The following is a 103,538-nucleotide window of genomic DNA, read 5'->3' as shown; positions in this document are numbered from 1 at the left end:
AGGAATTAACTAATATGGCACTGACAAAGATAAAATAGACTTTTGTTCAATTCAAAATTTAAAATCACATTTTACAAATTTGGATTATTTCAAAAAGACTTAGGAAGAAAAACAGCCCTTACGTTGTTAGCACTGTCCTGTTTCCCAATTTTAGTCCTTGGCAATGCTGCCCTGCATGTTTTGTGTGTTCCTGCTCCAACTCACCATTTCAAAGGAAATAATTACCTAAACTTGTAATCAGGTTTAGCAGAGGCCTGTTAAAGAGCTGTTATTTCAAATCAAGTATGAAGGAGGACACAATCTGAAACATGAGAATTTGCCCTGAGGGGCTGATAAACAGTGCCTTAGGCTCGAAATTGAACAAAGAAAGGGTGAATGTTGCATAATAAAAAAAATAATTCTTAAGTAATGCTCTGTGGTATTATATATTTAGATTTTTCTTTCAAAAGGTTTTTAAGCTAAATTAATCACATACAGCATTATGTACACGCCGTGGTTGGCATGTTATTAGTTACAGCAAATCAGTTACAACGACCTTATTACTTGGCCTGTTTAAAAGTGTTGTTTTAGCACTTAACCAACATAGAATTAAAAATGCATGTTCTGCCAACATTGTGTATACAGGCAGACCTCATTAAAAAAATATTATTGTAAAGGTTATTTCGCTTTAGTAATTCAATTCTCCAACTGAAAAACATCATTTAGATTAATTACACACATACTATACTGATGTTTTTAAGCCTTTATTTCTGTTAATTATGATGATTTTCTGTTTATATGTAACAGCAACACAAGATTTAATTTCTTAGAAGATTAGAAAATTACTCCAGACCAATAAATATAATTTGCATTACAGAAATGTGGGATTAATGAAAAGTATGTTTAATACCTCTTTAAGGTTGCTATTTTTAAAAAGTATGTTTAATCTGACAAACGATCCTCATCAGAATGTCTATTCTAAATCACTAAGATCTACCTGTATGTCCTTTTTCAAAACTAGCTCTTAACTCATATTCATGAGTCCTCTGTTGTCATGATCCACAGGTGTTTGGGTTTTGGTTTTCTTTTGAATCTGTTTCATAATTTCCTTGTTTCTTTGTTCCTTAGTTGCTCAGTTAATTTCCCTGTGTTCATTAATGTTAGAAAGGAATTGCAGTGGAAGTGAAGTATTTCATTCTATGAGTATGTATAATATAGGAGCTCACTTTCTGAAAAGAGTGACAAAAAATATTGAACCTTTTCATGATATTCAAATTTTTTGAGCCATACTTGTTTGAGGATTATGTTGATTTTTTCAGTGCATATAATACACTTACTATGTTAGAACCTCCAGAAGCCACTGGTGGAGGCCTCCACAATCTGACAAACCATAATTTGAGGCTAAAAGGTTGCGTCTCTGACCAGGTGGACAGCAGTACAGGAACACCACAGGGGACTGTGTTGTCACCACTGCTTTTCATTATGTACACCTCAGACTTCCAGTACAAGTCAGAGTTTTGTAATGTGCAAAAATACTCAGATGACTGGAGTTGTATGAGATACATAAGACACTATGTACAGAGAAACGGTGGACCACTTAGTGGCATGCTGTGGGAACAATCAGCTCATATTGAATGTGAAAAAATGAGAGATGACCGTCGGAAGACCTATAAAGGGACACAACAGACTATTTCTTGAGGAAGCTTAGGTCCTTCAATATCTCCTACAGGATGTTGCATATCTACAAGTAATTGTGAAGAGTGTGATGTCATCTCCAGTCATCTATTTGGGTCGCAGAATCAGAGCCAGTCACTTAAAAAAAGCTGAACAAGCTGATAAAAAAAGGCTGGCTCTGTTCTGGAACCTCTACAGATGATTGTACAAAGAAGGATGCTTAATACGATGAAGAATACAATGGACAACCCTCAGCACCTTCTTCACAAGGCAGTAATTACACTGTGTCTTCAGTCAATGGCCACTTGAGATTCACTCTAATACAGACCGCCACAGCAGATTCTTCCTTCCCACAGTCATTCTCATCTGTAACGACGCTTTAAAAAAATTAATTACTGAGAGCTCTGTGTTAAAACAATTTTTTAGTTGACTAAAATTAAAACTTTAGAAAATTAGAGAAAGGTTTTATTACCATCTCTTGATCAATGAGTTGAAAGAGAAGGTGTGAAACCTTTAAGGATATTTCAAGAAACCGACTCAGTGGAAGGTTACAGTGTGAGAAGTAACTGTGTCAAACTAAGAAATAGAGTACATGCCCCAATACCAAATCATGATTCTAACTTTAGTTATATATTTTCTAAAATACAAAATTGAAATAACTTGACCTTGGAAGGTCTGGATAAATTATTAAACCTTCAGCAGCAGGTATGTCAGATGAATTAGCATTAGAAATAATGAAAGCTCAGAGCTGGTGCTCAACTTAAAAAAAAACAAAAACGGAGAATTAGACCCATAAAGGTGAGGCCATATGCAAGCAGAGAATATGTTGTGTAAGACCTGAAATTATTCAGTCACAATATCATCTTTTTCAAAGTTTACCTTAGTGTTAAAAAGTTTCAGAAATACAACAATGACACAGAGCTACCTGAAACTTAATTCTTTATTTTGTAAAATTTTCCTTGAGTTTGTCAAGGCAGTGTGACACGTCCCTGAGAGAAGAGACAGTAGAAGAAGAAAATTACCATAAGGCAGAGATGCATTTCCAGCATACAGAAAAATTAACTACATCTAAACCATGAATTTTTAAAACAGTTAGCCATGATTAGCAACGAGAAGGAAAATGTCAACCTTTAAGGTTGAGATAACTTCAAAAACAAAAGCTGACAGTACCTTCTGTATAATAAAATAAAATCTCTGGCCTCAGCCAATAAAAGTCACCTTTACTGGCCAAAAGACGAGCTTAACAGTTTCATGCCCATCAGATTCCAGTGACTGATGTGAATGGAACAAAAATACAAAGTTTCCCACATATATTTCTATACCAAAAATTACATGCTTTTCCTGAATCAAACTAAAGAATCTTTAATATTTTATTGGACAATATTCAAAGCACAAATACAAAAGTTCACAAAAAGTGAGACAGCTCAGACAGCTAATTCTACACTGATCAGGCTTTAAGTGTGGAACCGGATGGATGGGACGGCAAGTTTTAATTGCACAACAGAATGATTAATGAAAAATAACTTCATCTGTCACCAACATTATAACCTTAAATCTGCTGTTTTTTTCGTGTGCTTTTTAATAGACTGTCCTAACTGTCATGATGAAAATCAAATGCTACTTTTTATTTAATGTTTAGAACTAAATATTGTAATCTCTCAGAAGTTATCTTTGGTGAGAAGCAGTGTCCATAAAGTAATCTGAAATGCTTTTACAGCCAATGATCCCATCAATAGCCTCTACTTATAGATGACAGTTATCTTTGCATTGCATAAAACAAAACAATGTGACTTCCACATTTCAAGAATGAAATAATAAAACAAAAATATTGGGGTTTAAATACGAAGTGACTTGCAAACAATTATAAGTTCAATTTTCAATTCAAACTGAGGTATACGGCTGAGTCTGGAACAAAAACTTAATGCAAAAACAGGTGCCAATGAAAATTAAACTAGAAACTGATTTAATAAATATGGCATCTGTCATTTACAAAATAAAGGTTGATTGAAGATATACACAAACTAAACATGAATTTTCCCATCTTATTCCCCAGTTCAGACTTATGTGCCATGCTGATCATTCCAAAAAAGAACACTTGTGTGTTTTTGCATACATTCTTGGAGTGTGTATATAGGTTCAGTTTCATCTTTGGACTGAGTTACTTCTTTCTTCCCTCCTGTGATGCTGATGGCTTCTCCAGCATGGTGAACGGCAGGAACTGACAGTCGGTGCCATTCATCATCCACTACAGTCGTCGTAGTCAGCAGCAAATCCAGTGAATAAACTCTGTGCAGTAACATCTCAGTAACAATAAGCTCCACTGCCACCACATTCATCACACAGCCTGAGGGAATGAAGTTAGCAACTGATCTAATGTCCCTTTCTCCGGTGGTCAGCAGGTTTAACACAGACACAGCAGGAGGCGTGGTCCAGTCCTAAAGTGCTTTGGTTGCCACGGCTGTATGCGTGGCAATGTCAAGGCAGGGTTGCAGTTTGGTGGGTTATGTTTGGCTTGTTGACATCTTCCGGTTCCACATGCCTCGTTTGGAGTGATAGTAGTGGTAAAAGTTCCTCAAATAGATCCTTTCCACTTCTATCCCACCTTGGAGGATTCTGGAGTAGAGAACAGCAGAGTGGGAACTTTAAAACTATTATGTAAATAAAAATAATGCCAGTTGAGATAACTGCTGTCTACAGTTCAGCCAGCACAGAGTAATTTAGTCACTTGTAAGCAAAAAACAACAAATAATATTTTTTTTATTTTTTGTTTTTTTTACACAACACCTTTTAAAAGCACTCACACAACTCAAAACCTCACATCTCTACATATTTTATTGGGATTTTATGCGATAGACAAAAACAAAGTAGTGCATGCTTGTGCATGTGTGTCAAGTGGAGGGCAAAAAACCACCTTGCACTGAGATTACAGTTGTTCTTTTGGTGTATGTCTCTTCCAGTGTTGCAAGTCTGGATACTGACGTTTTAGCTCACTCTTCTTTGCAAACTAGTTTAAGATCAGTCAAACCAGACAGAGAGCATTTGAACAGCAATCTTCAAATTAATTGAATTTTGTTGTGGGCTTTGAAGATGCTTTGATCTAAATCGTTCTATTGTCTAAGGTCCTTGTCCTGCTGGAAGTTTAACCCCTGCCCCAGTTTCAAGTCTTTTGCAGTATCTAACCAATTTTATTCCCACATTGCACTGTATACAGGGCACCTTGTATACAATTAGAGCTACAGAGCACCAGTTGAAAAGAACAGCTTGCCACAAAGACAGCTTTTGTATTTACACAATTTTAACTTGTCTTAAAAAAAATTTAAATTGAGCACACGTGCACATATTTGCACATTTTGTTTTTCCATTATATCTCCTCTAAAGTTGATATGTTTATACTTAATATCAGAACGCTGTAAGAGTCTGAAGGAGAAGTCAAATTCCTTGTTTGTGCTTGGCCAATAAAGTTGATTCAATCCTTTCATCAACTTTGATCAGCTTCCCTTTTCCTCCTGAAGAAAAATTATCCCCACAGCATAACATAGCATAACATCTGCCACCACCATATTTCACTGTGGGGATGGTGTGTTCAAGGTACTCGTACTTGTCGTCTTCCGCTTTATCCGGGACCGGGTCGCGGGGGCAGCAGCCTCAGCAGAGACGCCCAGACGTCCCTCTCTCCAGACACCTCCTCCAGCTCCTCCGGGTGGAGCCCAAGGCGTTCCCAGGCCAGCCGAGAGACATAGTCCCTCCAGTGTGTCCTGGGCCGTCCCCTGGGCCTCCTCCCGGTGGGACGTGCCTGGAACACCTCCCGAGGAAGGTGTCCAGGAGGCATCCGGAATAGATGCCCGAGCCACCTCAACTGGCTCCTCTCGATGTGGAGGAGCAGCGACTCTACTCCGAGCCCCTCCCGGATGGCCGAGCTCCTAACCCTATCTCTAAGGGAGTGCCCGGCCACCCTACGAAGGAAGCTCATTTCAGCCGCTTGTATCCGGGATCTTGTTCTATCGGTCATGACCCAAAGTTCATGGCCATAGGTGAAAGTAGGAACGTAGACCGACCGGTAAATTGAGAGCTTCGCTTCTCGGCTCAGCTCTCTCTTCACCACAACGGACCGGCACAGCGCCCCCATTACTGTGGCAGCCGCACCGATCCGTCTGTCGATCTCCCGCTCCATTCTTCCTTCACTCGTGAACAAGACCCCGAGATACTTAAACTCCTCCACTTGAGGCAGGAACTCTGCTCCAACCTGATGAGGACAAGCCACCCTTTTCCGGTCGAGAACCATGGCCTCGGACTTGGGGGAGCTGATTTTCATCCCTGCCGCTTCAAGGTCTCATCTCGTAATGTTCAAAGAATGGGGCACTTTAACCCTTCCTTACTCATTCTCCACAACATTATCCCTGACCCGTCTGCTGTGTTCCCTGGTCTTCATGATGCTGTTTGTTCAATAATGTTCTCTAACAAACCTCTGAGGCTTTCACAGATCAGCTGTGGTTTAGGAGTAAATTACACACAGGTAGACTCCATTTACTAATTAGCTCATTCAGGGAAACCAGTTGCCTTCAGGAGTCCCATGGAATCTCATTAAGATATTCTTACATTTGTGGTTGTATTGTGGAAAAGTGTGAAATGAGCATCAATACTTTTGCAAGGCACTGTAATGATTTTTGGGTAAGCAAAATGTCCATATTGGGGTCAATATGAAGAGAGAAAAACTAAAAGTTGGTTAGTTACCTCATTTAAATTTTTTACAGAAACGTAATAGCAGAACGTCTACATATCTACTTTATATCTCAGTGGGAAACACAAGCAAATAGGCAATTAGTGTTTAGAGTTACAGTAATAGAGAGTTTTCTTCTCCACATATCTTTAAATAAATATCTTTGATCTCTCACTACAAGAGTGTTCACCACATTATGTAGTTTTATTCTCACAATATTTTTATGTAACATAATTGTCTCAAATTTGCCTCAAACCACCACACAGCCATCCCATAAAAACCTGTGGATTCATTCCAAGGTTCACATTGGAAATACTTAGTCTCCGTTCTAGCAGTCAAAGTTATACCAAACTCTGCCTAATTTCTGTAATCTACATACTGATTATCTTTTGTGAATGCCATATTCAAATTACCATTCTCTACCTAATTTACAATCAGTTAGACAGCAAAACACCCATATGAAAAAGAAATAAAAAGTGAGGACAATACATTACAAAGCATTAAAAAACTCTTGATGTTTTATTCAATTTTTATCTTAAACAATCCTACAGAATAATTGTAATAATGGTAATTAAAGTCTAACAAAATAGAATAATCATAGAGTGAAGATCAGACCTGTCAAGGAGCTCCCAGTCTTCTCCTCCCCATCGTTCTTTGAACTCCCTGGTGTTCATTCCTCCAATAGCATCCAGGTCAGATTTATAGATTCCCAACAAACCAAAGCCGTTCACTTCCCAGTAACCTGCATGTACAAAGATTGCATTCATTAGTGGATAGGTCTTCCGTTTTCCAGTTAAGACCTGTATGATCCATATATCATTAGCTACGACGACTCATTTAATAGTTTTACCCTGTGCACTTCATACTGATCTCACCGTGAGAGAAAACATGCAGCAACTTTCTAAAGGACGTAATGCAAAGAGGCAATATACAGGTCCTTCTCAAAATATTAGCATATTGTGATAAAGTTCATTATTTTCCATAATGTCATGATGAAAATTTAACATTCATATATTTTAGATTAATTGCACACTAACTGAAATATTTCAGGTATTTTATTGTCTTAATACGGATGATTTTGGCATACAGCTCATGAAAACCCAAAATTCCTATCTCACAAAATTAGCATATCATTAAAAGGGTCTCTAAACGAGCTATGAACCTAATCATCTGAATCAACGAGTTAACTCTAAACACCTGCAAAAGATTCCTGAGGCCTTTAAAACTCCCAGCCTGGTTCATCACTCAAAACCCCAATCATGGGTAAGACTGCCGACCTGACTGCTGTCCAGAAGGCCACTATTGACACCCTCAAGCAAGAGGGTAAGACACAGAAAGAAATTTCTGAATGAATAGGCTGTTCCCAGAGTGCTGTATCAAGGCACCTCAGTGGGAAGTCTGTGGGAAGGAAAAAGTGTGGCAGAAAACGCTGCACAACGAGAAGAGGTGACCGGACCCTGAGGAAGATTGTGGAGAAGGGCCGATTCCAGACCTTGGGGGACCTGTGGAAGCAGTGGACTGAGTCTGGAGTAGAAACATCCAGAGCCACCGTGCACAGGTGTGTGCAGGAAATGGGCTACAGGTGCCGCATTCCCCAGGTCAAGCCACTTTGAACCAGAAACAGCAGCAGAAGCGCCTGACCTTGGCTACAGAGAAGCAGCACTGGACTGTTGCTCAGTGGTCCAAAGTACTTTTTTCGGATGAAAGCAAATTCTGCATGTCATTCGGAAATCAAGGTGCCAGAGTCTGGAGGAAGACTGGGGAGAAGGAAATGCCAAAATGCCTGAAGTCCAGTGTCAAGTAACCACAGTCAGTGATGGTCTGGGGTGCCGTGTCAGCTGCTGGTGTTGGTCCACTGTGTTTTATCAAGGGCAGGGTCAATGCAGCTAGCTATCAGGAGATTTTGGAGCATTTCATGCTTCCATCTGCTGAAAAGCTTTATGGAGATGAAGATTTCATTTTTCAGCACGACCTAGCACCTGCTCACAGTGCCAAAACAGTAAATGGTTTACTGACCATGGTATCACTGTGCTCAATTGGCCTGCCAACTCTCCTGACCTGAACCCCATAGAGAATCTGTGAGATATTGTGAAGAGAACGTTGAGAGACTCAAGACCCAACACTCTGGATGAGCTAAAGGCCGCTATCGAAGCATCCTGGGCCTCCATAAGACCTCAGCAGTGCCACAGGCTGATTGCCTCCATGCCATGCCGCATTGAAGCAGTCATTTCTGCAAAAGGATTCCCGACCAAGTATTGAGTGCATAACTGTACATGATTATTTGAAGGTTGACGTTTTTTGTATTAAAACCACTTTTCTTTTATTGGTCGGATGAAATATGCTAATTTTGTGAGATAGGAATTTTGGGTTTTCATGAGCTGTATGCCAAAATCATCCGTATTAAGACAATAAAAGACCTGAAATATTTCAGTTAGTGTGCAATGAATCTAAAATATATGAATGTTAAATTTTCATCATGACATTATGGAAAATAATGAACTTTATCACAATATGCTAATATTTTGAGAAGGACCTGTATATGCCACAATGTGAAGCAAAGAGATTTACATTTCTTCGCTCTAAATTTAAATCAGGTTTTTTATTCACTTGGGTGACACGAAAATATATAAATTCTAACTTCGATTGTCTGTTTCTAAAACTCTAAAACTAAAAGCATTGCATTTAAAGATCTAATTTAATACTAGTACTATACTGCTCTGATCTTCACACTTTTATTGAAAGTCTGATGACCTAAAAAGATAAACCACTTTGACAATTTGCTGATCAACTTTGAACTTTGTGATATAAAGAAATAATGAGACCAAGTGTGTCAGGAGTGGAAGTTCTAATTTAATCAACATGAAAGAAATATTGGACCTATAAAGAGAATTTAGTTTTAGTTTGTTTGACACCAGAAACAATATTGGGAACAATAACAGGTCATATTTTTATTGGCTGACAAGAATGCCACGAACATCATATTCAGCCCTAAAGCTAAATGGAAACAAAAACTATGATTTAAAGAGAATGTACTTTTCTAAGTATTGGAGCCTAAAAAGTAGCAATTGTTGCTAGTTAGTTTCTTAAAATTAGGTAAAATCAGCATTCATAAGTGAAAACACAAAATTTTACACGGTTTAATAAGTCTAACTTAAAAACTAAGGAAAAATGTGAAAAAGTGTTTAAAGAAACAAATCCATCCTTACTGCTTCAATAGTTAGGATTAGTAATGTTTGATCGTTAAGTGATAATCTCCTCATCATATGTAAAGGTTTCCATTAAAGCAGAAGTTTCAACAGCTTTTCTGGGGTATTAAGATGTTTCAAGACAGATCCAATGATCCCAGTGACACATCTTACGCTGTGCATTAATCCAGTAGGAATTACAAAGTTGTTTTCAAACTTTATACACAGAGAGATAGAAATCATTAAATACTGATCAAGTAAATAACCCACAATGCATATAGACAGCAGTCATCCAGGGTTGATGACTATTCAAAGCACCTTTCAGAATCAGAATCAGAATAGCTTTATTGCCAAGTACGTTTTTGGACATACAAGGAATTTGTTTTGGCGTAGTCGGTGCAATACAGTACAAATTAAACAGTATAAACATATCTACAATATAATATAAATATATGTGCACAGTTTTAAGTGAGTGAGAGTAAATATAGAGCAGTATAGGATGCAAGAGCAATACAACAGTGCAGGTGATCAGTGTGCAAGTAAAGCAGGAGTCCAAGTTGAGCGTTAATGTAACACATAGAGTTACAGGTTACAGGTGTCCTGTCAGCAAAAAAGGGGGGGTGTGGGGGAAAGGGAGAGTGTCAGGGTGGTTTCCGGGCTTTGTTAACCAGGCTGGTGGCAGATGGTACCCTTTACACTACATGCGACATTCAGTCTGTTAATGCAGACTTGTACAAGTCACAAAATGCTTTTTCTAACATATTACACCAATTTGCTGATTACAGTGTGGGTGTTTACCCATAAAGGAGTCATGTAGAGTCAAAGATTAATCTTCCCATACCCCAAGTGCTGAAGTAGCATCTGGTAAAATCCTAAATGAATTTAAAATTGTTCTCACTTACAAAGCTCTCACTAACCTGGTCCCAATAATATCTAGTCCCATGTAATCAGAATAAAATATGTTGCTTTTAAAATTTAGGTGTACCTCTGGTTCCTTGAGTTTTTAGGAAGACATCTGTAGACTTTAGGTAAATAATTGGTTCAAGAGGCCAACATGTTATTCTTTAAGATTTGGCTTTTTGTTTAAGCTTGTGGCTAGGGGTAATTCAAATTTGCATTTACATTTACATACCGAGACACTGTGCTGTAGGAGCTGTGAGTTTTCTTCCCATGTTTTTGTGAATTAGCATATTTTGATTTTTAACTCAGCAAACTGTTTATTATTCCAATTATCCATTCCCCAGGCACATCTAAATTTAAAGTAGGGGTTTAATTTTACCAACATCACTTCTCACTGGAAGTCATATTAAGGCTTTGGAGTGGCCCAATATAAAAAAATTCAAGTCAAGTAAGCGAAAGATTCGGTTGATGGCCTGGACACCTTCTAATCTCAACGACTATTAAAACACAAGTGGAAATGTGCAAAAAGCTGGTCAGCAATTATATAAAAAACTTGTTTGCTGTAATACAAATTTTTTTTCTTCTATTGACTATTGTGATCATAAAAATTATGTGAATTAAATAAAAACAGAACATATTTTTAGTGATTTTGTATTAAAAAGGAACTAAACATCATATATTATATTACCTTAAGAGTAGGTGGGTAACAGGTAGAAAATGTTATGTTTAAATATGATTTTGTTTTCTGTAAAAGAGATGTGTTATTTATATGTCGGAAATAAACTGAAATAAAATAAAACTAAAAACTATAACCATGGGCTGCCCGGTGGCACAGTTGGTAGCACTGTTGCCTTGCAGCAAGAAGGTCCTGGGTTCGGTTCCCAGCCTGGGGTCTTTCTGCATGGAGTTTGCATGTTCTCCCCGTGCACGTGTGGGTTCTCACCGGGTACTCCGGCTTCCTCCCACAGTCCAAAGACATGCCTGTTAGGTTAATTGGTCACTCTAAATTGCCCTTAGGTGTATGAATGAGTGTGTGCATGGTTGTTTGTGTGTTGCCCTGCGATGGACTGGCGACCTGTCCAGGGTGTACCCTGCCTCCCGCCCATAGACTGCTGGAGATAGGCACCAGCTCCCCCGCGACCCACTATGGAATAAGCGGTAGAAAATGACTGACTGACTATAACCATTTGATTTAAATGTATTACCTATTTAATTGTATTGTGCAAGAACTGCATGTGTGCACTCACTTTTGAACTATGCATCTAGCATTAATTAATTAGCATTAATCCCAGATCTAACATCTGCAGTAGTGTAGAGTTTAAACAGCTGTACACCAAGTCACTGTACCAAAGCTGCAGGGGTAGTTGAAAACTCACTGTAAAAACCAAATTATTCACTGTAAGGTATTGTGATCACCTCTGGCTTCTGATGGTGTACTGCCACAGTCCAGTCTGAGGACTATGGGAGCAAACGCCATGTATCCCTCCACACAATGTTTCCTGATTGTATCAGTGATTGAAGAAGGGAAGTGGATATGGAGATCACAAAGAAACACAATGCTGTGGTCATCCTGAGAAAGAACCATAACAGGAAAATTACAATCATAATAATTCTATTTAGACATTTGAAGTTGTGTTTCATTTGTTGTATTGCTGCAATTCTCACATCTATTAGATCAACTCCTGCTTGCAGACCAGCTGAGCGTTCAAAGTTCCCATTCAGCTTCACATATTGGTACCTGTTAAACCAGCAATAGCATGCTACACCTGCTGCAAAACAGATTTTGTGCAGAAAAAAGACCCACAAAACAACACAGACAAGCACAGACCTGGGGAGCGAGGATTTCTGCAGTGCCTGCTCCACATCCATGTCTGTGCTGCCGTAGTCCGTGATGATCAGGTTGAAGTTTGAATCCCCGGTTTCTCTGAACACTTCCTCCATATCTGTAATCAGCTGCTGCACCCACCGAGCCTGGTTTTTAACTGGAAGATCACATAAAAAAAACAAAATAATCATTTCTTAAATAAACACAGAGCATGTGCTCTAAAACTGACCAAAATTACAATTGTGTAACAAAATTTTGGTAAACAGAATATTAGAAAAGAACTCCTAATGACAAACATGAAAACTTGGAGAGAATCAGTCTCAAATAAATCAACTTATACTTCCTCAAGTTGTGTTAAAAGAAAACTACTGACAGTAAAAAATCATGCCTGGCTCTTATAATAGCTGACAATATGCTACCACTAGAGCAACAGTCTTTATCATGTACCGTATTTTCCGCACTATAAGGTGCACTTAAAAACCATTAATTTTCTCAACAAATGACAGTGCGCCTTGTAATCCGGAGCGCCTTATATATGGATCAATTGGTTAATTGGTTGATCCATACTGGTTGTACACGGCGCTCTGTCAAAATGTTTCAGTACGACTGGTAAACTACAAAGCCGCACCGCTTGCAGCATTACGGCTACCGTAGTCAGGGGTGTCGCCGAAGTAATAGCGGTAAACACCTGTACTGTGCTTACTCCTAGTCCAACACCACTTGTGTGTGTATAACGACCCCAAAATTGCACCTTTCAAGAGACACGCTTACGATGCTGAATTCAAACTCAAGGCTGTCAGCTACGCAGTCGAACATGGGAATAGAGCAGCAGCGAGAGAATTAAACAGTTAACGCTACTATAATGTATAAATGTACTAACGTTTGATTTAGTGCATCAAACTGTTTCTTTTACGTGTTTACTGAATCAGGGAAAAGTTCCCTTTCACGTTTTAACTAACGTTTGATTTCAACTTCAACTTCATAGACTCCAATGCATTCCTAACGTGCGGTTGGCTCTATTCAATAGAATTCTATGTAGAGGAGACCTTACCATGAGAGTGAATGGAGTTATCAGAACGCTGGTTTGTATTGTATTAATAAAGTTTGACTGACTGACTTATCTGACTGTTTTGTTGACATTCTCTTTAGCACAGCTCCATCTAGTGGATGCATAACGCAATCCCAGTCAAACGTTTGACTGCAGTAGCTTCTATTCTATGCGCCTTATAATCCGGTGCGCCCTATATATGAAAAAAGTTCTAAAATAGGCCATTCATTGAAGGTGCGCCTTATAATCCGGTGCGCCTTATAGTGCGGAAAATACGGTACACTATATTACATTAAGCTATATATTTATTTGGATTTCGAGGCAATTTACGTTGTTGCAAAGCAGTAAATGTTTAGCATTAGCTTGAAGTTACCTTTTAGAGCCAAACAACATGTAAGAAAACAGTTTGGACAAATAGAGTTTAGTGGCATGGTAGCTAGATTGCTGTAATGCAATAAACCCTCAGAAGTTAAACAAGGACAGAGTAAATGTAGAAATGTGACACTTTCTGATACTTCCTTTCACGGCTGCTATGTTTTAAGCGATCGCTGGTCAGCTGGCAAACATGACTAATTTTGGTGACACAGTTGCTGGTAGAAATGGAAGTGCAGACGCAAACCATGAGCCTTAGAGTAACAATGCTGGTCCAAACTGCAACAGAAATGATCTATTTTAATTTTGAACTTATACTTTAGCTGAAGATTGTGCTGCCACTGTTGGTATCTTTGGTCACCGTTGTGGTTTGCAGCAATGCCCAAGTTCAGTGTTCCTCACGTGACATCATCACATAAGTCTATTTTCATATTTTCAGCTGACTTGTACTAAATTTTCTTTTCTTTTTGTTAATTTTGGACATGGAAAAAAAAATATAACTACAATAAGCTACAAGCCCCTCCCCAACTACAAGCTAAGTTGTAAAATCTATAATATATGCCCTTTAAGGAAGGAGGTTTTAAGACTTACTGGCAGTTAATATCCATTAATATATTAGTATTTTTTACAAGTGAAAACAAAATAAGTCCACATTTTTAAAGGGCAGCTCTTATGAGTCTTGGAATAAGATGAGCTTGGAAGATAGGGTTTACCAGGCACTATGAAATGAACCGTGGCGTCGGGATTCCAGCGGAATCCCACTGGGTTGCACAGAACCAGCTCAGGTTGCGAGCGCTGGAAGATAAAATCTCGGTTGCGCTGCGCTTTGTGGCGCATCAGAACATAGATGTAGTGCGTCAGACGCAGTAGCTTTCCATTGGCATCCTTCAGCTCCAGCTCCAGGAGGTAACGGCTGCCCCTGTACCCGTCGACACGTTTCACAATGTTGATCACACGAACCAGCGTGAATCGTCTGCATGCACAATCAAAGACAAAGTAAAAATAAATACGTAAATGAAAATACATGAACAAAGTAAAGCATGAGTAATTCAAGTCAAAATATCAAATAAGGATTAAATTATAGTGAATTACAGGCTACATGGTCATTTCTCATTATTAATTTATTATTAATTCAACTAGAGAAGTGAAACTCATTCATTAAACTAACAATTTCAAACAGGACCCCAAGCACCTTGGTTTCTAATTCAATTCAATTCAGTTTTATTTACAGGTCCTTCTCAAAATATTAGCATATTGTGATAAAGTTCATTATTTTCCATAATGTCATGATGAAAATTTAACATTCATATATTTTAGATTCATTGCACACTAACTGAAATATTTCAGGTCTTTTATTGTCTTAATACGGATGATTGTGGCATACAGCTCATGAAAACCCAAAATTCCTATCTCACAAAATTAGCATATTTCATCCGACCAATAAAAGAAAAGTGTTTTTAATACAAAAAACGTCAACCTTCAAATAATCATGTACAGTTATGCACTCAATACTTGGTCGGGAATCCTTTTGCAGAAATGACTGCTTCAATGCGGCGTGGCATGGAGGCAATCAGCCTGTGGCACTGCTGAGGTCTTATGGAGGCCCAGGATGCTTCGATAGCGGCCTTTAGCTTATCCAGAGTGTTGGGTCTTGAGTCTCTCAACGTTCTCTTCACAATATCCCACAGATTCTCTATGGGGTTCAGGTCAGGAGAGTTGGCAGGCCAATTGAGCACAGTGATACCATGGTCAGTAAACCATTTACCAGTGGTTTTGGCACTGTGAGCAGGTGCCAGGTCGTGCTGAAAAATGAAATCTTCATCTCCATAAAGCTTTTCAGCAGATGGAAGCATGAAGTGCTCCAAAATCTCCTGATAGCTAGCTGCATTGACCCTGCCCTTGATAAAACACAGTGGACCAACACCAGCAGCTGACACGGCACCCCAGACCATCACTGACTGTGGGTACTTGACACTGGACTTCTGGCATTTCCTTCTCCCCAGTCTTCCTCCAGACTCTGGCACCTTGATTTCCGAATGACATGCAGAATTTGCTTTCATCTGAAAAAAGTACTTTGGACCACTGAGCAACAGTCCAGTGCTGCTTCTCTGTAGCACAGGTCAGGCGCTTCTGCCGCTGTTTCTGGTTCAAAAGTGGCTTGACCTGGGGAATGCGGCACCTGTAGCCCATTTCCTGCACACGCCTGTGCACGGTGGCTCTGGATGTTTCTACTCCAGACTCAGTCCACTGCTTCCACAGGTCCCCCAAGGTCTGGAATCGGCCCTTCTCCACAATCTTCCTCAGGGTCCGGTCACCTCTTCTCATTGTGCAGCGTTTTCTGCCACACTTTTTCCTTCCCACAGACTTCCCACTGAGGTGCCTTGATACAGCACTCTGGGAACAGCCTATTCGTTCAGAAATTTCTTTGTGTCTTACCCTCTTGCTTGAGGGTGTCAATAGTGGCCTTCTGGACAGCAGTCAGGTCGGCAGTCTTACCCATGATTGGGGTTTTGAGTGATGAACCAGGCTGGGAGTTTTAAAGGCCTCAGGAATCTTTTGCAGGTGTTTAGAGTTAACTCGTTGATTCAGATGATTAGGTTCATAGCTCGTTTAGAGACCCTTTTAATGATATGCTAATTTTGTGAGATAGGAATTTTGGGTTTTCATGAGCTGTATGCCAAAATCATCTGTATTAAGACAATAAAAGACCTGAAATATTTCAGTTAGTGTGCAATGAATCTAAAATATATGAATGTTAAATTTTCATCATTACATTATGGAAAATAATGAACTTTTTCACAATATGCTAATATTTTGAGAAGGACCTGTATATAGCGCGAATTCACAACACATGTTGTCTCAAGGCACTTCACAACAGTCAGGTACATACATTCCAATTTATCCTAACCATTCTGTCCCTTTCCACTCTGTCTCCAGACTTTGGGATCTTGATTTCCAAAGAAAAAGCAAACTTTACTTTCATCTGAAAAGGGGACTTTGGACCAGAGGAACAGCCCTGTCCTTTTTCACCTTAAACCAGGTAAGACACTTTGGATGTGTCTGATTCAGGAGTGGCTTAACACAAATTAATGCAACAGCTGGAGCCCATGTTCTGGGTACATCTGTGTGTGGTGGCTCTGGAAGCACAGACTCCAGCTGTGCTCCACACCTTTTTATTCTCCCACAATTTCTTTAAAGGGATTTGCTTTACAATCTTCTCATGGCTGAGCTTATCCCTTTATGCTTGTGCATTTTATAAACCACAAATTTTCCTCCAGTCAATTTTCCATGAATATGCACACATATAGCACTCTGAAGACCCAGCTTTAGCTGAATTACCCTGAATCCTTATTACTCTAACCTGACTGACCATTTTAATAACCTTTAAGTTAAAATTATCCAAGTACTCTGCCTCTGAAATAAATTTTCATTGTAGTAGATCTTTCTCAGACTATGCTGCAACATTTTTTTAGGGATCTGCTCCATCTTTAATTTCCTCAGTATCACAGAAAAACAGCAGAGGGCAGTAGTTTAATTTCTACCCTTTCACAAACTTATGTGCTTGTTCGTAGTGTTACTTCCTCATGGCTTGGTGCATTAGACAATGCAGCCCCCTTGAAAAAGAAGGTAATCACTAATAGGAGGCTAGCTCCCTGGTCTAATTTAGAGCTGTGTACTTTAAAGCACAATGTTAGAAAATTGGAGAGAAAATGGCACTCTACACACCAGGAGGATTCCTACTTAATCTGGAAAAATAGCCTACTGTTGTATAAAAAGACACTTCGCCAAGCCAGAACAGCTTATTTCTCATCATTAATAGAAGAGAACAAGAATAATCCTAGGTTTCTCTTTAGTACAGTTGCTAAACTCACACAGAGTCATAGCTCTGTTGAGCCATCCATTCCCTTAGCTCTCAGCAGTCATGACTTTATGGGATTCTTCTTCAATAAAATTGATTCTATTAAAAATAAAATCTTTGACATTCTCCCGAAGATGATTACTTCATCCTCACAAGAGAGACAACATTGGAAATAACTGTAGAACCTGATTTGTGTTTGGACTGTTTTGATCCTGTGGAGGTTCCTGAGTTATCAGAAATATTAGCTTCATCTAAACCTTCAACTTGTATGTTAGACCCAATCCCAACAAAATTATTTAAGGAAGTGTTCCCTCTGATTACCAGCCCCATTTTAGATATTATTAATCTATCCTTAGTAAATGGATATGTACCACAGGCTTTTAAAGTAGGTGTAATTAAAATACCTTTACTTAAAAAACATTTGCTTGATCAAGATGATTTAATAAATTACAGACCTATATCCAATCTTCCGTTCTTATCTAAAATTCGTGAGAAAATAGTTGCTAATCAAATGTGTGTGCGTTTACACAGCAATGACCAGTTTGAAGAGTTTCAGTCAGGCTTCAGAGCTCATCATAGCACTGAAACAGCTCTGCTGAAAGTCACTAATGATATTCTTATGGCCTCAGATAAAGGACTTGTGTCTGTACTGGTTCTGTTAGATCTCAGTGCTGCATTTGATACAGTCGACCATAATGTTCTCTTAAAAAGGCTGGAATATGCTGTAGAGATCAGGGGAACAGCGCTAGGCTGGTTTAAATCTTATTTGTCTGACAGATTACAATTTATTCATGTAAGTGATAAATTGTCTTCAAAATCCAGGGTTAATTGTGGGGTACCACAGGGTTCAGTACTTGGGCCAATTCTCTTCACTATATGCTTCCCATTGCTAAAATTATCAGACAGCATGGGATCAATTTTCACTGTTACGCTGATGATACTCAGCTTTACGTATCCTGATGAACCCAACCAGTTAAATAGACTACAAACATGTCTTGAAGACATGAAAACTTGGATGAATTAAAATTTTCTGCTTCTAAATTCAGACAAGACAGAAGTTGTTGTCTTTGGACCAGAGTCTTTGAAAAATAAATTGCTTAGTCAATCACTTAACCTGGATGACAATAAATTGACCTCCGGTAATAAAGTAAAAAACCTTGGTGTTATTATTGACCAGGACATGTCATTTGAATCCCGTATTAAACAGGTTTCTAGGATTTCTTTCTTTCACCTCGAGAACATTGCCAAAATTAGAAATATGCTACCCAGGAGTGACGCTGCAAAACTAGTCCATGCATTTGTTACTTCAAGGCTGGACTATTATAATTCTTTATCAGGATGTCCACAAAAATGCAGTTAAAAGTCTTCAGCTATTCAAAATGCTGCAGCAAGAGTTTTGATGAAAATTAAAAAGAGAGATCATATTTCTCCTATTTTAGCTTCTCTTCATTGGCTCCCTGTTAAATCCAGAAAATAATTTAAAATTCTCCTCCTCACATATAAAGCCCTTAATGATCTAGCTCCATCATACATCAGAGATCTGATTGTTCCATATGTTCCTAACAGAGCACTTCGTTCTCAGACTGCAGGTTTACTGGTGGTTCCTAGAGTCTCCAGAAGTAGAATGGGAGGCAGATCCTTTATTTATCAGGTTCCTCTCCTGTGGAACCAGCTCCCAGTTTTAGTCCCTGAGGCAGACAGTCCGTCTACTTTTAAGGCTAGGCTTAAAACCTTCCTTTTTGATAAAGCTTATAGTTAGAGTTGCTTAGGTTATCCTGAGCTATCTCTGTAGTTATGCTGCTATAGGCTTAGGCTGCTGGAGGACATAATGACCCCTTTCACTCTCTACATTCTCGTACTACTCTCCCATTTTGTATTATTTGCTGTTATTTCAGCTTTTAACTTTATGTTCTCTCTTTTCTCTTCCTAGAAGCTACACCTGGCCGGACTCTGTATCTACCTGTGACACCTTCCTGGAGGTGGGCATCGTCCAGGTTTCTGCTGCCAACAACTTAATGCTCACCTTCTACTGATGATGCACTTGGTCCTGTCTCTCAGTGATTAACCCTATTTTTATCCTAGACATAGCTACTGAATGAGCTTTTACTATGACTAACTGTACGTGCTCTCTCTCATACTCTAAACTTGAAAACTGGCTCAGAGTTTATCTGTTTTTTCTTCCTAGATGAAACGACTAAAGGAGCTACATCCAATAACATTTACTTTTCCTTCCCATAGAAAGTACTCGTGGATCAGTGCTTCTGTGTCTTTTTCCTTCTCTGTTCTGTTCTCTCAAATCCGCAGTCAGTCGTGGCAGATGGCTGCTAACACTGAGCCTGGTTCTGCTGGAGGTTTCTTCCTGTTAAAAGGGAGTTCTATTGCATTCCTACTGACCGCCAGAGGGTGATGCTTAAAGCACTGAATGTTCCCTTCGCGCATGCGCAGTTCAAGTAATTATACCAACAGAGTCACACATGTGACATGCCTGGACGCCCTGTCGCTTGCTGGCTGGAGTTGCAGTATTTTTGCCCTCCTAGGGCTGCAACGGGTTGATCTTAGTGAAGGATTTCTGCAGGTAAGTCTGCTGTTTGTTGGTGACGGCAGCGTTCACGCCCCCTCTCCCAGCTCACGGCTTCTTGTTACTGTGTCTGTGGTGTTATTACAGCTTGGCTGCTGTTAATTTGCCTCTATACCTGGTGACGGCAGCGGTGTTTGCCCTCTCTCCCAGTGTGCTCGACTGTGTGGTCCCTTTCGGCTCACGGCGTTAAGCCTTCCTTAGAATTGTTTGATTTTTACACCTGGTGATGGCAGCGGTGTTCGCCCCCTCTCCCAGTGTAACCGACTGTGTGGCCTGTTAGGGTTACCACCGTAAGCTGCTTTTAGTTTTGCTTTTTATACCTGGTGACGGCAGCTGTGTTCGCACCCTCTCCCAGTGTAACCTGTAACCTTAGTTGTGCCCGACCTCTTTTCGTTGCCTGCTCTGCTATAATTGGTGATGGCAGCGTTAGTGCCCCCTCTCCCGATTTTAGCTTATTTATTTTCCCATCTGAATTGGGGTGAGCCTTGTTTTCAATCTTGGACATGGATGGCTCCCACTGCTACATGGATTGTGGGGCTGTGCTTCAGGCAGACGATGGACATGACCTGTGTCCTACCTGCCTTGGACTTGATCACCTGGTGGTGGCGCTGTCTGAGAACCCCTGCATTAATTGTAGTTTCATGCCCCGTGCATTGAGAGTGGCTCGGTTGGTCCAGTTGTGCCCTCAGGATGATGCTGAACTCCCACCCTCTGGGCAGGTGGCCCCCTCAGGCGTTCAAAGCGCTGTGGTGAGACCACAGTGTCTGTGCCCCCCTCTAGGAGGAAGTGAGCCAAGTCTGACCAGGGCCTGGCCACAAGGGTTGAGCAGTTGTCGACGGAGTTAGCAGAGAAGTCGTTGTTGCAAACATTTTGATGCCTCACTTCCAACCGCTGGGCTCTCTTCCCCACGCATGCCTGATTTGTCTGTGGAGGAGGATGTTTTGTCTCTGGCCGCGTCGGCCTCTCAGTTTAGAGATGAGGAGGAGACGCAGTCCCCCCCAAGCCTCTGAGACTGGCTCATTTTCTTCGCAAAGTGCAGTTAGTGAGCCCAGTGACGGCTCTATGCGGGAGGTCGTGTGTATGGCCTTGAGGCAGCTGCAGCTGGAACTCCCACTAGGAGAGCTGTCTGCTTCAAGGCAGGCCCGGACCGTATGCCAGCAGTTGAACCCGTTTTTGCTTCACTGATCATGTCACCAGATGAAGCTCTGCATCCTGATGTCCAATGCCCACGCACTCAATGTCGAGTTACGGATGACCTCCTGTGTAAAGCAGACAATGCAGGAGCGCGTGCTGGCTGCCTTGACAATTCCATGGCACATCTCGTTTGCCCTCTCTGCATCCCTTCAGGACGCTGGTGGTGCAACTGCAGCAGTTGGGTTTAGCGACGGAGCATTGCAGGCCTTTGCACTGATGACCAGAGAGCTGGGCCGTGTCATGTCTTTTCTCGTCCAAGCTCGTCAACAGGTCTGGCTGGCGTCGACAGGTTTCCTCTGACCGAAGCATGCCGTCGGACCCTCAAGGGTGTCCCAGTCGTGCCGGGGGAGTTGTTCGGATCAGCAGCTGTGGAGGCGCTGGATCGAACTGTTCAGGTGCGCCAGACTAGCCAGCAGCTTTCTGGCCTCTGCAGGAGTATGGCCCCTCTTCAGCGCTCGAGGCGCCCTTCCGTTAGCCCCAGTGCTCGGCGCCCCCCTCCCTGAGGGCTCCCAGGGGCAGTGGGGATCGAAGATGGTGCCACCGGGCCAGCCGTCAGACATTTTTCCCATCAGCAGCTAAGTTTCTGGGCTGCTCATACTGTAGATCCGTGGGTGGTTGCCACTTTGACCCACGGTTACAGGCTACAGTTCCGACGGCGGCCCCCCTTTTCACGCGAGGTCAACATGACCCGGTGAAAGCACTGGACCAGGAGCTTTCCGCCCTCCTGGCCAAGGTTGCAATCAAGGTTGTAGACCTTCTGCGGCAACCCAAGGGCTACTATTTGATGTACTTTGTCGTGCTGAGGAAAACAGGCGGTTTTTGCCCCATTTTAGATCTGAGGGGATCTGAGGGGACTCAATCAGTTCTTGAGGGTGCTTCCCTTCCACATGCTTACGACGTCGGAAGCGTTTCAGGTTGTTGCAAAGGGAGACTGGTTTACGTCAATAATTCTGACGGATGCCTACTTTCATGTGCCTATTGTGGCAGAACATCGTCGTTTTCTCAGGTTTGCTTATCGGGGTCGCCATTGGCAATTCCGGGTGCTCCCTTTCGGCCTCTCCCTTTCCCCAATGGGTGTTTACTTTGTGCGTGAAAGCGGCCCTCTCTCTTCTGCAGGCCTCAGGCGTCAGGATTCTTCCATACCTGGACGACTGGCTCCTTTGCACCCCATCTCAGGCAGGTGCCTCTGAAGATACGTCCCGCCTTCTTGCTCATATGTTGCAGTTGGGCCTCAAAGTCAACTTGGCGAAGAGTTGCCTGGTTCCGTTCCAGAGGACGACTTTTCTTGGGATGCTTTTGGACCCGACTACTATGAGGGCTCGTCCATCAGTTCTCAGGGTGGCCGACATACTCCAGTTGGTCTGTCAATTCAGGCTGGGCAGGCGGTTTTCCTCCATCACCTTCCTGCAGCTGCTAGGCAAACTGACTTCAGTCACTCTTGTTGTGCCCTTGGGTTTGCTCCTTCTGCGTCCTTTGCAGAGGTGGCTCAACAGCTTTCGCCTAGACACCAAGCTGCACAGGCATCGCAGGCTCACAGTGAACTGGACTTGCCTTTGTGGCCTAGCTCCATGGCGAGACAAGACTTATTTGTTCAAGGGCGTCCCTATGGGGTTAGTGGTGTGTCGCAGGGTGGTGGTCACAACAGATGCCAGCCCCACGGGCTGGTGCGCTGTGTGGCAACACAGAGTGGTCCAGGGCCTTTGGTGTCAGCGGGAGCGCTCCGAACAGATAAACGTGCTGGAGCTGCGGGCTGTAAACATGGCCCTCAGGCGCTTTCTGCTCCACCTAGAGGGACGGCATGCTAGTTCGAACAGACAACACCTCTGTCATTTACCACATCAACCATCGGGGATCAGGGAGGCACCAGATGGGCACGCCTTCTAGAGGTGTCCAGGGATCTTCTGGAGTGGGCCTCTCTTCATCTGTCCACCCTACAAGCAATGTATTTACCGGGGGAGCGTAATCAGGTCACAGACTCTCTCTCTTGCCAGGCCCCTGCTCCGGGAGAGTGGTGTGCATGATCTGGGGCCGCTTTGGTCAGGCGGAGGTGGATCTGTTTGTCATGGAGGAGTCAACTCATTGCCACCTGTGGTATTCCCTAACAGGCGCACTGGCCCAGGACGCGCGAGCTCATCCATGGCTTCGGGTTCTCTTGTACGCTTTTCCGCCCCTCTCGCAGATTTGGCTTACTCTATGGAGGGTTCTCGGAGAGGGCCGCAGGTTGTTGCTGGTGGCTCCGTTATGACCAACGCAGCTGTGGTTCCCGCTGCTTCGGAGTCTGTGTCACGGCACCCCATGGTGTCTTCCAACCAGGAGGGATCTGCTGTCTCAGCTGAGGGGATGGATATGGCACCTCGACCCTCAACATCTCCAGCTGAGGGCATGGCCGCTGGGAGGCTGACTGGGTTTTCAGACCCTGTCACGCGCACCATATTGAGTGTTAGGGCCCCCTCCACTCGTCAGCAATATGACAACAGATGGCGTCTTTTTTCTCAGTGGTGTTCTGCCCGCAATGAAAATCCGGTTTCTTGTCCAGTGCCCACTATTCTGGAGTTTCTCCAGTCTCAGCTTGATAAGGGCCGCTCTCCTTCGACCCTCAAGGTATATGTCGCAGCAATTTCATGTCATCATGCATCTGTTGACGACCACACGGTAGGGAGCCATGATATGGTCTCTCTTTTTCTGCGCGGTGCGCGTAGGTTGCACCCGCCGCTGGTTCGGAGAGTGCCCGATTGGGATCTGCCCTTGGTTCTCGAAGCTTTGTGCTGCTCCCCTTTCGAGCCTTTGGTGCAGGCGGACCTTAAGTGGCTTTTTGTTGGGTATTGTTTCGGCTAAGAGGATTGGAGAGCTGCATGCTCTTTCTGTCATCCCCTCATCTCTCCGATGGGGTCCAGATGATTCTGGTGTTGCCTTGTGGCCTAACACTGCGTTTGTGCCTAAGGTGTTGTCCAGTTCGCACCATAACCAGCCACTGAGGTTGGCTCGGTTTCGGCCTCAGTCAGGTGCAACGGCGGATGGGTCTGAGTTATTGTGCCCAGTACGGGCGCTGGAGGCATATGTTGCGGCCACTGAAGCCGTTAGACGCTCAGACCAGCTTTTCTTGTGCTATGGCGGTCCCAGGCTGGGTTTTCCTCTTTCTAGGCAACATCTCTCCCACTGGATTGTGAATGTCATCTGCGTGTCCGTGTCAAGGCCCACTCTACCAGGAGCATCTCTGCTTCCTGGGCTGCTATGAGGGGGGTTCCACTGGAGGCCATATGTACTGCTGCTTAATAGGCTTCCCCAAGCACGTTTGCCAGGTTCTACAATGTTAATGTGGCCGCCCCTCATCCCCTGGGCTAGGTTCTTTTGCAAGGGTCCGCTGGGCCCTCTCAGTGAGGTATGTGCTCAGGATTCCTCGTGACATGGTTGGTATTAGTCATTCAGTGCTTTCAGCACCGCCTTCTGGCGGTCAGTAGGGATGAAATAGAATTAAAGTTGCAAATGTAACTACGGTTCTATGAATCCCAGATGACTGCCAGAGATTCTCTGTCACTCAGAATCCTTGCTTCCGCGAGAAGATTCTGTAGGAACAGAGCCTCGGATGACATATAGCCTCTGTGGTCATCCGGTGTGTCACAGGTGTGACTCTGTTGGTATAATTACTCGAAATGCGCATGTGCGAAGGGAACATTCAGTGCTTTCAGCACCGCCCTCTGGCAGTCATCCGGGATTCATAAAACCGTAGTTACATACGTAACTTTTGTTTTTCCTCTCCACTGTCGCTACATGCATGCTCAGTATGAGGGAATGCTTCAAAGTCAAAGCCAGTGACTGTCCACTGTCACTACATGCTCATCCAGGAGGAATAACTGCTACAAGTCAGTGTCTCGATGCAATCTGCTGGGTTTCCTTAGATAGAAAAACTTTTTAACCAATTTGAATAAATAACTGAATCTGACTGCACTGTTCAATGGTTAGGATTAATTGGAATGTATGTACCTGACATGAAATCTATATGATTCGATTGAATTGACTTTGCCCATTTTAAAGTTACCCACCTTTCACACAATGCAACAGGAAACAACACTCTCCAATTATTTGTACCTCTGCCTTCCTCCCTCCTTGTTGGATGGAGTAAGAGGGAGTCAGGTTTAGCCTAAACCGGCTCAGTTATGGTTGAGGTGCAAATACACTCTCCATTTCTGCTACCTGTGCGACCCCTTCTCTTTTCCAATGGTTATAATCAGTCTAACAGAGACAGGTACCCCAAACCCCTTGTGCCTTTTAGTATAACAATGGCCACCAGTGGGCTCTACATGGACCCCTACACATAGCCCATTCTAAAATGGCCAAACTCTAAAACTCAGTAGTTTATTCTAACTTCCCCAACAATCCTACACCATTCCAAACCTTTTGTGAAGTGCCTTGAGATGACGTGTTGTGAATTGGCGCTATATAAATAAAATTGAATTGAATCCTGGAGGATTGAAGAACTGAATGATGCTAGTCACTGACTCGATGCAATCTGCTGAGTTTAATTAGATAGAAAACTTTTCAACCAATTTGAATAAATAACTGAATTTGACTGCATTGTTTAATACTTAGGATCAATTGGAATTTAGTTACTTGACTTGGAGTCTGTATGATTCGATTAAATTTACTTATTTTTTTGGTCAAGAGACTATAGATAATATGTGTTGTGAATTGGTGCTATTTAAATAAACTTAATAAACCATCCTTGTGGAATCAGCAGGACAACTGTCAAGTCAGCGGTCCTCTCCATGATTGTCCGGGCCGCTGAATTTTATGTGATAATGCCATAATCATCAAAATGACTGAAACATATATCACTCAGTGCGTAATAAATCTTAATAATTTAAAGGTTCAATTTGCATCTCATTTAGAGCTGGGGTACACAAGTATTTTAGTTTGTTGAAAGTGCTGGCAAACAATGTATAAACACAGTCAAACGCTCACCTATTGTGTTTCTCATTAAGATGATCCATGAAGGCGTAAACCACATTCAGAGCATCGCTGGGGTTCAGTAGCATGTTTCCGGAGACATTGCACTGTAGGTCAATCCAGTCGGAACGCTGCGACTGGAGGTCTAGCTCGTTCACCTGGAAGGTTTGGTTCCAGTTGACCTGAGTATCGAAAACCGGTGCTGAAGTGATATTCTCCTCCTCAGGATTAATAGGCAAATCTCGTTGTTGGCCCCACATGGAGTCTGAATCTCTCGGTTTTGCATTTGTTCTGCTCTCAGTCCTGTTCTGACTACTGTCTTCTTCCCTTGCAGGATCCCCCTTTTCCCTCAAATATGACTTTTTCTTTTTTTCTTGAGCATTCATTTTATCTCTATTGATGTGATTATCCAGGTCTTGTTGTAGAGGCTTATTCAGCCCTATCTCCTTTTCCCTGAGAGCTTTTCTGGGATCAGTTTCCACTTCATTTGATTTTACGATAAAGCGGCTGCCACCTCTGCTAGGAGTGGTAAAACGGCTGTTGACGCCTGGATTAAGGACCTTTTCTCTCTCTGGAGGTTTTCGCTTATTGGCTACTGTGTTTTTTTGAGGCACAGTGGCATGCCTGTCCTGGTTTTGAAGCAGAGAACCTTTAAGTGTCTGGACCAGAGTATGGTTTGTTTTCTGAGATCTCAGGATTGGATGCTGTTTGGAGGTGTGTTTCTGTGGCAGAACGGCTGGTTGTGGCTTTGCTATAATGTCCCCTTCACCAACAAGCATTGATGAATTAGTATGCTTTGGTTTGACAGTGGCTATGACTTCATTTGCTGGTCTAATCTTTGGTTCTACTTTTTCAATTGAGCCGTCTTGTTTTACCCCCGTCCTGTTTTGATGTGAATCTTGTTTTAAGACCTCCTTAGCTTCTTTTCCTGGCTCTTTTAGAGGTTGTGGAATGCCATCCTTTTCTTTTCCATTCTGAAAATTCTTTACATGTTGTCTTTTATTAGGGGGTTTGTCCAGTGTATCGTTAGCATCTGGTGCAACAAAGGAGAAGAGTTTGCGCTTACGGTTCTGCACATAATCATCATAATCATCTCCATAGTCTGCGTCAGCGTTGTTATTCATCGGGTCTGCCCACGTTTCTTTCTTTTTCTTGTTGGCGTCATTGCCAAAGCCATCCTCCTCCTCCTCCTCCTCCTCCTGGACCGACTTCATATTCTGCAAACCAAAATCTGGAATTCACCAAAAGCTGGGTCAGAAACTGAGAATAAAATATTCTGAGTATGCAAGCAATTTGCTGGCAAAAAATGAAAGTACCTCTGTATGCGTTTCCTTTTTTATGCGTACCTAGGCGGTCAAACCTCATGTATCTAGAGAAACCATACCTGGTGGGAACAAAAAAAGAGTTTAGAGTTGAACGACTGAAACATCACCATATATTGTAGATCGACTTTCTGCTGAGGTTTACATTTTTCCTTTCACCTCGGGAATATTGCCAAACTTTGAAATATCGTGTCCAGGAATGAAACTGAAAAACTAGTGCATGCAATTGTTACTTCAAGGCTGGACTATTGTAATTCTTTACTATCAGGATGTCCAAAAAATGCAGTTAAAAGTCTTCAGCTGATCCAAAACCCCGCTGGAGGACATAATGACCACTTTCCCTCACTGCTACATTCTCATACTACTCTCCCATTTTGGAATATTTGCTGATATTTTAGCTTTTAACTTTATGTTCTCTCTCTGCTTTTTCTCTTCCTAGAAGCTACGTCTGGCCTGGCTCTGTGTTTAGCTCTGACACCTTCCTGGAGGGGGTCGTCGGCTGGGCTACTGCTGCCAACTTAAAGTTCTCCTTCTATAGATGATACAGTCGGCCCTGTTGTTTGACTTTCACATCCAAGATGGCTGTAACTCGCATCAACAGTTGTAAAACGTTTTTACCTTGACTGTTCTTTATTATTTATATAAACTTTTGTATACATACCACTTTTCATGCTTTATAAAACAAGATGTTTTAACACTGTTTATTTGCACAAAACAATGTACAGAGCAGTGTAAATTTTTCCTTAGAAACATATTTTAGGTGTAGAAACTACATGCAGCCCCACATGAACAGGTGAGTCTCAATACATCAGAAAATCGCTGAAAAGCCTATTTATTTGAGTAATTATAAATAATATCATATTGTATAGATTGATTCCACATGGAGTGATGCATTTCAAACTTATTTCTGTAAATGCTGATATGCTGATTTTTGATATAGAAATGCTATGTTCTGGCCTACTCAATCATGAAGAAGGCTCTTGACTAGACAGTTGTCCTGCAGACAGTCACTGACACCTCCCAAAAGGAGATTAAGCCACAAAAGCACATTGTTGAAGAAGCTGGCTCTTCACAGAGTGCTGTATCAGAGCGTATTATTGGAAAGTTAAGTAGAAGGAAAAAGCAATGGGGATAGTCAAAGCCTTGAGAAGATCATGAAGTAAAGTCCATTCAAGAATGGGGGAGATTTACTAGGTGAAGCAAATCATCAAGAACCACCACACAGATATATCCGAGACATGCATTATCACTGTCATTTTGTTTGTGTTAAGTCTGTCCTGAACCAGACAGTAGCGTCTGACCTGGACTAAAGAAAAATATTAACAGACTGTTGCTCAGTGGTTCAAAGTCTTCTTATCACATGTGAGTAACTTTTGCATTCAAATTGGAAATCAAGGTCCCAGAATCTGGAGGAAGAGTGGATAAGCACAAAATCAAGTTGTGCGACATGCAGTGTGACATTTCCACAGGCAGATGAGTTGGAGAGCCATGTCATCTGTTGGTGTTGGTCCACTAAGTTTTTTCAAATCCAAAGTCAGCTCAGTGGTCTCCTAGGATATTTTACAGCACTACCTCACGCTACCCTCTGCTCAAAAGCTTTATATAGTTGTTGATTTGATTATCCAGCAGGACTTGGCACCTGTCTACGCTGCCAAAAGTAGTAACACCTGGTTTAATGACCATGGTGCCTAATTGACAAGCAAACAGGCCTGACCAAAGAGAATCTATGGATTATTGTCAAGAGGAAGATGATTGACAACATACCTAACAGTGCAGATGAACTGAAGGCTACAATGAAAGCAACCTAGGTTTTTCTAATACAGCCTGATAGCTGCAGTGATGCAGTGATTCATGACAAAGATGCGCTACTGTAACTAATTAGTCTTGAGACTGCAGCACTGAATTTTGGATTTTCATTTGCTGTAACCCACAATCATCAAAATGAACAGAAATAAACATTTGATGCATAACACTCAGTGCGTAATGAATCTTTATTTGATATTGTGATTAACTGAGATGGACATGTGTCATGATGTTGTACAAGGGTCTTACATCTTCTTGTAGTAGGAGCTCTCAGGGTAGAAGCAGGTGTTTTCTCTCTCCATGTGTGTGAGCCGGGTGTAGTCGTTTGGATAGATGTAGGACATCTGGACCTATGGAAACGAAAGAGAATTACTGTATGAACCGTAAAACCTACCAGATGAGCGTATATGATGAAAAAGACTTGGGTTTAGATTAGAACTTAAAATCCAAAAATATAGCCAAACTAAACAAAACAGTTTGGAGTATTTAAAAATTTGGAGTGGAACCAAAGTTCTTATTAAGAGTTTTTACAATAAAGCATAGAGCAAGGTTTAAAGAGAAAACTTCAAAATGTGCTTCAGCTAGTTTGCCAAAGCATTCAGATTTTTGAAAGAGGTGTTGAAACTTATTGGAGAAGAAGCCATTTAAGAAATTACTTGTACCAGTGTGGTAGGTGAAAAAACATTAGAACAGAATAACAGTTTTTTGAGAATGTATTCACACCCCTTGAACCTCTTCAATGATTTTCAAGTTATAAACTCCAATTTTAATGTATTGGGATTTTATGTGAAGGAACAAAACAGGTTACCTGGAACGTATCTGGACAGTAAACCTGTAAACATCTGCCTCACTTTCAAGTGTTTTTTAGCTTCTAAAGTCAGGTTCATGCTGTGCGATTATCGGCTGTCTTAACTAAAATAATTTTTTGTGAGCCTGAACCTGTAGTGACCTACAATAAACATCAAGCAGTGTCCGACATATTTTGCGTGATTCTCCTATTGCTGTCTCCTTTCCATCCTCATTCTCTCCCTGTTTTTAGCCTCTGACTAGTATTTTTTGTTTTTATATATTTTTTTTGTGGCACTAGAGGTTTTTATTTTTAAATTTTTCTGATAGTAGGCAGACAGGAAAGAGGGGCAGAGAAAGGGGGAAATCATTCGGCAAAGGTCTCCAGGTCCGGGAATTGAACCCGGGTCGCATGCTTAAACCACCAGCGCCGCGCCCCAGCCTCTGACTACGGGGCTCAACAGTTTGTCTTGCTCAGGATTGCCCTGTATTTAGCTCCATCTATTTTTCCCTTAACTCTGACCGGCTTTACTGTCCCTGCTGAGAAAAACAAAAGCATTCCTAAAGCATGATGCTACCACCTCCATGTTTCACAATGGTGATATATCCAGGATGATATGCCGTTTTAGTTTTCTCTCCCACATGGCATTTGGCTTGTAGGCCAAGATGTAACATTTTGGTCTCATCTGACCAGAGCAAGTTTTTCCTACATGTTTGCAGTGTCTCCTACATGTTTCTTTAAAAAACGTTTAATCATGGGACTTCTCAGGGCTTTCTTCGACAGTAGACTTGTTCATGTCACTCCTTGAATCTCCTTCAGTCACTATGCGCCTCTTGGCAGTTTCCATGATTAATGCTTTTTGTTCTCAGCCTGTTAAGTTTACGTGGACAGCCATGTCCTGTTAGGCCTGCAGTTGTGCCATACCCTTTCCCTTTTCAGACAATAAATTCAGCAGTACTCTGTAGGATGTTCAAAGCTTCAGAGTCTGCTGTGTTCTTCCGGCTTCATAATCCTGTTTGTCACTAATATTCTCTAGCAAACCTTTGAGGCCTTCACATATCAGATGTCTTTATACTGAGATGAACGTACACAAAGGTGGTCTCTGACAATTAATTAGGCGACTTCTGAGGAGATTAAATTGTACTGGGTTTGTATTTAGGCATATCAGAGTGAAGGGGACCTGAATAAAAAGAAATTCTTTAAAACTAGGGATATTTTTCTTTACACTTCACAACTCTATCACATAAAACTCCAGTAAATGAATCAAAGTTTGTATTTGTGACAAACAAAATGAAGCAACAATATTCAGTACCAATACTTTGGCAAGGCATTGCAAGTAGTATAATGTGCACACAACTACAACTATCTACATAAGAACATACAAACTGCAGTCCTTGGTAACGACTCAGAGGGAAGTCTTTAATAGTGTAGGAGGGGCTGTATGTGCAGTCAGGAAGAACGCCTTGTAGGAACTTTCTGTTAATCAGATGCACTGCAAAACACACAACATGCACATTTGTATCATGATCAAGTTTTGCTTTGTTGGTGAGAGTATACAACTTGCTTAGCACTTACATCCGGGACAATGGGAAATGAGGCCATTTAGAAACGTCTCTCACCTTGGTAGAGTGTGTCCCTCGGGTCTTCCCTCAGCATGTCTGCTGCGGCGCTGTGCTGCTTTGTGGGGGTGTGCTGGTGACTTGCAGCTGTCTGTGGTATTTGGACAACATCGTTCATCATCAAGTCAGACTCATCTGCAGGATGAATGAGAGAAGTGGGTCATGTTTGCTGTGACTTGCAGTTTTCAGTCACTATGCAAGCATTTGGCGCCGTTTTTTTCATGATGCACAAACATTCAGTGTCAGAATTAAGTAGTCATGCACCTAGAGTCTTGGGTTACTTACCAACATAGAGAGAGATGTGCTTGGATTCAATAACTGTGAATCTGAAGCTGTGGTCCAACAGCTGCCACTTCAAAGAAAAAAAAACAATTATTTTCTACTGCATGCCTGCATACAAGGGAACCAGTTTGTCTTGATTCTCGGAAAGTACCACTTGATCTGAGTGTGGCGTACTTACAGCCACCTCCACATGGTCAGTTCCTCTGTCATTTTGCTTGTGAAGAACTTCAAAAAAGTATCTCTTTTGTGTCAAAAGCCTGTAAGACAGGATTGTTTTTATTTTTTGGTAATAAAAATCACAAGAGATCCTCTATCTTAAAGCTTTAGCTGCAAGATCCAATTTCTAATAAAATCCAACCCCAGTTATCAGGTCAGATTAAAATTTGTTGCTCTGTTTCCGTCATGACTTCTTGGAGCCAATCTAGACGGTGTCATCTTTTCTGCATGAATCAAGCGACGTGTCTAAAATAGTAACAATGTAAAAACCTTTGAGATCAGTTTTATCACCATATTTTTTCTGGATTTTAAGCTATTATTTTTCTTGAAACTAATGCTACTATAAAATGAATATCCAATCTTATACAGTCATTGGAAACAATGAATACACCCCATGACTCAGTAGCTCATAGAACCATCTTTGGCAGAAATAGCTTGAAGTAGTTTCCGCATGACTTTGAGTCCCTCTCGTTACAACATTGTTTTAGTTTACTAAAGTTTTAGGTCACCTGTTTCTGCACAGTTCTCTTCATGTGGCACCACAGTTTTTCAGTCATGTTGAGGTCTGGACTTTGACTGGATTACCACACCCCTTGGATTATTTTCGCTAGTCTGTTGTGGTTTTTTCCTTGTTTTGGGATCATTGTGCTGTTTCCTGGATTACTTTGGCCAAACTTAAGTTGCCAAACAGCTAACTCCCTACATGACTCTATAACACTTTGGCATGGAGAGAGGTTTGTGGTTCACTCACTGACTGCAAAGATCATTATCCCTCTACCATCATGCTTGACAGCTGACATAAACTGTTTGTGCAGGTATTTAATATGAGTCTTATGATCAAACATTTCCAAGCTTTGCAAACCTAAGTCATGAGGTCTTCTTCTTTAGATGTTTGGACTGGTTTCTCCAGTTTTCAACTGTACTATAACAAACTTTATATTTAAACATGCCAAGTAAAACCTGGAGAGCCTGAAATGTAGCCTTTTATTGTTTCCTTTTAATTTTGCAATTTCTGTAAACATCTCATGGCCTCAGGTAAGATCTGCTGGGATGGGTACCTCTGAGAAGATCATCAAATGTCTGAGATGTTTTTCACTTATGGCCAACGGATTGTTTAGAAATGGCCTTCTTACCTTTCTCTCAGCGGAAACATGATTACTTTTTAAAACCTGGATTAAATCCACTGGTCATGTGAAACATATGTTTGCAACAACCTACCCTGTGGAATATTGAGGCTTTTATTTTGAGGAGTATTGGTCGTCTTTAGTTAGACGGATGTATTAATCTCTTTTGCAATGCCGATTTGAGCCCATTAGGTACGTTGATCCTTCTTAAGAAAAAGATGGCTTTATTTTTAAGACTTTCTGATAGCTTTACTGTGGAAGTCCATTACAAACCACCTCCTGTCTGGGGCACACTCAGCACCTGCAATATGGATGTGCTGCTCTCTATTCATTGCAACAGCGGGTAACAGTTAAAACTACTCCTTACTCACAATTTAAACCTGATTCATTAAAAGTGTTGTGCAATTCTGGTCCAATTATTTAAACATAAAACGTGGTTAAGAAGTTTATTTTAGGTGTACACCCAATGACAAATGTTGAAACTTTGCCATCTGTGTGCATATATGAAACACAAAAGGTTCTGTTAACATTGCCACACCACCACCGGGATTCTGTTTAAGTTGTGCTGTGGGGACATTAGCTTACATTGAGGCTTCGCTGCAGGCTGGATATGAGTCACATCTAAACTGCGAGAAGGCAGATAGATCGAGCACTGCTTGAAAAGCAGACCACAAAATCTCTCAAGCCATTGCAGCGCTGGTAGAAATATTCTCAACACAACCGACCTAATTGCAAAATTTGGTTTGCTGTACAACAAAATAAAAATACTTTCTGTCTGGTGTACTTAGCACTTTGAGATTTTACAAAAAAGTGCTTTACAAATAATAGCACTATTATTATTATTTGAGTAACTTAAAATTACTTTACACTTGTGAGTTTGGAGTAACACTTGCAACACCTCTCATTCTGCGTTTAGTTAACAGTCAGGATGATCGTGCCGTTATTACTGATTTTTATGTTCTCTGCCGCTTGTGTCAACCCACCAAACTGGTTCTGATTTTACATTTCCTGCAAAGACACACTACACCTACAACGGGTGATACATTTCCAGCAAATTTCCTGTCAGCAACAGCCTAGGTAACAGTCATGCAAAATTTATGCTGCACACAGAAAGAAATTAGGAAATGCTTAAATGAAATGAGCATTGAGTTTTGTAGTTCTGTTTTTAAGGATTTTTGATGCAACAAGTGATCTGATAATGTAAATACCTGAATCAGAAGTTCAATCAGGCTATCTGGGGACAGCCTACAAGCTGGCTGAAAATGTCACTGGACAGAGAGAATGTTGATAATAAAATCTGTTCAAAACACCCTCGTAAAGTTCTAATAAAAAAATGTGAAAAAGGTCCAAACTAATACCAAAAGGTTCAACTTGGAAAGCTAAATCTATGTAACTCGTACTGTTGCCCTTTCGATAGACACCGTTTTTAGTCAAAAGCAAGTGAAACATACACTTGCATCCTGATTTTTATGATAATTTCATATCAGATGAAGACTAGACTGGTACATAAGAAATATGGAATGATTTGAGTGCAGACTTAATTTTATAATTTCCTGTCAGAGTTTGTCTCCTCTTTCAGCTGTAAGGATTTAAACATTAAAACATGTCGAGATCCTTTTACCAGACCTTAAAAGCCTAGTAATAAAACTTCATACAACAGGTATATAAAAGAAATTGAACTGAACAGAAGGAGAAAACCTTCACTTTAAACCAACACATCAATACAACCTGGATCGGTGTTGGCCAAAGGTCACTATTCAGACAACCTCTGTAAAATTAGTCTTTCAAATTTTATAATATTCTCAATTTAACAGTCAAGTTATTGGAACCGTTTCAAAGTGCCCTGTGATGGATGTCATTAGTAAATAGTACTGCAAAAGTACTGCGTTCAATTAAATTTTATAATTGCCTATATTTCAATTTTTTAAACACCAATTCTGTATTTAGCTTTGTTTTTGTTACAGAAATCAGAATATAAAAATAAAATGTTATGTTGATTAGCAGTAAATTCGGTTTAAGATCGGTAAGGATCAGATGCTGATACTACTAGTTTTTTGATACGTAAAGCCTTAAAATGTATCTTCACTCTTCCTGGTTTCATTTGATAACATTAAGTTATTGAGTCATTTCAGGTCCTTTTGCACCATTAGAGTCCCAATTTAAAAAAAAGATTAAGTAATGAGTAGATAACTGACTGTTAGTGCTGACACAGATTTACCTACCTTAAGTACTGCAAACAAAATTAAATTTAACAAAAACTACTGAGCAATTGTACTGATGCAAAGAATGCGGATGATAAACTTTGGGGAAACCTCTGTATTAAACAAACTTATTTAATGCAGAATGACTAAAATGTTTGAAAATGAGGAACAGATAAACAAAACAAACAAAGTGCAAAAAAAAAGCAACATTTGGGATGTTTTCTGTAAACTGTTAAATCAACAAAAGAGCTACACAAGGTGTGGAAGTGGAACAAGTGAGTGTGAAATAACGGTGAAAGAAATTAGTGTTTGTTACGTCATAGTCCAGAGCATGAAGAAACACACTGTATTCTGGACTCACCTAATTGGTTTTGAGGTCTGACTGGCATATTTCTCGAACTCCCCTGGGGCCGTCCATTCTGCTCCAGTCTGGGGAAAAAAAGGCACATTTGCCTTTGCAAACACACATCATGGGGACTACTGTGATGAAAACAACCATAAAAACTAAGAGGTATCAAACAATTATACCTTTCCAACCCAGGCCAACAACTGCATGTTGAGTGGGGAGTGGTCTGTGCTGAGCCAAAACTCAGAGTTGTCATCAGAGCTCACTGCAAACACATAGTCTCCTGACAGAAGAAGAAAAATGAAAGGATTAAGAGGGTGATGTTAATACAGTATGCCTGCATGGGTTGTAAAAGGAAGGAGAAAAATGTTACTATAAAGGCTGTACCATCAGTATATGGATGTAAATAACCAAATATCCTGAGCCCATAGTTGGTCCACTGAGGAGAAACGGCAAGTTTCTGGACTGTAATCCTAGCCTAAAAAAAAAGAATGACAAGGAAACAGTAAGTCAGATTTGTTGTTGGCTCAAAGTAGGACGAGAAGTCCAGGACCAGGAGGACTTTGCATGTAGATGTAGAATGCACCCTGATGGAAAACATGAGTGTGTTTGCCCACACTTGTGTATTCAGGAATCATATGTGTCCCACTTAAACACCAAGGAATTGAAGAACACATTAACAATGTGCACTGAAGAGTCTTGTAATCTATTAAAATCATCTTATTTATTACTTCTTCTTGTTTTCTGAAGCCTTTAATAGTTTTTATTTGGACTTTGGATGCTTTTCACAGCTTTTTTCCTAGAGATGCAACTAAAACAAATTTTAGGTTTTCTTTTGAGATCTGAACGCGATTATTGCGATTTACTTTCAAATGTCTAAGTCATTTGTGTAAACTTGGTTTTAATTCAATGATTGAGTTTAACAACTCTTGACCAGAAATGATAAAAATGCGCTCCAGGTTCTTTGATAGAGGTAGTAGTTTTGAATCTTACAGAAAGTAGGTGAATTACAAGAATATCCCCCACTGATGTATAAAAGCATGCCCCTATGTTTTATCTGATTTTATTCAACTCAAAACAAAGTCTCAAAAAACTGTACATAGGTTTACTGTGTGACAGTTTTTAGATTTGGTAAATTTAATGAAAACAAAAAAACATTTATATTCTATTTTAGTTGTTACTGATTGATTTTTTTTTTTAAACAGAATCAGAAACAACTTTATTCACCAAGTTTGTGACACAAACAAGGCTCATCTTTGCTCTCAATGGAGACATTTTAAATATAAATGTATAAACAATAGCATATAAAAACATTTTTTTGTAAATAGGCATATATAAGGGGGTTTTTGCTTAAGAGAATTACATGGTTGAATACGCATGGTATTGATCTGGGCACTTTGTTCTATGCTGAGATTGTCTGAAAACACTGACTAAACCTTAAAAACTATCCGCTTATTGGCTTTGTATTTAGAAATATTATTTCGTTTTTCGTTATTTTTGGCCAAAGTTATTAAGAGCCACAATAGAGGGTCATGTGGCTCTAGAGCTGCATGTTGCAGATTCATGGTCAATGACATCAAACCCTAATAATGATATAATGAGGTGTGAGGTTTTAGTGGTTTTGGACGACACCTGAGCCACGACTCTGGACTTTTGTGCAGCGCTTTGCATGCATGAAAACGGCAGTGACACATTAAACACAGAAATATATCAGCAGAACTACAGCCACATTAATTTAGGAGATGTTCCTCGAACGTTTATTCCAAACAGGAACTCACATTTTACACATCTAAAAGGGGAAAACATGTTTAGAAGGTTTAACTGGTATTGTCACATGAAACTGAATGAGGGTAATTAATAACGACTCACATGGGGATACAACGGGTAGTGCAGGTTCTTGCGCAGGTCTGTAGTAGAAGTACCGCACCAGTCTTCAAACACATGCAGATTGGCCCTTCCCTTAAACTGCAGGACGAGACAAGAGAGAGGCGACAGTGATATGAAGACAGCATTGTGTTTGCTGCAGCAGCACAGATCATCATCAGGCCTCGGAGATTCAGCAAACTAAAACTAACAAATGCACCCTTCCTTAAAAAGGTGCTCGACAGCACAATGGAAGTGGAATTCAATCTGCATATAAACTGTATTATTCAAAGAGTGAGCCAAACAAAACAATTAAAAACAGGATGTAAGAAACCCCCCTCCCCCCCAACAAAATACAAAGCTATGGTTATAAATGGCTTTTAATGTTACAATGAGAATTTCAGCCTTTGAGTGAGATGTATTAATGTATAGCCAGGTAAAAGAAAAGACAATAAGAGAGAACATGGGTGAGGGATGATTTCTCAAATTTCTCTTTTCACCATTTCTATTCAAAGTCAGTTGGAAGAAAAAGTAATATATAATGAAGCTGTTGGGTTTCAGTAGAGGCCCAGATGTCTAGTAAATATACACCTCTGTGACATCGGCCAAATGGGCCATGTTATCTGATATGTGTGTTGATCACAGCACAAGGACAGGGCACTGGGACTTAGAGCCAAATCAGAGTATGTAGATAATCCGGTTTCATTAATGCAGACAAACAATTTGCTGCCACCAGCAGAGTTTGATAGAGGTTAGCATGAGGTTCGGGCTTTAAAATTATTAATATACTACTGATGCAGATTGTTTTTGGTTGCATATTTCTTGGTAAGGATCAGAGGACTATGCACTCAGAGTACACGGGATCATTCTTTGAAGCGTGAAGCTCAGCATTAAAGTTTGCCAGCTACAACTGTGTTAAAGCCTCTCTTCTACTCTAACGTGCTAGTTCTGCTGCTTTCATCTCACAACAAGCTCCTCTACATGAACTGAAAACAAAACCTCCTGTTCGATTGACCTTCTAAACCTGCAGAGTTTACAATAATGGCTTACAGTAACCAGACTAACACTGATCAATGAAAGGCATGTTTAGAGACATTTAGATAAAATCAGTTATGGACAGTCTGAAATATACAGGGGTTGGACACCTGGTTTTAGACCACAATAATTTATTAGTATGGTGTAGGGCCTCCTTTTGCGGCCAATCCAGCGTCAATTCGTCTTGGGAATGACATATACAAGTCCTGCACAGTGGTCAGAGGGATTTTAAGCCATTCTTCTTGCAGGATAGTGGCCAGGTCACTATGTGATACTGGTGGAGGAAAACGTTTCCTGACTCGCTCCTCCAAAACACCCCAAAGTGGCTCAATAATATTTAGATCTGGTGACTGTGCAGGCCATGGGAGATGTTCAACTTCACTTTCATGTTCATCAAACCAATCTTTCACCAGCCTTGCTGTGTGTATTGGTGCATTGTCATCCTGATACATGGCACCACCTTCAGGATACAATGTTTGAACCATTGGATGCACATGGTCCTCAAGAATGGTTCGGTAGTCCTTGGCAGTGACGCGCCCATCTAGCACAAGTATTGGGCCAAGGGAATGCCATGATATGGCAGCCCAAACCATCACTGATCCACCCCCATGCTTCACTCTGGGCATGCAACAGTCTGGGTGGTACGCTTCTTTGGGGCTTCTCCACACCATAACTCTGCCGGATGTGGAGAAAACAGTAAAGGTGGACTCATCAGAGAACAATACATGTTTCACATTGTCCACAGCCCAAGATTTGCGCTCCTTGCACCATTGAAACCGACGTTTGGCATTGGCATGAGTGACCAAAGGTTTGGCTATAGCAGCCCGCCGTGTATATTGACCCTGTGGAGCTCCCGACAGACAGTTCTGGTGGAAACAGGAGAGTTGAGGTGCACATTTAATTCTGCCGTGATTTGGGCAGCCGTGGTTTTATGTTTTTTGGATACAATCCGGGTTAGCACCCGAACATCCCTTTCAGACAGCTTCCTCTTGCGTCCACAGTTAATCCTGTTGGATGTGGTTCGTCCTTCTTGGTGGTATGCTGACATTACCCTGGATACCGTGGCTCTTGATACATCACAAAGACTTGCTATCTTGGTCACAGATGCGCCAGCAAGACGTGCACCAACAATTTGTCCTCTTTTGAACTCCGGTACACATAATGTTGTGTGCATTTCAATATTTTGAGCAAAACTGTGCTCTTACCCTGCTAATTGAACCTTCACACTGTTCTTACTGGTGCAATGTGCAATCAATGAAGTCCGGCTACCAGGCTGGTCCAATTTAGCCATGAAACCTTCCCCACTAAAATGACAGGTGTTTCAGTTTCATTGTCCAACCCCTGTATGTGTAATTATTGTTGTGGAAGGTTTGTTCGGGGATAGGTTCCACTATGATCTATGTATACTAGGATAAAGACTTGGAAAATTGTGTTGGGTTTGGGGGTGTTTTTAATTTTTCCACACAGTTTTTGATTAACATTTTTTTTAAATAAATAAAATGGTAGAATCTGTGCTTTGTGATTTCAAACTTGAATTTCCAATAATTTTAAAACCTGGTGCAGGTGAGGTCATGCAAATGTAAAAACCCTAGAATTACCAGAGAGTGTACTTTCTTATTACAATGAATTCTGAAAAACAATATATCTTTTAACTTGCAATAAATAGTTGACGATTTTTGTCTTAGATCCACTTGTTCAAGCTTCTAAACTGTCCCATACCTTATACTTTACATGGACCTATGTAACTAAATGACTCAATATCTTTAATTATTTACTTAAACATAATAAACACAATCTTAAGTGTTGTTTACTTTAATAATAATAATTTAGATTTAAAAACTGAATCAAAAACAAATAACCTAATACATGATCAACCATTAAAAGCAATGCAATTCTAAAAAGGAGTTTTCATGTACACAGTATTGTAGCTCAGTCTCATTCAGTCAAGCAAAAAATGAATCTGTCTTACCCAATAGTCTTCAATAAGTCACAATTAGGGCAGCACAACATTAGGAAAACATGTAATTGCTAAACTTGTCATGACAATACTGTGGCTGAAAACTGCGATGACTATATTGATTACAACCAACCCATAACATTACCTGACCGTTTTCCTTTTTTTCCCTATTCATCACATTATCTCCTCCATTCTTTGTAATCTCAAACATTTTCCCCACTAAATGTGTACACTGCTCAAACAAAAAAAAAAAAAATAAACAAACATGTTTTAATCAGAGTGTAATATTAGTCAGTCAGTTAAATTTCTGGAATATTGATCTGGTCATTTAGGTAGTAGAGGGGGTTGATCATCAGTGTCAGCTGTGCAGGTGTTAATGAACTTAACAACAGGTGCACTAAAGGGGCAACAATGAGATTACCCCAAAAGGTGGGGGCCACCGACATTTGGAGTTAACCTGCATAAACAGTCCCAACTCCCCAGGATGGAACATCAATACATGCCATTGCTCAGTGTTTTGCTGTCTTCCAGCACAATCTCAGGAGCATGGAGGAGATTCCAGGAGACAGGTGGTTACTGTAGAAGAGCTGGACAGGGCAGTTAAAGGTCCTTAACCCCTCAGCAGTTGTTCCTTTCTCCTTTGTGCAAGGGAGAACGGGATGAGTACCACCAGAGCCCTACAAAGTGACCTCCAGCTGGACACTGACATAAATGCCTCTGTTCAAACCATTAGAAACAGACTTAATGAGGCTGGCCTGAGGGCCCGACATCCACAAGGAGGTCCTGTGCTCAATGCCCAGAATACCATTTGCCAGAGAACACCAGAAACACCAGGTTTGGAACTGGTGCCCTCTTCTTGTCACAGATGAGAGCAGGTTCCCTCTGAGCTCATGTGGCAGACGTGAAAAGGTCTGGAGAAGCTACGGTGAACATAATGCTGCCTGCAACATTGTCCAGCATAATCAGTTTGGCGGTGGGTCCGTGTTGGTCTAGGGAGGCATAACTATGGAGGGATGCACAGACATGTACAGGATAAATGATGGCACACTGAATCCCATTAGGGATTGGATGAAATCCTTCAACCAGTTGTTAGACTCTTCGCTGGTGCAGTGGGTCCTAGGTTCCTCCTGATGCCTAGCCTCATGTGGCAAGAGTATGCAGGCAGTTCCTGGAGAATGAAGAAATTGATAATATTGACTGGCCTCCACACCCCTGAGCTGAATCCAATAGAACATCTTTGGGGCATCATCTTTATGTCCATCCGATGCCACAAGGTTGCATCTCAGACTGTCCAGGATCTTGACTGTCCTAGATCTTGACCAGGGCATCACTGCTCAGTGATGCCCTGGTCAAGATCTCGGAGGATATACCCCAGCACACCATCCATCATCTCATAAGGAGCATGCCCTGACATTATCAGGCATGCATAAAAGCACATGAGGGCCATACAAACTACTATGTTAAAAACTACGTTTTGAGTTGCTGTAATGACATTTCAGCAAACTTGACTAGTCTGCCTGCATCAGTTTTCTGTTTAAATTTCTCGGTAACTTCAGATAAAGCCCTCTGTGGGTTGATCATGTTTATTTTCATCAAACGATGTGGCATTCTTTTGTTCCTAACACATTACCAATTCCATATCAGTATAGGTATCCAGCATGTTTTTTTTCAAATCAAGATTTGATGTGTTTTCAGAGTGTTTCTTAAATTTTTTTTTAGCAGTGTATATTAGTTGTGAGAATTCAAGGGAAGGTACAGTGTATCCAACAGGCCAAATATAATACTGGCACACAGAATTTGTCTGCATACCACAATATAATATCCTATTAAATACTGCATCCAAGGAGTCCTCTGGGATTGCTTTATCGGAACTATTGGTAATGCGATGATAGCGATCATGATTCGGTATATTGTGTAGCTCTAGTTACAATATATTTTAATTTGCACAAAAGCAAACTGTAAGTGAAGAGGCAGAATAAATGTGGAAGGGCTTTAGGGAAGCTGGGTTTAATTGGACTTAAACTTAACATCAGCAGCCACCTCCTCGTCACAAGCCTTTTAGTTGATGTTAAACAGGGAAGACATTACTTCTTCACTTTAAATATAGGCATGAACAAACCACTGAAATGAAAACAATGGTACATGAGAATTAAGACATCACAGACATTTTGTGTTTTTAAAAAAAAAAAAAGTTAATTTAGAAAGCTATATTTCTGTGCTGTTAATCAAAATAGCAATTGTAAGTTCTAGGAAAAAAAAGATCAAGTGTGCCACAGTCTATTTCAATAGTTTACCCACAACAATCACTGTGATACAAGGCTCTCAAAGAGCTGGAATTTTCTTAGCTAAAATACCAGTTTAGGGAGTTTTTATCCACAGCTCATCCAATTTACTCTGAAAACAAACGTGCTGCTGGTCTTTCTGAAAAATATCCTTCTCAAGCAGTTATTAAAACTTAAACAAAGGTTTTTCTGTTTAATCGAATGCCGAATGAGACATTTTACAGTACCAGCAGTTTAAAGCATGAAGAAAGTTTCGTTTGTTGTCACTTCTCTTCAACACTGAAGCAACTGTGACAAAAGTGGGAACAATGATGACTCAAGGCATCATTTCGATCTATCTGTCGATCTGTAATGCAGAATTATTACCTCATCGTTTCCAGATCAACCAGTTAGTGTCATAACAGCAACAGAAAATTATGCTGCAAATAAAGTAAAAAAGCTTGTCTTTTGCCGAATTTGGATACCAAAATAAATTAAACTAGGAAACATACAAGCCACATCGAGAAGAGCCAGTTGAGGTGGCTCGGGCATCTATACCGGATACCTCCAGGACTCCTTCCTCGGGAGGTGTTCCAGGCACGTCCCACTGGGAGGAGGCCCAGGGGACGGCCCAGGACACGCTGGAGGGACTATGTCTCTCGGCTGGCCTGGGAACGCCTTGGGTTCCACCCGGAGGAGCTGGAGGAGGTGTCTGGGGAGAGGGACGTCTGGGCGTCTCTGCTGAGTCTGCTGCCCCCGCGACCCGGTCCCGGATAAGCGGAAGACGACGAGTATGAGGAAACATACACTTTAAGTATTTTTTTATTTTTGAAAAGTATCAGAACATTTTTATGTTTTACTCATCTTTAAAACCAGATGTCTACAGTATCAAAGATTGTATTGTGGAGGATTAACTACTCACCAATCCCCAATTCTTAACTGATGTTTAAAACTTGCAATAAATAAAAAATGGAAACAACATTTTAGAACTTAGTTTTGCTAATTGAGACATTTGTTTTATTGCTGAGCCAAACATTCAATTCCAACTGCTTTTTGCTAAAAGAGTTTTTAGTTTGGGTATCAAAATGCAAGAACTATTACAATTGTGGTTGTGTTAGCAAGTAAAGTCTGAAATGACAACAGCTGTTGACATGAAACATGAGGTGATGCAACAGGCTAAAGCTTTGTCCTGTTTAAAATACAGGAAATCTGATAGGCATCATAATACAAAGCAGTGGAAGCTGCTGTGGATCCTTGCAGAAATGACGCTATAAACAGGGAAATGCACTGAGCTGGGAGTAAAGTAAGCAAGTCCGGGCAGGTGATTTAGAGTTCAAAGGAGGTGAGGTGGAACACTGAAGCATGCAAGTAGTGTGCAGACATGTACACACACACAAATACACCAACCTCAGGTTTCCATGTTTGTGGAGTGAAGCTGGACATCCAAGCAGTCGAGTCCTCCACCCAATCTGGCCAACCATCTCTTCCCACCTAGAAAACACATTAAGCCTGATTTAACTTTAGCTTGCTTTCTTCCATTCTCCTCTTTATACAAACACACAGTCTTGTATCAGCGTTATTTCTGTGATCCTTTTTTTTCCCCCCATTCACTTCACTTACCTTCTGGTTTAGCATGGCTCTCTTCCAGTTACTGCTGTCGGGATTCACCCCTAAAGAAATTATGCGACAATTTATTTTTGTCACTTAAAAGTGGTTTGAAATTTATGAATATCATCAAGCAGGCTCTTTTTAAACATCATGCATGCTTTTCAAAGACTGTTTAGCAATACAGAAAGACTGCAACAGTTACAGACATCAAGCTTAGTATTTGAAGCAGATTTACATTTAAAGTCTGTTATATGTTAGGCTTCACTTCTTGAGTATTATCTCAGGCAAGTCTTGCCATTTTCATATTTACAGCTGAGAACATCTGAATGACACTCATTGTGGTCCCAAACTACAAACATATGTCTTAGCAAAGGTTTCGGTGCTTTTGGCAAGTTGGATACAAGGAACTGTCCCACACTGTCCTCCTCCATCATTTTGGAAATTATACGGTGGAGTGATTTTCAAAATAGAACCTCACTGTTTGGATTTTTTTATGACTTTGTGGTAACAGAGACTGAACTGGGACTAAAGTCGCTGTGAAGCTCTGTCATTATCATCAGGGTGGAGATCTCAGGACACACACCCTTACAATGTGAAAAGGAGATCCCGTCAGTTAAGTAGTAGAAGGACGTTTTTCCATGTAGACTTATACTGACCTAAACCTGCTTCATAAATAGTGATACTTTCTCCATGATGCTGTCTTATATAGCACTGAAGTATTCCCGTTATAAGTTTGTGTTAAACATTCAGCCAAAGTCAAAAGGCTATCGACAAAAACAGCTGTAGGTGTATAAGCAAGCAGGGTGTAATCTTTTATTCTCTTCATCCTTCTTTCTCTCCTCCACTCTTTCCTTCTTTTCTCCCCTTTTTCCCTTTTGCCGCATCTCTCTTTTTCAAGCTTCTGTTTTCCTTCTCATTTCAGTCTCTGTGTCCGTAACAATTGAAATATTTCCAAAGAAGTTTATAATGAAGTTTCTTTTATAAATGTCAAGCAGAGCTTTAAAGCATTAGCTGTGATGCTCCGCCTGTGAAAGTAAATCTGTTGGGCAATTTCTTGGCACTCAGACAACAATTCTGAGCGATACTCTGCCGGACAGGACACGGTAAAAAAAAAAAGACATGTAGTATTGTAATGGTGCCATGCAGGGTTTTAAAGGTGTGGTTATGCAAAACACATACTGAAAAGAGTCTAGCACCTTTTTACTTTCACTGTTTTACTCTTTAGGTTTGAGTTTTAGCACATTCAATTTCAAATATTAGTTTAAAATGCCAAGAATCCAGATTAATTTATTATACATCAACATCTCATTTATTAGCACCTCTAGTAAAAATGTATAAATTCCTTAAATACATCCATCTTTCATTGCAGTAATGTCTGCAATCTTTAACAGTGAACACTGGAGATTTGGTTTCAGGAATGTGGTGGTGGAAACATACTTTTAAGCTTTTCAATTATTGCTCTGAGTGTAGATATTGGTCATTTCAGTCAAGTGGCTATTTTCATGCAGCAATTTCCTGACTAATAAAGATCAACATCATCTACCTTAAAATATATACCATTTTCACTTGACTTTCTCATTTTGAAGACTGTGGCATCATATTTATACAGGTTTAGGCATTTGTGTAACAATGAAGAGCTAACATTATTCAGTAAGCTAGCATTAGCCAATTAGACAACCTTATACCAACATTAGCATGTTAGCTTGGATTAGCTAACACTAGCTAATATGCTAAAGATAGCCTATGTGCTAACATCAGCCCAAATGTTAACGTTAACTAAACTGCTAACATATTAGCTTACAATGACAGAAATTAACTAATGGTATGTATTATGCGAACATTAGCTAATATGCCAACACCAATATATTAGAATATAAGCTATCTTTAACCATCATTTTATAGAAATGGCAAAAGCTGATGCGTATTTAACATATTAAAAACCAGTAGATAGAGCCCAATGTCTTTTGACCCATTTATATTTTGAAAAGGTGTTTTCAGGTGAAAACAGGGGGAGGTAGTTATGATGTGTATGAATGATTTGAAAGCTGTCCCCATTAATTTTGATGCGAAACAGAATAATTATTAACCTTATACAAATGACAAAATAAATAAAGATGTCATACAATCATATCTTGAAAGAGATTAGAGTTTCTATTTTTCCCCATCTTTACCAGATGAGCTAATAAATGTTGAGGGTGCTGTAAAATATGGATTAAAAAAGTATTAAGTGTGTAAACCAAAGAATAGAGCTGCTGCTGGCTGCAAAATGTTTCTGGAAAGGTGTAGTCCATGTCCTCTTTTGCAGTGGAAAACTGGCTACACCTTTGTTTGAGTAAACAAGCCTTGTGGAAAAGTCTATGCATGGTGAAGAAGAAAATCCTGTTATTAAATGCACAGGAAGCCAAGTGAGCTGAGATGCACGTATGCATGTTTGCTGGTTAATGATCATACCCACAGTCTCAATTTACCACAAGAGGCAAATCTTTGATACACCTTAAGAACAGATCAAATCAAACCGGTTACAGACCCACACAAATGCAGTGGCTTTCTCATTTACGGGCACCCTTGGTTAGGATGTGTAAAAAGCCTAAGTATAATCCCAACCCGCACATTTTAGAAAAAACATAACCTATAATTGAAGTATATTTATTGATTGTGGGAATGAAAAAACTGTTTTTGCAAAATCACCAGTCTCACAAGTAGCAGTACACCAAAGACCTTCTGTAGAATCAATGTATTTGAACCCTTTTTAATATATTTTTTACTCGTTCGAGCTGATAATTCTGTTGAGGAACCACTATTTTACTTTACATATGTAACAAAGCAAGTTCAAGACAGCACACCTTTGTCCGCTTCTATTTCAATCAACAGAGAAGCAGAGCTTCAACTGGTGCCACTGGTTACCTATTAGTGCTTGTTTCCCTGGGGTCTAAATATGATGTAACAGAGAGCTCATTTCTCCTCACCACTCTTCAAAATGAGAGAGACAAGAGAATCTGTCATTCTAATAAAGATTATGTGTGTTGATCCTCATAGGTTAGGACAGTGCTAAGTTAAAATAGCCATTTTGCAAAATTGGTCCATATGGACAATCAGAGCAATGATTAAAAAGGTTTAAGTTAACTATAAAACAGATGACCCAAAGAATTTCACCTTTTCTGTTAAACATGTTGAATGTATGGCTTGGCTAACTGTCAGTGAAACTATCTTACTGGCATTTATTCTAACCTTTAGTGCAAAAAAGTAAAAGCGATACAATTCAGAACTCACTGTGCACAAACTCAGCTGAAATGGCTTTTAAAACACACCATCCTTAATCTGCAGTCAAATAATGTAGTCATCTCACTGAAGGAGAAGTTAGCAGTGAGAAGATGCTAAAACAGGAATGTATGGAACACAAGCTCCTAAAAATATTGACATGTATAGATTGGAATTAACTTTTAACAATTTTTTATTTTTACTTTATTACTGTGTGTCCATTTACTTTTGAGCCACAAAGATTTCAATGGCATTTACTAAAACTACTAAATCTGCATCACAAATGTCTACTTTATTAGAGACTAGGCTCTTAAAACTGCCTGAAACTGTAAACTATACAGTTTACACTGTTCATTCTGTCTGCAGAATATTAAAAACTACAGACAGTAAATGTCAAGATATTCTCCAAGGAAAAAAGAAAATACCAAAATGATAGAAGACCATGGAGACAGAGTGGCACACTGTTTTTAACATAACCTTCACAATGACCCTCCCTATTTATCTAATATGAATTAAAAAATAAAACCAGTAATGTTAGATAGAGACTTCGTGCATAGAAATCTTCCACCTACAGCTTCCTTATCGGGACATTTATTAACTCCAGCACTGTTAACTTATCTATGCTAAGCGCCAGTGTGATCCACATGAGGGAAAACAAACTATTCCTTAAAGACCCATATCTTAAACCCCAAACATGTGTGATCCCTGAGCAACCTGCGCTGCCAGTCTGCGTCAGTTTGTTCTCTGGGGTAGAGGCGATGAACATGTGATTGACCTGCTGCACAAGGAAAATAAAAACAGTACTGTAGCTAATATCAGAGGTATAAAGTCTCTTTTGTTAGAATTTTATGGCATCCATGCAGAGTGGTTATTGTTGACTTCAGGATATATTTATCTGTCTACTTGGTAAAGGATGTGTGTTTCACTGCTTATATAGCGTTGCCTAATCTGGGTTTCTGAATAGCTTAATCTATTTATCTTGAGTCATGCAGTGAAGAAAAACCTTTTGTACAGGTATGAATAGGTCATTCTCAGGTCTGGTCAGAGTTTGCAAACACTGGTCCTTGGCAGGAATGTCAATGACTGGTGGCTTTTAAAGATGCATTTGAACCATTTTTCCAGGGATGATTTTTGGCTTGGATCCAGCCTTAAAATTTTTGGATTGAGCTTTCATTTCATGTTGAAGGCTTTGTAGCCGTTCCTACGGTCAAGAAACCTTGAGTTATCAAAAGTCAAGCTGAAGCAATATTATGATTACTACTGAAAAGCCAGGGGCATTGATGAAGTCCATTCTCACTTTTAAACATGAGTGGGGAAAAAAACTTTTAGTTTGTGTTGTAAAGATTTATCTGCATGCATCAGCTTAATCCATAACTGTACATGTCCATATGTTCCCTAGTGCTTCACAGTGACCACGTTCTGAAAGTGAACAGACTATTGTCTCATTTCGAGGCTGTGGGGGCTTCTGTTTCTGACCAAAAACTTAATTGCAGTTTAACTGGTGATTCTAAACTGGCTGTTGTCTCGAGTGTGTATCCGTCTTTGTGTTAGGCCTGTAATTAGACTGGCTGTCTGTCCAGCATACACCACATGTATTGTTTATTTGTCAGTTGGGGGAAAACCTCTAATCTTGGAGGAAAATTACCAGATTGTTTTTGTTAACTAAATTTATTTACCAAAAATTTGTAAAAGTCTCAATTTCCATGTACAAAAACAGCTGGGTGCAAAGAACTGAGATAACATTAGCACGCGTATTCTGTGCACCGTTTCCCATCCTTTGACTGGTGTTATAGTAATGTTACTTTCTCATTCCATCCTAATTCCTTGCAATGGATTATCAGCTGTCAAATGTAGAGTTGGAGCCTAAAACTGTTAATCTGATTCTCAACATTAGAAAAAACAAATTTCCTGTAAGCATCAGCATCAACATCTATTCACAATGGAAAGCACTTATTTTAGTTTAATCCTAAGAGCAAAAAATGGTCTAATGAGGAAACAGTTTGACTTAATTAAAAAGAAAACCAAACCTATGACTCCACACACAATATGCCTCATTTCAAGCACATGCTTTCTTGAAAACCTAACAGAAAATCCCAAATATATCCGTTTATGATACTATGAAAAAACCCTAAGTCATTTGCCATTTCTTTTTTATATGCCTTCCAAAGAATCATGTCGCCTTAATAACCATTATGGTAATTAAGGCTATATATCCATACTGGCCAGGAAGGATATACAGGTCCTTCTCAAAATATTAGCATATTATGATAAAGTTCATTATTTTCCATAATGTCATGATGAAAATTTAACATTCATATATTTTAGATTCATTGCACACTAACTGAAATATTTCAGGTCTTTTATTGTCTTAATACGGATACAGCTCATGAAAACCCAAAATTCCTATCTCACAAAATTAGCATATTTCATCCAACCAATAAAATAAAAGTGTTTTTAATACAAAAAACGTCAACCTTCAAATAATCATGTACAGTTATGCACTCAATACTTGGTCGGGAATCCTTTTGCAGAAATGACTGCTTCAATGCGGCGTGGCATGGAGGCAATCAACCTGTGGCACTGCTGAGGTCTTATGGAGGCCCAGGATGCTTCGATAGCAGACTTTAGCTCATCCAGAGTGTTGGGTCTTGAGTCTCTCAACGTTCTCTTCACAATATCCCACAGATTCTCTATGGGGTTCAGGTCAGGAGAGTTGGCAGGCCAATTGAGCACAGTGATACCATGGTCAGTAAACCATTTACCAGTGGTTTTGGCACTGTGAGCAGGTGCCAGGTCGTGCTGAAAAATGAAATCTTCATCTCCATAAAGCTTTTCAGCAGATGGAAGCATGAAGTGCTCCAAAATCTCCTGATAGCTAGCTGCATTGACCCTGCCCTTGATAAAACACAGTGGACCAACACCAGCAGCTGACACGACACCCCAGACCATCACTGACTGTGGGTACTTGACACTGGACTTCTGGCATTTTGGCATTTCCTTCTCCCCAGTCTTCCTCCAGACTCTGGCACCTTGATTTCCGAATGACATGCAGAATTTGCTTTCATCTGAAAAAAGTACTTTGGACCACTGAGCAACAGTCCAGTGCTGCTTCTCTGTAGCCCAGGTCAGGCGCTTCTGCCGCTGTTTCTGGTTCAAAAATGGCTTGACCTGGGGAATGCGGCACCTGTAGCCCATTTCCTGCACACGCCTGTGCATGGTGGCTCTGGATGTTTCTACTCCAGACTCAGTCCACTGGTTCCGCAGGTCCCCCAAGGTCTGGAATCGGCCCTTCTCCACAATCTTCCTCAGGGTCCGGTCACCTCTTCTCATTGTGCAGCGTTTTCTGCCACACTTTTTCCTTCCCACAGACTTCCCACTGAGGTGCCTTGATACAGCACTCTGGGAACAGCCTATTCGTTCAGAAATTTCTTTCTGTGTCTTACCCTCTTGCTTGAGGGTGTCAATATTGGCCTTCTGGACAGCAGTCAGGTCGGCAGTCTTACCCATGATTGGGGTTTTGAGTGATGAACCAGGCTGGGAGTTTTAAAGGCCTCAGGAATCTTTTGCAGGTGTTTAGAGTTAACTTGTTGATTCAGATGATTAGGTTCATAGCTCGTTTAGAGACCCTTTTAATGATATGCTAATTTTGTGAGATAGGAATTTTGGGTTTTCATGAGCTGTATGCCAAAATCATCCGTATTAAGACAATAAAAGACCTGAAATATTTCAGTTAGTGTGCAATGAATCTAAAATATATGAATGTTAAATTTTCATCATGACATTATGGAAAATAATGAACTTTATCACAATATGCTAATATTTTGAGAAGGACCTGTAATATTGTCCCTCCAGCAAGTTTAGGATCTACCCTGCAGTCTCCTTTCAGTGGGACATGCCAAGAAAACATCCGAAGGGAGGCATCTAGAAGGCATTAGGATCAAACACTCAAAACACCTCAGCTGACTCCTTTCCATGCACAGAAGCAGGGGCTCAGTGTAGAGCCCCTGCTTCTGAGCTTGCTACCCTCAGGATAAACAACACTCATTTTACCAGCTTGATCAAATTCTTTCATTCAATATATCTCATGACCTAAGGTGAGTGTCAGAATTAACAAAAAACAAAATGTAATCAGTACTCCGTGTACTTTACCATTTGTCTTTTGCAAAGACAAAACTCGATTGTTTTATTTTAATTCTATAAAACAATAAAAATACTAACAATAACGCAGTTTGACCTGTAATTTGTTTACTGTTTATCTTGGCACCAATGAGGTAAAAGCCAAAAAGTTATTACTGAGTAGATGATATAACTTCCTCTGTTTTCATTTTGTTTTTTTGCTGTCCTAATTTTGAGCATATAGAATTTAATATTCCATTGTGCTTAGGTGCAAGATCTGGACAGAGCAAAGAAAAATTCTGAAAGAAAACTTTAGAAGGCCTGGAGAACTATTGGTCAAAACCACGTTGAATCTTAGAAAACATGTGTGTAATCCTTGTTTAAATTGTGAAGATATTACAGATAGTTTAAAACTATTGAACCGTATTGTGAAATGTTATCTCCTCTACTTCATCGTAAGGTTTTAGCAGGAGGTTTACATTTTAACTGCCCCGTAAAAGAGAAGTAAAAGACTGTAATTGCAAACATCACTTCAAGGAGCAAAGGTTAAGATGATTTTAGAGATAGATGGATAGACGAAGGAATGAACATTAATGGCTATAATCTATGTTCAAATCCAGGTAACTCTGGCCTCCAATAAAAAAAAGTGCTTTGCCTAACTGTGATCACTTAAATTGAGTTATAACTTCACAGCCCACATAACTGAAAGACGCCTTGCCTTCATCTTAAAGCCATTAAAGTAATTACTAACACTGTTCTCCTAGCAGATGATTAAACTTCAGCCAAATCACAAGAATTTCCATCACACTTCCTGACGAGAGAATTGTAACTGTGTTTCTGTAAAGGAACGTACTGTACGTGCGGCCCGACAAGCCCCATTTCATACGCTGATGAGTTGGTAAAAACATGAGGATCATGCATTTCTGTTTGTGTGGTGGGCAGATGCCACATTGACAGCTGTAGCTGTTTTCATCTCCATCCACTCTGTAGTCGCAGCCACATCTTTGAGTCAGTTTGCAGACTGTGACAGGCAGAAAATGGTGACATGAAGTGTAAATAAAGAAGAGGGCAGGAAATGTGGTTTCTTTGTGTGAGACAAGGTTTCCTTCTGAGCTCCGACTGACATCCTGACCTCTTTGTCGCCCTTTTACTCCTTACCGTCTATGAAGCTTCAAAACACACACTTCTTTGTAATCCTGTTGTTTCACCTGCCTTAGGCTTTGGTTTCCTTTGCACACTAATGACAGGTTTGAGTTGCTCTAAGCAGTATTTTGATTAAAGGAAACTTGCATTTAAAGTTACGAAGCGAATGATCTGAAAACCAATTTTGAAACTGATTACCAAACTCAAAGTCTATAAGCTTTAACCTTATTAAAATGCTTCACTTTTATAACTGTGGACATTTGGTTTTATCAATCACTGCAGTTTGCTGTGTCCTTAGAAACACTTGGACCACTTTAGAACCACAAACCTCAATGTATTCTATTGGGATTTTATGTAACAGACCAACACAAATTAGCTCCGTGGAAGGAAATTAAACGTGTTCAGGTTGAGGTGTACTGTTTTCCTTTACACATAGCATTTTGCATGTTGGATAGAGAGTTACATTTTGGTTCCATCTAAGCAAAGTGCAATCTTTCGCATGTTTGCTGTGACTTCTCTGGCAAACTTCAAACAGAACTTCTTACACTATGGGTTTCTTCTAACAGAACTAACATATGTCCTCTTGACAGATTCTCCCAGGTGGGCTGTGGAGTTCTGCAGCTCCTCTAGAGTTAACTGGGTCCTCTTCTTCTTTGATTAATGTTCATGTTGTCCGCCTGTCAGTTCAGGTGCTGGGCCATTTTTTGGTATGTCTGCACTTTTGCTGTACTCTTGATATTTTTGTATTAAACCTTAGTATACTATTTTCTAATCTAGCATTCTCCAAAACTCTCTTCCTGGCCATCTGCTGTGTACCTTGGTCATCATAATGCCGTTTGTTCACCAGTGTTCTAACAAATCTCTGAGGCCAAAACAGATGTATTTATATTGAAACTAAATTACACACAAGTGGACTCTCTTCACTAATCAGGTGACTTCTGACTGCAATCAGTTGCACTGGACTTTATATAGGGGTACCCGAGTAAAGAAGACTGAATAGAAATGTTTGCCACACTTTTTGTTTGACAAAAAAAGGAAAATTAAACCACACTACTATGTGTTGCTCTGTCAAGTACAGGTTAAGGTTTGTGGTTGCAACATGATAAAAGGTGGACATGTTCAATGGGTATGAGTAATTTTGTAAGGCACTGCAATTCAGCTTCATGAAATTAATAAAGCTGTCATGTGTATTCTGCAAAGTCGGAGCTCCTTCAGAAATGAGGTGACTCAGTTCCAAGAACAGCTCAACACAGAAATGTGCAGTGGCGATAATAAAACGCACAGCTGTTATTTAGGAGGTTTCCGCAGTCATTCTTATTTGACCTTTTCTGCATTCTTCTCGTGCAACATAACATTTTATATTTAGGTATCCAGATTTAGTTTGCAGCATGGTGAAAAAAACACAAAAACCCAAAAGTTTAAGAGACAAACACTTGTTGAGTCCTAACTTACCGACTTCACTGCTCCACGCTCTTGCAGCAACCATCTCATGGTAAACTGCCAACGCTCCAACCAGGAGAACCGCCGCAAACAGAAAATACTTGCCATTCCGCCGCAGCTTTTTCAAGGGGAAAAAACCCGTGATCATGTTGTCTGCGGGACGAATCTGGCTCTCGAACAGTCGCTCATTCGTCCGATCACCTTGCTTTGTTATCAGCGGGAGACCCCGGGACACACCGCGAGTCCGCCCGCCAGAGAGCGGAGGCAGCCAGGCGCACACAGCTGCTCCTGGCGGGTGCGCTGCGACTTTACTGCTCCTGGGAGCCCGAGCGATCCCGGTGCGAGAGTCCCCTGGCGGCTCTTATCCAAGAAAGAAACCCATCCTGACCTGTGCCACCCGGTAATCTGCACGGACCTCTCCTGATCATCAAAATATTTCTAAAAGTTTCTTGTAGGTCTAACTCCCGCTGGCGTGCTGACCTCTGCTCCCTCCACGCAGCGCACAATGAAACAAACGAGTGAAATATCACACCAGCTTCATCACCGTCTCAATTTAATCAAGTCAGACAGGACAGAAGCAGACAGGAAGTTGGGCCAGTTCGACCTCTGCGTGAGGCATGCGTGCAATGATGCCAAACAAAATGAAATAATTTAGTTTTGTGTGTGCTTCATTTTGAGAGCGTCGACATATAACTTCAGTTCATTCACACGATGTTACATTTGCAACTTTATTTTGAGTTTTCTAACGTGTGTGTCTAACATTTTATTATTTTGAAATGCCAAACCTGAGGTGCTACATTCTTGCTTAACGTTAACTTGATTTCAGTGCCTTAGGGAGGAGTAAACATGAGCAGAAGCCAACCAGGTGGACAACCCCCACTCAGTAAATCAGGATCTACCTGTTACAGGTAGAGCAACTGTTTTCCTGTCAGAATCCACGTCTTCATCCCCAAGGGTAATCATGAGTGACCTGAGGCTGGGGCACTGGGTTTGATAGTGGAGCAACTGGTATAACTGGTTTTATTAGAAAGCCACAGCACACTTAGATTAAGAATGGACACATTCAAAACAGATAAACACCACAATGGTGACACATAGTCTACTGATAATCACTGAGGGAGGGCACATCCATTGCATTGGAGAGCCAGATATAAAACATGTGACCTTCTATCGAGGCTCTTCGTCATCTTCTAACAGATGGCGACGGTCCGAGACGAGAGCCTCAGCGCTGATCTCTGTAATCATTCATCTGCCTTAATTTAGATGCAAAGCAGCTAAAAGTTTGAAACTGTTTGAGAATCGATCCTTTAAAGTCTTTAGATAAAGTGTGAGATCGCTTCTGGGGTCCAAGGACCGGAGGAGCTCCGAGGGGTGCGGTAGCTCTGACATGACCTTGTCTTTTTCTTTGTCTTACTGTAAAACAAAAAAAAACAGAAATAGGATCAATCAGACTCTCCCAACAGGCACAGCATTTACCTTCATTACCTAATGAACAAAGCAAGTGTCTTATCATCAGCAGTAAACAACGCTTCCGAAAGATGAGACTAGCGTCCCTGAGTTAAAGCTGGGGGATCAAATGACTTCTTGCTCGTCCATGGAAAAGAAGATTCTGACCTGCCAACTAAAGCAGGCGCAACCTTGGAAAGAATCATTAACCAGCCCCTGGTTTTAACAAAACTAAACAGGTTAAAGCCTTGTGCTGACAAAAACAATACCAGAGTGATTCGTTTGGCAGTAAGCTGGCAGCAAGTTAATAACTCTGACCAGAGCATTAGGAGGTTCTTACAAAATGCTGACAGCTTAAGCCAGGGGTGTCCAAACTTTTTGCACTGAGGGCCAAACTCACCAAACACAAAATTATTTTATTGTGATTTTTCTTCTTTTTGCCTACTCAACAATAAACTAAATATGCAATATTTTATTGAAGTAGAAAAGAACAAAAAGAATGAGAACTGTCCCCGAAAACCCTTGTTGTATTCAGCCAAGTCCAATGACTGGGTGTGCCCAAGTCTGCTTTAGGTTAAAAAGTCGCTGTTTGTTTGTGGCCCTACATACCATATTGAAATTAAAGCAAAATAAGATGGCTAATAAAAGAAAACACTTTGTTTTGTACCTATGACACTCTCCATTTAAGAAAATAGTAATTTGACGTTGAAAATTTCAGTCTTCAAAAATGAGAAAAAGTGTCCATCTGCATCAGCTCCTTTTGCTGCAGGACCAAATTGGTATCATTCTTGAACTATGTTCAAAAGCCACAAATGGCCCTATGGACATACCTGGCTTAAGGCAATATTTCTTAATAAATCAAGAACTTACGGAATGCGGTGTGCCGACCTTCAGGAAACAAGTGCACCACCGCTTTAATATTTCCAGCATTAGTGTGGGTTACGCACATACGCAGAATGAACACCTCTAAAGACAGTGCATCCACCGGGACACACTGGTGGGCGGCTAACATCTTCTGTTCTTATGCTGTGGTGAATTATTTAAATCCCCTTATAGTGATAAGAGCTTCTGTACCTCCCATCAACACATAAAAATCCAGGATGAATTACAGCAGAGGCTGCAACTCTGGTTTTCTCATCTAACTATGAACACACTCCTAAACCTTGAGGAAGATGTCTACATTAGAAAGTTGGTATTGCTGGCAAAGGTGCGTCCATCAACAAATTGGACCTTATAGATTAAAAATAGTATGTCAAAGTTAATGTACATATGAAAGTAGACAAAAAGATACTAAATTACTTGTTAAACCAATTATAGATAGGAAATAAGACAGATTAGTCCAAGTATCTGCACTGCAACTACAACCCAACATAAAAGCTAAATGTGAGAAACCAGGATCTCAGCTAATCTGCCATCTTGATTTGCTTTTTTAAACTGCCTCTTTCTGGTCAAATTTCCAAAACCATATTTCCCCATTTATCTCCTCATTTTAAGCTTTGAGTAAACGCACCCTGTGGTGAAGAATTCTTGGTGTTGTTGATTTTACAGCTTCTCACGGTTCTTTTGAGTAAGAAAAGATACCAAACAAGCAGAGATGGGAAAGGAAAGTACTATAGGAAACCTCAAAAGTGAGATGCGAAGATTAAAATGGACACAAAAAAGGTACAAATGCAATTAGTTTGTAGTGAACCGTTTATTGTAAATCTGTCAGGACACACCACGCAGTGACTTCCCAACAAAGATAAACTAAAAAAAAAAAAGCTTATCTTACATTACTCAAGCTTTTGTCCCTGTAGGCACTGACTAGAATGCAAAGGGCTTATGCACAGATTCCAGTTGCTTAATCAGTTCTACTTTATAAATTTTTGTTGAAAACAATACAGTAATCACAAGCACAACACTAGAAAAAAACTAAAGTACAAACTCAATATTTCTAAAGGAAAAGTGAACAGTCCTGTACCCAAGGGATTTTAAGGGAACCCCATAATATGCTGAGAGAAGATCAAAGTGGGGGAACTATTCCAGACTAACGTTTCATCACGCTGCCAATCCACAGTGCTGCTACGTACATACTTAAGGACACAGGCCAGCAACATTCAAACCACACCAGTTCTGTGCAGTCATCCTTGCTCCAACAATTGATCAGTAGGCCCATGAGGACGCTGGGATGGACAGTTGAGAATACAGGACTAGAAATGGTGCAGGATAAATGGCGGAGCCCTTGATGGGTTGTAAAACTCTGCACTCAATAACTGGGATGCACTTTTTTCCCTACCCACGTTTCTTCAAAAATCACATGCACAATTCAGAGTTGTGTGCTGAAAGTGTTCAAAACCAGGGGTCATGGCACACAATTCACCAAATAAATCCATTTCCCACAGTGCCGTCAGCCGAGGAAGCCCCACTCAGCTAGCTGCCACACCAAAGAGCATGGACACAGCGAAATGCCAAAGACACGCCCGAGGTCGGCGCCCTCAGTGACACTCATTCTCATTCACATACATATACATACAATCACACCTTAAACACTAATGGCCGGTTACAAAAGTCTTAAGTACAATTGAACCATAATAGTTGCATCTTCATCTATGCTTTTGCTTCACTCTGAGTTTCCTTTTCAACCTCCATTGCGTCCTGGCAGTTCTCCTTGCCCTCAGGTTTCACCTTCTCTGCTTCTTTCTGCTCAAAAAGGAAAACAAAAACCAAATCAGCACCCTTTCAAGTTAGTCTCTGGTGATTTATGCTGCCCTCTAGTGGCTCGAGCCCTTACCTTTGAATCCCTTTCTGCAAATTTCTGGAACATGTTGGCATAGATGCGTTTGTCCTTTTCATGCTGCTCCTTAATGCGTTTCTGACACAGGACCACCTAATGGGAAAAGCATAGGTTAAGCACCAACAAGGAAACTAGTTTTATTTGAAAGAATGTTCTTTTATTACTTTATCATAACGTTGATATGAAATCGGCAATGACTTTTCAACTATTTGGGGGAAAATTTGGCATGTTGAAAATAGTAAGATAAAACCCAAGCAGAAGTCAAAAGTATTCATACCCCCTGAACCTTTTCAAGTTACAATCTTAAACTGCAATTTATTTTATTGTGATTTTATGTCGTCTTCTGCTCAGCCAAGATCAGGTGGCGGCACCAACAGGTCCAGGAGGGAAACCCAGACACCCCTCTCCTTGGCTCCAGCTTATTCTGAGGAATCCAAAGGCGTTCCCAGGCCAGATGGTATAAAAAGTCCTTCCGGGATCTCCTCCAAGTGGGAAGTGGCCAAAAATCCTCTAAAGTTAGGCGCCCAGGAGGCATCCTGATCAAATACCCCAAACAACCTCAAATAACTCCTTCCAATACAGAGAAGCAGCAGTTCTACATCAAGCTCTGTCTATGGGTCTCATGCTTTACCACTGCACCACCACCACACCCCAGAAAAGTTATTTTTAAAAGAAGGCTCATAAGAAGTCCTGTTTGCAGTTTGACACAAGTCATGAAGGGAAGACGGCAAACATGTAGACTTAGGTGCTCTGGTCAGAGGAGACCAAAATGTAACTATTTGACCTTAATATGAAAACTGTATTTGTAGTAGAAATCTAAATCTGCACATCCCCCTGAACATACCACCCTCACAGTCAAACATGGTGGTGGCAGCAATATGCTGTGATGGATGTTTTTCTTCACCAGGGACAGGGAAGCTGTTCAGAGTAGATGTGGCCATCGAAGGAGCTAAATACAGAGCAATCCAAAAGAAAACCCGTTAAGAGGATGCAAAAGACCTGAGACTGGCACTAAAGTTCATCTTCCAGTGGGGGCAACAACTCTAAAGATAAATTTAGAGCTACAATTAATTGTTTCAGGTCAAAGTATATTCAAATGTTGGAATAGCCAGACCTAATAAACACCATTGGCCTTGGAAACTGATGATCACAGACACTCTCCCACCTGTATAATCAAGGTTAAACTATTTTGCAAATAATGGATACAAATCTCAATCTCAAAAAAATCTAAAAGCAAAGCTAGTAGGTGCTTTCACAAAACATTCATTCAGGGTGGCTGAATACAAATTCTTGCTAGGCTTTTCCTTCTACTTTAAATTACAAAATCCCAATAAAAATCAAATAACTGATTTTAATTTTGAAAAAAAAAAAAAAAAAGTGTCAAACTCCAATACTTTTGCATGACACAGAATATAAAAACGATTGTTAACACATGGTGTTATACCTGAGTCTTTGCAGCTTTGTTGGAAGGATACAGCTGAACAACTCGCTGGAAATCATCTCTTGCCTTGTCAAATTCATTTATCTCGAACAGCGCCTCTCCTCGACGGAACAAAGCCTTCTCGCTTGTAGAGTCCATTTCCAGTGCCTGAAAACAGGAAACACTGTCTTTTTGAGATTTGAACAAGTAATCTTTCCTTTAATCAAACAAACCTCATCTGAAAGACATCTGTCCAGTCTACCACTTTAAGATTAACGGAGAAAGAGGACAATACCTTGTCGCAGTTTTCCGAGGCTTTACTTGGCTCATGCATTTTAAGGAAGCACATGGCCAGGTTCAGATGTGCAGCCAGTCGCAGGGCTACTGCCTTCTTTTCATCCTCATCCGACAAGCTGGACTCGTGCTCCAGCCATGAAACAATCTTTTTGTACTGCACAGATGCCTGCTTGTATTTTCCCTCCTGTAACAAAGAATCCATGGGTCAGAAAACATGACAAGGAAGCGGACAGCATAAAAATCACTTGGCTTTTTAACATGTACCTTAAAACACTGTGTTCCCTTCTCTTTGACAAAACCGCTTTGCTCCAGCTTTTCTGCTGTGTTCATTTCCCATGACTCCTTAGCCTATTAGATCAAAATAAGTAATCAGTTAAAAAACAAACAAAAAAAAAACAAGCTAAGCAATTTACCAACTTGTCACAGAGCTCTGTGATATGCTTACCTTCTCAAAGGCTGTCAGCGTAATCTTATACTGCAATGTTGCTCCACTGGGAATATCATACTTTTCATTTCCAGCATTCCCAAAGCCGTATCTACAAATCAAACACACAGGATTTGCCTTTAGTGTATGGGGACACATTGCTGTCTAACTTTAAACTCTGCTGTACCAAAAAGGTTTTGTGCGACTTGGGAGAAAAGATGAGATCGACTAATGGACATAATCATACTTAGGCTTCATGGTGAAGAATGCCTCTTCTCCCTGTTCCATAGCCATGATGGCTTTCTCCACACCACTGGGCAAGCCAAAACTCTCTCCATCCCCAATCTCAAACTTCAGTTCTCTCTCGTCAAACACACGTCCACCACAGGTACCCTGCACATAGACTGAAACAGAAACACTGGGATTAACTGGAGCCAAACCTTGGTGCTATGTACTATAAAGCTGGGTTCTTTTTGAGGGACCAACAATAAAAACTGTGTTTAGGTGGTGCAACGAAGCTGGCTACCAACTCTGGAAGTCAACCCAGTCTTCAGTTGGGTCTAAACCTTTTGTCATGCAGCCTTTCAAGTTGAAAGGGTCACATTTTGTTTTTTTTATTAAAACAAAAATATTGTAAAAACAAAAACTTTACCTGCTCAAAAATAAAATTAACAAAACAAACAAAGTAGTCTGATCTTTATAGAAAAGCATCAATACGCCCTAACTTTTTGGCGTCGATTGTTTTCCATTTTAGTCCATTCGAAAAATGAAAAGGACACGGACCTCTCAGAGTATTGCAAAACCTGCGTTAGAGGCAAAACTTGCAGGATGTTTGTGGTTTAATTTAACTAAGGAAAACATTATGTGTTGTACCTTTTTTCCCTATAAAAACATCTAACATGTCACTGAAAATCTCTCCCTAAATAATTTTTTTTTTAAGTGTCCATCTGCATTAACAGCCTGTGCTGGCAGGGTAGAATATATATTTCTAGATAAATTGCATTATGGTTGGCTTGTGATTTTAAAACAGTAAAGTACACTTGCAATGCAAGGATAAACATATATTTATAAACAAGTATGATGCGCTCAGCACTCATACGGTCTTGACAAATGAGCTCTTTTCAGATGGATGCATTTTCAATAACAAAAGCAGTAATGTTAGGAACTAGTCTACAACTTCAACCTGGTACCTTTTGAGCCATCGCCCTCTTTTTTTTCTTCTTCTTTTTAGGTAAATAAGGCTCAAAATCTGCTGAAAACTGGCACTACTTAAATATATACAGGTCCTTCTCAAAATATTAGCATATTGTGATAAAGTTCATTATTTTCCATAATGTCATGATGAAAATTTAACATTCATATATTTTAGATTCATTGCACACTAACTGAAATATTTCAGGTCTTTTATTGTCTTAATACGGATGATTTTGGCATACAGCTCATGAAAACCCAAAATTCCTATCTCACAAAATTAGCATATTTCATCCGACCAATAAAAGAAAAGTGTTTTTAATGCAAAAAACGTCAACCTTCAAATAATCATGTACAGTTATGCACTCAATACTTGGTCGGGAATCTTTTGGCAGAAATGACTGCTTCAATGCGGCGTGGCATGGAGGCAATCAGCCTGTGGCAATGCTGAGGTCTTATGGAGGCCCAGGATGCTTCGATAGCGGCCTTTAGCTCATCCAGAGTGTTGGGTCTTGAGTCTCTCAACGTTCTCTTCACAATATCCCACAGATTCTCTATGGGGTTCAGGTCAGGAGAGTTGGCAGGCCAATTGAGCACAGTGATACCATGGTCAGTAAACCATTTACCAGTGGTTTTGGCACTGTGAGCAGGTGCCAGGTCGTGCTGAAAAATGAAATCTTCATCTCCATAAAGCTTTTCAGCAGATGGAAGTATGAAGTGCTCCAAAATCTCCCGATAGCTAGCTGCATTGACCCTGCCCTTGATAAAACACAGTGGACCAACACCAGCAGCTGACACGGCACCCCAGACCATCACTGACTGTGGGTACTTGACACTGGACTTCTGGCATTTTGGCATTTCCTTCTTCCCAGTCTTCCTCCAGACTCTGGCACCTTGATTTCCGAATGACATGCAGAATTTGCTTTCATCTGAAAAAAGTACTTTGGACCACTGAGCAACAGTCCAGTGCTGCTTCTCTGTAGCCCAGGTCAGGCGCTTCTGCTGCTGTTTCTGGTTCAAAAGTGGCTCGACCTGGGGAATGCGGCACCTGTAGCCCATTTCCTGCACACGCCTGTGCACGGTGGCTCTGGATGTTTCTACTCCAGACTCAGTCCACTGCTTCCGCAGGTCCCCCAAGGTCTGGAATTGGCCCTTCTCCACAATCTTCCTCAGGGTCCGGTCACCTCTTCTCGTTGTGGAGCGTTTTCTGCCACACTTTTTCCTTCCCACAGACTTCCCACTGAGGTGCCTTGATACAGCACTCTGGGAACAGCCTATTCGTTCAGAAATTTCTTTCTGTGTCTTACCCTCTTGCTTGAGGGTGTCAATAGTGGCCTTCTGGACAGCAGTCAGGTCGGCAGTCTTACCCATGATTGGGGTTTTGAGTGATGAACCAGGCTGGGAGTTTTAAAGGCCTCAGGAATCTTTTGCAGGTGTTTAGAGTTAACTCGTTGATTCAGATGATTAGGTTCATAGCTCGTTTAGAGACCCTTTTAATGATATGCTAATTTTGTGAGATAGGAATTTGGGGTTTTCATGAGCCGTATGCCAAAATCATCCGTATTAAGACAATAAAAGACCTGAAATATTTCAGTTAGTGTGCAATGAATCTAAAATATATGAATGTTAAATTTTCATCATGACATTATGGAAAATAATGAACTTTATCACAATATGCTAATTTTTTGAGAAGGACCTGTACAACCCAGAGCACTTCACCCTGGTCTAACAAGTGTAGCTAAACATGTTTTGCAACCTACTCTTGAGTGATTTAACATTCAGGTATAGACTGTGGAATTTTTTACCCGAGCTAACTATCAGCTAACCTTTAAAATATGCCCCTGCACGTACTCACTTCTACATGCAGTCAACTGCTGCCATGGTTTATCGCTTTGATCAAAACTAGCTTCAAGCTTCCATCTCAAGGTATAATTTGGACACTTCTTAAAAAAAGAAAAAAATCTGATCGGCTTTTAAGTACGTTCTCTTTCACAAATGATTCCCTAGATGGCTCGGCTGTCATGTCAAAGCTATTTAGCATATTGTCTGAAATATTACAATAAGACAGAAATGCAAAAATGCTAATAAGCGTCATCTTAAAAAGATTTTGATTGATGTTCCTTGTTATGTTTGTTTTACAACACTGCATCCCGCCTATAATATGGCTGACAGCTGTAACTCCATAGAATACCTTCCACAACAGCTCCTTCATTGGGCTTGGAATATCCCTCTCCTTTAGTGATGATACGCCGGATGATTCCTCCGTCTTCATCATCCGTTATGTCTTCCCCTCGAAATTCAAACAGTTCCACCTACATTTACGTAAACCAATAAATTAACATCTTGACTTTTCCAGGCTAACAATAAGCATTCACATGAATATGAGTTTCAGTTTGGAATAGGCATGGGCCAGTTTAATGAGATGCCAGCAAAGGTGAGGAGTAACCAGAGTTTTCTCTCGGTTTAAGGAGCACAGAGCAATGAAGTGCTGCCCCAACCCCCTAAACTATTCCTGTGCACTGCTGGCCAGCTGTCTGTGCAGATAGCGCAAATAATAAACCAGCTAATATGCCCTAAATATACTCCCAGTGTTACTTTAGTAAGAGTAGTATTAGTAGTTTAGGTGTAATGTCATAACAGCAACAATGATCAAAATTACTAGATTACAACAAAGAGTACAACCAATTAAAATGAGATTTGTTTAAATAATATCTGGTCAATAACATATAATTTATTTTTGTTTTAATATATTACAATGGAGCTTTGAGATCTGGTAGGGATTTTACATGAAGGGATCATTAAGGGCTCTCTTTGAAGCACTGTTTGCTTTCTCATTACCAGGAATACTCAGATGTACTTGGACCGAAGAAATCAATATTTCAACTCTGAAGCTTTAAAAGCTCCATCGCTGCAGAAGAACAAAACTAATTTTACTAAGTTTAGTTGCTATTTATGTAATTTGTTTTGTTAATGAAACCTATATATCAAAATCAAAATAACAGTACATATACATGTTATGGTCAACATTTTTTTAACCCACCCTTATCTGCTCCTTACTTTAGCAGTATCATGGATACATTCTTATTTTCTGTTTTAGATCCTGTTTAACATTTTTATTTGAAATACCATGTGTTTTTTTTGTGTGTTTTACTCCAGATTATCATACCAAGAAAAAAACCTCATCCCGGCCCATGCCTAGTTTTGTTCTGATTATAGAGGGGTCGATTAAAATACACTCAAACGTACCTCAAAAACAAGAGTGGCGTTGGGAGGTATCTTGGGTGGGCTGCCTGCAGATCCATAAGCATACTCGGGCTTGCAGATGAGCTGACACAGCTCTCCCATTCTCATTGTAGCTATTCCGATGTCCCATGCCTTAATTACTTGTCCTGAAGGGAGAAAGAACCTAAATAACCCTGGTCGTTGTGCAACTAGGGCCGAGAAAATGTGATGTCTTTTAGATAGGAGACCAACCTTTGCCCAGCTCAAAGGAAAATGTATCCCCTCTGTCCCTGCTTGAGTCAAAATGTGTCCCATCCAAGAGAGTACCCACATAATGGACAAACACCTTATCACCAGTCATAGGGAGCTCTGCGCCTGTACCTTCCCTTTTCACCAGCTGTAAGGAGAGACATAAGAAAAAGTTAAGGAATGCTGTCATGAAAAGCCAACCTGTGTCCTGCATAGCCTCAATACAGTTAAGATTCCGTGCATCAAGAAATATTATTTTAAATGCAGCCCATTCGAAATTGTTTTCCTATATAGGGCATAAATAGCTCAGTGCAGAAGTCATAGCCGTTTCTCTACAGATCTTTCTGGAAATGCACGGTGTTGCGCTGCAAGTATTACATTTCACCCTCATCCGAGAGTCAAATTACACCAAATGCAAAAGCAATCCAAAAGGATTGGAATATACAGCTTTGTTTTCACCACTGCTGTTAGCTTCTACACTTTAATCACGTTGAAAATCCGTTCGTCATACAAGCTAAAGGCAGTTAACGTTAGCCTAGCTTTCACTAGCACAAGTAAAGAGCACCAGTTCGTTCACCTTTAAAACACCTCCATCTTTCTTTGATGTGATGTCTTCTCCCTCGGTGGGGATGATGTGTTGCCCTTCGCCGGTCTGTTCCTCCGCAGTCATCGTTGTTTTAGGTCAGATTCCCCCCTATCCCTACAACGCAGCACTAACTGACACTTGCTACCAACCACGCCAAATGCAGCAAGCAACAACTAACGTCAACACAAGTCGCAGCAAGACGTCGTTTAGCTCCCCCGCTGTCTGTTCAACTCTCCCCTTTCTTGCTGTTGGAATTTGGAGACGAAATAGACAGACAGAGTTGATAAAAAGCTGACCAATATCCCAGTTATATCTGTTGTTAAGAGAAACGGCTTCCAGTTCACGCTGTGCAGCCTGACAGGCAACAGAGAACTTTCCAGACAGTCGAGCTGGATCGACAGTAACGGACGCGCGTTGGTGGCGTTTCATAATTATACAAGCATGCACCAGAAAGGCGGTGCAACGCTGAAGGAATTGAGTAATCGCACGGGTTAGAAACAATGTATACCAATAGTTTCAATGCGACATTATCAATAGTTTTTATATTCTATAAATATGAAATAAAGTTTACGAAGAAAACAAGATTAAGCTTGTTTTAAACATGCTCCGCTCACATAAAATGTTTTATACGATAAAACATGCGCCTCTTTTTTCATCTTCCTGCCTATTGGTCACAGTTTGTGACCACCTCAGTTTGTTGGCGCGGTTGTTGAAAACCCGGGAGTTGAACAGAGGTCGTTTTAATACTTCATCTCTGCGGTGAGTTTACTACTTAGCATGTATGTATGTATATATCTAACAAATGCGAGAAGGTCAAACATTTCAGATACCAATAAAACATACTTTGTATTTAAGCTCATCCCGACTTTTGCTTTTAAAGTGATAATCTTTCTTTGGGTTGCACTGAAAAATGTCCCAGTGACACAGGCTCCGGATAAACTGGCGTAACAGCCCATTTAATGGTAGCAGGGAAATGTCTTCATTGACATGGCAGTGTAACTTACAGCAGTCATTTATCTTTCTTTACGAGCATGTGAACCAGGGCCGTTGCTAGGTTTTTAGCCATTTGATGGGCTAGCCCCCAGACGTGAAATGTCCTTATATTGTAATCAACAGGTGTATCTCAATAAACTTGAATAGAACTAAAAAGATTCTTTTATATCAGGAATAGAATTGAAAACGTGTTAGTCGTTTTATTAATTCATTAAACAAAGAGTAATATATTTCAAGTGCTTTTCTTCTGTTAATTTGATGATTCTGTCTTACAGCTAATGAAACTCAGAAATTAGTTATTCAGAAAATGTAAAATATTATAACCCACACAAGAGAGTAAGACTTGACAGTTGTTCGGCAGACTGTCATTGATACCTTCTAAAAGTAGGTTAAGTCACAAAAGGTCAACTGGCTATTTTCAGACAGATTCATTCAAATATATTAATGGAAAACTGAGTGGAAGGAAAAGGTGTGATAGCAAAAGCTGCACAGCAGTGATAACCGCAGCCCTGAGAGGACTGTGAAGTAAAATCCATTCAAGGAGATTCATGGTGGGGCACTTCAACTGGAGTCAGTGCTTCAAGAGCAAGCACCCGGACCCTGAAACCGACCAGAGAACTGGACCTTAGCATGGTTTTAATTGCCGGTCTCGGTATGGTTTATCTGGACTCTGGAGCTGTTTGGTTGCTGAGTGAATGCTTGCTGGACCAGCGTTCCAAAAGCAGGAAGAGAGGTTGTAAGTAAAAGAAGAGGAAAAACAAAGAAATAAGGCGAATCCGAAGATAAAAGAGTTTGAAAATGTCTCGTGGGGTGACGTGAAGTAGTGAAGGGGCGCAGCCACACAACTACATTTGAACACCTAAGCAGCAACAGAAACCCCTGCGACTGACTTTTTACTTCATGCTTCTTCTTCTTCCGATAATGGAGCAACACTCCCTTGTTTGCAACTGCAAGATGCTATTTGGCCTGATCTAAAAACCTCTTGTGTGAAAGCCAACCGGGCCAACTGAAGGTGTGAATTGTCTCACTTTTACCAATCCCGGGACCCGACCAGCAGTGTGAATGCGCCCTTAGACGTTTCCAGGACAAGGGTTACAACTGTCATATTTCTTGTGTTAAGCCACTCCTGACCCAGAGACGACATCAGAAGCATCTTACTGAGGAGAAAAGCACTGGACTGTTGCTAAGTGCTCCAAAGTCCTTTTTATGGGTAAAGTAAAGGTTGCATTTATTTGGAAAATTAAGGAGGAAAAGTGGGGAAGAAGTTCTGCACAATTTATTGAAAATGTCATCTCAAAGAACTGTTTGGATTGCAGTTACTGTGATTCAGTCACACTTTACAAGCTATTGTCACTGAGTGTAGTCTCCCTGCAGCAGATGATCTCAGAGCCCGAGATGTCAAAGATCACAAAAAGGTCTGGAAGCGCAGATGAATAACAAAGGAATGAAGAACATTTTTACTTTTTACATGTGATATTCAAAGCAGTATTTATCAATAATATAGTCATAGTATGATTTTCAAATGTTGTTTCATCACATTTGTGTGTGTTTCGTAACACCCAAGTAGGGTGAAAATATTAATTTTTTCACAACTATCTGCACCCTACTTTTGTGTCACTAAGAGCTGCTGTAACAAGTTCGATTCTCCATTGTGAGATCAATAAAGTCTATCTTATCTTGTCTTATCAAGTCCAAAGTCGGACCAGCCTTTTACCGGTAAGTTTCAGAGCGCTCCATGTTTCCTCTCCTCTGACGAGCCTTCTGAAAATACTGGTTTCATGTTCCAGCACCTGCCCACACCGCCAAAAGTATCAATACCTGCATTAATGACCATGGTTTCACTACGCTTGACCCAGCCACGCAGATGACTTACGTGAAACGCAACCATGGCTCACTTAAAACCTCAGCGGAGCTGCAGGCAGGTTGCCTCATGGAGGCGATCACAGTAATTCATACAAAACGAGGCCCGAACAAGTGTTGAATGCGTATACTTTGCAGTAAATGAATGTTGTATTTGTCCTATGTAAAATTTTGAAATGCTAAGAAACTGAATTTTAGGTTTTCATCAGCTGTAAGCCATAAGCATCAAAAATAACAGAAATAAAAAAAAATTATCTTTTGAAATGACATTTTATTAAAGTCATCGAGAAATAATATACATTAAACTGTACATTTGAGAATGTGTTTGACTTTATATGTGATTTATCTCTATAGTTCATCAAAATACTCTACAAAGAGAAATAAACTGGTTTTGTAAAGAGTGGGAGTACCGAGGGATAAAAAGAGGGCGAATGTGTCTGTGTACACAGGCCAGCTTATGTGTCTATCTTGTCTTTATGTTTTTCTTTCAGGCACTTCGGGAGCATGGAAAATGGAAGGGACTCGTTTCCCTTTCCCTACAAGCCCTACGGGATCCAGGAGCAGTTCATGAAAGCTCTCTACGGCGCCCTGGACCAAGGCAAAGTGGGCATCTTTGAGAGTCCTACTGGAACGGTGTGTATATGTTGAGAAGCATTATTAGAGGGGAGTCAGATTGAATCTTCTGTTAAACATCAGGAACTATTGGATGCATGTATTTATTACTTCAGGGAAAGTCTTTAAGTCTCATATGTGGAGCCCTGAGCTGGCTGACAGACTATGAGGAGAAGAGAAGACAGGAGGCAGCTGCTCTGCTGCAGGAAGAAGAAGCTTCTCTCTCCACCTCTGCTGCTCCGTCATCTACCACCAGCTTGTCGTCAGCAGAGCCGGACTGGATCACTGACTTTGTCCAGAAGAAGGCTGAACGTGACCTGGTGTCGAAGTTTAAGGTGGGTGTGAGGGGAACCTACAGATGTGAGCTTAGCTTTTTTTTTTGTGTGTGCTTTTCAATATGACTCTAAGCTTTTTGTTTCAGGAGGAGGAGCTGAAGAGAAAGAAAAGAGAAGAACGACTAGAGATGATCAGAAATAATGTTCATCTAAAATATGCAAGTAAAAGAAAGGTAAGAGTGCAGAAGCCTGTTTGGAGAGCACAATGTACAGAATTCACCATGAACCACTTCATGCAGGCCGATAAAAGTGTTTGACCCTGAACTCACCTCAGAGCTGCGAAGACGACGAGGCATTCAAGCTGCTTCAGCTCAGTAAAGAGGAAGAAACTGAGACACCAGGAGATCAAGAGGATGAGGAGCTTATTGTTGCAGAGTATGAGAGTGATGATGAATGGAAGAGTAAGAGCAGGTGAGTGCTTTCATCAACTTGGACCATCTGTCTAAAACTTTATCATTAATGGCGTGAAAAATAGGAGGATTACAACAAGTTGTGTTCGTTAACCTGTTCAGATTCTTTGGAGGTGAGGATGAGGACGACGAGGAGCTAGTTGAAGAGCATGTGACTAAGGTGTGTGCGTCGATGAAAGTTAACACAAACATGACCTTAAAATACATGATCCTGATCCTAACATGTGCCGTCCTTCAATGTACCTGTTTGTAGATTTACTACTGCAGTCGCACTCACTCCCAGTTGGCCCAGTTTGTCCACGAGGTTCAGAAGAGCCCCTTCAGTAAGAGCATCAGTCTGGTCCCCCTGGGATCCCGGCAGGTATGGGTGCACGCACACACCTTTTTATAAAAACGATACTAAAAAAAAAGACATTAAACTTGATCCACTGTGTTCCGATACAAGTTTTAACTTGTTAAATACAATCAGCGTTACCAGTATGAGCAGATCAGATGACCATGCATGACCAGATAAATGTATAGATCTTCCTGTGGACTGAAAAAGGCAATATGTGATATCTGGTATTTTGCATTTGAAGTACAGTTAGCTTTTCATCCCATTACGACTTGAGATCTTTTTGGCCGGCTAGTTGTAGGGCAGTCTTTTTATTCTTTACTGGAACTGATACTGTAGCTTGTTATAGTCTGACATTTGAGGACAGTCACTGTTGGAGTCTCTTTACAGTACAGCACCACATACTAACTACAGTGCCTTGCAAAGGTTTTCATTCCTCTTGACCTTTTTCCCATTCTGTCAAATTATAGCCACAAACCTCAACATATTTTATTGGGACTAAATGTAAGTGACCAATTGAAAAAGGTGCATAATTGTGAAGTGGAAGGCAAAGAATTCATGGTTTTCACTTTTTTATTTATTTGCAAAGAAGAATCTGATACTTGGTTGAACTACGTGTCTCTACCAGTTGTTTACATCGAGGGGCTGAACATTTTGAATCAGAATCAGCTTTATTGCCAAGTTTGTACGGACAAACAAAGAATTAGACTCTGGTAAACTTTGCTTTCAATAATAAAGAATATCTTTTAAAATGTAAATATATAAACAGTTGACTTTACAATAGAATATAATGTGACATCAGTCCAAGTATGCTTGGTGTTGTTCTGGAACTCTGACTGTCAAGTGTTCATCAGAGAAACAGCCTGGGGGAAGAAGCTGTCTATGTGGCGGATGGTTTTAGCAGACTATAGCACCGACCTGAAGGTAGAAGCATAAACAGTTTGTGTGCAGGGTGTGTGGGGTCTGCAGAGACACACACCTTTCCTTTCCCTGACCCTAGACCTGTATAAGTCCTGGATGGAGGGAAAGTCAGCCCTGATGATTCTCTCTGCAGACCTGATTGTTAGTTGCAGTCTGGACCTGTCCTGTTTTGTGGATGAGCCAAACCACACTGAGATGGATGAAGACAGGACAGACTGAATGATGGTGTGAGGACCATCTCAGGTCTAGAGGAATGGTGGTTCCTAGGAACCAGAAGTGGCCCACAGCAGGCAAAGTGTTGTTGAGGATGGTGAGGGGGGGTGTTCTCCAAAAGTCCACCATCGTCTCCACAGGCTTGAGTGGGTTACGTTCCAGGTGGTTCTGACCACACCAGCGTACCAGCCGATCCACTTCCTGTTTGTATGCAGACTCATCACTGTCCTGATCAGTCCAATTACAGTGGTGTCATCTGCAAACTTCAGGAGTTTCACAGACAGGTCCATTCTTCTTTGCAAAAAAAAAGCTCAATCTTAGACTGAATGGACACCAACCCTGGAAAACAATTCTCCAGTCAATAGGTTTGGATTGGAAGGTGAACCTTCTCACACTCAAGGCTTTTTCAACCTAGAGGTAAAGGTTTTCTTCCTGGATCGCCATGTATTTAGCTCCATCCATCTTTCCATCAGCTCTGACCAGCTTCCCTAACCCGACAACATGATGTTGCCACCACCATATTCACCGTCAGGATGGTGTGTTCAGGGTTGATGTGCAGTTAGTTTTTTGTTGTTTTTTCCTGTCACAATTATGCTCACTGTTTTCTGTGCTGGATTTTTAACCGTTTAGCCATCATGAAGGTCATTTTTTAGAAGCATGTTTCAGCCTGTTAAGTTAAAACTGACTGCTTTCTTTAATCGCAATTACAAAACAGGAACTAGATAGATCCATATGTTCAAAAAACATGTGAATGGACCAGGGACACCATGTAGGTGTATCTTTACGTGCAGAGTCTTTATGACCGACACAATTTACAAGTTCATACAGTAGAAAAAAACCCCAGTCAGGTTACCAATGAGTCTGCTCCTGTTTTCCCTGCTGCTACATTCTGCACTTTGCAGAATCTGTGTGTGAACGAAGAGGTGCGGCGGCTGGGGAGCATCCAGCGAATTAACGACCGCTGCATGGAGATGCAGAAAAACAAGAACGGTGAGAGGCATTTAGCAGCAACATTACTCTTATCCCAACGTGAGGCCAGCTTTCCCTGGGCTTACGGCTCGTTCTTGTTATTTTCTTTGCAGAGAAGCAGCACCACGAAGACGGCGCAAAACGTAAGAGAGGTCCGGCGAAGAGCGTGTGTCCTTACAACAAAGCTGTGGCACTGCAACAGATGAGGGATGAAGTTCTGGGGACGGTCCAGGATATAGAGCAACTGCTGAAGCTGGGCAAGGAATCACAAGCATGTCCTTATTATTCCACACGTCTTGCTGTCCCACCTGCACAGGTAAATCTACTCATTTATACGCTCTCTGCTAGTTCTTTGACACTGCTAAAGGTGGAGTTGTATACAGCATTTTAGGTGATTCAGTTCCTTCCATTTAAGGAAGTGTCCTTGTTGTCTTTATTGGTTTTCTGTAGCTGGTCGTTTTGCCCTATCAGATGGTTCTTCATGAGGCTACAAGAAGGGCAGCAGGTGTCCAGCTGAAGGGACAGGTACAATTACACGTCATTTCCGATATATAGTTTAATTAATTTCAGTGTAAGTGGCATTTAAAATGCTCACAGTGCTGTTAAAAACTCACAAAAATAATAAACCATGCTAACATAATTCAGGGAACAAAATTCTTTGTCGAATTAGTTTTTATTTAATATTTACAGGCTATTCGCAGATTATCCCATGGTAAAGATGTGTAGAAATAATTGAATGTTTTAGTGCTGCAGCAAAAACTCCCACTGAAAAAAATGTAAAACTTCATACTCTATCTAACTTGTGTTTAGGTTTTAGATCAGGGGTCTGCAACTCCAGTCCGGGAGTGCCGGTGTCCTCCAATGTTTGCTCCAACACACCGGAATCAAAAGGCTGAATTACCTCCATGGTTGTTTTGCAAAGGCCTGGTCATTAACCATTTATTTCAATCCGGCTGCGTTGGAGCAGGGATGAACCTAAACGTTGCAGGACGTCGGCACACGAGGACTGGAGTTGCAGACCCCTGTTTTATATCATTATCCACCTGGCAGACCCGATGGTGACCCATTTTTAGTTTACTGGTAGAGCCCACCACATTTTTATTGGAAATCTAGTATTTCAAAAGTCCCTTTCAGAAAACACCTCAAAGTGGGATTGATTTACTTTCTTGCACTTGTTTAGCAAACTCCACACATGTAAGTTGGACAATGGTAGGACAGAAAAGGTTTTTTCTGGCATCACTCCTAAATAACCAGTTTGCATGTAGATATCCCCTTCCCCAAGAGTGAAATTTGGAGATTTCGTTTTTGAATCCAACATCATCTACCCTACTCTTGCTTGTTTCAATTCTAGCTGATTTATCTCTGACTGAAGATACGGTCTAGTTAAATCCATTTCCTGACTTGTGGATATCGGCGTGCATTTTAGTGAATCAAGTAGCATGTTATCTTGTATTTCCCACTTGGAGGAGGGCCTCATAATTATACCGCAGGGACAAATAATGTCGTGGATGAGTAATTAAAAGTACCTGGACACTAGATAAATTTGTGACGTTATGAAAGGATGGAATAAAAGCTAAAATGTTCAGTGTGGGGGTTATGCAACTGTAAGAAAAGATTCATTTATTCTAAGGCTTGAATAAGTTTGGAGGGTGCCGCATCTGGGATGTAACTGACCTCTGACCTCATATTTTAAACAGGTGGTGATCATAGATGAAGCCCACAACCTCAGTGACACTCTCTCCTGTATACACAGCGCAGAGCTCAACGGAGCGCAGGTAAACTCTTCTCTGAGTCTGAATTATCTTCGTTCTCAGCTTAGACTTCCTAACATCGTGAACTCTCTGCAGCTTTGCCGCGCCCAGTCCCAGCTCACTCAGTACGCCGACCGCTACAAGTGAGTGTCAAGACAGACCTAAATCGCAGATTCAGTTTTATCTCACATTGTTCTTACTTCGTATGCACGTGTCTTAAACACCAGGAGCAGACTGAAGGCAAAGAACTTGATGTACATCAAACAGATTCTGTTTGTGATAGAGGGGCTGATCCGTGCGCTGGGAGGTGAGTCTCTGCAGCACGTTTCAGTGGAAGGACACCCAACATTGCACCGTAGGGTTTCCTAACAAACCTCTTAGGTGGGTTTATAATAATTTTGGCACTGCTCACTGTTTTCCTCTTCCAGGTAAAGTTGGACAGAATCCACAGAGTCAGACAACACAAGCAGGTTAGTCAGGGCTAAAGGTGTGTTCCCTCATGAAGCGAAAAAACCTCAAAAAGTTGTTAACTAGTAAAAGGTTTTCTTTTTACCCCCCCAGGGACTGAGCTGTATACCATTAATAACTTTCTCTTCAAGGCTCAGATTGACAATATCAACTTGTTTAAGGTAGTTCTTCTCATTATCTAGTCAAAAATCATGTCAGCTGTTCTGTTTTACCAAAATTATAGACATTAATGTCTAAAGGTCTTGTTTTCCAACCTTAGCTACAAAGGTACATTGAAAAGAGCATGATCAGCAGGAAGGTACGTATTTCATTCGTTTGCATGATTAGAATGATGCATATAAAACATGCGGTGCCGTGCAAAAAGTATTAAGAGCTTTTTAAACTTTTTCACATTTTGTAGCGCTGTAACCATCAACCGGATGGTATTTTAGTGGGATTTTATGTGACAAAGTAGAAGTGGAAGAATATGCGGTTTTCAGAGCTCTTCACAAATAAGATTCTGCAAAGCTTGGCTGGCAGTTGTTTTCAGTCTTTTGCTGCAAGTGCAGCTGCCAGCCTTTTAGGGTATGTTTCTATCAGCTTTGCACATCTAGAGACTAAAACTTTTGCCAAATCTGCTTTTGTGAAACAGCTCAAGCTCAGTCAGATTGGATAAAGACTCTGTGTGGACGTCATGCTCACACCGCTGGGGGATAATGTGTGTGCAGAGTTTTTTTTTTTTTTTCCTTTTCACCACATGTAATGTTTGGCCATAAAGTAAAATTTGGTCTCATCTGACCAGCGTGCCTTCTTCCACTTGTTTGCTGTGTCCACTACATGACCCGTGACTCATGTGGACCAATAGGCTACAGAACTGGTTGCATTGAACCTTATTTAGTAGTATCGGAGTAAAAGGAGCTGTATACAAATCCACATTTTTCAGATCTTTCATTGTAAAATAATGTGCAACCATCTATCATTTCCCCTACGCCTTCACAGTTAATGCACTAGATTAAAGGTTGTGGTTGTAACGTGACAGAAAGCTGAAAAATTACAAGAATTCTGTAGACTTTTGCAAAACTGTATTTCTGAACACGGTGTAATCAGAGACTGAATGCACCTCCTCTGTTGGCAGCTGGGTGGATTCGTGGAGAAGTACAGTGGATCTGGTGTAACGCTGCATGTCCAGAACAGCTCCAACAAGGAGAACCGTCGCACAGAAGGCCTAAGTCGTTACCTTCAGGCCCTAAAGACCAACTCCACTTCCACAATAGGTCAGCCCTCAGATGCCTTCTGCCATGCAGTCACTTCATGGACATTAAGAAAAAATACACACGTGATAATCTGGATCTTCTTTTGGGGGAAAAAAATTGTAGAGATTAGATCTTATTTTTTTCATCTGACTACGGCATCCAGCCATGTATCAGACTGTGATATTGCACAGAAAATAGCTACAAGGTCAGTGATTTTGATTTACTGTATGCTCTCCTGTGTGCAGTTCCCACAACAGACCAGCAGGGGGCTGCTGAAACAGACAAAGTGCTGTCAGCATCTCCTATGATGCAGGTGGAGGGTTTCTTCCTGGCTCTCACCAACAGTAACACTGATGGCAGAGTGGTGTTACAAAAACAAGGTACCTTTTTTTATTCTTACGAATGCACATCAAAGACAAATGATCAACTGCTCTTGTGTGAAACGGTCCATTTCTTATGCAGCCACTTTGTCTGAGAGCAGCGTCAAGTTCCTTCTTTTGAATCCAGCGGTCCATTTTGCCCAGGTGTTGAAGGATTGCAGAGCAGTCATCATTACTGGGGGAACAATGCAGCCTGTGAGTTGATTCTGAGAGAATTAGACGAAAAATGTGTTGTATCATCATTTTACAATGAGACAAAAATAAAACATATATATATTATAGGTTTCAGACTTCAAACAGGAGCTACTGTTTTCTGCTGGAGTGAAGGAGGAACGTATCGCAGAGTTTTCCTGTGGTGAGTGGCCCATTTTCTCACACAACCGTAGCTTTTGGAGTCTTCCTTTACAATGCTCTTTATGTTAAGGCTTCTGTTTATCAATATTTCTGATTATGATAAATATACAAGACTTCTCCCAAAAAGTACTATGATTTTATATTGTATAATGTAGATTTATGAGCTCATGCATGTTTAAGTTAAAGTTGGAACATATGGATTGGTGTAGACAAACGGCAAAAGGAATACAAGACATGTTTCAGGAATTACAAATACGGATTTCCAAGATGTAGCGCTTACAGGTTTAAAACATAGGGGCAGCTATATTTTAGGAGGCAGAGCTGAAAGATTGCTGCTTAAATCCTAATTTTATCACACAATAAGATGTGCCAATTTATAGCAGAGAATACAGGGTAAAAGTCAGTACTAGCTTCCATCCATCCATTGTCTGAATTATGGAGGAAAATTCATTCCTTACACTCACACAGAGATATTTTCCACCTCATTGTGGGAGATGCCAAGGAGTTCCCAAAACAGAATGGATACGGAGTCATTCCAGACCTAAAATTCCTCAAATCTAACACAAACTGTGTCAAACCTTTGTGGTGCCTTTGCACTGCTAAAATGTTTGGGTCATTGTCCTGAGAGTATAAAAGAAAAACACAAAACCCGTATTTGACCTTTTTGGATAACCTTTATTCTTAAAAATGTCTGTTAAGTTATGGTGACACAAACCATTTTACATTTTTTATTTGATTTGAAGAATATGTGTGATTGTAATGAGATGCCTGAACCACCTCAGCTGACGTCTTTCAAAGAGCTGCCACTATTTTGTTTTTTGTTCAATTTATTCTCTTTTACAATCACCTTTCACAGTTATTTCATACTACAAAATAAGATATAAACAAAGAGTTGCACTCTATACAGCAAATAAAAAAGGGACGGTTTTAAAGTGCTACGCTCAGCATGAAAACATAAAACAATTTAGGCCCCATCATTATTTATGCATTTACAAATTAAAACCCCTTTTTTTAAAACTCATTCAATTGTATCATGTCAAAAAACGTTTATTATTTAAACAGATTATTATAATCGACAAATGATGGCAGCCCTACCTTAGTTACGGCTGAGCAGCAGCTCTACTCTGAGCTTCTCTCACCGCAGAAACCTCATCGGTAGTTTTCTGGGGTACATTTTCTCCACCCTGCGTTTCCATTACAGGAACCAGGATCGGTTGCATCGGTAATCTGGTTCTTTTGGTCATCCATATCTCTACTACAGTTGAGTGTTTGGAGGAAATATGGTTCAGTAAGCCCGAGAACTGCGCTTTGTGGCTCAGACGTGACCACACCCCTCATTACATCCCATCACTTTGCAGCTAGACACCAAAATACTGAAACTGCTCCGCTTGAAGCAAAATTATTGGTTGAGGACAGTGGCCTTAGACTTCAACCCATATTCAACTGTTTCTAAATCACTAAAGTCAAACTGGTTTGGACAGTCCTGGTTTATAACTAGTGCTATTAAGAGAGATGACATTGGGTATAAACCCAGTGAAATTGGTTTTCATTGTAAATTAAAAGTGGTTCAGATTACAATAAATACATTTTTTTTCCATAACAAATGATGAATGTCTTAACAAATGGTGAGTTACCTTTCTCACCACTGATAATCCGTAAAACCTTTCTAGAACTGACTTTAATTTGTATCTTTAAAATGATTTTTTTTTTTTTTTCCACTTCTGGTGAAATCTGCAGGCCATGTGATTCCTCCAGAGAACATTCTTCCCCTCGTCTTAAGTGCCGGTCCGTCCGGTCAGGAGCTGGATTTTACCTTTCAAAAGAGAGACTCTCCTCGAATGGTACAGAGAAATTTCAACAATTTAACAACCTTTAACAGCTTAAGTTGGGATTTTTTTCTTCTTTTTAATAGTACATTTTTTCCAAAGACATTCCAATAAGTAGGATCATGTATGTTTCAAAAAGCATTACCAGTAGAGTCTCCTGTTAACAGATGGATGAAACGGGACGCATTCTCTCCAACATCTGCAACGTCGTTCCAGGCGGCGTTGTGTGTTTCTTTCCCTCGTACGAGTACTCGAGGAGAATCATTTCCCACTGGGAGGCCAGTGGTGTGCTTGACCGGTTTGGGAGTAAGAAAAAGGTGCAAACCAGCAAGATATAAAAATAAAGAGTGCAAGAAACATTTGGATCATACATGACTTTCTAAAATGCCTAAATCTGTCCCATATCGCTGTCACTCCTCTTTAGATCTTCCAGGAGCCAAAGAAGGCCAACCAGGTAGAGCAGGTGCTAGGCGAGTTTTCCCGCTGTATCCAGGTAACATCAACACTGCTGCCCTGCCAGATACCTGGTTGTCAGTCATTGTGGCTGGACCTCGCAAGCAATTATTCCTTTTCATTTCAGAGGTGCGTCGTGGAAAGCAGTGGAGGAGTCACAGGAGCAATATTGTTCTCTGTAGTCGGCGGAAAGATGAGTGAAGGCATTAATTTCTCCGATGACCTGGGCAGGTCCGTGTTAACCAAAAAAAGAAAAGAAAAAACAATGGTTCCCCAGCTGCTGCACGCTGCCTAGAATATTAAAAGCTAATTATGTGCGTTTGTGCATATGATTACAGGTGTGTGGTGATGGTTGGAATGCCATATCCCAACATCAAATCTCCAGAGCTTCAGGAAAAGATGACATATCTGGACACACACCTGGTCAGATTCTTCCTCAAACATCTGAAGTCCATTATTGTAAGTGAAATGTTGTAAGAGATGAACGATTTTACTTCCCTCTGCTGCAGCTTCACAGTCATGGAAGAAGTCCTGGACAAGCGTTGGTAGAAAACCTCTGCATGAAGGCCGTCAACCAGTCAATAGGTTGGGATTACAGACGATAAATTAAAACCAATGTTGGTTCATCAGGAGGCGTTAACATGCCTGTTCCTTGTTCTCAATAAAGGAAGAGCCATCCGACACAGAGGCGACTATTCCTCCATTGTCCTTTGCGACAGGCGCTACGCTCGGCCCGCTACGCTCTCTAAACTCCCCGCTTGGATCAGGAATCGCACCAGCACACACTCCAGCTTCGGCTCTGCTTTTGCTTCGATGCGGAAGGTGAGAAACGAGCCCAGTAACTCCTGGCTAAAAAGTCCTTTGCATAATGACTGAAAGAAGACGTTATCTCTTTCTCTTTTTTCTTTCCCAGTTCTTCCTAGAGAAGAAGCACAAGCAAGAGTAGTTTGTTTGCCAAAGAGCTCGTTGGTAAAACTGTTCACCTTGGATGAGGATGAAACTGCTCAACAAGTAAACTGCAAAGTAATAGTTTAATTGGACTGAGAAATCTTCAAAACCAAAGGGTCCTGTCTTCTTCAGGGAGTTCCACTGTCACTACCAGCCATGTTTTTCTTTTGTTTCTCTTTTATTTTCAATTTAAAAAATGTAAAGTTTTCCATTTTTCATGATGCGTTCTCAGTTGTCCTCAGGTTTAAGTCGGGTTTAAGTGATTTTAAAGTGATTAAAGCTATTTTCTATGTTAACTGCTACTGAAGTAATTACTAGACCAACGTTGGCCACAGCTCTGATGGAGAAACATCTGACTTCTTAACAGAAAAATGTAAATATTTCCACAGCTGTTATGTAATTCCGTTTTTTACAACAAGGCTTCTCTAGAAATGTGGAATTTATTAAAAATATCAAGTTATTAAAATTTTTGTGGCTGTTCTATGTTTTCTTGGCTATTCGCTTATTCTGTATTTTGCAACTTCTTCAATAAAAAGCTATCCCCGTGTTGCTCATTGTCCGTCAATGTTATGCTTCCCAGTCGTCGTCATCCATTGTTGAGTGTGGGGTGGGAGGGGGTGGGATGACGTCTGACATCCGTGCGAATGCGCCTCCGGTACCAGCGGGGGTTTCCCCAGACTCTCCACCTGCTGGACCCTTCCCTGATATTCCTGGACAGAGAGGACATCAACATTGGTAAACCTGTCCGTTAGAGCTAAAATATTTGAATCCCATGAATTAACAAGTGAAATCGTTTTTAAGCCATGGAGAATCAGGTTTTAGATTAAACCACAGCACAATAACTGGCATGAGAGTTGTTACAAATAACATTATTGCTGTGTTGGATAACAAAAAGAAATCTTGCTTTCTGTATCTCTAAAGTGTTTGTTTTAATCATGAACTTCTCATACAAAGTCAGCTAAATACAAGCTGTATTGATTTTGTTTTCAAACTGGGAGAACCCACTGTGTTAGGATAATTTTAGCTCTGCAGCTCCAGGTGAAGAGGGGTGTTCCACCAGGTGTAAATCTGGGACCAACTCTTTTTCTATTTTTATTTATCTTGGGAAAGACATTTTTAAATAGATCTGAGAACACTTTTCTTGTCAGACCGACCGCCCAAAGTGCTTCTACTCTACAATCACCCAGCCGCACTCAGTCCTCATTTAATCACCTAAATGCAGACTGGTAAGCAGCTTGTGGTAAAGTGCCTTACCCAAGGGGCATTGTTAAGTGGTGAGTGAAGCTGGAATTGGACTCGCAACCTTGCAATTACTCTTCCCACCTTCATACCAGCTTATGGTTTTACAAGTAACAATGGACTCTCAGTATGAATTTAATCTTGGTACTTAATGCCAAAGTAACTAAAAATATGGTTTTCACATGTTCCTGTTCATTAACTGCTAACCTGTTACTAGAAACATGGAATTCAACCTGGAGAAATTTAGGTTTTAAAAGCAACGCAGCATGACTTGTACATATGGATAACTGAAAACATCTTGACCTAAGTTGGGGTTTTTTTCTTGGAAAAAAAAAAATGGGTTCGCTGCTGGCAGAAGATTAGTCCAGAAGACGTTTTTCATCATGGTGACATCATTTACATTAATGCACAAATTTTATCTAAGCGCATATGTTATATTACGTTTTGAGTTGCTTCATCAGACCAGTGTTTTTTCAACCCTGGTCCTCAAAGTACACTATCCTGCTTGTTTTAGATGTTTCCCTGCCTAAAGCCTTTATTATAAAAAATACATATAATTATATAAATTGTTTGTCCATGTACTGCGACATTTTGCATTTTTATCTTGATCAGGACACCTTGGCAGAAGTAATATTATATCTTAATGGGACATTCCTGGGTAAATAAAATACAGTAATACCATTAAATGTGACCCGGATTTCTCACCTTTCCTGCGCATGGCAAGTTTATTGAAGAGATCAGACATAAAGTCTCCACCACTAGATGCTGCTCCAACTGCTGAAAAAACAAGAAGATGCTTAAAAGTCAATGCGGTCAAGTAGGGCATTTAAGCAAAATGCATATTATTTTTAGGAGCTAAATAAATAGGACAAAATTAAGGGGACATAAAGTTGAGCCCAAAATTATCTCTGGTGCATTAGATTTAAAATAATCTTTCATTTGCCAACTGAAAGCAATATTGAAGCGGCCGAGCCAGAGTTCTCAAATGAATCCAATAGAGAATCCAGGGAGGGAGCTAAATATTAGAGTGATGGCAAGGAGGCCTTCCAAACATTTGGTTACTGTGATGCCAATACAGGGTTTTTCACAGATAATTGAACAGGGAATAAATCATTTTCAACACGACATTTTTTGGTAAAATGAAAATGTGTCTTATTTCCTCAGAAATTGAATAAATGATTGAATAAAAATGAAATCCAAATCTTATTTTGGGCTCAACTGTCACTTTGAACTATGACGATACAGGAGCATTCAATCCCAAGACTGCATCCTGAAGCCATTGATGAAACATGTAGACCCCCGTCTCAGTCCCTCACCTTGCTCTTGCTCTTTTTGTTTCTTCTTCTCCATCTTGCGCTCTTTAACGTTGCGTAGCTTGGCTTTGCCGATGCCCCCGGCGTTGCGGATGGACTCCAGCAGGCTGGCGCGACCGTCTGATGCCTGGACTACCTCACTCGGAGCGCCAGATACCGGGCCTGTTGTCAGAGGAAGCAGTCAGGACAGCCAGTTAAGTCTCACTCACTGATGTCAATTAGCTTAGTTAGATGTAGAGAACAAATTAGGTTCTTCTATTGCAGTAGAAGTGGAGGGTTTCAGCACTTAAATAGAGATTACTTATAGTCAAGAGTTTGGAAGTAACTAACCTGAGCTTGGCGTCGGAGCAGCCTCTGTTAGGCTGTCTGTGGTAGGAGGAGGTGGAGGTGGGGGAGGAGGAGGAGGAGCTCCCGCAGGAGTAATGGCAGGGAGGGTAAGCGCAGGGGGAGGGGGTGGGGGAGGAGGTGGGAGTGGTGGGAGATTATTTTGCAGGCCAGTACCTGAAACAAAAACACAATATTTTCTTGTTATGAGTGAAAAAAAAACATGACAAAATAAAAAAAAAAGAGAGAAGATGCCAATAAATAACTAATTAAAGATGCAGGTGAGCAAGCGTTCAAAGGGCAGGTTCTGCACCTGGCGCAACGCTCTCCTCGGTGAAGGAGGGCAGCTCTGGGATGTTGAGGGTGGGTCCTGACGGGGCGAATCCAGGTCCAAGATCTGCGCTGTATGACAGATCGTCTGCAATACCTGGAAGGTCAGGCAAGTAGGACGGTACATCTATCTCAGGCACCTGACCCAGGTCTGGCACGTAAAAATAACTTTCTGCTGTCTGTTAGAGAGGGACAAAATCATCGAAATTAGGCAAACCTGCATTTAAAAAAGTCAAACTAACGGTGCTTTTACTTTGACTTGAAGTATTTATAACCTAGAACCTTTTTATATTTTACCACCTTACAACCACAAACCTCAATGTGTTCTTGTGGATTTTCAAGAAAGATCATCACAAAGTAATGCATAATCATGAAGTTGAAAGAAGAAAATATATGGGTGTCTTAAATATTAAGTGTGGCATTCATTTGTATCCAGCCCCACTGAATAGAGACTTTGTAGAACCACCTGTCCCTGCAATTTGGTAGAAATCATATTACCACATATCAGATAATTTACTAGTAGATGTAGCGGTCATAGGAAACCAACAGAACCAACATTAATTATATGCAGGCTCCTAAGTCTAATTGAATAATCCATTGAAAGAGATAATAGCAAGAGAATAGCAACTTACTGAGGTCATCCATTCGGTGAAAAAGACATGTATTTTTCTCTGAAAACCAGACAAATATGGGTTGTTCCAGGCATTGTTCAGAAGAACAGTGTACTTGGATTTAGATATTGAATGGAGAGGGGAAAAATATAAAGAAGTGCAGAAAACGATAGGCTGCTTGGCTAAAATGATCTCCAATGCTTTAAAATGGAAAGCAAAACCAGAGAGACATGGAAGAAAACGAAAGACATCCCATCGAATGGATCGAAGAATATCCAGAATGGCAAAGACTCGGCCAATAATCAGCTCCAGGGTGATGAAAGAAGGTCCGAAGTTAACGATCCCCAAACACTGAATTGAAGCCACAGTCCACTCTGAAGACACGGCGGTTCAAGTATCCTGATACGGGGATGTTTCTCTTACTGTGGTGTTGGGCCTAATTAAAGCACACAACGGATCAAGGATAAGTTTGCATATATCAAAATACGTGAAAAGGGTCATGTTGCCTTTTGCCGAAGAGGAAAGGAAACAGGTGTTTGAACAAGATAACATCCCCAAAAACACAACTAAGTTAGCAGAATCTTGGTTCTAGACCAACGACATCACAGTTCTGGAGTGACCAACCCAATCCATGGACTTTAATCCGATTAAAAACTTGTTGGCTGACATCAAAAATGCTGTTTTTGATGTCAGATGAGAGATTGTGGAATATTGTCAAATCATCCGGGGCTGGGGTACCTGTTCACAGGTGCCAGAAGGTGGACAACTCCATGCAACACAGATCTGAGGCAATTCTTAGAAACAGTGGTTATACAACTAAATATTAGTTCGGTGATTCACAGGAATGATAAATCAGTTTATCCGGGAAATAATTGAGTTTGTAAAGAAATATGCAGACACTGTTATTTTATTTAACATCCCAATGTTCATTTTTCTTCATTTTCTGTAATGTGATGAAAAGATTGATACATGTTCCTTCAAGGTTTGATTTACAATATAAGGTGCAGGGTTCCTAATGCGTGAAAAAAAACTACTCTTAAGGACTTTAAGCTTTACTAACATTTTTAAACACACTGCCTAATGTTCTCCAACAACCTTCTGATGCCTGTCCAGAACAACTGTATTCAGAACGAGATTTACAGTACACATAGCTGGACTCTATGTATTAAACAAGTCACTTTCTTGAGGCATTTGGTTACAATAGATTTTATTTAAGGTATCAAAGTAAAGAGCGCTGAATAAAAAATGCACAGCCTACTTGTCAGATTTCTGGCATTAAGGCTTGTGGCTGTAGCGTGCCAAAGAGGGGGTATGAGCATTTCTCCAAACCACTGTAAGTCAACATATACCTGTCTCTCCAGCTGCTCCCTCGTTGTGATGGACAAAGGAGCATCAAATGGTTTCTGGTCTTTCTCTGTCTCCAGAGTTTGGTGCGTTTTTGTCACTGCCCCAGCCAGAGGGTCAAGGAACACATACTTTTTATATCTATGACAAACAAAAGACAAGTTAAAAGATACAGAGTCAAAGATTGAAGTCCTTGCAGAAGGAGGCATGTGTTCACTCACAAGTTCTCTGTGGTGTTAAAGAGCAACAGAGAGCTGACGGACGAGATGTTCCGCGGCAGACTTCCCAATCCTTCCTCTGTCTCGTCCTCAGGCTTCTTCTTATTGCTCACGCACACTGGGAAATGCGTTAACTTCTCCTGAAGGGGACAGATCCATACAAAGTGTGTGCATGGGAAAGAATCTGTAAATGTTCTGCACCGGGAATCACAAATGCCACTACAATGCTTGTGCAAAATAGACGCACACGCCCTCAATCAGTGAGAATTATAAGACCGGTGACGCTGCAAATACACAGATGTCCCTCACACAAACAAAAATCTACACTCCTGCAAGAGCGAGCACACGCAGCAGAAAATATGCACCTTTCTGTAAAGGTTGCTGAGATGATGCAGGAAAAGCTGTGCGGCTCGCCATAAATTATTCAAGAGCTTCTACTGAGCAGAGCGCAAACAGACACACAAACTCTCAAGCATTTCCAGTGGATTTTCCGTCTGTCAAATGATGTACTGCATATAACAGCACGTGACAAATGTAACGACATGGCATGCAGAATAATCTGCTTTAAAGGCCCTGACAAGGAAAGATCTGGCGTTAGATGGGGATGTCAAATAGCAGATATTTGGGGTGTTTTTACCCCCTCTTTTCCAAACCTTCTGATCAGAAATCGCTTATAAAAGAGAAAAATGACAAAGATAGAAATCTGGATTAGAGGAAGAGGGAATGAAACTAGAATAAAGTTAAATTAATTTGGGGAATATACAGAAGGTTAAATTAAAAAAGATAAAGAAATAAATAAGCATTTCTAATTTCTTTTTATGTTTTTAGTTTGAAAATATCTGAGCTGACAGTTAAATATTCCCCAATCTCACATTTTTGAATCTTGATTAGGAGTCAGAGAAGTTTTGCCCTGCAGCCCGCATAAATATGAGAAGGTGAGATTCACCCCAGCAATCTTCTTCCTCCATGTGGCCAGAACTCCTCAGAACCAATACCAAGATCCAGGCGCGTAGTTAGATCTGGGCTTCTGAACAGCCCTGGACTTCTTGATAGAAGAAATTTAGAAGTATTAAAAAGATGCAGCCACTAAATGGTATAGGAACTTCACATTTTTATTTAAAAACAATCAGATTTTTTCAAGTGTATTCCATATAATCACGTCCCGCTCCACCTAACCTGACAATGAGTTAAAAGGAGAAGACAAAAAATAATTATTTGCCCACTCACGGCACCACGATTGCACAACTACGCTCACAGCCAGAGACGGACTCCATTCTGGAGAAGTCCAGAACAGCAGTTTACTCCAGGTCGACCTGCCTCCTTCATGACCTGAAAAGTTACACTGAGCGGCTCAAACAGGACTCATTTCAGAGCAACCGTGGAGCCAACCGAAGAGAGGGAGCCTGGAGGGTTTGTGTTCAGGAACAGGTGGACGCAGAGCGGTATAACCCAGACGAATATATCGGTAAAACCTGAATGCTGACTCGGAAAGAGCTAATTATAAGTTACAGCTAATCACTGATTCATCCAACAAGACATGAGGTAGAGGTTCACTCTAATGAGCATCTTCAGGGTCATGATGAGGGACTTTCACCTGAGCTACAGGTGAAGTTAAATGATCTGTGATAGAAAACAGTAGTAACCTTCTCTGAGAGCTTCTAGCGGGATTTGCATCATAATGTGAAAATATCTGGTCCTTTACTTCAGTCAAAATAAAGGCATTTAATCCTAACGTAGCTGAACTCATTAAAAGGTCCTTCAGATCAACACATTGATCTCATTACAGCAGCCAGTCGTATAGTCTAGTTCTACATGTAGACAGAAAAAAGTGTTCTTCAATAAACCAGGAAAATATCTCCTAGTTCCAATAAGACGTAGCAGAAAGTGCAAAAGTAAGCCTCTCTCTTCTCTTTCATATCTTCTGTGCTGATTCTAAACATAAAGCTCTGGCTTTAAAGATGCAGTATAATTAAGAAATAAATCATAGCAATTAATCACAGGTGGACCATTGATTAGTTAACTATTTTATTTTTCTGAATTACACATGTAATATTATATAAACTAAACTAATTAAACAAGGATACAGTTTTACTGAAGGTGAGACATACATACCATATGTATACAGTTATTAATAACTGTAATATTAGTACTGATAAGGTCCAGGATGAGGCTCTATGCTATATTTTAAACACCACAACTTAACACCCTTTCCTCTCAAAGTGTTTAATAGTGAGAACTGCATTAATGTCTCACATGTTCAGTGCAAAATAAAAGACTGTGTTGAAAAATGTTTCTTTTATTATTTTTGGCAGGCCAGATTTCTCCAGAAGTGGAATGAAGGGCTGAAAAGATTCATAAAAGAAGGAACAATTTTAATAAAATGTTTCGAAAGTTCCTGGCATAATAAAATAAATGTGTTTTAGGATTTTACCATTTGACTAAGATTTAGGAAAATCAACTTTATACCACTTTCCTTTTTTGAAATATAAGAATAAAGACAATGGATCCTCAGGAGTGGAACACTTTGATGAAAATGTAACGTTTAAAAAATGTAATTTATGTTGATGACAAAAGAAGCACATTTATCTGGCCCAAAGTAAACATCTCTGAGTTTAAGAAAAACTTTTGTCAGCAAAAATTCAGATTAAGTTATTTTCTAAATACCTCAAAATGTGTCATTATTTGCTTCAGCAAAATGGTTCTTCATCAGGTCTAAACTCTGTTTCTCCTCAACTTCTAATAAAAATAAAAAGTTAAATTATTGCAAACCTTTTTTGTTTGATTCACAAGAATTTACATTCAGTCTAAAACCAGCCGAGACAGAGAACTGGTACAATATGTCCTATATTATTTAAATTTTATTTTAAATTACCTATAAATTGTCTTATTGAAATCTATATATTTTGGATTTGGGCTAAAGCCCCCAATGTTTAGAGACCCTAACAACGCCCCTGCCAAGATCTACAAACATAAAAGCATTTACACCTCCTTGTATTGGTTACATACTATAAACATTTTGACCACTAAAAGTAGTATGATGTACATAATACTGTATATTTCTACATTGTATGAAGTCGATTTGTTAAAGACAGAAAGAAAGGGGCAAGACCTACTCTCGTATAGACTAAATAAGAGCAGAAGCGAAGACATCAGCACAAATACAGCTCTTTTGGCACAGCCAGGGTTCCTACAAATTTTGTTTTACAAAATTACATTTACCTCGATCCGTTGGCTTTCAATCCGATGAAGTGATCTTTTTTGGGCATTTGGACTAACTTAGATCATTTACTTCTCTAAATCAGCAATGCAAAGACTTGTCACATTTGGACTGGGTTGTTTTACACTAAATGCAAATTCTTTAAAGCACTTTTATTTTGTCAACGCTTTGTTTGGGATCAAAATCAGACCAGCTTTAGGAACCAGCGGTGCAGTTAAAACCAGCGACCTAAGAGGGTCATGATGGCAATAAACTGCAGTGAAATGGCCCTTTTTTTCTGATGATCATTAATTTTTTCTGTGTATTTCCTGTTAGTAACTTAAAAACCAAAACTATCAATAAGTTTATTTAAAAACATTCATTTTATTGCGGCAAACAAAAGATGACAAAATTATTATAAAAAGCTAGTATTTTCAAGAATGTCTGGCTTATATTTTAGATACTAGAATAACATTTTTTCAATTTACTTTTTCCATACTTATCAAGACTTAGATAATAAAATCGTTAATAAAATCAAACCCCAAACTATTCAAGACTTTGTAGGTGTAGGGTTCATTTTGGCTGTTAAAAAGGGACAATACTGGAGATTTTTTGTTATTTCAAAAAAATGGGTATTCCTCACCTGCCAGGCTTTCTCATCAAAAGGTCGAAGTTTATTCTGCATCTTGTGGCGAGGCCGGGTTAGAGAGGAAGGGTCAGTGGCCCCGGTAAAGATAGAGGAGTAGTCCTGAAGCCGATCAGGAGCAGGGTACTTGGCACTGGAGAAAACCTTTACACACACACGGATTTAAAAGGTTTTTAGTTTGTGTTTTCTCATGAATCTGTATGTTGCCTTGAAGCACAGTGTTACCTTTGTGGCCTTTTTACTCCCTTTAATCTTGTCGACGCGGGCCTGAGCTAGTCTGATCCGGTCAGAGACACTCTGTAGCTGGCGCCGGTTCTTCTCTACGCTTTCCGAGACCCTGGAAGCACCGTCAACACAAATATGTGAATGTGCACGCAACAGGAAAAATGTGTCTGGAATATTGCAAAAGGTTGGATCACTGGAGATGATCATTTTTAGAACTGTTCTGGTAGAAGAATGTTTCTGCATATTTTCTATTTCACAGTCCGATACCTTCGCAGAGTTAGACCCTGTCTGCATGGATGTTTTCCAAAGGGAACATTTTCTGCTCCATTTGCACATATCTCCCATGTTCAAACTAAAGATACATCAATCAATCAGCCTGATTTTAGTATTGGTACATTTTTCCCTGCACGGTGGCACAGTTGGTTGCACTGTTGCCTTGCAGCAAGAAGGTCCTGGGTTCAATTCCCAGCCTGGGGTCTTTCTACATGGAGTTTGCATGTTCTCCCCATGTATGCGTGGGTTCTCACCGGGTACCCTGGCTTCCTCCCACAGTCCAAAGACAGGCCTGTTAGGTTAATTGGTGACTCTAAATTGACCTTAGGTGTATGAATGAGTGTGTGCTTGGTTGTTTGTGTGTTGCCCTGCGATGGACTGGCGACTTGTCCAGGGTGTACCCCGCCTCTCGCCCATAGACTGCTGGAGATAGGCACCAGCTCCCCCGTGACCCACTGTGGAATAAGCGGTAGAAAATGAATGAATGAATGAATGACATTTTTCCCTTGATCAGATAGGATTTTTCTCTGTTCCTTAAATGCATCAAAACTACAAACTTACCCTATTTTCAATCTATAAATACATCAATTAACAGCACATACTATTGTCTTTTTTTTACTTAAAAAATACAGATAACAGAGATAATTATGTTTTGATGTATAAATTGGGATTAATGTTATATTCCTTGATTTTCTGTTAGATTAAAAAGGACTACATCCATCACAAGAACCTGCAATAAATTTTCTCTTTTCTGTGTTACTGTCCTCAAAACTGGAATCAATCAAAATTAAAATTGGCGGATCAGACTTCAAACCAAACTAGAAATCGGTACTGGCCAGGAAATCACCTGATCGGTAATTCAAACTGTTTTTTTTGTGTGAAAAAAGATGTCGTTAAAGTTAAGATTTTTATGAACACAGGTTGTCGTTTATCTGTGGAGACTGAACACACAAATGGTTTCTGTTGTCAAAGAAGTAGTGGTCTACTTCTGGTGTGTCTAATGTCGCTTTTTCTGTGTCCTCAGCTGTCCTCTTGTCTGTCCTGCTTAAATTCGACATTTTAGGAATAAATCAGAAGCATCCTTGTTAGAATATATACTCAGAGTAATGAAATGTACTGTTCATTCCTACGGTTTATCAATTTCTTTCGGTCATTTTCCTGGTAATGTTTGTGCCCTAAACATCCAACATTGAAATAATTACTGTAATTTTTATTACACGCTTGCAGAGAGTTTCTGCCTTACACCTGTGTTCAAAAAAGAACCAAAAACCCAATCCATCACTGCATGCATGACCACTGTTGGTTCTTGGTGTTTTAGAAAGCAAAGCTACTGATGGCTGAAACCTTTAAACTTAAAGTGTGATGTGGATCACATGGAAGCAACATCGCTGAGTTTACATTCAATGTGCCAATAATTATTTTCACAGAAAAACATCTAGAGGTCCAAATGCTTTTCCACACTTATACAGACCTGGCACCTGCCAAAATAAATGTCAGTACTATGCCATAACTCATAGGACGCTGTAGGAACACTGGTAGCAGAAATCAAATACACATAAGAAGTCACCAAACGTCTAACCGTGAACATGTCGTATTTTAAGAGATGGTAGAGTTTCATGACTGTTCCAGCTAGAAATATCTGTTTTATTAAAATTACAGGAGAAACCTGTAGTTGCAGTATGCCAAACAGGACCATCTCATGTAAATCATATGCTGCTTAATAACTGTGCAATCTGGTAAAAAAGACAACCTGATCCATCACTGTTTAATTTTAGCAGATGCTGTGATGTTTAATATCAGTCCATTCAGTACGCTGATGAGACCTTTCTGAGAGCTGTTTATTGCTTAAAATGTTTCCCCCCTTCTCTTCTTACAGAAAAACAATACTTGTTCTGCTTTAAATCAGTTGCCCCTGAGAAAATGGATCATTAGCTGGTTTAAAAATAAAATAAAACAGACATAAAACACTCAGGATATGACCCAGCCGTCCTCTTTCCCCCTGGGACGTGCTTCTGAATTCAAATGTCGTCTCTCATTTTTATTGCATTCATCAAAATATCATAAAAAATAATAAAATATGGATCTTGTTGGAAAAGAATTAAAAAAGAATGACCAGAATAATTAGGGCAAAGGTGTCTGACAACTTGCCAGGAAAATTGTGACATTGTAGACATGTGCTTTAGGAACTGTTGCCATGTTTGTAGTGTGTGTGTGTTTTGCTTGCCTTCTGAAAATGTCTGTTGAAATAACCTCCAAGTACAGGAGAGCATCTGCAATCTGAAGAACAGCCTCCTCCCGCCTCAGCTCAGGCTGAATGAGAGGCACCGAGTATACCTGGCCCTCCAGGCAGTGCCTCTGTGTCATCCTACGAAACGGCAGCAAACGGCAAAACTTGTTATTTTTGTAGGAAAACCAAACTGTGCACTGCTGTTGTTTTTGCTTCACATTTTAAGAGCTATTAAACTAGACAGATGCGCCAGGAAAAATGGCCACAACAAGAGAGGTGTCAATTAAAGCAGCAGAAAAAGATTACACAGCTGCTTCAGAGCGGCAGTTCGTTGTGACCGGAGGAACAACCAGACATTGCTTTGTTAGCTGTGTGTGAAATCTGGAGCAACTAAAAGCAACATGAGATAAAAATGAACAGCGAAACTGGCCAATGGAAGGAGGGTTTACATGAAGAAAAAAGTAAAACCAACATTAAGAGAAGAAAACCGATGGGCTAAAAGGCGAAGCAGACAATGGGCTACAGATGATCAGGAATTAATCCCAAATCTGTATTGGGCAAAGGGGTGAAACTTTTGTTCAGTGGAGAGATAAAATAACAGGTCATCATGGCGGCCTGAAGAAAATAAGCAGATTTCTACAGACATTGATGAGATGGGAATGCACAGCTGAAATCTCATTTTATGGAGAGCATCCCACTCAATTTTTTGAAAAGCAAGTTTGTTGAGATTGAATGGCCGTTGGTAATAAGAAAATATGTTATTATTTCCCTTTTGTGTTGTCACTTGGTTATGCATGTGAAAAATCTTATAAGACTGAATCTTTCGTTTTATGCCTGTGGGTACATAACTGATTGTACTAATCTGTTGGGTGAAAATGTCTTATGTGGAATATGTTTCCGTGCATCTATTAAGAGATTTCTTGGTGAGGATCAGCTTGCAGAAGATATGCACTAAACAAAAAAAAAAAGATCCTAAAATGATGTAATCTGACCTTCACAGAGATATGCACGTGTTAGACAGTCTTATGGAAATTGTCCTTTCATTAATTAGTTGATGGCGGTTTGATAAACCCAAGCACGATATTAGGAAAACATGACCTTGATTGGGATTAACACACATTTTCTCACGACTCTTTCTTTTCCATCATCATAATGTTTCTTTCCCTTAGCTCTATGATCTCAGCCAGTAACATTTAAATCAGGTGGGGGCATTAAAGACAACTTGCCAAATACAGAATTGGTGACGCCGAGTTTAAAAAGCACGGCTCCTGAAATATTACAGGCAATGAAATATAGCATCCAGACACTGATTTAGGATTGTGACATTGCACACACTGATCCTGCCAATCAGGATGATGACTGCAATTTGAAATATCGCAGAGCCAGACGATAAAGACTAGACATGATTGCACCTTTTGTGTATTATGTTTGGTGTGACCAGACTTCTTTAACAGTTGTTACAGCACTTCCTCTTTCCAGAGCTCAAAAGGCATTAATACTTTTCACCACACTAAACAAAAATGTTTTTATGTCTCGTTTTAAAAAGGTCTACAATCACACTTTTCTATTATGCAAAGCTGATATCTTTATTGCGACAAAAAGCTGAAGACTGGCGGAAAACATTATACAGTATAGATTTTCAGCAGTGAATTCAAGTTCAGCTGATTGCAAGTGTTTTGAAAGTGATAATAACACTGGCTCTGTTTTGGTTTGTGATTTCATTTCTTTATCTTAATTTATAAGAGAAATCGCATTGTAATCGTTTTCTTTATTTAACGTTACAGAGTTGTTGTTTTTTTTTCCAGAAATAATCCAAGATATTGAATCTACAGTGCATTAGTATTCACAACCCTTGAAATTGTTGTCACATTACAATGCAACTTGGATTTAAAATAACGGGGTTTTATGTGAAGGCTTTTTTTTTTTGCAGCTGGAAAACTGATCCGAACAGGACAGCGATACAGTCAGAGCGCTAATGGGATGCTTTCGATCAAAGCATATCCATGTGTAAGAACAGCCTAACCAAAGTCCAGACCTAAAACCAATTGAGAATCTGTGGCAAGACTTCAAAATCTGATGCTTGCAGATTCTCTCCATGCAATCAGACTGAGCTTCAGTTATTTAGCAAAGAATGGGCACAAACTCTATAGTTCAATAATGTGTCATGAAGTATAGATTTTTGGTGGCCAATTACATAAAATCCTAATGAATACATATTGACGTTTGTGGTTATAACGTGAATAAAAACAACATTGAGGAATTTTAGGTGAATTAGAATAAATGAGATCCCAATGTAACTGTGTGACGACCTCTAGTTTTCAGTCAGTAGGTTCCCTCTGAAACATTACTGGACTCTTCCTTTACTGGTTTCATTTAATCGATTTTTCTGGACTCTGCTGACTCTCACATGACATCTAACTACATAGCAGTCCTGAAGCCGATTTGTTGCCGTCATGCCACACATTTATCTTGCGATTTACTATTTCGGTCGCCCAAGATGATTCTACAAACAATGTTTCGTAGCCAATGAACCCAAAATGTCTCGCTTTTCTTGCATAGAACACAGTTACAAACTGATTAAAGGTAACCCTGGTCTTGCCAGAACAGCAGGACCCATAAGCAGCACAGTGACCGTTTAATGGCTTTAATGCTGAACTGAAAATAGCATTCTTACCTGACCATAAGTTGTTGTTAAGGACGACAAAAGATATATTTGATAATTAGCTTAAGCTTTCGGTTATTCTCACACAGCTACTTGTTAAACAAGACGTTTGGTCTGGACTTCCGCAATATTGTATCACATGACCGCGTAAAACTGCCGTGCTGGCTTCAGGCTAACTCGGATTTTCTTAATGAAAGCAGTGCTTTGGTAACTTCCTTACTTTGACGTGTTTTGTATTTTTTTTTAAATGTGAAATTAATATCCTCATCTTTTAGATTTCAGATTCATTTACATTTTTCAACAATAGTTTTTCTTTTTGCTCTTAGATCAGAAGGTAAAATGTATTCTCCTTTACACCGCAAACCAAGTGAATGTAACATTTTAGTTCCATGAATAAAACGTATCATAATATTTTAATATAAGCAAGTAAATGTTGGCCCACAATGCCCACGACTCGTGAGGATCCGCTCACTATTACCAGCGACAGATTGGGTATCCTGGACAGGTCACCAATCCATTACGAGGCAGCACAAAGACAGGGCAATTTAGAGTGACCAGTTAGCCTAACATGCATATTTTTGGACTGTTTGAGGAAGCTGGAGAACCTGGAGATAACCCATGCATCCTCAAGGAGGACATACAAACTCCAAGGAGAATTTTTAAGGAGTCAGGATTTTAACCCAAAACCTTCCTGCTGAAAGGCAACAGAGCTAACAACTATACTTTTTCATTATTTAGTGTGGTAGACCCATGCCATGTTTAAATCTGATTGAAGTCCTGTTCAATTTCATGGAACCTGTTGTTTTCCTATCCCTTTTCAACTCTGGTAGTATACAGTGGTGGGAGATAACTACAGTCTTCAACAGTGGTTTGATTATTGCTGTTTTTGAGACCTGGGGGAAGACAACTGACAAAAGAGATGAGTTCATTATTTCAATCAAATACGACGCAAAGAGAGGCAAAACGTTCTTAAAGAAATATTAGTAGTATAGCTACCACTTTACTGTTGTTACACTGGAAATATTCTATTCAATTCTATTCTATTCTATTCTATTCTATATGATGAGTTCCTCGATGGAGAAATTTCAAATGTATCAAAAGCAAAAATATCAACATGCAAATAGAAACAGACAGATTCACACGTTAAAACGATATATTATATTATATTATATTATATTATATTATATTATATTACATTATATTACATTATATTATATTATATTATAACTTGTCTTCTTGTACCTACAGGGTGCGTCCTTGCTCTGGCTTGTTCTCATGTCTTCGTGCGTAATGACGCATCCGCATCCTAGCGCCACCCCTCCCTCCTGTCACATCTGGATCTGGCTCCTCTCATCAGCACCACTCAGTGCAGTGGGAGCGAGTCGTAGTGAGGGAGGGAGGGAAACGACCGGAGAAGAGGAGACTGGTTCGGTCGGTACAGCCTCATCTACAACCGAGCAGAACCAAAAGAAGAGTGGAAGGGCATTCACCTTCTCATTCGCACACAATAATCTCCATCTCCGTCCCTCCATCTGCCAGTCCAGCTTCTCTTTTTTTTTCTTCCGTCCACTTACCTCGGATATTATGAGCTCCAGCTTGCTAGAAAACCCGGTGCAGGCGATTCTGTACCTTCGGGAACTCACCACGATCGTCCAGAACCAGCAGAGTCTCATCCAGACGCAGCGCGCCCGGATAGAGGAGCTGGACAGGCGGGTGGACGAGCTCATCGGTGAGAACAGGCACCTGCGGGACATCAGGGTGCAACAGCAGCTCCCTTACCTTCATCACCATCCCCATCATACTCTGCCGGACCCCAGCTGCCTTCATCATCACCACTACCCGCAGGACCCCCAGCACAAAACTACGCATGAGTCTCTGCCAGAACATGCGGCAACACCGACGGAGGTTGAGGTGGCTCCGGGCGTCCGGCCCCCGCCTGCCCAACCTATGGACCCAGGGGATATGCAATTGGTCCCAGCGGACCCATCTATGATTTCCCCCGTTGAGAGTGAGTCAGAAAGCGGTGGAAGTTGTCCTAGTTGCAGATCTTTGGTTCCGATGACCCCAACAACTCTTTGTCGATCCTTGACCCTGGCGAGAAAATCCGAGTAAGTAAACATGATGGTTGTTTGCGTTTATCTCGCCTGTTCCAGTAGGGATCATGAATTCAGAAAAAAGGCAGGTATTTTAACTTTATATCTCCTGGTTTTTTGAGTTCTCTGAATTCAATGTCTTATTTGCATTGAGTATTTTACAACAGTATGTGTGCAGCATCGGCTTTAAACTATGCAACCAGGAGCGTGCGTGCGCGCGCGCGCGCGCACACCAGATTGAGAGGCGTTTAATTAACGAAGGTTTCCGTTTCTCGGCTGTGTGTCGGTCAGAGGAAATATGTGGATTATTTAAATGAGAACTGGATCACGATCACTCAATCATTACATAACAAACAGCTGTAGGCCTTAACGTTTGCGCGCGTGCATGTGCATCCCAGACTGTGTGCGCGCGCGTGTGTAAAACTCAGTGGTTGCTGTCAGTTTGAGACAGGACCGTGGGGTGATCTCTCACGTGATCTTGGGGGACGAGGTGGTGGGGGGGGGGGGGGGGGGGGGGGGGGGGGGGGGCGTGTAGTCTCTGATGTTGCTGAGACACACATAAACAAAGCAATACATACACTCATCTCCATCCTGCCTGGCACCAGGGCTTCAGAGAGCAACAGCACATCATCTAATGAGATAAAACCCATGTTTCTTTTTTTCTCTTATGTATCTTCATGTGTACTGCTGGTATCCCACCAGGAGCCCTGATTGGTCTCTCTGGGACACCCCCCACCACTGAGGGAAATCAGATCAGGGCACTATGTGAGAGGACAAACTTTAAAAAGAAGTTAGCAATTTTTATATATGATTGTCTATAACAACACCCCTCAAATTGCTCTAATCCATTGTAATGTATGCCTGCACCATGAGTTGTGTTTTCTTTCAGTAGTGATTTCCAGAATTGGAGTCAGGACTCCACTATGGGTCAAAAAACACCAAGAGCAGAATCTGAGATGTAAATCAGACCTATACAGATATGGACACATTTTTTGGTACCCGTGGCATAGAGCTTTAAAAATAAATTCATATTTTTTAAATGCAGCATAAGACTTATATACAACAGAGCAGAACCAAAATTATAACAATATCACTAGTGGCATAATCATTGGTAATTTTTTTTTTCTACCTCTAATACTTAGTTTCCTTCAGCCAATAGGACACCATTTTGTCTTGTATAACAGCTCACACAGTTTGCATGTTTAGAGAGAGGGATCTTTGACCTGTGGGGCTGCACAGTGGCTCAGTTGATAGCACTGTTGCCTTGCAGAGAGAAGGTCCTGGGTTCAACTCCCAGCCTGTGGTCTTTCTGCATGGAGTTTGCATGTCCTTCCTGTGCATGTGTGGCTTCTCTCCAGGTACTCTGGCTTCCTCCCACTGTCCAAAAACATGACTGTGTGGTTATTTGGTCTATCTAAAGTTTCCCTTAGATATGAATGAAAAGATTATATTAATAATTAGCCACAATGTTATAAAAATTCCAGCTGTTATCCAAAATGAATAAAAAACATGGAAGATGCTGTTGAGCATGCTTTGCTGTCATTATGCCCTTGTTTAATTGAATGATTTTTTGATGACTGTGCTTCAGCCAGTGTTGGGTCAGAGGTTCAAAGGTTTAGGTAACCACTGCTTACTCTGCCACAACTGTTACTGTAGACAGTGGCAGCTGTTAAACCCTGAACATGTGTTCCATTGTTTTTATGCATGCATGTGGAGTGCAGTAGGCCTTCCCTGCTTGATGTGGGTAATGGGGAGGCAAGGTTATGTGTTTTCTGCAGGATGGCAGAAGGAGGGGCTTGCCATTCATGCACCACAATCACCCACCAGTCCCATCCCTTACCTGATGGCCTTCATCCCTTACCTACGGCATCAGGTAAGGAATGGCGATGGGGGAGTAGTCGGATTCCCCTCATCTTGCCAGCTATGTCCTGTGCAGATCTGAGGATCAGATTTGCCCACTGTTATTCCTGTTGTCAGTTTGTCTCAGCATGTTCCTTTTGCTACTCCTGGATGTATCAGTGGGCTTTTGCGCAACCCCTATGTGGGAGCATGTCTCAGACATCTTACGGTACCTATTTATTTGATGCCTTCTATCTCTATAGATTGCTGTGTTTTTTAGCATTACAAAAGGCTGACATGTAGAGTGGTGAGCGACGTTCAGGCTCGGCAGTGAGTGCGCTTTGCATCTTTGTCAGTGTTGTCAGCGCACATGAACATGAGGAAGGGAGAGGAGATGCTCTCTTCTGCTCGGTCTCGCTCTCTGTCTCTCTCTCTCTGTCTCTTTCCAGCTGAGCCTTCTATCTGCCCCACTTAGCCCATGGAGCGAACAGTAATCAGCCATTCTCAGGAGGGAAAAAAGGCAGAGAGATTGAAAGTGAAAGAGAGTAAGAGAAGGAGAGATGCACGCTCAGCCGTTGTCTTTGATGGATCCCTTGGAGGTGTGTACAAGAGGAAGCTTGAGGCCGATGCTGGGGTGGACCAACGCTAGAGAAAACAACTGAGAGAGAGACAGATGAATAGAAACGAGAATGGGAGGTGGGGGTGGGGTACACACTACACAGGGATTGAAACAGGTACCGGGGGACCAAACCACAGGGAAGTGAAATAAAAAAAAAAAGGGTGCATTTAGGGTGGCTGTCTCCACCATTTGCAATGCCTACAAACAAGTGTGGACAATGTAGGCTGTGGCAGCCTGTGGCACAGTGAAAAGGGCACACAACCTTTTTTTCAGTCCAAGTACAGCTAGTCTTTTTGCAACACCACTCTTTTTCTTTAACTTCCCTTGCTCTCTCTCCTTGACCCTTGCTGGTAAAAGCATTGTGTTCAAAGCTCGGCGACAAAATAGCAGAGGAGAGTGATGAAGCAGAGAGGACGGGTCTCTGAGAGGAAGAGGACATGAGCCAAAAGCAGGATGCATGTAGTGTTAAAATATTCACCTGTTCTCTTTGTAAGTGTTTGAGGTGAATGTGCTAAGTGTGTATGTGTGTGTGTTTCTTATGCAGACAGATGGGCCCGGTGAAAGTGTGTGTTTGTGTGTTCAGCTTGGCATCTTTAGAAAGAGTTGTCATACTGATGGTGAACAGGGGCTGATTTTTGGAGTTCAGTTTTTTTATTCTCTCTCTAAATTTTTATTCAAACACGTCACAAAAGTACAGCTAAACAGGAGAGTTTAGTTTATTACCAGAAATTTGTCAAAAAGACAGATGCCACTCTTATGTCTATTTGTGATTAATTCAATTTCATTATAATTACAGCTGTTCTGTGAAGGCCTTGGGATGTTTTTAAAGGAAATCAGTGAACAGTCAGCATAATGAAGACCAACGAACATCCAGACAAGTCAGGAATAAAGTTGGAGAGAAGTTTAAGGCAGGATTGAGTTATAAAACAATATCCAAAGCTTTCAACATTTAAACATTTCAGCACTGTTCAATCAATAATCTGAAAATGGAAAAAGCATTGCCCAACTTTACACCTACCAAAACATGACCATTCACCTAAACTTACAAGGGAGAATTCGTCAGAGAAACCCCCAAGTGGCCAATTTTAACTTTGGAGGAGCTGCAAAGATTCACAACTTAGATGAAAGAATATATTGACAGAACATCTATTAGTTGTGTGTGCCAAATGATCGGCTCTCAATGGAATAAAGCCTTAATAAGCTCGATTTCTGGATGGACACAAGCCATGAAGGAGACACAGCAAACATGTGGAAGAATGTGCTCTGGTCCGATGATACCACCATGAAACATTTTGGCTTGCAAGCAAAATGCTATGTGCGGCAAAAAACTGATATTACACATTACCTTAAACACATCGTCCCCATTGTGAAACATGGTGGTGGCAGCATCATGCTCTGGAGATGTTGGGGATTCTCGTTAGCAAGGACATGGAAGCTTTTGAATTTGAAGGTAAGCATCCACCTTCAAATTGAACAATGACTCCAACCATTCAGCCAGAGCTGCAATAAATGGTTTAGATCAATCTTTCACATAAAAACCCATTAGAATTCCATGAGATTTGTGGTGGTAATGTCACAAATGTGAAAGATTTCTGGGGTTTGAACACTTTTGCAAAGCACTGTGGACTAAAACCCAACTGATATGCTAAACCTGTAATAAATATTGTCAAAAGGGGAGAAAACAGCTACACCGATTACACACTAAGGTCACAAACTCCACCTGGCAGCAGTTTTTAAAGCATACAAATTATCTCTTGAATCTGAAAGAACAAAGCATAAAAATAAGATGGATAAATCTTTGGAGCATATATCTTTTTAAAAAATGTGCTTAGCTGTACTTATTAATTTGTTTTTGCACACTGACAATACTTCAGTCATTTGTATTTTTACATCAATAAGCATACTGGTGGCATTAACAGGGTAGAATGTCTTGCGTTGGGAAGCTTTGCCACCTTGCAGGGTGTAAGGATTTTTTGACCACATTGTGTTTCCATAGAAAACATTCAAAAAGGTAAATGAGCTCTTTTTTTTTTTTTTACCACCTGCAGCATTATTGCATTACTTCTGGCACAAGTATCCCATGTCTGCAGGGGTGGAGATAATAAGTAATCATAAGGTCTCTTGTGAGTTTCCACTTCATAGAGCAAAAGGGAGACTAGGTGCACAAATGAAAGAAAAAAAAATGCAAACTTCATTATTTTAATGTACTCTGTTTCTGCTGGAGAAGAGGAAGAATAACAAACCCCAGAATACCAGTGGATAAATAAAACCCTCACACATGCACAAGATACGCTGCAGCCCTGGCTCTCACTCTGACATATCTCACTCAAAATGAACAAGTTTGCATGTAGGATTAAAATAGCTCCCTGCAACAAAGAACAAATATGAAACATCCACAAGAAACAAAGCAAGTATGCAGTGGTTCAAGAATATAAGTTGGGTTTTCTTATGTTCAGCAACATGAAGTTGAACTAGCACACGGAAGTCTGAACTAACACACTGAAAACATGTCAAGACCCCTTAAGGAGCTATAAAAAGTAAAACCCATACAGCACAGAGGTGCAGGAGGGTTGGACCTTTTTAGATGAAAGTCTCTGCTTCAAAAGAACCTCCACATATACAGTACAAGGCCTGTTTTTTTAAGTGTCACTGCACAAAAGACAGCCGTCAAAATTCAACTTTAAAGAGAAATAATTCACTTTCCCCCACAATGTCAAACTGTGACAAACATATTTCCCATCAATCACTAATGTGACAGAGTCTTGTTTAGATTACAGCATGCAGCTTTACTACACGCACATCATCTCAGCATAAGATATTGTATGGCTGATTTTGGTTTGTTTGTGAGCAGTTAAAAATGGAGGGATTTTTGTAAAGTATAGCCTTGGGCAGGGATTGACTGAGCATGGAGATAATTAGCTTTGATGTAGAACTGTGTTGTGGAAGTGTTTCCAGACTAGGTGAAGATGTTTAATCTTGGACTTGATCTTGATATCTGGCTTGACTTGTATACCTTTAATACACTCAAAATTGTTTTTTTTTTGTACAATTTCAACAATGGAAAAAAACAGACATGCAGTGCTTCTACAGCCACAAACGGCACCGTATTATTAGGATTTTATTTTATGTGGTAGACAAAAGTAGGGCACAAATAAGAAGAGCAAGGACAATGATATAAAGTTTATAGATTTCTTTAATAATAAAAATATAAAATGTGCATATTGTCAGGCTCCCAGAATTTATAGTTTGTAAACCTATAAATCTGTACAATTATTGCACATCTAGAAACTCAAAGATTTGCCCCTTCTCATTTGCAAAACGGCTCTAACTCACTCATATTGAATGGAGAGCATCTGTGAGCATTATTTTTTTAGGTCTTGATATGGATTCTCAGTTGGATTTATATTTGAGGTTTGACTGGGCCATCCTAACACATGAATATTGCTTGATCTAAATCATTCCTTTATAGTTCTGATTGTATGTTTAGCTTTGCTGTCCTGTTAAAAGATGAACGTCCGCTTTAGACTCAAATCTTTGGCAGCCTCTGAAAGGTTTTCTTTCAAAATAGCCCTGGAATTAGCTCCATAAATCTTCCTGTCAATTCTGATTAGCTTTCTTATGCCTGCTGAAGAATAGCCTCCCCACTGCATAATACTGTTACCACCATGTTTTCAACATGGCGACTGTATTTGTTCTGGTTTATACAGGTGGAATTCTTTTTACTACATGACTTAGGTGACTTTTGAAGTCGCACTGGAGTTTTTTTTGGGGGGCATTAGGGTAAATCTGGCCAAATACCAATGCAAGACACCCTGTTCAGACATTTGTTTGTCACATGAAAACCATGTGTAATTTATTCCCCTATTAATTAGTCAGTCAGTCAGTCAGTCAGTCATTTTCTACCGCTTATTCCATAGTGGGTCACGGGGAAGCTGATGCCTATCTCCAGCAGTCTATGGGCAAGAGGCGGGATACACCCTGGACAGGTCGCCAGTCCATCGCAAGGCCCTATTAATCACTGTTTTAAAAAAATAACAAAAATACATTAAAGTGCAT

At 40.5% G+C, this 103,538-nt stretch overlaps 4 protein-coding genes across 6 annotated transcripts; 1 reads left to right on the top strand and 3 right to left on the bottom strand.

The window, feature by feature from the left end:
- Positions 1-2,575: 2,575 nt before the first annotated feature.
- b4galnt3b (beta-1,4-N-acetyl-galactosaminyl transferase 3b) lies at positions 2,576-55,180 on the bottom strand. The gene is made up of 20 exons (XM_047354622.1): positions 54,669-55,180; positions 44,712-44,761; positions 44,499-44,582; positions 37,845-37,940; positions 36,363-36,453; positions 36,158-36,258; positions 35,991-36,058; positions 32,267-32,345; positions 32,092-32,158; positions 31,807-31,941; positions 31,570-31,679; positions 29,650-29,750; positions 27,592-27,659; positions 26,291-27,506; positions 14,414-14,673; positions 12,284-12,437; positions 12,121-12,193; positions 11,872-12,025; positions 6,986-7,112; positions 2,576-4,266 (listed from the first exon to the last, which is right to left on the bottom strand). The coding sequence occupies exons 1-20, from the start codon at positions 54,802-54,804 to the stop codon at positions 4,155-4,157; spliced, it is 3,282 nt and encodes a 1,093-aa protein (XP_047210578.1). The 5' UTR covers positions 54,805-55,180; the 3' UTR covers positions 2,576-4,154.
- A 2,600-nt stretch (positions 55,181-57,780) lies between these two features.
- Positions 57,781-66,662, bottom strand: fkbp4 (FKBP prolyl isomerase 4). Its single transcript, XM_047380564.1, has 11 exons — positions 66,256-66,662; positions 65,682-65,826; positions 65,454-65,596; positions 64,399-64,519; positions 61,264-61,420; positions 61,038-61,128; positions 60,857-60,940; positions 60,591-60,776; positions 60,320-60,463; positions 58,873-58,968; positions 57,781-58,781 (listed from the first exon to the last, which is right to left on the bottom strand). Exons 1-11 carry the CDS (start codon positions 66,346-66,348, stop codon positions 58,689-58,691), a joined length of 1,353 nt encoding a protein of 450 aa, XP_047236520.1. The 5' UTR covers positions 66,349-66,662; the 3' UTR covers positions 57,781-58,688.
- A 284-nt stretch (positions 66,663-66,946) lies between these two features.
- Positions 66,947-80,872, top strand: ddx11 (DEAD/H (Asp-Glu-Ala-Asp/His) box helicase 11). 2 transcript variants are annotated; one of them, XM_047348257.1, is made up of 28 exons: positions 66,947-67,023; positions 69,609-69,750; positions 69,846-70,064; positions 70,151-70,237; positions 70,339-70,475; positions 70,577-70,634; positions 70,728-70,835; positions 72,845-72,932; positions 73,025-73,227; positions 73,362-73,436; positions 74,609-74,686; positions 74,759-74,805; positions 74,890-74,969; positions 75,091-75,132; positions 75,224-75,291; positions 75,390-75,428; positions 76,245-76,383; positions 76,608-76,742; positions 76,825-76,937; positions 77,025-77,097; positions 78,834-78,937; positions 79,090-79,239; positions 79,347-79,415; positions 79,503-79,606; positions 79,714-79,798; positions 79,885-79,960; positions 80,043-80,197; positions 80,289-80,872. In XM_047348257.1, the coding sequence occupies exons 2-28, from the start codon at positions 69,622-69,624 to the stop codon at positions 80,319-80,321; spliced, it is 2,694 nt and encodes an 897-aa protein (XP_047204213.1). In that variant the 5' UTR covers positions 66,947-67,023; positions 69,609-69,621; the 3' UTR covers positions 80,322-80,872. The 2 variants fall into 2 exon arrangements, with proteins under 2 accessions (XP_047204213.1, XP_047204207.1); XM_047348251.1 differs by lacking the exons at positions 74,609-74,686; positions 80,289-80,872 and having other exon boundaries at positions 74,726-74,805; positions 79,347-79,606; positions 79,714-80,185.
- wash1 (WAS protein family homolog 1) lies at positions 80,483-95,080 on the bottom strand. Of its 2 annotated transcripts, none has more exons than XM_047348269.1 (11): positions 94,944-95,080; positions 92,267-92,407; positions 89,770-89,881; positions 89,542-89,688; positions 85,706-85,842; positions 85,490-85,625; positions 83,513-83,708; positions 83,206-83,376; positions 82,879-83,037; positions 82,268-82,339; positions 80,483-81,033 (listed from the first exon to the last, which is right to left on the bottom strand). In XM_047348269.1, the coding sequence occupies exons 1-11, from the start codon at positions 94,949-94,951 to the stop codon at positions 80,891-80,893; spliced, it is 1,422 nt and encodes a 473-aa protein (XP_047204225.1). In that variant the 5' UTR covers positions 94,952-95,080; the 3' UTR covers positions 80,483-80,890. The 2 variants fall into 2 exon arrangements, with proteins under 2 accessions (XP_047204225.1, XP_047204231.1); XM_047348275.1 differs by having other exon boundaries at positions 82,268-82,336.
- Positions 95,081-103,538: the final 8,458 nt, after the last annotated feature.

This window comes from Girardinichthys multiradiatus, chromosome 2 (genome assembly GCF_021462225.1).
Source record: "Girardinichthys multiradiatus isolate DD_20200921_A chromosome 2, DD_fGirMul_XY1, whole genome shotgun sequence".
Lineage (NCBI taxonomy): Eukaryota > Metazoa > Chordata > Actinopteri > Cyprinodontiformes > Goodeidae > Girardinichthys > Girardinichthys multiradiatus.
This window is presented reverse-complemented; position numbering and strand designations above follow the sequence as displayed.

Bases quoted from the DNA above. Each gene is read 5' to 3' on its own strand.
- b4galnt3b (XM_047354622.1), bottom strand. From the start codon at position 54,804: ATGATCACGGGTTTTTTCCCCTTGAAAAAGCTGCGGCGGAATGGCAAG. The intron at 31,942-32,091 runs GTAAGTAACCCA...TTCATCCTGCAG, and splicing joins GCACATCTCTCTCTATGTTG to ATGAGTCTGACTTGATGATG. The intron at 29,751-31,569 runs GTATGTTCTTAT...TCGTTTCCATAG, and splicing joins GTTACCAAGGACTGCAGTTT to GTCCAGATGTCCTACATCTA.
- wash1 (XM_047348269.1), bottom strand. The intron at 85,626-85,705 runs GTGAGTGAACAC...TGTTTGTCATAG, and splicing joins TTTAACACCACAGAGAACTT to ATATAAAAAGTATGTGTTCC. The intron at 83,377-83,512 runs GTGCAGAACCTG...TTTTTGTTTCAG, and splicing joins CGAGGAGAGCGTTGCGCCAG to GTACTGGCCTGCAAAATAAT.
- ddx11 (XM_047348257.1), top strand. From the start codon at position 69,622: ATGGAAAATGGAAGGGACTCGTTTCCCTTTCCCTACAAGCCCTACGGG. The intron at 74,687-74,758 runs GTAAACTCTTCT...AACTCTCTGCAG, and splicing joins CAGAGCTCAACGGAGCGCAG to CTTTGCCGCGCCCAGTCCCA. The intron at 79,416-79,502 runs GTAACATCAACA...TTTTCATTTCAG, and splicing joins AGTTTTCCCGCTGTATCCAG to AGGTGCGTCGTGGAAAGCAG.
- fkbp4 (XM_047380564.1), bottom strand. From the start codon at position 66,348: ATGACTGCGGAGGAACAGACCGGCGAAGGGCAACACATCATCCCCACC. The intron at 61,421-64,398 runs GTATTCTATGGA...TTTCTGTTTCAG, and splicing joins TGAAGGAGCTGTTGTGGAAG to TCTATGTGCAGGGTACCTGT. The intron at 58,782-58,872 runs GTAAGGGCTCGA...CTTTTTGAGCAG, and splicing joins TTGCAGAAAGGGATTCAAAG to AAAGAAGCAGAGAAGGTGAA.